Source organism: Pteropus medius, unplaced genomic scaffold, assembly GCF_902729225.1.
Source record: "Pteropus medius unplaced genomic scaffold, Ma_sr-lr_union100, whole genome shotgun sequence".
Classification (NCBI taxonomy): Eukaryota; Metazoa; Chordata; class Mammalia; order Chiroptera; family Pteropodidae; genus Pteropus; species Pteropus medius.
Window position 1 is genome coordinate 10,830,151 of NW_024345601.1, and position 144,179 is coordinate 10,974,329.

The 144,179-nt window shown below is 38.3% G+C and overlaps 1 protein-coding gene across 1 annotated transcript; it reads right to left on the bottom strand.

Moving 5' to 3' along the window:
- Positions 1 to 21,560: 21,560 nt before the first annotated feature.
- Positions 21,561 to 99,055, bottom strand: SNAP25 (synaptosome associated protein 25). The gene is made up of 8 exons (XM_039874486.1): positions 98,956 to 99,055; positions 49,034 to 49,169; positions 47,059 to 47,100; positions 40,405 to 40,453; positions 33,846 to 33,963; positions 29,776 to 29,901; positions 27,277 to 27,421; positions 21,561 to 22,031 (listed from the first exon to the last, which is right to left on the bottom strand). The coding sequence occupies exons 2-8, from the start codon at positions 49,103 to 49,105 to the stop codon at positions 21,963 to 21,965; spliced, it is 621 nt and encodes a 206-aa protein (XP_039730420.1). The 5' UTR covers positions 49,106 to 49,169; positions 98,956 to 99,055; the 3' UTR covers positions 21,561 to 21,962.
- Positions 99,056 to 144,179: the final 45,124 nt, after the last annotated feature.

A 144,179-nucleotide genomic window follows, 5' to 3' on the forward strand; every position in this document is an offset into this window, starting at 1 on the left:
GTTGGTTGATAAATGCCCAAGCTTTCCCAACATTTGGGTAAAACATCTCTGTACATGATCTATAATGTGTTCCAGAGGTCCCCAGCAGTGTCAAGCACCAGTTGCCCACATTGGCAACTTCTGATAAAGACATGCTTTATTGGCAGTCTTCTCTCCTCTACTTACTTCCCCATTCACATACCAGTGTTTCCTGTAATCACCTCCCAAATAAACTACATGCCCTCAAAACCTCATCTTAGGGGAATCCAAACAAAGACAGACCCATGACAACACTGGTATACTAAAAGGAAGGTTTGATTAGAACAACTCCATTTTCTATTTGTACCCAATTTCCAATGTAAGATCGGGCCTAATAAATCTAGATAGAAAACTCACTGTCAAGTAGCTTAATACCTACCCTGGTCATTCAAATTCATTCTTTAATTTAAGAAGTAGTAAGCAAGTGCCCGTCTCAAACCTGCTATCTTTCCAGAAGGAAATAAAGGACAAAAATGAAATTAATTTAATTTCAACAACCATGCATGTGCCTGAAAATATACCTCAAAATAGCTAAAATGGTGAAAGATGTGTTGCTATTTTAAAGTCAGAAGAAAATAAAGGATTTGCTTCAGGCAGCTTTTAGTATCTAGGGTTTTATGGCTCACTAGTTTCAGGTTAGAAAATTAGAATTACAAAGCATGCTGTGGTTTCGGTCTCTTCTATTCTTTCATAATTTTGTGGTACAAGGGTACCCAGTGGGAGAGATAGGGTTAGGGCTGAAAGATAGGGAGGAAGGAATGAAAAGTTCCAAGAGAATTGGTCCAACTATCAGTCTTCATTTTTATCAGCTTTCAAAAAAAGCCACGCATGCTGAGCACTGCAAAAGCACCAGACATTTGTTGGGGGAAAAGTCCTCTGGGGATGCATTCCTTGAGGGGAGAAAATGGCTTCATAAAGAAATGATGCAAACACTGTACTTTGCCTTGCCAGCAACTTCTCTCTTTATTTGCAATTGTAGAATGAAATATTCACTACACCAAAGCCTCAGTCAGCTGTAAAAACAATGTGTTGTAACCTGATATTTATTTTTGCTGAAATGGAGCTGCAGCCCTGCCATTCCAGATTCTACAGCCTTGCAGTGCACCCAGAGAGCCTTTGCTGACCTTGGGGAAGTGCAGAAGGCTAATGAAACACCGTTGCTTTTGCAATTTAATTTTTCTTTAAGAACCCAAGCCAGAGGCAGATGAGTTTCCATCCAGCTATTGGAGGGAAAAACAAAAATAAATTAATTAAGCTTATCAGACAGCCTTTAAAAATGTAATATCGGCCTTTATTATGATATGGTATCAGCCAACACTTGCTTCACCTTCCCTGGGAGGAATTGGATTGGAGCTGCTAATCATGGAAGAAGTACTTTGTTGTCTCACCCACACACTCAAGCAATTTAAATCTAGTCTCCGAGAGACCTGACATCATAAAGGGAAATTGTGTTCAAGTCTTCTAATCAATGAAAACATTACCTCAGCATTACTCACTCAGTCACTACCATGATTTCTCTCTTTCCCTGTATCATCAAACTTTGTGGAAGAGAAATTATTGTTTCAGTACTTCAGCACTTAATATTTTCTTAACTCTCAGATCTGTTGCCATAGAATGCAATGATGCTATTCTTTTGAAGGTCACAAAGAACCTCGCCTTCTCCAATCCAATAAACGTTTTTCAGTCTTGATGGACTGCACCTTGGACACCACCTACCCACCTCTCCTTTCATTCTGAAGCCTTGTTTCCTTGCCTTTTGTTGACATGGTGCTTCTCTTTTTCCTGTGTACTCTCCTGGTGCTTCCTTGTGGTCTTTCTCTATGTTCTTTCTTCCAGTCTTTATATTTGTTCTCTCAACAAGCATCCATTTTCATATTTTCAGCCATTACCTCCCTCTGAGTGGAGCTCCAGCAACAGTCTTGAATGATGTAGTATCTTTGAGCATGTACTTTCCCAGTGGAAATGGTGAAGCAGAACATTAGATAGAAATTGGTCTCCTGATGACATCATTGGAGTCACCATATCTGTTCACCTTGCCTACTTCCTGATTCCTTTTAAATGCTAAAATAAATCCTGTGTGTATAAGCCATTGTTATTGTGCGTTTTCTGTTACATACAACAGAATCTAATTTAAATATTAAAAATGGGTATAATAATGCTTTCTCATAAAGTCAATGTAAGGTTTACATGATACAACATAGGTCATGTGTCTGGTTCATGTGCCTACCTAGGCATAGCTTATGTAGTCAAAATACTATAAATATTATTATTATAAACTCTATACTTGCATTCCCAACTTCATAATGCACTAGACCACAGAACATCAACTATGTCCAAAACAAATCCCTTCCAAAACCAAGTCCTCTTCCTGATTGATTACCTTAGTCTTAGGTTTACGACATGACTAATCTCTTCCTGTTAATCAAGGTCTTAATTCTCCTCATTTTTTTCCTCCTAATATTGAACCAATAGTTAAATCCTATTGATCTAATTCCTCAAATTTTCTCCAATTAATTTCCTCATTTTTATGTTTTCCCTGCAGATCCCCTAGTTGAAGCTTTTATCATCACCTACCCAAACTATTGCAATCATCAACTCAGTTGTTTCCCCACTTCCTGTGTCCCTTCCTACTCTTAGTTATCTTGTGGAAACTGTGAGATGAATCTTCCAAAAACACCGCTCTAATCTTTTTCCTTCTCTGATTAATTGCAACTTTTCTTGGTTTGGTAATATGGGCAACTGGGTATTCTGGCAAATTCATGTTCTGTTTTTCTCCCCTGTAACAGGCTGATATTCACCTTCTGCTTGTCTATCCAGTTATCCAGTCAGGGCATTTTTTTTTTCAGGAAGGTGAGAGGAAATTTTGCATATGAAAAGTGTTATTGAAATGACAAGAAAATAAAGAACAAGTCAGCCAAAGAAACAAAGACATCACAGTCATCCTCCAAAGACCTTTGTTTTTAGCTTTTAATATTTTATGTCATATTTTTCATGAAATAAATCCTACAGAAATAACGAAGGATAGATGGAGACCATTACAAAAAAGAATGGATAGCAAATATGGATATTTTTTATCTTAAAGAGGCAAGTCAATTATACCCAGATGGAACATTATAAAAGTCACATCTATGCATCATCATTTTTTCAGCAGCGGCACAGATGGTACCTTTTCATTTGCACTACATGCCAGCATAGTCAGTATATTCAGCTGACTGCCCCATCCCCATCATGATTCCAAGTTAATATGTAAGAGGACATGTTGGTTGAGTTAGCTTAGAGACCCTTGGGAAACTGCATCGTGTGGGGCCCTGACATTACTATTTTATAATATTTTCTTCTTTAAGGAAGCAGATGAGCTTGCCAGACCGTGATTTTTATCTACTGTTTTTGAGTAAGGTGCCCCAGGGCTTCCTGCCCCTTCCCCGAGACAGGCCGCAGATCTAAAGTGATGGAGAGAAGCATGCAACATCTGCAGACCTTTTGTTAAAAGTGCTTGCTTGTTTAAACATCCTGTTTCCTTGCTATTTTGTTTCTAGAAATTAGGGAGATGCTTATCCCTACTTGTCCCAATAAAGTTAAAAATTATGTTTGATGTCATCAAGGGCCTGCCATTTATGTCCCGAGTAAAGCGTATATGTATATATATCTATCTCACAAAAAAAAAAAAAAACATGCACAGAGTGAAAAAACACCACAACCACCACTACCACCACCGTTACTATGACCACCACCACCATCACCCGCACCTAACTGTTGGAATGGTATGCCTGGGGATAGTAGCAGAAATTCTGCTTCCTCTAGGAAATTACTGTGGTCTTCTGGGACCACATACCTGCTTGGAGGGCCTAGGAGAATTCCACTCAAGGAAGGAACTGGGAAACTAATAACTGGGAAGCACATTATAATTCAACTAAAGGAAGAATAAAATTGTTTGCCAGCCTATTTCATGCTGTCCTGTAATGTCTGCTTCACTGAGATAAAAGAAAATTGGCAGAGAGCAGAGAATCCCTAATTTTGGCATACCCTGTGGCCCTAATTCATTTTACAGTCCAGCATTTATTTACCACTGTAATTCTTGTCTTCCTAAGCTTACTGATTTCACCGGTAGTGATAGGCATGTACCAGTTTCAACATTTCACAACTATCGTAACCTCTGTTGTCTCCTGTCCCTGGATGTCAGTGTTGAGCTGTCAGTCCTTTGAAAAGCATATCTTCCAATTTTTCAGCCCTTCCTGTACCAATGCCCTTTGCCATGTGGCTTACAGCTTCTCCCATCAAGAGATTGAGCCTATTTCTTTACCTTCTGATTTTAATTTCATCCATGCAACTTGCTTTGGTCAATGGGATATTATCAGATGTTACTCAAGCAGAGGCTTGAGAAAGAGCTTCCTCATTTCCTTCGTGGTTTGTGTCTGCTGTCTCCGTGAGCACGTACCCAGGTTATCCTACTGGATAATGAGCAACATAAAGAGCAAAGCTGAGTTATTTCATTGGTCCCACATAATGACAATCTAGATCAATCAGCAGCCAACTGAGTCCCATACCAGTCCTTTACCTTTAAATCTATTGTCCAATTCTGGTTTTACCTCCAATGTAATTCTCAAGTTTGCCCACTTTTCTCTACTTCCACAGTCAGCCCCTAGTCCAAACCACCTATATCATATTCTGCCTGGATTTTTGTAATGGCTTTTTAGATGGGGCCCTTGCTTTCTCTCACACTTCCCTGCCAGCCTGTTCCCATTCAGCAGTTAAGGGATCTATAAGTCAGATGATGCTGATCTCTTGGACAAACCCCTTTGATGGGTTTCCCTTGCTCTTAGAATAAAATCCAATATGTTCTCAAGGTTTGCATACTGTGTTTTCTCACCTAAGCTTATAAAACGCTGTCCCATCCTCTTACTAGACTTCTATGCCACTGGTTTCTTCTTTTTTGTCCTCAGATAAGCCAAGCTCCTTCCCATCTTAGAGCCTTTGCTCATGCTGCACCCTCTGCCTGAAATGCCCTTTCCTCAGCAGTGCTAATCATCAGCTCTATGTCTTCCATCAGTATCTGCTTAAATATCACCTCTTCCTGGAAACCTTCTTTGTCCTCTAATAAGCCCCTCTCTAGTTGCAATCAGACCATCTAGATGATTTCTTTCATAGCATTAATTACAATCTGTAACCTTTCTATTTATTTATTTGCTTCTTGTTGGCTGCTTTCCTACTTAGCATGTAAGTTCCTCATAGACAAGATCTAGATTTTTTTATGTTCACTGATATTTCCAGCACTTCATCTATAGTCAGTGTTCTGTCTATGTATGTATGAGAGGTTAAAGCTGGAAAACTCTTACATATTTATTACAATACATGTAATAAGTATGTATGGAAATATGTCCTTTATCTTTAACTTCACACACATATATGTAGTGCATATGTGGAATATAAACATGTACAATGTACACATATGTATATGATGTACATATATATATAAAATGAGTTTTTTATTTTTAATCTGACATGTATGCATGTCTGTGTGTGTATATATAATCTTGCATTATATTAAAATATAAATAGAATATCTTACTAAGTTTGCATAGTATTCCTTTGTACAGATCTACCATAATTTATTCAGCCAGAGTGAGCTAGTACTAAGATTGTTCCCATTCTAGTGATAAGGAAACACACTGAGGGAGATAGTTTGCTGAATCCAGCCAATGTTGAACTTGGTACCTGAGTCCCAGTGATGGAATGGGGCAGTGTAGGCCCGAGCTAGCACTCCCAGGAGATATGCACAGGCTAAAACAAGTTTTTTCAGGGCTGGGTTCAGTTACTATTGCTGTTTCACTTTCTTGTCTGTGGCTTTCTGTTGATGATCCTTTCTCCAACCAATCCATATCCCAACAGGTGAATGAGATGATGTAGATCGGTGGTTTTCAAATGTTATTGCCTATAAATCACCCAGAGGTCTTGTTGGGCCCAACCCAGAGATTCTCACTCAGCGGATCTGGACGAGGGGCTGAAATTCTGCATTTTTAACAAGTTCTCAGATGATGCTGATGCTACCAGGCCATGGACCACACCTTAGGTTTGTGAAATACTTTCTAAACTCAAAAGCTTACATGAACTCAGGAGAATATGAACTTTAAGTCTTTTTTAAAGTCCCTACTTAATGCCAGGTATGGTGAAAGGTATTATGGGGAAAAAAATAAACACAATGAGGGGCCTCATCTGTGGAGACTTAAGAATTTAGTCGGTGCAAGAATTTTCAGTGCAAGAAAGAGTAAGATAAGTGCCAAAGGAATAGCCTTTAATTACAAACCAGTTCCGGGGGGAAAAAAACACTCTGCTTAGTACAAACCATAGGATTTTTGGCATCTACTTACTGAATATCAATTTTGTTGATAAAATTTTCTTCCTGCATTTTGTCAAGTACAGAGTTAACATTCTCCCATAACTGATTGATGACTGATTTTAATTTCATCACTTAGCTAAAACTGTCTTAAGAGCCACATTACCACAAAGGGAGACTGTCTTAGTTTGGGTCCCTAGAGGTAAGCCTGAGGTGAGGATTCTTGTGCAAGAAACTTTTTTAAAGTGGGCTCTCAGGAAGAACAGGGTGGAGGAAGAGGAAAAGGGCAGGGCAGGAGTGAAACAAGGATGTGGTCTCATATGTAGCTTCAGCCTGACCCCACAGGGAGCTCTGGAGCATGAAAGACACCAAGAGAGCTGTTCCACTTTGAGTCAAGGGGCTGCCTTTTCGTATCCTAATATCAGTCAGTCATTGATGGTGGATTGCCCTTGGGTGTTGTGGTGCCATCTCCTGGTGAGGTGCCTCCCATTGGCACAGTCACTTTTAGTAGGATCTTGCAGGACAAGGGGCCCCTCCATTGTGGTTCACTGTACACCTGAATTTCTCCTATTTCTACTCTGATTCTCACAATCTTTGTAAAAACACATATTTTCTTGTTTTATCTAACAAGCATGTATTGCCCACATATCATAGGCTCTAGGTATTTGTGAGTTCCTTTTAGGATCTTAACTTCTCGGTTTCAAAGCCCACAGTGACATTATTTGATGAGGAAATGAGAACCCTGCCACTTTCTCTCTGGGGCCACACACTATAATTTAGCCATTTATGAGATTTAATGGCCTGCCTTTAGTGTAGCCCTCTCCTACCCAACTCCATATTTCAGTCTGGAAAATCTCCAGTAAGGGAAGTCTGACCACTTCACTTTCACATAGAATCTTTAAGAGTGCCCTATCACCTTCAGGGTAAAGTCCAACTTCCCTTTTCTGGTCTGTAAGATCCTTCATGCTCAGTTATTTGCTGCCTCATCTCTCACCCTTCCTTAAGCTCAACGAATGCTGAAATGTCCATTCACCAGAGTTTTTGCATAACCAGGTCTTAGGCTGTTGTAGTACATTGAATAATGTCCACCCACAGATATTGGTCCTTACCCCCTAGAAACTGTTAATCTTACTTTATAAGGAAAAAAAAAAGTCTTTGCAGATGTGATTTTTAAGGATCTTAACATAGAGAGATTATCCTAGATTATCCAGGTGGGCCTTAAATGCAATCACAAGTGTTTATAAGACAGACGCAGAGGGAAATTTGACACACAGAAGAGAAGGTAGAGATTGGTTTGACTGCAGGCCAAGGAATGCAAGCAGCCACCAGGAGCTGAAAGAGACAAGCACAGATTCTCCCCTAGAGCCTCCACAGGGAGCATGGCTCTGGTAACACCTTGATTTCAGAATTCTAACCTTAGAACACTGTTGTTTGAAGCCACCCACTTGTGGTAATTTGTTAAAGCAGCCATAGGAAACTAATACAGTTGTGTTATTACCTTTCTGGAATTACCTGCCCTCCCCTCTTTCTCCTATGATACATACTTCATCAGGATGATTCCTGTCTCTGCAGCTCACATGCCATCTCCTCCAGGTAGCTTCTTAGATCTCTCCTCCCCTCATCTCCAGACTCCAGTCTGAGTAGAAACTGCTCCTCTGTCTCCCACAATTCTTTGAACAATTTCTCTCATTGCTTTTGCCCCATTCTTTTGTGTGACAGTTTGCAAGGTCAATCTCCCAGGTAAATTCTAAATCCCTAATGGCCTTATTCATTTTTCTATTCTGTGAACTTGGCATAATGCTGAGCGCAAAGTGGATTCTTGTTTATATTTGTTTCTTTCATGAAGAGGAGGGAGATGCTGCTGTTCAGTGGCTAAAGAAGAGAACTGGGGGATCGTGAGGCCTCACATGAAGGGCCAAAATCTGCAGTACATGGATGGGTGGCAGCTCTCCTAGCTGGGCCAGCCATGTGCATCCTTCTCCGCAGTATACCCGCCAGTCAAGCTCTTTAGCTCACTCTGCTCTGAAGCTTTCTGAGGTCTCAGGCCTGGGGTGCTCCCTTCAGTTTTGTGTCTGTGTTGCCTCTGGTGTTTATTTTCTGCTCAGCTCTTTTTATATTCTCCTCTTTCTGCTCTCCTTCTCCTGACTCCCAAACAACAGTGACTCACAACATCAAATGCTGCTCTTTTTTTTTTCATTATTTTTAGGAGCTGCATGATTTTTCTCATTATCACCTTCAGGCTAGAACAAGAGTTGGCCTGCAGTGTTTTATTCCCAAGGGCCAAGCTGGGGAGCGCAAAACAAGTGACAGTTCAATAACCTGAGGTCGTATTAATGTTATAGTAATTTAGTCGCTCTGAGGAGGTAGAGGCTAACCATAGAATTAGAAAAGTAGAAATTGGCTTCTGTCACAGAGATGATGTTAGAGTTTTTTTTTGTTTGTTGGTTTTTAATTCTTCTTCTACATTGTTTCTCGCCTTTTGGCTAAGATCAAGTGTAACTTCTTCTTCTACAACTTTGCTTCCCAACTCAGACTTCCTGGACAACATTTGCAGTCAAATTTAACAACCCCTTCTAAAACCTGACAGTTTTCTATTATCCTCCAAGTAAAGTAGATAATTATTTTGTTTTTGTTTTGTTTTTTATTAGGTTGGGGGATTCTAAAGGGCGATGGTGATGCTGTATTTTCTCTTCTTTTTGCAGTTTAGAAGCCACTGTGATATTGTAATCTAGACTTTGGGGGAGGGCTTAATAATTTAATTACAAAGTAGCTGAATTAGTTACCTATTGCTGCATAGTGAACTATCCTCAAATTTAGCAACTTAAAACAACAAGTATTTATTATCTCACAAAGTTTCTGAGAATCAGAATACAGGAACCACATACTCTGTCTCAGAGTATCTCACAAAGTTGAGTCAAGATGTTAGCCAGGGCTCCTACAGTCCTCAGAAGGGGCTGGAGTATCTGCTTTCAAGAAGGCTTATTCATACACTTCTTGGTTGGAGGCCTCAGTTCCTTGTCACATAGACCCCTCTATAGGATTTCTTGAGTGCCCTTATGACATGGCAACTGGCTTCTTCTCCCAGAGCAAGTGATCCAAGAGGAATGAAAGGAAGAAGCCACAAGGCCTTTGGTAACCTAGCCTTAGAAGTTATACACTGTCACTTCTGCCTTATTCTATTCTTAGAAGTGAGTCACTAAACCCACACTTGAGGGGAAGAGAATTAGGCTTCACCTATCTGATGGAGTGTCAAGAATTTGCAGATATATGTTAAACCACCAAAGTGGCTTTCCTTCAAATAGCTCCAGAGAAAGCAAACGAATCATTGTTACCCTATAGATAAAGTACCACCTAGTATTTCAATGTTCTGTTAAGAGGTTGTAAGAAACTCAGAAGTCTTATATCATAATCATTGGAATACCGAAAAAAAAAAATCACACAGAAGGATGGATGAGAGGGTATTCTGCTCTTTTAGGAATAAATAGAGGCAAGGATTTGGGAAGAGTAGGGAATACCATTGGCTTTGGTTTAGTATTTTCTATTTAATAGATGAATATTAACTAGCTATCTCATTGTGCTTTTCAATTCAACGATTCAACACCAGCTTCCATGATAAATGAGACAAAATCCCTGCCTTCAATGATGAGAGACAGATGGAACAGAACTATCCCAGCTAAGATGTCCCAGCCAAGTCCAGCTCAGACAGAACCCTATTTGACCCATAGATGCAGGAGTGAGGCCAGCAGAGACCAGCAAAACCACCCAGCCTAAGTCTGCTGAACTTTGCAGGAATGTGAGATAGTAATATTTATTGTTGTATGCCCCAGAGCTTGCATGGTTGTTTGTTATACAGTAATAGTGACTGATACGAGTTTACAGTGTCACAAAAGAGACAAACGTAAAGGCAAATTTTGCAATGCAATATGATACATATCAAATTTGAAGATGGAATTGGGTGCTCTGAGTGAGAAGGGAGTGCCTAAATCTACCTAAAGTTCTTCAGGGAAGTTGAAGTCTTCGGCTGATGCCTAAACGAAGTGTTAAGGACGAGCAGGTATTTACCAGAGTGGGGTGGGAGACTGAAGTTGAGAGTGGATGAAGCACATCCTTTCCAGATGACTGCAAGCATCTGAGTAAGCTAGGGAGCAGTAGTAATGGACAGGTCCTAATTGTTGGCAGCTACTGGATCATGGATAGCTTCACATGTCTTGCTAAGGAGTTTACTCTTTATCTTAAAGGTAACTACTGAAGAGTTGAAGGGGCATAACATAGCAGATTGATGGTTTATTAAACTCATCCTAGGAGTGGTGTGGACTCAGGCAGGAACTGGGGAAACTAATCTCGAATCTGTGCTCTTCTAGATATGGCCATGAGAAATAAGGAGGCAGAGGAGTGAGATATTGGTACAGGCTGAAGTCTTGGCAATCAATTTAATGAGGGGGTGATATCTGGCTTCAGTCCAGTGGCAGAAAAGTTTGGAAGGGAGTGGTAGTAAACATTTCAATGTGGGTCATGATAAGTTGAAGTGCCCGTGGGTGAGCTGGAAGGAGGTGTTTAGTAGGCAGGAAGAAATATGGTTTGAGGCCTCAGAAAAGGAGCCTGCAGCCGGGGTCTAGTTTTGAGTATCATCCATATGGAGGCAGTAGCTGAAGCTATTACAGGAAAAGTTGGGTGTACGAGGAGAGAGAAGCAAACCAAATTTAGTACCTTAGGAAACACTGACACTAAAACACATGTATAGGAAGAAAAACAAAAAGAGACTGAGAAAGAAGCTAGAGAGTAAGAGAAGCCCCAAAGGAAAGCAGTTTCATATAAAACAAGGGAGAAGTTTTGAAGTTGGAGGCTAACAGTATCACATACCACAGAGACCAGAGCATGAAGAATCAAAAAGTGGTTTGTTTGTTTTGTATCCAGAAACTGATGAGTTTCATGGTGCCCTGAGCAAGAGTTGACTCAAAGTCAAGGAGGGTGAGAGAGATATTTCACAGAGTAGACAAGAAAAATAGAGACAAGAAGGGTTATTAACTACCCCTCTGTAGAAGAAGCATCCATTGTCTCTTGACTTCAGCTTTGACTTCAGCCATGGATGGGTAGATAGTTCTGTGCAGGCTTAGATTCGCTTCAGGCAGGCAGCATCTTGTCTCTAGTGCGTCCTTTGAGTTTTCTCTTCTTTCCAGGGCTTCTGAAATGTCAAGGGCACCCATGAGAGGTTGCTTGGCTTTGTACAAGTAATCGTGCCTGATAATGTAGACTGCAACTTTACTCCAGGAGGTATTTTTCACACTAGGATGGGATAGTATGAACTATGCTCCTGCTGACAACTTTAGCTTTTCCCTTAAAATACAAGGTAAAGTCACGTCAAGAGAGAGGGAAGGGAAAAGATGGAGCAGGAGGGGTTCCTTTGCATTTGAAAGGATTCTAGAGCTGAAGGGAGAATCAGATGAAGTTGGGAAGTGTATTTTGTTGTTATTTTTATAACTATTTCAAAACTTTTTGTTGAGTTATAAAATACATCCAGAAAAATGCACACATATCATATTATACAGTTCAGTGAATTTCTACAAACTGAATACACCCACGTAACAAGCACCCATCTTAAGGAACAGGACATTACCAATGCCCCAGAAACTTCCTTTGTGTCCTAGTTAACTCATTAACCCTTTACACCAAGGGTAACCACTATCCTAACTTCTAACACTGTGGATTAATTTACCTGCTTTTGAACTTCATATATATGAAATCAAACAATATGTCCTCCTTTGTATTGAGCCTATTTCATTCTGCACTGAATAAAGTTTCTGCATGTTGCTTCAGCATGTAGTTGTAGTGTGCACATTCTCATTGCTGTAAGAATTCCATATGTAAATGACCATAATAGATTTATTCATTCTATTGTTGATGGGTATTTGGATAAATTCCAGTGCTACAAACATTTTAGTACATGTCTTTTGGTGAACAAAAGTACACATTTCTGTGGATAGATACCTAGGAATGGAACTGCTGAATCATTGTGCAAGAATACATTTAGCTTCCCTAGATACTGCCAAATCACTTTCTAAAGTTGTTGTACCAATTTACATTGCCACCTGCTGGGCATGAGTGTGCCAGTGGGACCATAGGTTTTTATTGGCACCAGTCAGGTATTTGCATGACCTTACCCTGTGTTTCCAAGAATCCCAGACAAGGGGCTTTAGGCAGAGGGTCACATTCATCCAGAGTCTGGGGTTTTTAGTACAAGGTTAAAAGACAGAAAATTGAAGATGTTGACAGGAGAGTGGAGGGCATTGTGTACCAGGGCTGTTGATGACATTGGGAAGTTGGACTTACTGAGAAAAAACTTAGGAGAAGTAACTATAAGTTTAGATACATTTGAAGGGCGTGTGCAGAGATGTAAGAACATGAAAAAACAGAGGTGAAATTTTTGGTCAGAAAATGAATAAGTTCTCTGGACTTTGGGGCAGTGTTGGATGGGTTGAGACAGGACAAGAGTGACTTTGTAGTGTAGAAGTTTGTAATCAAGATGACCTTGATGATGGCTGTGAGAATGAAGACAGAGAAGGTAACCAAGGATTGCAATTTCTTCAGGAAGATAAAAGAGAAATAGCTTAGAAGTGGCAATGAGAATGTGTCCATAAACAGCCCGTCTTCCAAAACTTCTGGTATTTTTTTTTTATTTAAAAATTTTCTTTTATGTTATTTTCTTGTTCTCTTTTAATTTTGTCATTCTCAGACCCACCCCTTTTTCTGTGTTATAATTTTGTCAGAATCTCTCGACTCTACTTTCTTCGGTGTCCCTTTTTCTTGTCTCCCTCCTTATGCTAAATTTTCTGGTTCTTTGCCTCTGGGTCTTCAGAACTCAAAAACAAGAACAAAAACTTCCTTATAACTTTTTTGCTGTCATCCAAAACCTTTGATCCACCACCAACATTTAGAACTTTATTTTTCCCATCTATTCTTCAGTTTGTCCTTTATATTGGTCCTCCACATCATTTTAAAACAATGGTTGTTATGGATTTTAATTTTTGTTGTTCCTATATTTTCTTTTTTATCAGTAAAAACTCTTTCAAACAAAAATCTCAGTTGAGACACTATATATGGAGTAGGAAAATATGAAGCAGCTGTTATATTGTAAATAGCATCTTCTAGGATTGAGCAATATGTAACCTGCTCCACTGTATGCAGTGCACATCAGATGCTTCTTAAACATACCTTGCAATTCTCTTGTCCTTGTCTCTTATTCCAACTACAGCAGCAGCAACCAATTTCATGTAGACTTCAACTGGCCTCAGACAATTGCAAGCTGACAATGCCCACCTCAGCCCCACCTCCCCTTCTGTCCTGGGCTTCTGTGATCCACTAATGCAGGATGTCCTTGACAAGGACATTTTGACAACCCAGAAGTACAACCCAGAAGTACAGGAGAGTTATCATTCTGCCCTGTTGATACCTTTGACTGAAGGAAAATGGAAGTGGCTAGGTTAATCTTCCTTTCTTGTTCCAGAAAGATGGTATTGATGTGCATTTCGTAAGGCTTCTCAGCTGCCCCATGGGAATCGAACACCCAGTTCCTGTAGCATTGGCTAACTCCACAATGCATTCTTGTATTGTCTCCCTGCTTCACCATTTTACTCTCAAGTCCCTCATTCCTGCTCCCAGATAGACTACTTAGACTTATGCCTTTATCTAGGGCTTTATTTTCTGAGGAGCCAGCCTGTAACACATCTTAATTCAGCCCCTGGGGAGTGGAGAAAGTACTTCCAAGACACTCTCAACGTTCTTCTTAGCTTGAAATCATTGCTCTGGAATAAAATTATGTTGAGATAGTTAATAGGGATATCTTGAGCTGAGCAGGCTATTTGCATTTAAGGTGCATAAAAATGAAAGTTCAATAGGCAGACATTCAAATGGGCCATTGTCATATTCAAATCAATAGGTATTGAAAACAAAGTGGATTTTTAGTGGAAAGGTATAAAAGCATTAGACCCTTAGAGAATTTATTTGACTAGTTTGGGGTTTTGCCTTTCATAACATAGGAGTATGGATCTAGGTCTCTAGGGCTTTCTATCTCCACAGCCTCTGAAAGTTTAAAAACACACACCATTAGCACTTGCCTCATCTTTCCTAAACTGGAAGTTGTCACAGTTCCTTTAAAGAAGTAAGACAGTGCCTCGGAAGACAGCAGTCACCTCCCACACCTCCCACTCCCCCAGACACCCAGGATACATCTCGTGTATACTTAAGCTGTCTCTGACACATAAAATTTCTTTTTTATCCCTGAGTAATCAGTCTTTTTTATCCTCTTAGCAAAGAGAACAGAATATTTTTGTACAGAAAAGATTGGAAGGAAAGGAAAATAAAAGAAAGCCCCCTCTCGCCTCTTGAAATTTTAGTGTAAATTCCTACAAAATAGCAACAAATAAAAGATGACAGGGAAAAACCACAGAAGTTTTAGAAAAAGGCTATTTATCAAATGCTAGTTGAGAATACTCTTCTATTTTGAATGTTTTGAAATGTTTTCTTTCAAGTTCTGCTGTTTAGGGGGTCAATGATGGTGCTGAAATCCTATTGCTTTGAATAGGAGGGATTAGTTTCATTATTTCGGGATTAAGGTCAGTCTCATTGACAGGCTGCCACATCCAGTCAGCAGTCCCCGGTCCTACAATCACTCTGCTCATGCTTCTCAAATCCTCTCCTGGGCTGCTGGCCCGCTGAGCAGTTTTTCTTCTGAATACTACTAAAGGAGAAGAATGTAAGCAGGTACCCGCTCTGAGACACACAGAAGGTTCATCCTAACCTTTTGTTTCTGTAAGACTCTAAGGACAGAGGAGAGAAGGAGAATTCCATAGGCCTCTGTGAGGTTGTGATAGATTGACTGTAAAGATAGCCGTATTATTCACCTCTCTCTGTATCTATGCTCTTTGTAGTAAGACTTGGAAGCTTTTCCCAAGAAGAGGTGGAGTATTTTTTTTTGTCTCTTGAATCTGAACTTGTCTTGTCACTTGCTTTGGCCAATAAAATGTGATAGGAACCATGAGCTTAGAAGAAGTTTTGCATTTTTCTGACTTTGCCTTGAGAAAAAATCCTGGTTGGCCTACTGGAAAATGAGAGACCACGTAGAAAAGAGGTGACAGCTGGCCAACACCCACAGGCTAAGCTGCGCAGCTGACCTGCAGCTGACTATCATCATGTGAGGAGCCCAGCTAAGACCAGAAGAAATGCCAACCAAGGCTAGCTCAGAATTACAAGATAAATACACAATTATTGTTTTATTTCATGATGCTTTGGGGGTGGTTTGTTTTGTAGCTATAGCTGTTACAGAAGGTTCATAGCCTCTACCATGTTCCTTGGATCATTTGTCTGGCTTACCTAATTATTATCAATAATAATATTGGAAGTGGTGATAACAATAGGTAATATTAGAATATAACCATGGAGTATACAACTCATTTGGTTCCCACAATAATTTCTAGGGAATAATTTCTATTTTAGATGTGAACAATGGCAAAAACCGTTCTAATGCCCTTGACTTTTATGACTTTTGGGTAAAGGTCAGAGAGACCGATTAAATTCCAATGGTGAAGAATTTAGCACAAAAGCTGTTACAATTTGGAACAGGGAGATACTTGGTTAGTTGATTGGCAAATTTAACAAAGGTGTGAAACACCATTGATCTGAGAATTAATTTACTTAAACTTAAGATGAAGGTCAGTGAGTACATCTTGTATGCATATATGCAATGAGTGAATTCTTGAATTAGAAGTGGCAAGGGAGACCTGTATCTATCTTTGATAAAGTTGATTGTGCTTCCTTTCACTTTAATTGTAATGTTGGTGGCACTTAAAGTTTACAAGGCATTTTAATAGACATTATCCTAGTTGATATTCTTAATCAACCTGTGAAATAGGTAAGGCAAGCATCATCACATCCATTTTGCTTAGACATACATAGACTAAGGCTCAGGAAAGTCTTAAGATTCCTGGTTGAATTCTCTTTCCATAGCACCTCAATGCTACCTTTTAGTTTATAACTTTGTAGGAGGCAGCATATTGCCTTTTACTATAAACTTTTGTTCCTCTGACCCTTGCTTGGGGAGGGTAGGGTGGTGTATGAGGGGCAAAAGCTGGAAAAAGGCAATGGCTCAGGGAATAGACGGTATTGCTTTACATGCTGCTCTTTGCTCACTGCCGAGGAATGCCAGTTTTTAAATGTAGATAGTAGGAATTAAGAGTCATTTCACTGAAGAAAGACGGGTCCATAGAATGCTGGGAAGTAGGTGAAAGGCAGCACCTTTCTCTATGGCAGTGTTTTGTGGGAGATGCTCAGAAGCTGGCGTGTGTATCTCATGAGAAAGTATTGTCTGAGGTGGGGCTTTCCCAGAAGCAGTACCTGAAATAAAAAATTTGAGGCAAGTAGTTTATCCAAGAAGAGATTCCAGGAAAGATAAGCAGTGAAGTGAGAAAGAGATCGTTAAGAAAAGAGAGCAAAAAAAAACAATGATAATTACCAGGCAAATTACCATATGAGGAACTGGATTGATTCTGCTCAGGAACCTCTGGGGAGACGATGTAAAACATACACCTAGAGCTATCCCAACTTGGGGCCAAGGAAACCGGGTATCCACTTACCCACCCCTATCTATCCTTGGTTGAGGACTTTTTCCAGGGGCTCTAACTTTAGCACTTTTGGCACTCCCTGCCCCAAAGCAGAATATTACAGGGTTCTTCACTGCAAACAGCTCTTTGTGGGTACAGGTAAGTGTTCAGAGGATATGGATAGGGCTCAGCAGCATCCAGTAGAATTAAGGGTCAAATTTTTCTAAGTTGCTTGTGGAAAGAGGATCATTAACTCAAGGCAATAAGCCTCCTATGGCAAGAAGCTGGAGAAGCTGATTGTGTAATGGTAGATGGAAAACATCCCAGGCACCCTGCCTGGGAGTGGGACTCTAGAGCAGTTAGATGCTTTGGCAACTCATCCTGGAAATATCCATGGGCACCAGGGTTAAATGACTTGTTAATAGTTTGCTTTTTCTTAGTTTCCTTGTTTCCCAAAGCCTCTTAAATTCTAGGAGATGGTTTTGCATTTCCCAAACCTAGAAGGAGAACTTGAGGTATATGACTAATCTGCTCAAAGGTAAATTTATAAGTTGGTGATTGTACAAAGACCGCTTAGAGCAAGAGTTCCTAAATCTTGGACCATGAAGTCAACACTTTGTACTCTTCTAAGAAAATTTGACTCGAAACTCATCTTTTGCACACTGTTTGTTCCATCCTCTGAACTTGCCTCCTTGCTTGGGCCAAAGATTTTGCAAGTTCCTTCTAGACAATGTAGGAAATATTTAAAACCAGTGTTGACTGAGTTGCAGAGGAGGTACTCCAGTATTACTAAAAGAAAATATATATGTAGTTTGTACATTTTTTTTTATAACTCCTGGCCCCTGCTTCCCAAATGGGTTCACTCTGGACATATCATTTTAGTTACTTACTACAAACTTTGAAGAATCTTCTGCTTAAACTTCGCCTTATCTGTGAGGTCTTCCCTGATCACTCTATTTTAAAATAACACTCTCTCTCTCTCTCATCTCCTGTGCTCTTTCCCCCTTCATTTCTTTACATTTCTGATACTTACCATCTGATATACTTCATATTTCACTTGTTGCTTTATTTATCACCCTCCCCCCAGCTCGATGGTGGAATTTCAATGAATGCAGGAGGTTTCCCCTGTTCCCCCCCCACCCTCATTGCTATGCTCTCAGTACTCAGAACAGGGCCCTACATAGAGGCTCAGTAAATTTCACGAACCAATGAGTGAATGAATAAAAGGCAGGTTCACCAAGACCTTCTGCTAAGGAGTCCAGTACATTTTCTTTGTTGTTTTTGTTTGTTTGTCCACCCCCCCACCCACCTTTTTTTTTTTTGTGAAGCCAAATGTCCTGGAGTTTCCTGGCTGGTTGAACTGAGCGAGGTACAATCCTGGATTTATCTTCCTGATTTCTCTATAGCTTTAGAGTCACACACATCTGGTTTGAATCATGCTTACATCACTTATTAGCTAAGCGATCTTGTTCAAACGGACTCTTCATTTCTTCTTCTGTAAAATGGGGCTAAACATACCGATTTTGCAGAGTTTTAAAGAGGATTTAATGAGTCAACATAAATAATGCACTTAACATAGCAACTGACATGTACTGGATGATCACAAAGTATAAATTTTCTTCTCTTTCTCTTAATTTCCAGTATTATCATTGATTTCCTGACAAATCAGTGACACTAATATTGGGGTAAGTTGGTCAAACCTGCTGGGGCATGATGTGGAAAGTTACCTGAAACTAGAAATGAAGAGGCAGACAGAGGAAAGAATTCTGTTACTAGGACACAAGACCACCTTTAACTTTCTGGTCTTTTGTAGGAGGGTCACATATGAAGGAGATAGAGGATTTATCCTTTACAGTTTTCTGCTTTAGCCCAATCGTTATATTTCTAATGTACTTCCTGTGTTGGCGCATTACCCAGAGTTGATTCATCCTCGGGGAATATGTTCTCTTTTAGCCAAAAGGAGCTGTCTGCATTAGAGCTGAGTGTGGACAAACTCAATTATTAAAGGAAATATGCTTCAGAATAAATTATGTGATGGGCCTTAAAGCAAAGTGCCCATATCTTACTTTTCATGTATCCAGTGCAGGGGTTTTAATTGCTCAGACATTGTGGAAACACACTCACTCACCTGAGGATGGATGTTGTTTGGAACAAAATTTACTAACATGGCCCATACAGTAACCCCTTAGTAGCTTTGACATATTCAATATATTTATTCACTTTCTCTGTCTTCTAGCATCCTCTCTACTACCCTAATTTTAAGGGATAAATGTGTTACAATTGGTTCTTAGAATAACTTTCCTGAGCATCTGAGTTATCTCTAGAACCTATTCTGAGGCTTGGGAAGAGAGTCAAGAACTGCAAGCATTTACTGAGAATGATGAGTTTGTTTTCACTTCTTAACAGCTCTCACCAAAACTTTAAAGCTGCTGGCAAAATTATCTGGCAGCCAACAGGGCCACTCAGGATAAATTATTCTCCATTGCTATTATGAGATAGGAGAGAGAGAGGCAGAGGAGGTGATAGAGGTAAGGGAGGTAATGATGGTAATGGTGGTGTTGGTGAAGATGGTGGAAGAGAAATAATATTGAATGTCGATTGTAACTGAAAAATAAAAATTAAAAAAAATAAATGATGGTGGAGGAGGTGGAGGTGGAGGCAATGGTGTGGTGGCAGTGGTAATGGAAGTGTTAGTGGTGATTGAGAAGGTAGCAGTGATAAAGGCGGAGGTGGTACAAGTGCTAGTTAAGATAGTGGACAGGTAGCAGAGACAGTGGAAAGATGAAGGTGGTGGTAGTCGAGGCAGTGGTGATGGTGGAGGTAGAGGTGGTGCAGGTGACGGTGGAAGTGATGGTGATAGGAGCGTTGGTGGTAGAGGCAATGATGGTGGAAAAGGTGGTAATGTCAAGAGAATTGAAAACATGTCCACACAAAAATTTGTACATGTTTGTTCAAAGCAGCATAACTTATAATAGCCAAAAAGTGAAAATCCAAATGACCATCAATAAAAGAATGGATAAACAAAATGTGCTTTCCATATAATAGATATTTGGCCATAAAAAGGAATGAAGCTTTGCTACGGCATGATGATCCTTGAAAACATTATGCTAAATAAAAAAAGCCAGTCAAAAAGGACCACATATTATTGTAAAATTCCTTTATGTGAAATGTTCATAATAGGCAAATCTATACAGACAGCACATAAATCAGCTGTTGCCTACTTCCGGGGTAAGTGTTATGGGAGTGACTGCTAATAGGTATGGGATTTCTTCTGGGGTGATAAAAATATTCTAAAATTAGATTGCACAACACTGAATATACTAAAACCCATTGAATTGTGTACTTTAAATGAATGAGTTGTATGATATGTCAATAAAGATGTTAAAAGAATGTTGAGTCAGCAGTGGTGGTGTTTGTGGAGGGCTCAATTTTGGTGGGAGTATACTGGGGAGAGGAAGGAAGATTAAGAGAAAACTGACCTCATATAGATGAACCAAGTTAAAATACCAAAGATTTTTTTTTTCATTTTTTTTCCTATGTCTTCTGGAAAACTATATATTCTCCCACTTCCAACACTGAGTCTACACACAACTATTTCTGAAACAGATTATTTAAAAAAAAAATAAATAATGGTGGCCAAGTTTCCACTGCCATTGGAATTGTGTCTAAAAGGTATGCCTTTGTTTTTTCCCATGCAGGGTCCTCAGCACACAGAACTGGCTTCTTAGGAGCAAAGGGACTGAGGAGGCAGGCTTGTCTTCTACGAATGCAAAATCAGACAGGGTATATGAAGAAGTTAAAGCAGACATCTGGGGTCTATAATTTTTAATAATTTCAAACTAGCTACAAAATGTCAATCACTTCACAAACCAACAGAGGAGACAGGAGGAATTTAATATTACATGCTCTAATGATATTTATCTCACAGTTTATCTATATTTCATTCATTTATATTATTTTTTAAAGGTTTCTTTATCAGCTACTAAACATGTCAGCAATTTGGTGTGCATAGCTCTAGATTAAGCAACAGAGAATTGTACCGTTAACAAACCACAGGGGAAATGGTGATTAATAAGAGTCAGCCTTATAAAATTTACATCTCCACACTGTTTCACAGCACGATTGCTTTCTCCAAAACATAGCCTTCAAAAGCAGCAAACAAAACCTATATTACATCAATTTGATGCCAAACGTTTATTTTTCTGGAAATGATTAAATGGTGAGTGTGTCAAATCCATCTTTTTTTAAATTTTTTTTTTAAAAAAGGAGGATTATGATTAATAAGTCTATTGACAGAAAGAAAGTGACACTACTGCAGTTTTGCTGGTATAACTTAACCTTGACAGTGTCTCAATACTGAGCATGCTTTGTTGTTTTGTTGTTGCTGTTGTTGTATGTTTGTGTTTTCTCATCAGTATGCTACTGTCATGGAAAGATTTTTTTTTTAAGTAGGAATCTAAAAATCTATTTAGTTCTCATGCATAAATGCATAAATCACATCACTTTTAGTGCAATGCCTGTTATGTAATTCCACATTGTCTAATCATGAAATCATACAGACAGATGATAGCAGATGAGGAACCAAAGACAGCAAATTTTGAGAATTTCAGAGCCCGACACCCAATGAAATAACCGTGGCAGTAGCTCTGTGGAATGTCACAGTTTTACAAGAACAATACTGTGTATTGAAAGAATCAACAGCACATTGAGCATTCCTAAGTTGTTGTCATTCAGCAAACGTCACTGAGGAAAGAAAAGGAAAAATGAAACTCAAGACATCTATGTAGGAAGTCAGAGCCACCAAATAACCACTATATACAACCTTTGGAAAGAAGGAGACCCAGAAAGAACAAAAGACACATAGGTGTTTGGGGGAAGCTGATGGACGACACAAGACAACATTCACAATGGAGATGGACTGATGTGTGTATGTGTGCAGACCTACTAGGTAATACCATGAGAAAAGCATGAAGGTGCTGTTTTGCCTGACAGCATTTGGAAGAGAACATAGATGGGTACATTTAACCACTCCCCAGCATCTTTGTTGCGCGTTGGTTGGCCTCATCAATTCTGGTTTTGTTGGAGTCAGCCTGAAAAAAGGGGAAAGAAAACAGAATTCAGGTTAGCCATTCCATTCATCTTCGTGAGTCCAGTTCAAAGGCCCCCTCTGGGGTGAAGGCATCTTGAAACTTCCCCAATCAGAATTGACCATCTCGTTTTTGTGTTCCCAGAAACATTATTTATGGCAGTACTTAAACATGAACATAGAAGCTTGATCTTAGTTCTCATGACTGTTTTCCCCAGCAGAGAGCATCCTTTTGAGGGCAGAATTATGTCATTTATCTTTCTCTCCTGAAATGATACCTAATGACTTCTCTGGTAGGCATTCACGACTGTTGTATTGAGTTGAATTAACACCACTTGTATAGCTGTGCTCAGATCACAGGTAACTTATTAGTAGTGTCATTATGAGTAAATTACTCAACATCTTGCCTCAGCTTTCTCATTCATAAATGGGGGACAATAAAGAGTACTGCTAATGAGCATGAGTGTCTACTATCTTCCATTCATTCGACTTTAGCAACATCAAGATTGACATCAACTATGAGGCGTATACTGTTAGCAGATCTCTTTTTTCAAGTGAAAAAACCAAGCAGAAAGGATTTGGGTAGTTTGTCTAAAGTCATAGTACCAATAAATGGAGACTTCGGGGTCAGAAGGCAAGCAGCCTAGCATAGGATTTCACACTGCTAATCACTATGTTAATCATTATATTTCTTAGATTTGCTGTGAGGATGAAATACATTTATACACAATGTGCTTAGAATAATGTTTTGCAAAAATTAAGTGTTCAATATATTTTATCTCACAATTATGGTTATTGGGTGTAAACTTGGCTTGCTTTTAGGATGTTTTATAATTTTTAAGTCCCATTTCTGAAGACTCACTCCTATGAGTTTGATAACTGACTTGTTTTAACACATGTATATTTACCACAATTTCATGCCTTGATTGATCTCCTCATTGCCTGAGTTACCTTTTGCTGCACATGCAGTATGAAATTCAGGGCTACTACCAGGAAAGACCTTAAAAACCCAGAAAATGAACTATTTCTAACACTGAGAAAGATATGAGTCAGCAAGTAGAGGCAAACACAAAAATTCCAGGAAAACTTGAAAGTTTTTATATGAACCAATATTTATTCAGTGATTACTGGTTTTGCATTTACTACTGTGCTTGGTGGATTACAATCTCTATCAAGTTGGGTCTTCTTTGTTCAGCTTAATTGTGAATTCTCAGAATACTACAGTTATCCATATTCAAATAGAAGTTTGCCAAGTTAAAATAGAAATATTTCAAGATTATTCATAACCCTAAATTATCTGGCAATGGTTTCCTACCATCTGTTTGGATTATCAAGAGTTGACTTTCAAAATAAGTAAGAGAGAGCATTAATTTTCTTTGATTATTTTGATCTATAGACACATATTTTTGACTTTAGCTTCTTAATTTGGAAATGATATTCTCCTCAACTTTACTTGGTAATTAAATCTTTCTTCTTCAGATATAAATCCTAACAGAAATAATGACACTTTGGTACAAAGGAAAATTACAGGCTCAGACCAATATGAAATGTTCCTGCAGTTAGAATTGTTATTTTTCCAGACAGAACTCTGAGAAAAGCTCAAGTGAGAAAAATAATTCATTTAAAAATGGATGGCATTTCTGAAGGCAAACATTCTAAGTCCTCCTGCATTAAGAATGCACTAGGGAGCCTTCATACGGTGGTGTAAGAGGAGATTTTGAAGTAGAACATAAAGTTACTCTTTAATTTTCAAAGGTTTTGGGAAGAACTGGAACAGACTTGTGTTCAAAGAGCATCTGTGACTTTCACCTAAATTCTTTCTGATGCATATCAAAATTCTAGCCTATGCAATACCTGACACAACAGGTGCCACATCTTTATTATATATGTAACAGAAGTTGTATCATTCAGAAAAAGGGTCCCAAGGTAATCTCCTTTTAGATATCTGCCTGATATTTGGAGAATGCCCCTGTGTTCATCCTATTTATATGCTATAGACAGCAGTTCTCAACCTTCTTGGCACCAGGGACTGGTGCTCCTATGAGAACCTAATGCTTGATGATCTGAGGTGGAGCTGAGGTGGTGATGCTAGCACTGAGGAGTGGCTGCAAATACAGATGAGGCTTTGCTCGCTGGCCTGCCGCTCACCACCTGATGTGCAGTCTGGTTCCTAACAGGCCACAGGCTGGTACCATTCTGTGGTCTGGGTGTTGGGGACCCCTGTTCTAGAACTTTATTTATGGAATGTATCCCATACTAGTTTTCATATTTCTAGTTAGAGGATCCTAAACTTGCTGGCATACCCAAGATGTGCTACATGATTTGCCCTTGAGAGAAGGCCAGGATGCCCACTGGAGAGCCAGTAAGAGAGTTAGAAGGAGCTATTTAGCCCACCATTCTGAACATTCTGGAAATCTCCTCAACTTTAGACCATGGTGGTTAGTTTTTACGCCACAGCTCAGACTTCCAGAAGTGGAGGTTAATTAAACATGGCAGCCTATTCTGATCCCAGCTGTGAACTGTTCTCTTATCTTTCGATGAGAAAACCAGGTCAAGAACCTGGTAAGCAGGACAACCCTGTTGGACCCAAGATCTTAGTTTTCAAATGCCATGTTTCCTCAATGACGGGAGAATCTGAGAAATGCTAAAGCTTCAGTCTTACTGTATTTCGATGTGTGCGTGGCATCTGCCACTGACTTTAAATCGAAGTTTGAATATCAATAAATTATTCCCTTAGCAACAGTTTCCATAAAGCATCTGATATGAACTTGCCACATTTTAGTAGTTTTCTGAAAGAATCACATCTGTTTAACCTTAGAGATTGTGTGTAAACGCGCGCATGCACGCGCGCGCGTGTGTGTGTGTATCCTAAACTGGAAAACAAGGTTTTCAAGTTGGCAAAGTAATTTCTTGGCAGTCCATAGGGGCATATTGAAAACTGCATTGTTTTGGACTCCCAAAACTTCACTCATAATCCAAGTGATGAGAAAGGATCATGATTGATGGAGTTGGGTGAAGGTTATTGTTGGGGTCATAAAACAATATTGGAGAAACAAAAAATTCTCTTTACTCCTACTATGAGATTTTAATTTAATCTTACGAATGTGGGAGATTTTTGCACATCATTTCCTATTATCAGAATTGAGAACATACATGAGAAGGTGGAAGTCTATTAATAATTGTGAAGCTCATATAACATGTAATATTTGAGGGCGATGCTGGATTAAAATGGGCTTTAACTAAACCATGTCCGACTGCAATGATGGTGTGTCTATGTGGGAAACTAGTTATTCAAAAGCAACTAGACCTCTCCCCAATTCCTTAAACAATTCATCATTCAAGGAATGATACAAACCATAATGGCTATTTCCCATTCACTTGCCTGACTTTCAATTAAACCATATAACTGCATATGTCTTTGTCTTTGTAGCATATGTCTTTGTCTTTGTAGTATATCAGACCTAGAATAAAAGATTTTTCCTAAAGAAGAAAACTACAAATGCAAAGTGGCAGAATTAAAATGCCACTTGCCTTTCCAGAAACACATTTTCTTTCTTAAAGTCCAACTCTATCAATAAAGGTTGATCCCTCTTTTGTAGTAAAACTTCTCCTTCCGGAACTCTAATTAAATTAGAGATACATTATCTCCCTGCATCTGTGAATAAATTGGATCCGTTGATAGAAAAATGACTACTTCTTGTTTTTTCAAATCATTTTTTTTTCTGTTGGAAGGTAGTTCAGCAATTATTTCTTAGTTCATTTTTCTGGGTCATGATGAGTTATGTCAGTTTGTGTTGGCTCTAGTGCTTTTTGAAATGCCAATATTGTTCTAAAATCTATTGATTTTTTCATCTTTAAAAGCTTTAGTATATCAAAGGCTCTTAACAATGGTAAGTATATCATGACTTGTAAAATTAAGTGAAGTACAAGCATTTTGTTAACCAACACTGACATTTGTGTAGCTTAATATTCATCGGGCAAAATATTATGCAATCAGATATTTTTAATATGGAGTGCATAGAACACAATAGGGCAAGGAATTCCCTTTATGTGTACTCATTCCTTTTTCATGTCAGTGGAGACTGCTTGGGTACCAAGAAACTGTGTATTTAGCATTATGATTCAAAAGATCTCAATAGCATCGTTTGTTCATCAAAGAAGAATGAATTGTGAAAAAGAGATTTAGGATTTCAGGCTCAAAACTTCAATGTCTCCCAGAGAATAAACTCATACAATATAAGATTAGTCAATTAGAATTGATTATAGTTACACAATTGCCATTTAAACTATAATGTGTCTATTTCTCCCTTTTGGCATTTGGACATCTAAAGAGACTATGAACAATATTCAAGACTCTACTGACTAGGGAGGGTGGGGAATACAAGACATAGAAACTATGTCAGGTTTATGTAGAATATCAGGTTTTGGTGTCTTAAATCTTTTTATAAAAGTTTTTCAGTATTCCTTTCTATTCCTTTCTAATCTCAAGCCTCCAAACCCACCCCTTCCTTATGCTCTGGTGGCACTCAGTCTTAGAGCTACATTTAGTATCCTTGTATGAACTCAATTCCATCAGATTATGTGTCCTACTTTGAGATCTGGACATGTGCATTGTTGGGTCAGAAATGGAATCTGGGACTTTTTGAACTACTATTAAAGCTTCGGCATTTATAAAATCAAAGCTTATTTTCATCTTCTGGCTAAATTAAAAATAACTATTCTTCTCCTCATTTCCTGATTCTATTCCTACATCATATCTACTTGACAACCTCCTAATCATCCTTCAAGACTCAGTTCAAATTCAATTTTTTTCTTTTTTGAGATTTTCTCATCCCCTGACCTTTCTTTCCTTATCTAACCTAGTTAGCATTTAATGCGTGGCTGTCTTGGTGAATAACATTTTCTGTGGTAGTAAATTCAACTGGAGGCTAACTGCCTCCCACAGGCTGTGACTTTCTTGGCAATGGGGGTGGTATCTTTCTCATCTTTTTGTGTCTTGTGGTGCCTAGGACAATGCCTGAAATAGAGGTGTCTTTGAGGAATGTCTGCTAGATTAAATTCTATTCTCTTATTTACTTGTCTATTGCTGAATTTTTGTCTTGGAAAATTAAAGGGAAAATTTCTATCTACCAATGTGCCTGAAATCCAGTGTTATGGTTTGAGAGTCTCACTATGCCCTTGACACTTCTCAGTGGCTATTTCAGAAGAAGTGATAAGCAATAAAAACTTGCTATCTGCCACTTGCTCACCTTCTCCATGATCCTGTCAATCTGGCGATTCTGTGTGTCGATCTCATTGCCCATATCGAGGGCCATGTGACGGAGGTTTCCAATGATGCCGCTCACCTGCTCCAGGTTTTCATCCATTTCATTTTCTCGGGCATCATTTGTTACCCTGGTATCAAAGAACAACTTTTAGTGGACAGAAGTTGAGAAAAAATTCAAAGAGCGAGGACTCTCAATTTAGGAAAAATCCATAGACCTCTAGGTATTAATCCTATTCATCTGTAATCTCCATTCAAAGTAGACCATGATTTAGATTTTGTACATTATAATTTTTATTTATTTGATTTGATTTTTTTTAGAAAATATTTTTAACTCATTTTTTGAAACTCTGAATTTCTGTTTTTAAAGAAGACATATTAAATAGATTAATTTATCTACTTCTCTCTCTTCCACCAGCACATCATTTGCTTCCATCAAATGTTTATCCCAATTTTCATCTTTTAAGGATAAAATTATTTTAGTTGGCAGGATTTCAGGTCAGAAACTAAAGATGGAAATAGTTAGAAACTGTATTTTTCTTTCTGAAATGTCAAATGAAATATTCAATAGTCAAATTCAGTGTGAAAGAAAAAGTTCACTGTTCTAATTCAGAGAATTTCTCTGCTCATCTTCTTTCCTGTTTGGGACCAGCATCAGTAGGAAGAGTAAAAACAGTTACTGTCTGCCCCTTAATCCTGCTTGCTCTCAAGAGCGCTAAAGGGAGCTATTTGTTCAAGATGATTTTTTATTTGCTTAGATTTCAATGCTATGGGGTTTATAGTGTCATCGTGAATGGGTGATTTCAGGGGGAAAAACTGTGGTAAAAGATTATTGCTCCAGTTCGAGTGGGGAGAAAAGAGCTGGCTCTCAAAGTACCTTACCATCTTGCCGGTTTTTCCATAGCTCTGCTTGAAGGCAGTAATTCTTTATTGCAAACGATAGGTTCTTATTCCACAATGTTCTGGCTAATTAACATTTTCCCACTACAGATGGCGATGGGCTAAAAATGTTCAGAGGGGTTAAAATTCTTCCCTTGTGATAACTCCTAATGCACACTCATCTGCTAAGGTTTTTATAGTGGCCCAGTCTAGAGGTTACAGGGGAACTTCCTAGCTTTCTTATGTAGAAAAGCTTATTTAAATGATCATCAACAGCTAAGGCATACTTCTGGGTCCACGGTTCTCAGCCCTGATTACATATTAGAATCAACTGAAGAGCTTTAAAAACCTCAGATGCCTAGGTCCCATTTCTAGAGATTCTGATTCAGTTGGTATGGATTAAGTCCAGGCACTGGTATTTAAAAAAATCTCCTCAGGTCATTTTCATGTGCAGCCAGGATTGCAATCCCTTGTCTAGTTTCTCTGGGGGCAGATAGAAACATGAATAGAATTGCCATCTGTGAGATTCTATGTAGATATCTAGACCTTATATCTAAGTGACGGTGACCTGTCACTTGAATCTGGCTTATTGGTTGGCAACATCAGCTACAGTGACCTGGGTATAGATAGCTGTATAAATAGCTACTGCAGTCACTGTTGAGTCCTAGTATTGCAGCATATAAAAATGGATAGTTTTTTTTTTCTTTTCAATAACAGGAATATTTGTTAACATTCTGTTTTCTGGTCTTCTGAAAGCTAAGTTCTGAGTTAGCAGATCTGTAATTTGACATTTTTTAAATAGATATTTAAGTTGGCGTTTGCTTCCAGATCTCAAAGGAAATGATTAATAAGAATCCAAGTATGCTCATTATTCTCTATTTGCATCTCAGATCCATTCTCTGACCTTTACTCTCTTTCACAAGAGGCTGACCTCTACAGCTGTAACTTCCAGGTTTTCTCACCCTCTGTCTTCCAGTAGGCTTTAGCCAATGACCAACTATTGTCGGGTTCTGGTAACAGTTCTCGCCTGTCCCGTCAGGATGCTTCCTGCTATTGTTAGTCCAAAAGTGCTTTACCATTGTTTGTTATTAACCCTGCCCAGACTTGTGTAAACAATCTCTTTAACAACTTCTGTTCAATTCAACTCATGGAATGAAATGCCTATTTGCTACTAAATCGACCCTGCTGTGGTCATGTGACTTGCTGTCTGATGAAACTTTGGCAAACATGACATAAGCAAAGGCTGACACAAGCAAAGTGCTTATGCCTTGGAGCCTGCCCCTTGGAATGCTTTCACCACCATGTAAGAAACCTGAGCTATCCTGCTGGAGAGGTCACATGGAGAACAGAAGAGCTCTGGCAAAAGTCTCAGCCAACCCCAGCAAGTGTTGACAGCTTCAGACAAATGAATGAGGCCATCTTGGATCATCCCACACCCAGTTGCATATAATGGATGAGCCCAGGAGAAGCTCTCAGAAGAACTGTCCAAACCAGCATACAGATTCATAAGTAATAAAATGGTTGTTGTTTTAAGAACCACTCAGTTTGGTGTTCTTTGTTACTCAAAAATAGACAACTGCTACAGTGCTGGCTACACGAGGCTCACCTGCGGATGAAGCCACCACTGATGGCCATCTGCTCCCGTTCGTCCACCACACGGGCAGGCTGGCTGGCCACTACTCCATCCTGATTATTGCCCCAGGCTTTTTTGTAAGCATCACTTGATTTAAGCCTATGCAAAAAAGAAGATGAGTGACAAAGCAAGGGAGTGGAGCATCAAGCTCACAGCAGTGATTATCTCTTCAAGCCAAGAATCGAACCAAGCGAATGAGTTTTAATTTGACGCATTAAAGAATACCGATATATCATAATCTGGACCCAAACAGTTGGCCACCACCATGCCTCAGCTACTCAGTATTTCATTTCCAATTGAATCAATTGCAATTGTCAAGACTGTAACCTTTGCTCAAAGTTCGTGCTTGTTTTGGTTTGTTTTCATAGTTTAGTTGGATTTAAGACAAGGATTAAGGTAGCTGGAGGACATTCAGTTCTATTTCGGTGACATGGTTATATTTTGAGACACAAAACACACAAAAAAACATACTGGCAGACAGACACAAAACAAGACTGCCAAGTAGAGTGTGTACATCACACCACAGCAACACACTGTCATTAAGAAAAAAATACTCGACCAAGTTTTTACACACCATCATGCAAAAATTCCCTGTTTTATTCCCCACTCCCCCCAATGCATATGTGGAACTAACCATTCCAACTCTGCATGAAGGACATGAAGGATTGGTGGTTGGCCAAGAGTGATGGTCTTTGAGTTACCTCTAGAGTGATTTGAATTAGATAATATATCGGTAATTCCAAACAGTCACCATACATCCAGAGTTGATGTACAAACCTTTGTCCACAGAGACAAAAAGTAAAAGAGGTATAGTGAAATGAATGCAGGAAAATAGAAGAGAGAACAAGCCATCTAGCACCGAAAAGGGAAACCCCTCTATGTCTTCTTCATGCACCAGCTACAGGCATGAGTAGAAAGTGAAGCATTCTCACTTAAGCCAAACTATTCCAGAAGTTGACCATTCTCGAAAAAGGCACTAGCAGGACAGTAATAGCCTTCATGAGGATTTGAAACGCAGTTTCAATAGCTTCTTTGTCAGGCTTAAGGGCAGGGTGGGAGTGATTACAAATTCCTACTTCAAACTATCCTGGGATGTGGCAGGAGGAGAGTGGGCTGGAACTGGTGTGGTCTCCATGGGCCATATTTGACTGAGCTGCCTTGGAGAGAAACTTAAAATCCAGGCATACCTGTTGTGCCCAATAGAAACATGTGCAGCATATTTTGGTGGGTGTGTTATAATTTAAGGCAATCAAAGATGTTTTTAGGTTCTTTGCATAGTAGAAACCACATGCTTTTAGTCCAAAAACAAGAGAACTTCCTTTGGTCCCATGTTCACATTTTCTATTATAAGATACCAGAATTTAACCCTTTTTAAAATTTCACTAGAGAACCACAGCTATCTATTAAAACTGAGTGTAAGAGTAACATTTGTAGACCAAGGATCTAACAACCCCAAAGTCAAATTAGAAAATCATACAAATGAAATCTCAGTAATGCCCACAATCTAGTGTATAATGCCACAGCCCTTAGAGCAGTCAGAATTTACCGCACTAAAGAGCCATGGGCCCACTCAGTGGGACAGGACCCAAAAACTAATTTAATAGAGCTTAAGGTCTGGTTTTGTTTTTTCCCAACTCCCCATCCCCTCCCGCCTCACACTGTAAGAAGTTATATGGACCTCGTGATGTTTTCTGCTATGTAAATGTCTGGTATACCATCTTTGGCAAAGTCAACGGGGTGGGAAATTATGCGTTTCTGAAAGAAGGCGAATCACTGCACCCACAATGCTGCACATAGACTCACATAACTGCCGTACATCTACCATAGTCCTTCGAAACATGCTGAGACAGGGTGAAGCCCTCAGAGAGTCCAGGGCACCGCCAGCCACTGCGTTGTGACACATGGTTTTTACAGCATTATTTACACACAATAGGGAAAACTTCAGTCAAGCTTTGAAGCTCAGTTAGGGTCTCTTGTGCAAATAAGGAATCAGTGCCAACTAATACGTGGAATTCATAGGGACCATCATTGCATCGGAACATTAGAATCCATCCCAGTGGGGCTGCTTCTACCCTTTCTCCACATATAGTTGATGAATGGGGTAAATGCATCTGTTGGAATTCATCACAAAACAGGTGGATATCTCACCTGGGGGCAGGTGGCTGCTGAAGGATATACAGTTAAATCTTGACTAACTGGAATGCTTAGCAATGAGTCATTTTGGTGAATTATATGACTTTAATTAACAGTGGGCCATGGAGGAAAATTTTGTTTCAGGAGTAATTATTGAATATTTGTTAGATTTTTGAGACACTTTCTAACCATGGAGTCTTAGGGTAGTGAACATAATCAAATCTTTCCTTGGTTATAGTTTCTCTTGATGTGTCTGATGGCCTTTCTTCTGATGATCAGCTCTTATTGTTTGGTCCTTTTAGATGTGGAAATTATAGGATGGAGACTGAGTAAAAGAATGCAAACTACCAAGATTGCCCTAGAAGAAAAACCATTTTCAATCCCTGATGTGATTTTCCCCCTTTGTTCATTTGTCTCTTTTTGCCCAAAGTAGAATGAAGCAAGAGTATAAATACATTTGTCCACAGAGGGTTCCAGTTAGCTAGATTCCAGTTAATCAGGATTTACTGTAGATCATTCTTTTTTTTAGAAAGTTTTCAATTTATTTGTAAATTGAGCCCCTCCCCCTCCTAAACAGGAAGTGGGATATTTTAAATCAGCCTCAAAGTTTAAAGGACGTGAATGGTCATATAATCAGCTAGAAATGACATCAATTTCTATTCTAAAAGCTAGGATCAGGAGAGCTTTTAGGAAAAAGGCTTTTGTTCAAAGGGAAGTGGAAGGGGTGAGGGTGATCAGGTAATGGGTTTAATTTTCCAAATGCATGTGGGACAATCCGCTCATGCATTTTTTTTTTCCACTAGTCAAATGACACTATCTTCTAGAACCCTCATTTTCAGGTTCCTTCTGTTGCAAACCTTTATAACCACATGTCACATTTCTGCTACATTCCAAAAAAGCGTTGCAGAACTTTGAGGACAGTTGAATGTTTTGTGATTTTGTGCATGCAAAATCTACACATTTCAACATTTTGGCCAGTGTACAGGTAGATCTTCCCAGAGGAAGAATTTGAGAGGTGTGGGCCCAATTTGGGTAAGCCTGGAGCACTACACAATGAAGGGCTCATCACCTCTGCATTGGGTGCAACTGTGGCACCTATTGTCTAATCGCTGATCAGATTTGGCAACTGGTGGGCAGTTGAAAGTGTGAATCACTGTCATACCCTCTAACTTATAGAATGCTTACTTGGGCCAAATTACCTGTCTCTTTTGCTTCTGAAAAATCAAACCTTGATATATGTGTTTCTCATCTTCCAAACTTACCCCCAGTCTTTTCTATGTCTGCAATTTGGCTTTTGGGGTTGGGAGAAGATAAAATGCATTGGGGTGCCTCTTTCTTGAGGCTTGTCTCTGTCTTGAGGTACACTTTCTGAAAAATGTTGAAACGTTCATCAATAAAAATTGCTGACAGTGAAACTTTCACTGTAGTATGCCTGATTTTTAATGCATCGGCAGTAACTCCCACTAATATCATCTATGCTATGAGATGAATGCATTGGAGACGGTATTGATCTGTTCTGCATGCCACATGCTCATCCTGCCTTTGTGCCTGGCAGGAATGAGCTTGTCAAGGCTTGAAGATGGGCCTTGGGAAACCAAAGCTTCAGGCAGGCAGGCAACACCTACTTGTTACAGGGACACACACAAAGCCCGCAGAATTTTCCTAGGTCCGTCAAATTCTTTTCTGCTTCTTTCATGTCCTTATTGATTTGGTCCATCCCTTCCTCAATGCGTTCCAGTTGTTCTGATTAAACACAAGTATTTTATCCCCACAGAATGAAGCAGATGGAAAAGGACAAAGAAAAAAAAGACAAAACTTCAGACATTCACTTTGACATTAAAAAAAGAAAAAGAAAGAAAGAAAGAAAGAAAACTGGACGCCACAGATTAGAGCTGGTACCCATTACCTACTTGTTACAAGGACATATGAAAAGGCCACAGCATTTCCCTAAATCTTTTAAATTTTTCTCGGCCTCCTTCATGTCTTGGTTGATATGGTTCATGCCTTCTTCGACACGATCGAGTTGTTCTGGTTAGGACAAAGGGATGACAGTGTGGAATGAATTTTTTTGGGGTTTCCAACGGAACATGAGAAATGATTACGTGAAACGGAATTTGAAAGAGAAAGAGAGATATTACAATGCATTGTCGAAGAGGATGCATTGCTGTGGACTTCTTCTGCTGCCCTATGCAGGCACGGGTAGAAGAAAATGAACAAAAATGATGCTCAAAATAGTTTGTAATTCAGACATGATGGGATGGGATATGTAGGCCTGTTTGATTCTGAGTGTCCAGGAAAAAAAACCACAGCATATTCATTTACTCATATACCAGTGAAACTCAAGAGAATGAAAAACAGAATGTTAGTTTATGTGTTAGGCATTTAGATTTAATGTACTAGACGAAGTACCTTAAAATGTCTCTATCTTGGTTTTTAAGCAGCCTCGACAGATAAGGGTAGGAAACAGAATCTATCTTCCTCTTTGGGGAAAATAACAACAACTACAGCGATAATTAGTAATGGGTTCCAGATCTTTTTTACCCTAGCAGTAGCTGTTTACCCAAAGGTAGCCCCTGGGCAGTTCTTGATTTTGAATACTTAATTCATAGAAGCAGAAAAACAGCAACATCAGCACACAATGAGATAAGCACTGGAACATTTAAATTCCTCCTCTCATCTTATGACTTATTTACTATGAAAGCTTTGGAAGGCATTTCACTTCTCTGCCTCCTGATCTCTCATTCTCTACAATGGGAGGCATGCTAGATCCTAACCCCAGGCAGAAAGCAGGAATAATGAGCGCATGGGTCTCTGGAGGCGTGGAGATGGATTGGAACAGAGAAGAGTACTGAGTCATCACAGCCAACAAAGCTGACCTTGGTGTATCCAAGACGTAGATCGATAGCCATAAAAACAAATTGTACTTCTGAGTTGCCAGGGTTACATACACTAACTTAATTATGTTTTCAGAAGTTGTGTCACCAAATTGAATAAACTACGAGTTCACCAAAAAAATTTTTAAAACAGCTTTTAAGACCATTAAAGAAAAGCAGTAATGGGATGGATGACTTCGCTATCTAATTACAAAACCTAATTACACTTCCATTCCTCTTTTCATCTATACCTTCATGCATGCATGCCTCTGCTTCCAGGAATAAGGGAATGATTAGAATTAAACTGATAAATACACTTCCGGTCTATGGGTATAAGCAATCACTTAAAAACAATTTCACATTAAATCATATAGTAGAAATTATCGCTCTGTAAAATGAAGGTTCACTAGAGACCCAAACTGGGGAGATTATTCATGTGGAAAACAGTACCCTATTTTTTTCTCTTTTGAGGAACTGAAGAACAGAATTTATCTTATTAGGAACCTGTTATCTCTGCTATGCTTTTCAAATGACCAGTGAAAACAAAATTTCAGCTTCATCCAGCATTGGATAATTGTAGCACTGGTGAATTATTGCTGAATAAATACAAGTATAATATGTCTTTAAGACAATCCTTAAAAGGTCTGGAAAAAATGAATGGCAATTCTTTACATTCCAGAAGATTTTGTACTTTCCTGAACACATCATTCCAGTTTCCTTTAAAGAATGCAATAGTTATTTTGTAGATCAAATTAACTATCAAATGAGGGGATTGGTAGTGGGGAGAAGGACCTCAATATCATCAAAAAAGAACCATGTTAAGTACAGACAGAAACAGAGGCACTGAATCCCTATTGAACAATTGCTAATAGCATCCTGGAGTGTTAGGTCAAGATGAGATTGACAAGAGTGTCTGGGTTCAGAGTGAAAGCCTGCTGGACTTGACTGGACTCAGCTGAAACACGCAGACTCTGGCCTGGGGTTACATGTTCAGATATTTGTTCTTCCTGAAGAGTTTCTCTTGATTTTATATTTTTGACCGAAATATTAACTCTCTGACCACATTTCAGGACCCCTACTCACTGTGTCTCCAGGGATTAGGATGTAACATAAAAATTGGTCCACAAGTGTTTGACTTCTGAACTAGAAAATTCAGGTTAAAAGATAAAAAGAGGCAGGTCAAATCTATATTTCTCAGAAATGGGTTTTGCCATGGCCAACAGCTTGTTTGGCAAAGTCATAGCTAAGAGAAGAATTCTGAAACTCTTTCAGAAAAGTTGACGCAGAAAATTATTTTATACCTACCAATATTGGTCGAATGTATCTTTATATATAATTACAAGTCAAACACTTAATTCAAAATATACTGTGGAAACATTTTGTCACAGATATTCTAATAATAATATTAATTTCTAAGGCATACACAGTTGTTTGCAGACATGTTAGGCATATTGGGACTTCATAGCAAATCGATAATTTCTATGAAGACATTTCTCAGGAAATACTTGAAAGTAACCAATATTTTCATTCTATCTTGAGGTGGAGAGCATCTCAGAGGCTGATGCCATGCATTGTCTAGAGCTGATTGCTCCTTCCCTCCCTTAGCTTGCTTTCTGGCTGGTTTCTTTTTTCTTGGAGCCTGAGAGAAGAATAACATTTTGGGTCAGAAGAGCTATTTCAATAGATAATATTATATGTTGGGGCAAGAGCTTGAACTTTCTTCCGCCACATTTGGATGACTGGTTATTTGTGACAGATCCATCAATGGCTAAATGCTCAGGTATCTAAGTTTAGATATCTTTTCTACTAATCTTGAGTAAGACAGCATGGGACCCTTTGATTACTCAACCTGATTAAAAAAAAAAAAAAGATGAATAGGAAAATATCAATCCTATTGACCCAGTGTGCAAGCCTTCATGAGTAGATTCAATTATAAGGTACTGCCTACATGATTTTCATTTTTCTTGCATTGATAAACATATGGAAATTAATCTAAATAAATTTAAATAGCCAAATGTGGCTAGTGGCTACCATATTGGACAGTGCAGCTTTAGTTATTCAGATGTTGGTGAGTGAAATTTAGCAAGAGGAATGTTTTCACAAATGCTACCTTGTAGTGCCAAGAACCTTTTGAGACAGTCAGCAGGCTCTCTGGATGAGGATTGACTTTGCCTTTACTTTACCAGGCAGGGGTCAATGATTTCACTGCTTAGTTGATCTCACAGGATTTTCCCAAGAGCTGCAGCTTCAGCATCAAAACAAACATAGAATCCAGCAAAGACCAACAACAGGAACAAGAGATAAGGAAATGAAAGGTTAAATCATCCCACATTAATGCTAAGGTTGTTTCATGGGAATTTCTCTTAGAGACAAGAAAAGTCCCAGGACTCAGTACATTTCCAGGGTCGTCTGTCATGCTCAGTGCTCCTTGGTGTCTCCTGATACCTGGGTATAAAACAAGAATCCAGTAAGGAATTTCTGAGAATAATCATTTAGCTGGACAACCAGGAATGGTTCTTTAGAAGGACAGCTATTTCTCGAGACTCCTGTGCAGCTGCAGAATAGAAGCAGGCAACACTTTTGGTGTTCAGGCATAGACAAAATTAGTAGAGCATAACTGAAAAGAAATTTAAAGCAGTTACAGATCTAAACAACTAAACACAGCATACATAGAATTAAAATGGATTTACAATGGCAGTAAAAATAGTTGTTGACTTATGCTCATCTGTCATTTTAAAAAGTCCTCATCTGCTATTATAGTTTAAATAGAATGTGTAAAGTACATTTCACTGAGGAATTCAGCAGTTACTGTGGTGTGGCCACAACTGAACTGTTTTGGCTGAGAATATTAACTACCTTATGGAGGAAATCTACTATTCTGTTTTGCTTCTTAGAGAATAATATGTAGATGTCTCTGGGAATCGTTTGTGCTTGCAAAAAATATATTTTTGCATTTGTATGGTAATTTTAATCAATTTTTTCTCTAGATTTTCTTCATCAAAGTACAACAAATTTTGCAACTCAAGTAAGCATGATATTCACTTTCTTTTATTGATTCTAGATTTGTATATATTATTTTCCATGTTTTTGTGTCAATGCTTTCTAGTTAGGGGAGAATAAAAGTCATTATCCTAAACTTTCCCCAAATCTTTCCTCCTATTGCAATGCTTCTTTTTCCACCCCCTTCACATACAAATTATTAACTAAAAGGATTAATAAGATGGAACTCCTAATTATTTGAGTGTACATGTATCAATTTAGCTCTGGAAATGAAGTGTCATCCTTTTATATCAACTCTTACTGCTTAATTGAAAAAAAAAAAAAGGCTATGTTTTGCTGCATCCTGAGTTTCAAAATCTGGAACACTGTTATAAAGACCAAACCCGTAAATCTTACGATTATAGAAAACTTAATTGGGGAGTTCTGAAGATTGCCAGAGCCATTGTAATTTCTTCAAAATACAACTCTACTAGACAATGTTATTTGCGTATAAATTTTGACAATTTGTGTTTTAAAAATTGGAAGGAAAGCATTGAGGTTGAGGTTCAATTGCTTTCAAAAAACTTTTTTCTTGATTTTTTGATTGATTGGTGTATATTTATTGAAAACTTCAAATACAAATAAATAATATAGAAACCTAAGTCCTTACATGACATCCATGAATGTGTGCCCCTCAAATGTCCCTTCAGGAGGGAACCTGCCAGGATGAGTGCAGTTAGCTGACACCTCCAGCTGCTGAATCTAGGGGATCTGCCACCACATGTACACAGAGGCCATGATCTCTCTGGGATGCTTTCAGCCAATGACTGAGCACAATGGGGTTACCAGAGCTGAGGCATTTCTTCCCCAAATGGGGTTGCTGCTCTTTGGGTAGTCTGTGCTCCTCGGCTCCCCATAAGCCTGGCAGAGATGTTTTTAGAGCAGCAGTGCAATCTGAGACTTTTCCTTCCTCCCTCTTCTCCTCTAACAAGTGTCAGACCCACATCACAGTCTGAAGGCTCTCTTCCTAACTATTTCTAATTCCTCTCTCCTTGACTCATCGCAAACATTTCCCTAATACATCTTATAAAATTCTAATTGATTCTTAGTATTTGTTTTTCAGAGGACCCCAGTCATACACCTTCCTCCAGTCCCTTCTGCCCCCTGTCCTACAATAAATGATTGCAGGATAATTCTTTTGTGTCCACACCATAATTCATCTGGTTGGTCTCCTCACTGACAGACGTATAGTTTTACACTATTTACAGTATTACAGGCAAGGCATGTACAGTTTTCTTTATGTAGTTATCAATGTATATCTGCAGTGTAAAATTCTAAGAGTGGAATGTTTGGTCAAAGATGGGTGTATTTCAAAATTTGAAGATATCATCTAATTACTCTTCTAACATTTGTTATCAGTCTATGGTGCCCATCTGTAGAATGAGAGTTTCTGTTTTAATAGCATATGCACAGCATTGGGATTATAAATTTTAAAAATTTGTGCCAATTTGTTAAAGAGTGGTATCCCATTATTATGGTTGGTTGAAGCATGGTTTCATACGTCTATTTGTAAACTGATTATTTATATTTTACAACCATTTTTATTTCAGTTTGTTGCCCTTTTCTTTAATGATATGCAAGGGTTCTCTGTATTTTGAGAAAATGCCTTATGTCTCTTATCTGTACAGCAAATTTTTCCCCAACTTGAGGTTTATGATTGAAGTTTGTTTACGGTGTCTCACGTTGTGAATAAGTTTTACATTTTTATCTTTGACATTAAAAACTCTTTCATGATTCTGAAGCATTTTCTAATGCTTTCATAAAATATGAACAAAGAGAAAATTTTTCTCAAAAATGTGTTTATTCTGATAAGAATTCAGAACAAAAGCAGGTAACTAACTTGTGACTAAAATTAAGTAAATCACCACTGTATGATTACATGTATTTAGACAAAGAAAAATTTTGGTATTATCCTTCTAGTTTCTACTTTAGAGATACTACACTAAAATGTTGGCCCTCTGATTTTCATTAACTCTAAAATCTCCATAATAATTTTAAAAACTGGTCTAATATTTCAGTTGGTTCAATTTCCCATTTTCCAATGATCACTCCATGCTTATAGCTTGTTAAAAATAGCATCCTGTTATTTAAGGAATCTCCATAATGATCTGGAAATGAAAACTGCCAAATACTGAATTAGGAGAGTCAAAAGAAACGGACAGCATGATATTTACCATTCTCTCATTCTATCTAAGAATTATTAGAAGAAAATCAAATTTATGGAAGAGATTAGGAATAAGAGAAATAAGAGAATTTTCACATTATCCAAGATATTATCATTTAAAAAACCAACTAAACAAATGACATTTTTCTTCAAAATTCTGTTACCCCCACCATATATAACATTCATTTAATCATGAAGGGCTTACATTTCCATACATTTACCTATCTTTACAATAGAAAAAGGAAAAAAAGTCAAGATGAAAACTCTAGGATCCTCACACTCATATACGTATTTAACACATATCAAAATCACCACCTATGTATGCACAAATTGTTTTAAAAATACGCTTTATTTGGACAAGAAATTGTTCTTACTGAAGAAATCTCAACTTACCTCCTTGTTCATCCAACATAACCAAAGTCCTGATACCAGCATCTTTACTCTATATTCCAATAATGGTAGCAAAGTTGAAAAAGAGTTAGAGAGAAAAGAGAGAAAGAGAAATCAGTAAGGGGACAATTAGCTCTATTAGAAATGGAAAATGAAGAGGACCAAAGGAAAAAGATGGAGGAAATATGGCAAGAATATTAGGGGCTGGGGAGGGACTCAGAGGAATGGGTCATCTGTAGACGTAGAAGAGAGGACTGTAGTTCAATCTCTATGGGGTAGTTTTCGGATGAGAATTGGTATGGAATTGGAATACACATAATATTTTACTGTGATTTTATATTTGGAAAATAAAAACACCTACAGTTTTTATAGCACCAACAACAGTAAGCTAATCTTTCAAAAATTTCTAGACTAAATCTTCTCCTCTGGCATAATATATCAAGAAAGATTCCATCAGTGAATTGGGGAGGGAAGATGTGTGAGAATATCGGGGGGTAAGATTTTTGATTTATCAGTAGGCAGGATTGCTTCACAAAGGTCTAGAAACACAGCTCAAAAGGAAACTCACTCTTCTGTGAGATTTAGGAAAGGGATTGGCAGATGAGAAATAAAGATTATTCTCCTAAAATACGAATTTCAGAATAATCTAAAATAAATTTCTTTACTCTGCAATCTAAAATTCCTCACAATAATATAGTGCGAGAAAGTAATTCATTCATAAGCTTTATTACAGTTCTTGTATTACAGTTTTCAATGGAAGTGAAGATCTTTCATTTCACAGGGTGACTGTTAAGTATAAAATGGCATTGTTTAGGGTTTGAATAAATTTTTTCAAGGAAAGCTCCTGTGGCCTCTAAAGTAAATTGTAAAAAAGGACCTCTCTTATAGCCTCATTTATTTTTTACTGGCTTATTTTAAACTAAGGAAAAGAGAGATGTTAGTCGAGGTGAACAGAGGGCTGTTTTTATTTTTTATATATTTTTTTAAAAAACAGTATTTTAATAATTCAATTCCAATGGTGCTTCCAAAACATTAAATAAAATACTAAAAGTGATTTCTGTGAGCTTTTATAATTCCCCATTTCAGAGAATATATCCAGTTAACTACCCTGGACACAAAAGCCTACCTTGTTTTTGAATACATTTTAATAGGCTTTAGTTGTGAAATCAGGAAGTAGTTTGCAGAGTGATGGTTCAGGATAACTTCAGAAGTCATGCACAGCACAGATTCTGGAGCCAGATTGCTCTGATGATTTCGCTGCCTAGCTGCGGGACCTCAGAGAAATGTACAAGTTGCTCTGTGCCTCAGTTCACTCTTTTGTCATATAAGGATAGTCATAGTTAATACCTCTTTGACTTGTTATGCAAATTAAATGAATTAATATGTGGCATGTACTAGCATGGTGCCTAGCCTATAGTTAGCATTACTAAAGTGTTTCTAAAGTAAATACCTTCAGAAAATGCATCTGTAGCAGGACATTTGGGGAAACTGAAAATGACATAATTACTGACAACCCTCAGAAGCTTCTAGCCCACTACTTTTCAAACTTTAATGTGCATATGAATACACTGCATAGGAAATGCCTTGTTAAAATGTGGATTCTGATTCAGTAGGACTGGAGTAAAGCCTGACTTTGAATTTCTAATAAGCTCTTCATGCTGCTGATGATGGTTGGTGCAAGGACACATACTGAGCAGCAAGATTCTAGACCCCAGAAGAAATTTCAAATCTTTTTCTTCAATGTGTTGTAAATGAACATTCTTCATCACTAGCCTGTATTTCATGATTTCTATGCTCTTTCTGCAAATGTTAGCTATTACTTATGATAAGAAATTATGAAAAGCGAATGGCTTATTTAAGTATATGGATGTGACAATGCAGGTTCTGGTGAAGCCAGAGGCATCTCAGCATTTTCTCCTCTGAGTACCACATCAAGGTCATATTTGAGATCCCTGTTTCATTCTATAGGGACAGTGGGTGGGAAATAAGTTAGTGATTTCAGTTTGGTCAGTCTAGCTCTCATCTGTTTATATTTTTTAAATATGCTGTTATACCTATTTATTTTGCATGGAGCCCTGCAAGTATAATTTCATATTTGTTCACTTTAGTGCTAAATGTTTCAGCAGTGGAATAATTCACAGAACTAATCCCAAGGAGCAAGAGTTTGCCCGAATTTAGAAAAACATAAGCAATGGGCACAGATTAATGAGTCAAGAATGCTGTGTTGTGCTCTTAGCTCAGCCAACAACTAGTTGTGAGACAGTGAAAGAGTCACCTGAACTTTCAGGGTCTTTCCCCATATTTAAGATAGGGATGGAGATGCTAAACAAGATTAGGTGGTTGGTAGGCTGGTTTATTACTCTCTGGCTCATCCATCCATCTACTCATCCATTCGCTCATCCATCCATCCATTCACTAAGTGTTTATTGAGTCTCCATTCTGTCCCAGGCACTAAGGATATGGGGTAGATAGATAAATTCATAGCTTCTCAACTGTGTTTCACAGTGTGAGAGACAATTTGGTCAGGAGGGAGGAGCTGGGATCTGGGAGTCAGTAATTCTGAATTCTAGACTTATCTTTGAAATTCTGTTGCTTTAGAGTCACCTGTTTTGTGTTTCAGCTTCCCTAGCCATCCAATGGGAATGGAAACAGCTCCTTACTGCCTAGAGTACTTATGAGGATAGAATGAGCTATAGAATGTAAAGGCTTCTACAAGTTCAACTCTATGGGAGGCCATGGTTCAAAAAGAAGTACATTAAGATAAAGGACTTAATTTGTGTGAAATCTCAATCAGTGTAGCATGAACTGCTTTTATTTCTGTTTGTTTTCTTGGATCCTTTTACATTTTGTGGAATTCTCAAAGAAAAAAGTAAATATTGTAGGGGTTGCTGATGGACAGGAAGTTAAGTACTGTGCATAAGAATTCACACTCTGGAATCAGGTAGACCTGGACTTTAATTCCATCTCCGCCATTTGTAGCTGTGTCTCTCAAGCAAATTACTTAACCACTGTGTACTTCAATTTCTTCCTTGATAAAAGAGATCAAAGTGCTGTGGCTACACTCCGGTTTGCAACAGTGCAGAAGGTGGGCACCCCTACCCCTCTTGTTGTTCAAGGGTCAACTGTAGTAGTGAAAGATGCTACAAGGATTGTATTAGATAATGCATGTTTGGTGATAGCTTTGAGCACAATACCTGGCATGGAGTAGGCTCTCAATAAATGTTAGAACATGTACATTTGGCTCCACTATTTTGCTGACAGTTTTTTATCAAAATAAATGAATTGTTCTTTGGGGGAACTAGAACCTCACGAAAGAAGGGCCGGGGTGGGGACAATATCTCAGGGGAAGCAGAATATTACTTTCTCCTATTCCTTAAAGAGTATTATGTTTCAATAACTAAGAGTGAGAAGAGGTGGTTCTATTTTTGTTTTAGCTGAATTCTTGGTTTCTATTTCAGATTGCTGAGAAAATTATCTACTTAAAACAAGGCAGTTTGAGATGTAAGTGATATTTTTTCCATTTCTTTTTTTAAAATTTTCATTTCTCTATTTTTATTTTTTCTTTTTTGTCGATGAACTAAAAGTAAAATCATGTTCCAAATGTTTCTGGAACATTTTTAGTCTTCCTTGCTTTTCCCTAAGTCTGAGCTAAAACATGGATAGTCTAGGTACTCTCTAACTGCCAGAGTTCCAAAAGACCCATATCTGCCTCTCTGAAAACAACTACCCAGCCTGATTTTTCCAGTTTTAGCACAACACAAACATAGCTTCAGAATGCTTATTCTCTTCTCCTGATCAAACTGTTTTGAAAGAAAAGGCATAAAAAGAAAAGATGCTAAAACATCCTTGAAATGTTGAGGAGCCCTCAGGCACCATTCCAATCTTTTGAATCAACCTACCCTAAAGTAATACGGCTTTTCCTGGGCTTAGTTTTCATAACCTTAGACATTCATGTGTAAACATCATTTCCTAAATTTAGTGATATTAGAGTTAACTTTTTTTTTTTTTTGGCCTGGAATCAAATACTCTTTGAAGATACATTCATGACTCTCCCACCAGAATTAATTGTTCCCTCCTCTATGCTCCTAAGGCAGGTACAGCCTTGAATTTGGAGAGCTATTTTCATAGCTGTTTTCCTGCATAATATCAATTTATATCTTCTCTCCCACCCCTAGAGTTAGACATTCAATAAATATTTGTTAAAATGCGTCCATCAAAAGAGACAGTTCCTACCTCCAGGCTGAAAACCTAGTGCTATATAATTTCTAACCATTTTACTTGTGTATGGTATTCAGCTTTTCTGAACTTTCCCCACTGACCTCTGTGTAACTTTACATCATCTTTGAAACATTGATGATGGCTTCTATTAAAAGGCAAGCCTCTACCCTGCCACTCTGTTATAGCCTAAAGTCTATGAGAGATGGCACAAAGTCGGACAGTTTGCCTTAGGGAGACATTATGAATTTAGTAACCTTTCCTGTCTTTGAGAATGAATTTCAATAAGAATTCTGCTTAATTCAAATTATATAGGATTCATGCTCTTTGGGATCATGGGCAAGATCCTAGTATTTCAAGGCTCAGATTTTCCGAATGATTTCTGCCCTTAATGAATATTTAATGCTGATTCTCTTTAAAGAGAATTTCCTTTTTGATTGAAAAGCAGAATATCATCTGAATAGCCAATGCCCTAGACATAAGAGGTGATTGACCATAAATATAAAATAACTAGGAGAAAGTAAGAGCAAATCGATCTACTCTAATAATGGCTTGCTCATAAATTCCTAAGGATGAAAAATCTAATAGCTTCCTCTTGCTTATTAGAGGTAGGAGAGAGCTTCTATCTGTTTCACTCCTTATTCTAAGATGCAACTTTATGCTTGGTCGAGAAACACTTCAGGAGAAACAAACACATATGATTCTAGAATTCTACTTAATTGATAGAGCTTTTGAGATTTTTTTCCCCGCCAGAATATATTAGAGCAAGCACTCCTTTCTCAAATCTGGCTGACAATGCCTGCCATTTAAGACACAAATGTCTGTGACCCAAAGACTCTGATGGCTGAGGGGCCAGTTCATAATGATGTATTTTCATGCATTTGCTCCACCATGTTCCATGTTCTAGGTAGTATTTCGACATTGCATAGGTGGGCAAACTTGTGATAGTTTTGCTGCTTTAGAAATTTACTTCACATGTTCATACACATGAATGAAAACAACAAAAAAAGTGAGCTTGGAGGCTATGGTTGAAGGTCATAAAGATGTATCGAGATAATTATGACAGTGGACTTCTGGTCTCCCTTCAAGTCAACATCAGAGCTAACATAGAAATGTTACTAAGGTTTGTTCCCTTTCATTTATTCTCAGAGTGAGGGACAGTAAGCCTACTCTAAAAGTCTCACCAGCACTGCTAGATTTACATTATCTGCCTCTTTTTAGATCCTCAAGTATTTCTGCATGAGTGGTGTTTCCAGAATAGAACAAAGAAAAAATTTTCTTCATTTAGAGAGTGAAGGCTGCTTTTCCAAGCTGCTGAGCATCCTGAGAGCTCCTGGTTATCACCTTCTCCCTACTCCTCCTGTGGCAATTCACATTTAGCCATCATATTTCACTCTTAGGTGAGAAGCTAAAGCTGTAGTAATAAGAGAAGATGCTGGCTCCTAAAGTGTGAGAGGCAGCTGCCTTTCCTTTTAGCCTTGTGAAATTTATCTTTCTTTTTTTATGTGATTGCATAAGCGATTTAGGGTAGCATGAGGGGAGTAGGCTCATTTAATTATTCTGCTAGAAAAACCTCAAGATCTCTAAAAACGATAACCATACGTGAATTTATACATTGATAATCAGTTTCAAAGCATAGCTAAAACAGCTTCTCACTGAATAAAAACTGTTAGGCTTATTTTATTCATTTAAGATAAATACAACCCATTCCATTCTTTTTCTACTTCATCTCTCCCAAAGGACAAGTTCAATTAATCCATTTATTCTTCCTGGTTGACTGCTGCTCTCCCAAATTGGAATCAGTGAGTTTTATTGCAAATGGCCTTTTGATTCCATAATTGCTATCTGCCCTATTTTACCCATTTAAAAATAGTTCAGCATTCATTAACCATGCCTCACAAATGAATGTTCAATCCAGAGTCAGGAATATAAAAGAGCTTCTATATTTACATTATTGGTCTTGATATTTCCCCTTATTGAAGAATTTTCCTATTATTCCATGAATTTGAGTGCCTGACTCCAAAGATTATAATTTCTGAATATGTTACACCTATAGGGGTATATATTTTTAAAAGTCATACATGTGGCTAAAAACAGAACAGGATGTCAAGACTAGATGTGACTTAAAGGCATCAAAATAATTACAAATGAGATTTTTATGTAGATAATTTCTTTGTATATTAAAAATCACTGATTTGTGTAAAGCGATTCAATCTTTTGTGACTTTTGGGGAGTATTTACTTGGAAATACTATACTTCCCTGCTTCTCAGACTGTAAGGATAACCTGGGCTGGGAGGAAGAGTGGATACTTTGATGACTATCTGACAACTTAAATGTAGCATCTCCCTCCCTATGTGGCTTCCTGGTGGCCCCATCAACACTGGAATCAATGGGATCATGGTCCAGGGATTAGTTTATTCTAAAATATGGCCACTCCTTACCTCTTCAACCAGTTGCAGCATACGACGGGTGCTTTCCAGCGACTAAGATGAAAAAAAAACCAAACACAAATATTATGAGTGCAAGATCCAGAGGTCTTGGGATAATAGAACTACTTTCTTCTCTTGAGAAACACAAAGGGTCACTGTCACATATTTTTTTATGTTTATAACTGAAACACAAAAGTTCTCCCCATTTTCAATCTCTCTCCTATCAGTCTTTCTGCATAATAAGATTCCCTTAAGCAAATTACATTAAAGCTGATCTTCATAAAATCAAAACCATATGAAGCTGATCTTGATATCAAAGAAAAAGTAATCTGGAAAAGATAGTTTTGCATGTGCAGGATGTATGAAAAATTATCTCAGAGGACTAATTTGGGCTCCCTAGAAGCGGAATATTAAATTTTAAACACAAACACAATTTTTTTGTGAAATGAGATGAATCTAACATCAAGTTTCTCATAAAGCCTTAGAAACACAATTGGAAGTTCTTATCAATACAAATTAGGTTGTTGCCTTAGGGTGAAAAAAATCAAGCATGTTTGAAACAACTAGCCTGTAGGAGACAGTTATAATAATTATCTTCATCCTTAGATAAGAAAAATTAGATGGCAAGTCTGAACTCAGTGCTGGTCCCTGAGGCACAATGTTGTCACTTTTTTCTCAGTTCCTTTGAAAATACTAAGAATCTAACAACCAGTGTGATCTCTCAAAGCTGTGCTTTTAAGTGACGAACTAATTTTGAAGAAGATTCCGTAGAAACATGAAGAATGTTAACTTTCCTGGAAGAGTTGTGAACAGGCTGTTTTTGAAATAGAATGGCTATAATCAGTCGTATGCTAGCAAATGTTTAATATCTGGCTCTCCAGAAAATAATATATGAATATATGTATGTATTTAACCTCATTATTTTAATGACATAAAAGATACACAGTAAAAAATTTACAAATAATAATAAAAACTCTCTATTATAAATTCCATATAACCAATTGATTCTCACAGAAAGCTTTTGTTGATTACTGGTGACTTCTGTGCCCATAGCTAAGTGTTCACAGAACAAGTGCAGTTCTGGCATGAACACTGGTTGATATTTTCATTTACATTAATGAGTAAGAGGGAAATAAAACAAGAAGAAATATGTTGGAACTTTACTTATTTATCAATGATACAAATGACTTCTTTGCTAAAGAGAATCATCATTTTCAAATGGAAGTTTTTCTCATTTTTTTGTGTTATTTATAGTGTAATAGCTGCAAATGTGCACACTTTTAAATTTAATCTGCATTATTAATATTTTTCCCCTTTCTTAAGTCTAGACAATCAACAAAGCAAAAAGTCCAGCCCTGATTTGTAGTGTTTGCAGATTCCCATGGTATAAATACTCTCACCTTGTCTGATTTCTAAGTATATCACAGTGTCACTGCAGTGAACTTAGGAAGAGTTGCAGTAACACACCATTACACAGTATCTCCACACTACAGACCCAACACATGCCAAGAACTTTGAGAGTATAAATAGTAGCAAAACAATTAGGAAGTGACGAGCTCTGAGTATTTAGTACCTCTGATTTTAATATACTTTATTTAATTGTCTTTTTTATAATTCAACTTTAATACCGACTCATAAAGTTCTGGAAAATGTAGCAATGTTACATAAAAATGTTAGCTCTCAGAATTAAGCCAGCTCCAGTACACCACTGGCTGTCAGACACCCAAAGATATTGCTTTTCTTAGAGCATCTTGAATTTTCTAGATTTCTAGAAATTGGGAACTTAGTCTAAGACATTAATTTGTGCATAGGTTTTATAATTAATATGTTGCTGTTTGCAGAGGCCTTAGTTGTAGAGGAAATCGCAGTCATATGCATCCTGCTTTTTTTTGAGACATTAGAAGAAGCCCTTTTCCCATTGAACTTGAATAAGATAAACTACATAGCTCCCTATCTTTTGCTGCCTTCTCATGTTTCCATCCCTCACCTCATCAGCCAGCTGGTCAGCCCTTCGCTGCATCTCTTCCAGCTCATTGCGCATGTCCGCGTCTTCAGCCATGGTAGTGGTGGGAGGTGGCTGGGTGCCTGAGCTGGGAGGTTAGTAATGGGTTTGGCCACAGGACCTGGAAAGAAATAGAAATGAACATGTGAGACTTTATGTGTGTATGTGTAAGTGTGTGCAAATAGGAGAAGATATAAATAGCCCAAACTCCATCTCCATAACTCAATCATCTTCTGAGCTGGAAGCCATACTCAAACAGGGGTCAACAGAATTATGCTGTTTCTCCAAAAGACACCATGAATGCATACTTGCCAACTTTATCATGGACACAGATACCTGTCTACCTATGAAGTATTTTTTTAAGACACAAGCCGTCCAAGAGTTAGGTATGATAGGATGAATAGATGTGATTCTGAGTTAGTATACTTTTAATCTCACATTTACTTATTTTAATTTTATTTTTAATAGCTTTATTGAGGTATAATTAACATACAGTAAATCCCACATATTTGAAGTGTATACTTTGAAAAGTTTTGATATACATATAAATCCAGGAAACCATGACTACTATTCATATAAATCTAGGAAACCATGACTACAATTAAGAAAAATGAACATATCCATCACTCCTAAAAGTTTCTTCATGCCCTTTATAATCCTACACCCACCAAACCCATGTTGCCTTACTACAGGTCAAGACAACTGCTCACCTGCTTTCTATCACTAAAAATTAGTTTGCATTTCCTAATACAAATGGAGTGATATGGGATGTATTGCTTCTTTCACTTATCATAGTTATTTTGAGATTCATTCATGTTATAACATGTATTAATAGTTCATTCCTTTTGGTTGTTGAGTAGTATTCCATTGCATTCAGAAGCATTTGGAAGCAAAAGGCAGAAAATTTTTAGTCTCTTTTAATTACTATTAGAGGTTTCCACGATGGTTTATGTGGGTGTTTGCAACTATTTCTCCAAAGAGGGTGAGTCCTTGGCCTTGAAATGTGACCAGCCCATTTTTTGGCTACTCTTTTGAAACCTCAAATTACAAATTACAGGTAGCCAGACTGAGCTACCTCCAGAGGCAACCAGCTCCCTTCCCTCCATCTCTTCCTTCTTCCTTTCTTTCTTTCTCTTGCCCTTCCTTTATTTTAAAATATTGATTGAGTACCTATAATATGCCAGGACAGTGTTAGGTACTAAAAATATGGTGATGAATGAGACAGGCAAGTTCATTGTTGTCACAGAACTACAATCTAATTGGGAAGATGGGAGTGAAATAAGGAAATGAGATTATTCTGTGTGAAATTAATTATATTTGAGGACATACCATGGGTGCCATCAGTCACAGCAGGCCTCTCTGAGGAAGTCCTGTCTCTAAGAAAGGCAAACAGGGGACCCCATCAGTGAAGGGGTAAAGAGCTTGAGGAAGGGTTTAAGAAGATAAGTATTTGATATGATGAAAACATGTTTGTGAGTAACACAAATGTAGAAGGCATGAGCTCTTGTCTTGTGGCTGAGATGGCCAATTGTGTACGAGAATTTATCCTCCCTCTTCCACGGTAGAGCACAGTCTCTGGGAAATGGCTGCTCAGTCAAAAATCACATTTCCAGTCCTCATTTGAAGGATATGGTGCCATGGGGCTAAAGATGGTTCATGAATTGTAGTCAAAATGATATGTATACTTGCCAGACTAAAGCAACTCAAAAGCAGGCATTCCCTCCATGCCCTCTCATTTTCTTTTTGCCAGCAAAAAACAGGGCCCTAGAGGATGGCCAGGCCATGAAACAGTAGGAACTTGGGCCCTTCACATCTTTTCCTGGAGGAAATTTGATAGCTGACCACAATGACCTGAACCTTCATATGAGGTGACAATGCATTTGTTTTGTTATAGCAGCTGGTGTTACACTAATGAAGGCCTGAAGAAACTTAAAATGGAATAGAAACATTGCATAGAAGCATAATTTCTAATCAAAAACACATTCCTGTTTGCCCTTCCATTGAAAACTGAAGCTGGGAGAGAAATAAGATTTAGGGCTTTGGGGCAATACCATGTTTGATGATGATGATGATGATGATGACAACGACGACGACTACGACGACTTATATGAGAAACACTTTTTTATTAAAATAAAACGAAAACTATTAATCAAGAAAAATCAGAAACATACTCATTGGGAGGCAAGGGAACTACAGTTCACAGAGGGAGATTCTTGTTGCGGGCCCAGGGAGGGGCCTCTGTGACACTGTCTCCCCCACCCACTGCCGCATCGTTTTCTTGACAGCTAAAGTGGAATTCCTCTGGGATTTTAATTTAGTACCTATTATTAGAATCTTTTAAATTTATCCCTCTTGTGGAGTAACAAACTATTCAGAGTTCCCAGGTAGGATGAATCCTAAGGTAAAACTTCTTTGGGGGATAATAGATTTCACAGTTCTTTTGTTCTCAGTGATTCTTGGGCAAAGTATCAAATGTGAAATCATAGTAAAAATGAAGGAGAAAACTTTCAGGGCTGCATTTTACTAGTGGCATTAAAACAAAAAGTAGTATGTTTATATTAGGTTAGTTTTATGGACAGTCATTTGAAATATTGACCGGGCATCCTACCATGAGCCTGCTAATTTTCACACACCAGAATATGTACTCATGATATGATGTAGAGCTTTAAATACTTTGTGTCTTTGCTTAAATACAGGTCTCCATTTTAGCAGTTAGGGACCTAGGAAGTAGAAATTGGAAGGAATTTACACCAAGTCACTCCTGAACCTTTAGATGAGCACAAATAAAATTCTAATGTTCCCCTAAGTGACTGGGATCTACTCTTCAGAATAAAATGGTTTGTCAATGGAAACATTGAGTAGATTGTGGGCCATATCTTAGTGGAATGAATAAGTTCTTGGATGTTAGAAAGACGTAGTTAGGCTGCTGGCTCTGACATTCAGTTGCTGGGTGACTCTGGGCAAATTTATCACAGTCTCTGAGCTTCGGTTTTCTCAAAAGGTAAATAATACCAGTCTCATGAACTTGTTGAGGGGAATACAGTATAGAAGTTTCTGATTAATCTTGTTCATGAGGATGTGGGGGCTTAATATTGAGAAAGCCTTGCTCATTTAGGACAGGGCTGTATGAACCCTTTGCTAAAATTGGAACAAATCCAATGTTTGTTAATTAACTTTTCTTTACTAATGGCTGAGCAAGAGGCATGTTGCTGTGGTGCTGAGTGCCTATGGAAGCCTGAAACCAGGGAAACCAGCAGAGTGCCTAAGTCTCCAGTCTGTAAGCAGCATCTCTCATGGGATAACTACAGGGAGACAAACAAGACTGTCTTCTCACCCTGTTCTCCATCTTTGTATTTTGCTGCTGGGTTCCTTGGGGAAAATTCTTCCTTTAGTCTAAGCAAACAACTTGACCTTTCCTTTTAATAAGCCAGTTTATTAGAAGGCAGAGGTCTGTGTGCTTTCAAACCTCTAATGCTGTTGTAATTTCCCACTCCTCCAGGTCTATTTGTTGGTAAATGTACTGTCTCCCTCTCCTCCCCACCCCTTATCTCTCTCTCTCCTCTCTGGCTTTCATGTGTTTCCTTGGCAATCTCCTCTCAAATTTGCTATTTTCAGCACCTGAAGAACAGCTACAGGGCCCCCTGGCTTCAAGCTAAGGGCAACCTATGAAGATCTGGCTGATGGGCAGTTGGCGTGATAGCAGAAAAGCCATGTGGTGGATACCCCTGTTTTCACCACTTTCACAGTACCCCCAGGAACTCCCACGCCTTTGTCCTGTTCTAAAGTGTTGGGGTATGTCTGTGATTTGAGAGGAAGGCTGATGAGTTTCAGAGATCTCAAATGCACGGAGATTTCAATGCTGTAAAAGCGATGTCCCCTCTCCTAGTAAGAATAGAGAGAAGGCATGGAGCGCACCTCCAGGTCCTCTGTTGGGATGTTTAATGACAGTGTTTTACAAGTTCTCCCATAAACCCCAAACCCAAGCATATTAACATTCTAAGAGACAGCATCTAAAGAAGCATGATAATGTTGAATAACAGTTATTTCAGTAGCTGAAAGGATGTTATAGTGAAATGGCATCTATTATCTAGGAGGTGTGGAACACTTCACTCATATTAGCACATTAAACCTCCAACCTGTGTGTTTCCTGAGCTCATAGTGTGGCCCCAGCCAGCAAAGCCTGCTTAGTGAGGAAATAAAAATCAGAGCCACTCAGAACTATTCCCTGGGGCTCTGATGTAAGACAATTTCCCAGTCCATTAGGGGCCCAACAGTATTCTATTAATTATCTCAAATCACCAGTGTTTAGTGAAGGGTCTGGCCCCTACTAGGTGTTCATGTTAATTCGCTTATTGAATGAGTGACTGAATGAACTGTTCTGGCACCCCCAGGTGGCATTTAATGTTCCCAAGTCAGCAATTTTCCAGGCGTGGTCAATAGCAGTGTTTCTAAAACTTTAACAGGCATCAGAATCACCAGAAACCTTATTAAAACATACTGCTAGATCCCACTCTCAGAGATTCTGAGTTAATTGCTCTTAGATGGGGCCCCAGATTCTGCATTTCTAACAAGCCCCCAGGCAATGCTGATGCCGTTGGTCCTCAGACTGCACTTTGAGTAGCTTCTATCTATAGAACACTGGAATGTTAATAGATGCGGAGTCAGAGGAAGGTTCTATAGTCATATAGAATGGGGAAACAGTAGGATCAACCAGGGGCTTCAGGGAATTGTAGACAAATACAGCTCACCGCCTATTTTTGTACTGGCCATGAGCAAAGGATGGTTTTTACATTTTTAAATAGTTGAAAAGACTCAAAGAAGAGGAATACTTTGTATATGTGAAAAACAACATGAATTGATTGACAGACAACCACGCCCACTGGTTTCTTTGTTGTCAATGGCTTCTTTCAGGCTACAGCGGCAGAGCTGAGTGGTTGCAAGAGACCACATAGCCCTCGAAGCTGAAAAATTTACTATTTGGTTCTATAAAGAAAACATTTGCAGATCCCTGGGCTAAATAAAAGTAAACAGAAATCCTTAAAGCATTCCTTATCAGTCTTTCATATCCATAAAGCATTGTACATTTCCGGTAGACAAACACAACGTGTGGCATTTTCTTCTGTCTATATTTGCCTATAGACTTTCCTTTTAATGGAGCTTCCCATGATGGGCTTTGTGTTCCTGGACCATATTTTAAAAAAAAGAAATGATGTATGGAGTAAAATATAAAAATGAATTTACCTTTGATTGACTATTCTTACAGGGTTTTAGGACTATAAATCAGATTTAATCCATGTGATAAACTGTGACGTTCTGGGGTGCCTGCAAAGCCCTCACAAAGATTCCTAATTTTCATGACCAACTATAGACCAAAGTTCTCAGCCCCAGTAGCAGCATTGATAGAAGCATACGAGTGTCTGTGGCTATGGATGTATGTGGTACACAGTGAGCTAGCTGAGTAATTTGTAAGGCTCTTCATTCTCTAATGCTGCGTACAAGTCTATTTGAGTCCCACATTGGACACAGGGCAGATGAATTCCAAAGACGGCCCTTTCTCCCTTATTAAAGAGTTTGCTTATTTACATGCATTAGGCTAAGACTACTTTCTTGAGGTTGAGTCTGAACTTAAATATGAGGTTAGGACCTAGGGAGAAGGAATGAGTGAGGGTGGCTCTAAGGGGTGTGTGTCTCGATATACTAGGTGGACAGAAACATAGATGGCTATTATGCTGGGGACATTGGCCATTAATCCAAGTATGATAGGTTAGGAATGTCTTGGGGAAGGTATAATTCTCTTCATGTTTCACCTTTTAATTAATAAAACAAATCAACAAACATTATATATAGATATATATGGATATATATAGACATAGATATGTATAGATATATATACCTATTATCTAAATTATCACAAAATGCTGAAACCTACATCTTAATGTCTCCCCACACAGTTAATTATTTGAACAAAGCTTCTGTAGGGTAGATCTCTTCTCCTGTTGACCCTGTCTGCTTTCTGGTGGAATTTAACAAACGTTTATTCAAGACTCAACAAAATTCAACAAAAGTTTATTAAAGACTCACTATATTCAACAAAGCCCAAAGAAGAACAAAGGGACTTTATAAACCATGTAAAACAATTCTCCTTAATTATTAATAAAAATAACACTAACACTTACTGAGGGCTTACTCTTTGCAGGGCACTCTTTTAAGTGCTTTTCATATAATAACTTACATAAACCTTAAATGACACTATTACCATCCCTACTTTGTCGATTAGGAAACGAGCTTAGCAGTAACTCTCCATTGACACACAGATGGATTTCAGATGAGGAATTTAGGTCATTTTTTTTTCCTTTGCTCCCAAGGCTAAAAATATTAGTCATTCTTGAGCTAAAACTTTTTTTTCTAACACATTTTTGTCTATATCTTAAAATGCTGTTAGGCTTGTGCATTATCAGCAATCATTCTTACCTTGACCTGCCTGTATCTTAATTTTGGGTCATTTTCAAAAACATTTCAAAGTATGTTTATTCTCAAACACATTATGTGGTTATTTTATCTTTTAATTAAAAACTGGAAATATTTCATTCTTAGTTTCATTTATATATTGAAAAATAATGAAGAGTGTTTTAACAGGCATATCTCAGTATATTCCAACTTTTGATATTATTTACCAATTCCACCTATGCTTTTAATCTCCAGTTCTTTTTTCTTTGCCTTTGTTCTTATTTTATTTCCCTTTTCTTCCTAAGATGTGTCATTGTGTTGTTCTTTACGTAGCTTTTTGAATTGACAAAAGATTAATTTATTTTACATTTTTCTTGTTTTTGATACAATATATATATTGCTACAAATTGTCCTATATGTATTACTGTGGCACTATCCTATAGGTTTTAGAATATAATATGACTTGTTATTTATTTCTGAGGAGTTTTAAATTTCACTTTTAATTTCCTTTGTAATTCAAGAGTTATTTGAATGTATGATTTTGAAATTTAAATAATAGAGGGGTTTTTCTTGTTTGTTTGTTTGTTTTTTTGGTAATTTCTAATTTTATTTCATTATGGCCAGTGAAGGTGGCACACATAATTTTTGCTATTTGAAATTTGGTGAGATTTCCTTTGCACCCTAACACATGGTCAATTCTGCAAATATTTAATTTGTGTTTGAGAAAAAAGCCTATATTAACTTTGATTTTACCTAGTTTCCTACTTACATCAAATCAAGCTGAAAAGGAAGATTAGTTATTCAAACTCCCTGTAATCCTTAGCCAACCTGATCTATTGATTTCTGTGTATGCAAGTCTCCCATAGTAATTGTAGCTTTATCAATTACTTCTTATATTTCAGCTCATTTTTGCTTTTTACATTTTGCAGCTGTGTTTTCACATATATAGGCCTATTATTGCTACTTTTTCATAGTGAATTGTAGCTTTTATCAATATTAAAGATTAGTATTACAATCATGTACTTCGGTCAAACTCAACAGACGGGGATACATGTCTTAGACCTATCCCTTTCACCTTGATAAAACAAACTCAAAAAACAACAAACCAATATTACACATCTAAGCTGTGGGAGCTCTCATTTGGCTCATGATTCAGAATCTAACAGCAGGGCAGTCATCTGCCTTTTCTGAGTTTTTGTTCTTACCATCTAGAAAGAGCCAGCACTTGGATGTGTTTGGAGGCAGGAGCTAATTATTTCTTTCCCTGACTGCAATGGAATGAGAATGTAATCAAGGATGGGCCTAGTGTTTTATTTTCACTGGATGAAATTTATCCTTGAAGTTAATGGAACTGTAAGACCCAAAGCACCTATTCTACGGAATAGTGAAGCACAGTGACAGCTGCTGAGGCAAGTCCCTAAGATTCCTCAAGTGTATTGGGAGCATATTCTATTCTGAATAATAAGAATTCGCCCCAGGTTTGAAGCAGCCTTTCTTGAGTAAGAAAAATCAGCTGCATTTATTTCAACATTCTATGTCATATAACTCTTGTTGTCAAAATATTATGCATAATAATAGTCACTTAATGAGAACTTTCTATGTGATAGGAATCAAACCAGGAACTTTATGTAAAACTAGGAGGTTTATACAGGAACCTCAAACCTTTTTACCCCAAGCATCACCTTGAGCTTGTTAGAAACACAGAATCTTTGGCTCCACCCCACACCTACTGGATCAGATCAGCTACTGCACAAGACCACCAAGCATCAGAAGTTTGAGAAGTGCTACTTTAAACCACATTATCTCCATAATAAGCATGAAAAGAATAAAGTACAAGTTTATAGACAACTTGAAAATCAGCCAACCAAGATCACAGAGCTGGTTGGTGGAAGAAGCTGAGTGTCCCACTTGGGGAACCTGACTCTCTGCTTATATGTCTGCTGCTGCACTATCTGCCATTATTTCACTTTGCCCATCCAATGGGAGCTACAGACTTCTGCCAGCATTTGCTTCCCAAGCATACTGAAAGCTCCATGGGGTCATGGGTTCTAAATGTCTCACAGCAGTGTCCTGCACTCAGAGGGTGGACACACTGGCTGACTTTCATGAGATGAAATCTTTCATTCAGAATGCAAAGGGAAGATGCTTATCAGGAAAAGCATGCCAAGGACTTCTCATCTTCCCCAAATAAGAGTCTGTAAAAGTTAAGACTTATTCTTTAAGGTCATTAGAGCTCAAAAGGGAGAAAACAGAAGATTCTGCATATTAGAGACTCTATGGATTGTCCTAATAAATTCTTCCTCTGAAAATGATAATTAAAGTGCATATCCAAATGCCAAACTAAGGTCCAGAGCAAAGAATAATTTTAGCAGATAACAGATAGCAAGGTTTTGTTTACACTTCTATCATTAAAAATTTATTAAAACTGCTGTGTCAGTGGTTGTGTAAATTCTTTACAGTGAGGACTGGACATAGCTCCCTGTTCTTCTATCTTTACAGTGCGGACTGGACATAGCTCCCTGTTCTTCTATTTTGAACATTCTTGTGCATGAAAAAAAAAAAAATTCAACCTCATTCTCTTTTCATAGTGGGCACCGCTAGTTTTAATAAATTTCTTAGTTGAATCAAAAGATTTTCTTTCAAATATGAAGAATAAATGGCCCATGAGTGAATTGATTTTCCATCATACAACCATTTTATGCCCATTATGTGGTTCATGGATAAGTCACAAGTGCTTATAATAGGGCTTCGCAGTAGCATGACCTGAGGCCTCCTTGCATCTAATCCCTTCTAGTTACTCGTTAAAACACAAATTCCCAGTCACATCACCTGTGGAAAGAGATCTATGAAGGTGGGGCTAGAATTTGTATTTTTAACAATAACCACAGGTTCCTCTTATGCTTCCAGAATAGTTGGATTCATGCACAGCATCACGTAGGGCTGAAGGGGTTTGCAAATATCCAATGGGAAACCGATAAGCCGATGATAAAACCATCTAGAAAGGCAAGTACATGGTTCTGTCGCATTTAGGAAACCATCGAGGTCGGAGGTTCTATCTTTCTTTTCTCCCCACCATGTTCTTCTCAATATTTGATGGCATGAACGTGTTCCTTATAGGAGAATTTGGCTTATGAACCATCTCAAGTGAAAGATTTTCAACCAGCTCATAGAATTGTCATCATCTCCCTCAGTGTCTCTGAGGGGAGGCACTGACTACCATTAGAGCCCAATTGCTTTCAAGCTTGGTTTATTTATTTTCCAAACCACCACACCCCACCCTATTCCTAAATGAGACTCTACATCTATACACCTGGTTATATAAACGGATACAGTCCTGATCTGGTTTCTTTTGAGAATGGAAATTTGACTTCCCCCATGAGCCCCTTCCCTGGGCTATTCTGAGATTAATGACAGCATGGCTGACAGGCAGCTTGGCTTGGTTTTTGCTTTTTAAGGACCTGGCTCTGGGGTGGCCTGGCATTTCAATGTAGCTAGCTTTGGCATCTCCTAATTGCAACAGGGCAGCCAGCCACAACCAACACTGATTATGCCTAAATTCTCCCTTTTCAAAAATGCCAATATTTCCTTTGTCTATTTTGCAAATGTGTCCAAATGTGGTATTTAGCTTTGAGGTTTGTATTATGCAACAGTTCCTGATTGTTTACTTGGAACTGAAGCAAGGAGGACTCACTGACCAGGAGAGAGGGAAAGGCAAAACCAAACCTCATCTCATTTATACTGATCATAGTCAAAGTAAACCATAGTAATTAGTTCATCCATTTAACCAATATTTACTGAGTGCAACTGTGAGTGCAGCCACATCCGGCTCGCAGCTGGAGTGGAGTGATTGTCCCTAAAGAATAGCTGTGGGAGCTCTGGCTAGAAGCCTTTTGCTTTCAGATCTTCTCCTCCATCTTGTCGAGGAGAGAAATGATGAAAATGTTTATATTCCAAAGTGAGGACCAATAAAGAGTTCTGTGGAAAGTAACCTCGCAGGGTGATCCAATCATAAATTCTTAAATGGGCAAGTCATGGTAGGTAGTCACACCCTAGGCATATAACTTCTTTACTGGACAACTTATCTTTGCTTTAACCAAACTCTGTCAATTGTTTCTATGCATCTAGGTTAACACACTTTAGAATGCTTTTATTCAGACCCCTCAAGAGAGCACAAAATCTTAACTACCCTGTAACCTGATCTCCAAGTGACCATCCCCAAAAGAGCCCAGTATTCTCGTTAACTATCCTGTAATCCCATCCCCAGTTGCTTCACCTGGTCACATAAAAAACGAGTCTAGTTATGTCCTAAATAAAATGATTCCACTCAGGACTGCATTAACAGACAGAATCCAAGACCAAAAAAAAAAAAAAAAAAAGACACTCATTTTTATCGAAACAAAATATTTCTGTGCTCACATGACCAGGTCAACCGTACGAAGGGAGCTGCTGTATATTCCAGCTCACTGACAGTCTTGCCTTCAGTAGTGGATGTTGTTGGCACTCTGCTCAGCCCCCTGGGATCTCTCACTGTTCTGTGTGGCCATTCCCCAGTTTCTGCATATTCCACACCTGACTCATGACTGTGACTCTTCCTTTCTGGTTTTTTCCTGGGAGTGCATCCTTAATAAATCACTTGCATACAAATCCTTGTCTAAGGGATTGTTTCTGAGGTACCCAACCTAAGACAACTTCCATTGGCTTGTGAGCTGTATGGATGACTGCAAACCAGGTAGTAAAAAGAATCTATGAACATTGCATCAGGAAAAGGGATGGAGAGTGTGTGGGGGAGGGCGCATTCCTATATTCCCAGCCACACCAAAGAACATGAGACATCCTGAATGTACTTAACTTGGACTGGAAGACTCTGTGTCCAAAATATCACAGAGTAACTAGAACTTGAGGGCTGTCAGAGCATCTTCCTCACAGGAGGAAGGGAAGCTCAGAGGGGTGAAATAGCTTGTTGGAGGGTATGTCATCATCTGCAACCCAAATCTTTTACCTCCCAATCTAGTGCTCATCTCAAGGTATTCTTGGAACAACAAACATCAGAGAACTTGGAAGTGACCTGTCTTATCTGTACTCATTGAACGTTTCCAGAATGTATAAAAATAACATAACTACGGTCAATGTGGTCTGTACTTTTTTCCTATGGTTAATTTGAGGCATGTACTCTTTTTATCTGCTATGATCTCATTTCTCCACTAACAAAAGCAAAACTCTAGTTTCTTCTGGTTTAAATCTTTTCTGGCGGTACTGCTCTTGGTATATAATGTTTTCTCTCCTGAATTAAAAGAAGGCAGATAAGCTCTATGGGGTTTATCAAAGAATCAATATTGTATGTGTTGCTAAGCAAATTGAGTTTTGGCATTTTCTGTTATTTTCGACTTTCTTTTGGAGACATGATATGCTGCTTGACAGGTAAATGATACTGATAACCATGATCTTTGTTCTCCTAGGAAAGGTACTCATGGTGAAGACACCCAAGACCAGGTCTCCCATATCCTGGACCCGTTATCGTTAGGGTTTATCCAAAACCCTAAGCTTCTTGTGCCTCCTTCATAATTTGAGCATAAATACACACTAGATTATTAAATTAATCTTAAAAAAAATTGATTTCATGAATTAATGTCTCAAACTTAACTTCATTCTAAGAATATCTATAAAATCAAAATTTTTATTAATTATATTTTATTAATATACATTAAAATAGACACTCAACTATTAAAGTTTTTAAAAACAAACTTTAGGTATCATCCTCTTCAGCTCCTTTGGCAAGCCATCAAAGGTGTGTGTGTGATATTTGGGAATTCTTGTTTACAAATGTGGAGTAGAGTCACCCACCCTATTCTTGTCTACATTTTCACATGTCTGACCCGGATAGATAGGATAAAGATAGGCAAGAGAAACTTGGCAAAAAGGGAGTCTGAGTTTTTACAAAATCTAAGGTATGATGTCCAGAGCATAAAAGTGAAACGTGTGTGTGCGTAAGTGCCTTTATCCTTAAATCAGGAAGCCCACAGAACAAACAAATGATTTCTATCAAATTTTATACTCATTAATTTTGGTTTACTTAAAGCTGGGAGGAGAATAGAACTGATTGTCAAGAGCTTTGAAATCACATTGTATTGAGGATAAATAAAGGTATGAGGGTGTTTAATTGGGAGAAATGACAGAGCAAGACTCAATAGTACCACAAGGAAGAAATATTACACTTGTTCTAGGTAAACTCTTGAATTATTTGTGATTTAATTTAAAATTCTTTGGCATGGGCATGTGTTAGTTGTAATCTGTACCTTAGAAGTGGTCGGTTGGTAAATACAGTGGGTAACTGAATCAGGAATATATGCTTTTGGGCTAGGCAGTTAGCATTTGAAAGATTCTTATCAGAAGCTCACATTCCTGAGACAGCTACTTCAAGTGCTTTGACTCTACCTATGATCTATGAAGAGGATTGCTAATTAACATAATGGGTTTAAGAAATGATTTTTCACTGATGAAATCAGTGTTCAAAATATGTGAATGGCTAGAAATATTGTACAGAGACTAACATCTCACATAATATAAACAGTGTGTGTGTGTAGTCAGTCTGATCTATTCCGCTGGCCCAAGGCTTAAATTTGGTCCTTCGTTCTGTTATGGTTAGGGAATTCTCTTTTCCACTGATTCTTACCTGGAGGACTTGTTAAGCTGCAGTAAGTAATTCTGGAAGGGGGAGGTCTGATAATTTGCATTTTTAAGAAATTCTCAAGTGATACTTTGCTGCTGGTTCAAGGAACACACTTTAAGAACCATTGCTCTTACCTACTCTGATTACGAGGTCATCTGAATTCTGTCACTAGAATATTGTTGCATCTTTTTCAGATAAACCTTTTTGCCAGGTTTTTTTGGGAGTGCCCAAAAGAGCAGAAAACTGGGACATTGCATTGGTAAAACAGGTTGTCCAACTAGAATTGTGTGTTCTGTGTAATAAATATCTGCATGGAAGGAAAAATTCATTCTGAGACTCGTTTTCCTTATAATGTAATACTTAGTTTAAGAGTCATCGGAGAAGGAGACCTGCAAACATCACCTACTCTAACTACTGGAGGCTGCAGATATCTACTGAATACTTACCAAGAAGTACCAAATTGGCAGAGGACAATTTGCAACAGACTTCAAGGAACAAAACCATTAGTACTGGGAGAAAGCTTTAAGAAAACATAGTTTGAATGAAGTGAATTCCTGTTTTTGGAAATATTCAAGGAAAGGCTGGTGGCTTCTGGTGGTCGAGATTCAGTGAAGAGAAGGGACACCAAATCAGGCAATGTGTAATTTCCTTTCCAAACCCAAGGAAGTCAAGGTGCATTTATGGTGTTGATGCCACAAGACTAGTCCCCACATAAGGGTGGTTTCTTTGGAGCAATGGGAATTGGGATTTGCTGAGTACCTGAGGCAAATCCTTTAACATGACTTCTCAGTATTCACTTTTTCCATAGGCAGTTGTTGAGATGAGAACTTTGATGGACCTAACTCTATCCTCTTATTCCTTTTGGGAAAGATTTGCCATGCAGGAAGCAATACCATCTGCTTCTCCATATCAAAGGATTCATTGTGCTTAGAGACAAGGAATACCACTCCCTAAGTGGACAGACCCCCAGGAAGATGACTCACTTGCAGTCTGCTTCATAGAAGTGAGAGAACCCAAAATGCCAACCTAACAGTCATTTCGCAGGTTAATCTGACAATCTCACATCAAATGACACAGACATTTACCCTGGATTTAACAATTTTCAACTTTGATGGAGATATTTATTTTTCCCCATAGATAACAGATCTGCTATGTCTTTCCTCAAAGCAAACAGGATCTACAAACACAATTCCATTCCAAACAAACTCATCATGCACCAACCTACTAAACAGGTAAACTAAGAAACACATGAAAATTTTTTTGCTCTAGAAATTAATTTCCTGCAGGGCTTCTTTAAATAGAAAAGCCCCTGGCTTACATCTAACATTTTGTAGATCATTAAATACTTGACAAAAATAGTGGGAACAAAATTAAAAACTCTGGCCAAAGTGTCGGGAGTCTTGGCGGATGGCAGAAGAGCTCCAACTGATGTTAAATTGTCTCTGAAGTGATTGTAAAAGTCGATGGAAACAGAAGACTGATTTGTAAAATTAGATTTACTCAAATCTCCAGTAGTGTAAGATAAGTAACTAGTGTGACTGTTAACTACTTCAGTGTAAAATTTTGGTTCCTTCAGTTACTTAATTTAGCATTCACTATCATTAATATGAAGTGGATTTAAAAATCACTTTGGACTAGACCTTGTGCACGGAGGGCCCGTGGAGTTTTATAAACCACACAGAGAGTATGTAATGAGAATATCAGAAGGATGGAAGCTTTCCATGGCCAAATGATAAAATGTCCATGCTGGATAAATCTCCACTCGGTGCGAGCTTCCTGTGTTCATTTCTATCATTTAATGTATGTTTGATCATAAATAGTTTCAAGGTAGAATTTCAAAAGTCATAAAAATAGAGTGAATAAGTATTAAAATTTTATTTAACTCATGAATGAGAGAACCAACAAGATGATTAAACTGGTTCAAAGAATATTTAAATACAATAAGGCCGAAATGAGATTGTTAAATTAGATACAAAGCTGGTTAATATCTTAGAGGGGAAAAAAAATTCTATAACTTTTTCTATTAGATAGAAATCACTTAAATTTTTAGCATATAAAAATCTCCAAATTAACCAACAGTTAACTTCAGAGTCTGGAGCCTGATTAAAAGTTAATAGTTGAAAAACAAAGATAATCAGATAATCCTTGGATGGGTTCCTTAGATGTGCACCCATCCTTTTGCCTTATTTCCAAGTTTTGGAGAATTTTTCTTAAAAGATACAGGTGAATTTTTCCTTGAGCGCTATGCCATGAAATTTGGTAGCAGCAACCAGGTGAACTCTTACTTTGGCTAAGTAGATATTCACGCTTCTCCTAGTGTGTTTAGTGAAAAGGAGTTAAAAAAAAAAATCTTGTGCCCATAATTTTCAAATCTGTTGGAGAAGGGGGTGCAAATTAAAATCTCTTGGGAGCTTTAAAAAAAATCCAGATGCCCAGGCAGCACCAGACCGAATCAATGAGAATCTGAAAATGGGTCAAAGCAGCAGTATATTTTAAAGTATTTCCAGTGATTTTAATATGCATCAAGACTGAGAAGCACTGTACTACTTAGAATCAATATATATGTGTATGTATGTGTGCACATAAATGTTTTTTTAAATTAGGATATACCGATATATTTATACTTTTTCTTTTATTATTAATTATATTTTGAAAACTTTCATTATTAAACATTGCTCAAATGCCATATTTGAAGACTATTATATTTCACCATACAAATGTATTATGATTTATTTGGCTAATCTCCTATTCCTTGACATTTAATGTTCTTTTCATTTTCCTTTCTTTCTCTTTCTTTTCTTTTTTTTTTTATAAGTTAGGCTGCCACGAACATATTTAAACAAACTTTATCTACATCTTGGTATTTCCTTACAATAGATCTCTGAGAGTGGATTTACAAGTCAAAGAAAATAAATGTTTTAAAGACATCTGAGACATATTATCAAGTGCTCTATACAGAGATTTATCAATATGTACTTTTAAACTGATGATTTTCTCAATTTTTATTTCTAAAATATTTGTATATTCCAAGAATAGTTAAAAATTCATTTTTAAGTCTTTCTCAATGATCATTTTTAATTTAACATTTAAACCAGCTAAAATTTATTTCAGTATGTATATGAAAAGAGTTAAAGCTCTAATTTGATATTTTTCCAAACAGTCCCTTTTCTCAACATTGTGTGTGGAATAATTCATATTTTCTTCGCTAGTTTATCATTCAATTAATTTTACGAAATAATATGTAGGTTGTTAGTTAAGTGGACTTTGTAATAGTAGAGAAACTCATGGAAGCACATTAAAAAGATTGAAACTCTGAACAAACTATTTTGAGTATATTCTTGTCTCAATTTTAACCATTACTATTTCTGAGAGCTATCTAGTTCTGATTTTAACTCTCACTTATCAAATTCTCAGGTGTTGCAAAACAACTCAAATCTCATCTTCTCTAAGATGGCTTTAATCTGTCTGCAAGCAGCTTGTAGCTTTGTCAATAACAGGCCTGACTAAATCCATCTGTTCTACTTTATTCTCCTTCTGTGATAATGGTTATACCCTTGCATTTTCTATGAAGAAGGCTTTTCTATCTTATGTCCCAGATTGAGTTATTACCAATGAATTTAGTGGAATCTATTTTTACATATTCTTGTTTATATATGTTTATTTATTTATTATATAATTTCTATAATCATTATAGTCTCATTGTTCTATGCTTAATAGCCTTATTTAAAATCATTAAATGAAGCCTGAAGTTATCAAAGCCACAATACATGAAGGAAAAGGAGGCCAGAATTTTTAATTCTGCTCAAGAAAACAGAAACATTTTCAATGACTACAGGATACAATTCTTTTCCTTCTTACCCTATGAGATTCCTCTGTTAAATAGCAGGAAAGGTAGACTCGCCTACTAAATTTTTTAAAAATGAGTTTTACTTCATTAGCACTATTACTCTTTATTAACTTCGTTGAGTCTGAGAAACCTCTATTGTGCATCTCCTATTGCCATACATTATACAGACCACTAGTGATTTTGCATGACAAAGAGAAACAGCTGACTTCAGTGAATTTCTACCCATAGCAGAGAAAGGGGTGTGTGTGTATATGTGTGTATTCCAGAAACTGGAAGGAGCTTACCCTGACCCATTCACTATCTTTCACCCAGCCTCTGTCTTGATTAAGGAGTTAATATCTCACTTGAAAGATACATGCAAGATGGTAGACAAAAATTAAGGGTGTTGTTCGTGTCCAGGGGAGAAGTCATCACTTGATGGCCCTTTAAGTGATCAAACTTTGAAGTCCTTTCAAGCACCTAAGAGGCTATGGGAGACCATCCCTATTTCTAGAAACCTGGCAGGTTGGTGGTCATGGTCATTACACTCAGCCTAGGCCCACTTGGACTTTGTAATCTGGCAAACTCAAATGGGCAAACTTTTAGGTCCTTCTCTTACCAAAGGCAAGGAAGGCTGTGTTCTGCCTGACGTCTTCTAGGGAAGTAATGCTTCAGTGGCATTTCAAGTATCCTTAGGTGGCAAATGTCTGTGCTGTGGAGTCCCATTCTGTCTCAACAAGCTTTTTGCTTCAGATGAAGAAATGGCAGAAGCCTCAGATTTCTTGCCATGGCTGAGCTGGAAGGGGAAACTGAGGGAACTTTCCTGAGGTCAATGAGGCCCAAAGCAAGCTGTCTCTGTTTTGGTATAAGTTTCTGAGGCTCTGGGACTGCCCAGTGCTTAGAAAAAAGTTTCCAGACTCCCTGCAGGCCTGACTAGATCGCACCTTGCCTTGGGGCCATGATTTTTTTCCTTAGAGGATTCTGAATACTGCTTTCTCCATCTATTGTAAGTCCTCAGGCTTCCTATACTGCTTCTCTCCTTGCCACTGAAGCAGTAGGGTAGGTCAAGATGGGGCCAATTACTCAAAGCAAGCCCTGGTTTTGTAGAAACTTCAAAGCAGGATCCTCCTCCTCTGGGGTTCTACAAGTTCTTTGCAGAGACACTTCTGGTAGTGAGAGTGAAGGGAAAAGGAGGTGGTCCTAGGCTGGCCTCTATCTCAAAAGCCTCTCAGGAGCAAAATCTGAGCCAAGAATCTGTGTGCAAGGGGTTTATTGGGAGAATGCTCCCAGGGAAGACCAGGGAGGGAGTGAAGGAAGTAGGTCAAGAAGGGGGAGGAACCTGAGCAAGCAAAGTTTATTCTGCAGGAAGGTCTGGAATATAAAATGCACCTCAGAGTAGGTCCTACCTCAAGGCCAGGGAGCTGGGCTTTTAGATTCCTTCCCACACCAACCAGTTATTGGTGAAAGCCACTGACTGGGGCAGGAACACAAAATATCCCAGCATTTCTGGCTCTCTGTATAGGGGAGGCAATCCTCTGTACCCAAGGGGACCTCATGGAGGACCCACAGTGCCTACTATAAGAACTCTCTTGGGATAGATTTTCTTACAAGTCTGAACTGACTGTACCCCAGAACTAGAGAGGAGCCATCTTGCCAAAAGCAGGTGGTAAGCCATCTGTGAGCTCTGTGGGAACATGAGGCACATCCTGTTTAGAGAACCCTGCCAGTTAGCAGGGCGAAAAGCCTGGCCAAGTCACCCTGAAACCTGCCTGGCCAGGCCCTTCATAGGTGTCAAGACCTTTTCTCCAGTCCCAAGGTGTGTGGGTAACATATAGATCACAGAATGCTGTTGTCATGAACTGTATATGCAGCGGTCAGACAACTTGTCTTAGCACCCCAAATACACTTTAGAGTTAATATTGAATGACACCCCAAAGGGCAACTGACCTGCATATACAAATTACATTTTCAACCCTCATCACTCTGAGAAGTTCAATAACAGTCCTCAATCTTGCTAAATGTCCAGGACTCTTGGCTGCTTAGCCACTCATTCAAAGACCTTAATAATAATGAAACTATCACTGAGCACTTAGTGCCTGCCAAGCCCTGTTTAGATCCTCTGTGTGATAATTCATTGCAATAGTCCCGCAACTCTGCGAGGTAGGCATCTTTATTATCTTCATTTCACAGATAGGAAACCAGGGCACAGAGGGTTAAGTGAATGATCCAGAGTTCCCTAGCTTATAAGTGGCAGAGTTGGGATCTGAAATTAGAGAGCGTGAACCCAGGGTCTCCAACAGTGACCACTAAGTTACAGTATGGTGGACATACAGCCGTAAGAGCTTATGAATAGATTCTGGATATAAAGAAGCCAGAATTCCATCAGGATTTGGTTCAGGCCTGGTGAATAAATTCTACTTTAAAAATTAGGTCTCACTTTGGCCCTCATTTACTATTATGACCGCTTATAGGTGAGGAATTAGTGATAAGGTAAAGAAAAGTGACTTGGTTAAAATCATCCAGTTCTTAGTGTCCTTAGTACCTCATTCTTAGTCTATGATATTTCTATACACCATATTGTCTCATTCAGTCTCCTTAGCTATCCTCTTCCTTAGAAACAATAATTTAAAACAGTTAAACATTTACTGGGTTCTTAATGTAATATGCACCAGGTGTTCAGCACTTCATATGCATTTTTAAAAATTTAATCCAAGTTATATGTGTATGACATAGCTTCTATTATTATCTTCATTTTCTTTTTCCAATGGAGAATCCAAGCCTTAGGGAGGTTTAACTATTTTGCCTAAGGTCACGCAATTAGTAAGTGGCCAAAAACTAAATCTCTTTGATTCTAAAATCAATTGTTTCAATTAGAGTCAAGAAAAATTACCCAAAACTTAGAAATAAAGCAAAAGGATAGCATCCTTTTATACTATACTGGAGCATTATCTAATTAGCTCATCTAATGATTATCTAATTTTCTAGGGGAATGTTTGGCTTACTATTTTTTCTCTTCACCTTTTATCAGTTTTATTGCTTTCTAGAACATTAATCCGTTTCATACCTAACTTAACAAATTTATTTTAACATTTCTTTCCTGACTACCTATATAAATCTTTGTTCCTCAAATGCTCTGTGGATGAACCTTACCAGCCCTACTGGTTTTCTCACTAATGACATAAATGAACCTTTGACACTCACTATATGTTGATGGAAAAGTCATGTTTTAACTTTTTGGAAATTACATTTTGCCACTTCCGTGTGTGCATGTGTGTGTGGTGTGTATTATTGATTATGTGTGTGTGTGTGTGTGTGTGTGTGTGTGTGTGTGTGTCAGATATTGTCTTATCCACCTAAGAATGGCAACACTTGAGATAGTTCTAGAAGGTCATGGCAGCCATGTTAGAAAGTAAGTTTCCGATTCTTACTCTTTCTTATTTAGCAGGTACTAGTAGAGTGCCTTGAGAAACACAAGTGTACAAAGAATTTGCACCTCGAATCTCTCCAGATTCCTGTCCTTTTCATTCCCCTAGATTTGAGATTTATTTTTTTCTAGCTGCACAAATAGCTAAAATTTCCATAAATTCATTTTTAAGGGACAGATATTATAGATAAACAGGCTTTTGGGGGGCCTGTAGTTCACTTAAGCTAGAACCTCTAGGGGATGTGATGAAAATGAGAGATTTCATGAATAGCAAAATGGAGAGGCAAAAGGCACCCAGGAAAGGTTAGCTTGCTTTAATCACAAGTGCAAACATGGCTTCCTTCAAATAGATTTATGGGTTCCTTTCTGGAGGTAGCAGCAGGTTTGTTTAACATTTTACAAGGAATCAGATCTCATGGTTATTAATCATTGCTCTCTCAGGAGCAAACCTGATGAAAATGCTTGCCTACTTACTTTTACTGTAATCCTACAAATCCCTGTAATTTCATTTGCCATAATATCACCTCTCAACCATGCTCTGCTTTCTTTTCCTGGCCAGCTTCCACTGAGCCTTCCTAATTCAGTACAAATGGCATCTCCTGGAGGAAGCTGGTGGCCTGGGCCAAGGCCTTCTCTGAACTCCAGTGGGTTCTCAAGTATCCTGTCATAGTATTTCTTACCTCATGCTACAATTGGCCTCTTGACATCTCTACATCCCCCACAACCCTGTGTCAGGTCTTCAAAGGGTACACTCTCAGTTCCAATGGCTAGCACACAGAAACACTGAGTACAATTTTTTGAGGATAAGGATCATAGCTCACATTTCTTCTTAACATTTTATTTTTGCTTGACTTGATGCTGAGTTCTCAAACTTGAGTAGACACTCACATATTTGGTGCTTAATTGTTTCTTGCAGATTTTGGCATCAATCTTCCTTTAACTATTTAAGGCAATACATTCTCAGCTAATTTGAACATGTTAATGTATAGCAGAGAGTCTAGTGAGCAATGTCACACACACACACACACACACACACACAATCACTGGCCTCAGGGTCATAGAAGGTGAAATACTAAAGGCCTAAGAGTAGAAGCGAGTGTTGGAAAAAAGCATTGTTTTCTTTTCCAGAGAATCTGAAGATCACTCTTGGCCTTTCGGGTTGTCACTTTTGTGGGGCCTGTTTTATGTGCCCAGAACACATAGCCCAATGCAACGTTTATCAGGGAGCTCTTATTCTAAGCAGATGGAAGATGATCAAAGTCTCCCAAACATGAAAACATGGAATTATACTGTATACTCTTCCATCTATTTAGTCTCAACTAGTTCTACCATGGTCCAGACACCAGCACAAGATCCACTTCAAAAAAGTTTGTGGACTTTGGTTGAAAAATAAGTTTTAAAAGTAAGTGGTTTTCTGAAGAAAATGAGTTCCCTAATTAAGAAAATACCATTTAAAAATGTAACAATATAATCAGAGATCTCAAAAAGTTAAAGCCAGTGTTGTTTTTTTTCTTTAAAAAGAATGTTGGCTAAAGAAATGATAATTGAAGCGTGGTCCAGTACTGGCAGTATCCATCAGCATCCCCAGGAAACATGTTAGAAATACAAATTCATGAGCCCTACCCTAGATCTGCCGAACTGGAGTCTCTGAGGGTGTGGCCCAGGAATTTATGTTTTAACAAGTTCTCTACGTGATCCTGATGGTCACTAGTTTGAAATGTGCTAACTGAAAACTTTCCAAAGGATCAGCTCTCCTCCTTAGGAAGCAAAATAATTAGTTCTGCAGAGTTCTCAGTAGAGCAAAGCTTAGACTAGGGCTTCTAAAAATTTAGCTGCATAAAAATCACGAAGAGACTTTATTAAAACACAGATCCTTGAGTTCCAACCTTAGAGATTCTCATCTGGTAGGTTTCAAGTGGGGCTTATGAATCAGCATTTCTGTCAAGTTGCATAGTGATTCCGTTGGTCTCTGGACCACACTTTGAGCAACAAAGACCAATACCCAGAAAGCTATGAGCTAATCCTATATGGCTACAAAAGCTGCACTCCATCTAGTCAGAACATTATAAAGGCTTGGTGATCACAAGGATGCTTATTTCTTCCTTGTAAAAAAACCCAGTGAAATATTACCAGGCTCTTTGCTGCTTAAAAACAGCGTAGAGGCCTTCAGAGCGGGTTTCTTTCTATAGCTTCAAAAAGCAAAATCTTTGTGCATTTTTTTTTCAGACATCTTTTTTGATGAGGATAATCACTTATATATAAGTATGTAGAGGCTGCTGGGAGCAGGGCTCATAACACTGCCCATCCCAGAGCTTCCTAGTGAGAGCCCATCAAGGAACTGAATGAATGAATGAATGAATGAGAAATGAATGACTGCAATCTCCTTATCTCGCACTAATGACTGGCTCTGAGAGGCTACATCTAAGTTCTGAACTATCTCTTTGAGCATCATAGCCTCACAGGAAGAAAAGCAGAGGCTGTAAAATGAGGTGAAAATTACCCATGTTCATTGTTTTCTATGAAAGTAAACTGGAAAAGGGATATAACAGAATTGGCCGGTTGTGTGCCCATAGTCTACTTATTGAAACTCTTTGAACTTCTGTCCTTTCAACTGAGAAGCAGAATTATCAGTACATACATAAATGGTGCTGTGGACAGGGCTACTCAGTATGATTCATGGACTAGCAGCATCAGCATCACCTGGGAGTCTATTAGAAATATAAATTCTTAGGCCCCATCCCAGACCAACTGAGTCATAATATCTGGAGGTTAGGTTCAGCAATCTGTGTTTTAATAAGCCCCTCAGAGGATTCTGACACTCACTAAAGCTTGAATAACATAACACTGGATATGAGGACTGAGAGTAGATTCTCATGGTCAAGAATGGTTTAAGGAATGAAATTGTACTGCTTCAAATGCTGGCTCCATTACTTACCTGCTGTGTGATCTCAGGCACGATGTTTAACCTCTCTCGGCCTTATTTTCTTCATCTCAAAAATGATTTTTTTGTAAGGATTAAATGAGTTAATACATGTAAAACAGTTAGCAGAAGGCCTGACACATAGAGCTCAACAAATGGCATTATTAGATATTTAAATATAGATAGAAACAAGGCCAATGTTACACCATATATGTGTGTGTGGGTGTGCCTGTGTGTGTGAAAAATATATATACATATACATATATATGTATATATATAATTATTTATAATTGTTTCCTCTGGACCATAAGATCATGGTTGATTATTTTTTCTTTTTATACTTTTCTTTGCATACTTTTTTTGGCAATTATCATGCGATTCTTTAAAAACCAGAAGAAACACTATAAAAAAGATTTGTGCTGAAGGAGGGAAAATATTAACTGAGTTAGATGAGGTGTTAGTGTTGGCTATGAAATATTTTATGGGTCCTCATGGGTCTCCCTATATTCATGCTTTTATCCTTGGAGCCAAGTATATGTTTTATTGGCTTCTATACATATATGTGTGAGTTTGATCATTCCCATGTAATCAGTCGGGATGAACAACTTCTTGGGCTTCATTACCCATGGGCATGGGCTCAAGATGATTGATTGAATTGAGGTGTTTTCCATCCCTCCTTGTATCCATGCAACCACCAGGTAAACAAACCCAGACTAGCCTAATTGATCGTGAGATAGAATATGTGGAACACAAATAAGTCATTTTGGTTAAGGCCACTCTAGACAAATTAGCTCCCAGCTGACCCACCAACTGACCACAGAGTGAACCTAACCAAGACTGGAAAAAATTATCCAGCTGAGCTTAGCCCAAATTGCTGACTTGTAGAATCATGGGCTAAATAAATGAATGTTATTTGAAGCTACTAAGGGAGTTATTTGTTACCCAGAAAAAGCTAACTGATATACTGGTATACCTCAAGAGTTTGCCATAGTGCCATCGTCCTGTTCTTTTCTCCATATCCAACAGTCAAATTTCTTTTTACACTTTTAGGTTAGGAGTTTTATAGACAGTTGGACTATCAGTATGAGTAAGCAGCAAGCAGCAAATAGAGCAGAAACAAAGCATGCTTGGAAGGCACGTCAGTAATGGAAGGTGATGTCTTCACATCCTTCAATAAAAGAAAATAGGCCAAGAGGGAAAAAAAGCCTGACTTAATATAAATTTTTCATATGGCATCTCAGGAACAACCAGCAATTCTATTCTTAGTCTGTTCCTCTATTGAAGCTGAAATTTATTCCCAGTTTAATGTCTATCTTTGTCTGAAAGGGATATTGAAGTTGTGGGCCAGGAGAGGAAGAATGTAGTTGGTAAAAGAAAGTGTTGTCATCCCACTTTACTAAAGGAGCCTGAAAAAAATGGATGTAGGACTGGACCCAGATGTCACCACTGATTTGTCCATTGATTATTGATGACACCTCTTTACCATTTTGCAAATGGCCATCAATTAATGAGAACTTAGGTGAAATGTTCTGGGGAAAAGTAGGGTGTTGTCTGCAGCTCTAGAGAGTAAGAAAGATCCTTGCCTTAGCCATTGAGAAATTGCCTATTCTTTTCTAACTTTGGGGTCATATGGGTTTTAATTATACAAATTAGTCCATCTGAGTGCCTAGAAGCACCATAGCTAACACAAAGCTGACTCACTGCATGCAGGCAGTGTCTAATCTCTTTGTATGTGCTAATTCCCATAACAACCCTATTATCTCCCCACCTGTTTTACATATGAAGAAACTGAGAATCAGGAAGGTGAAATAGCTTCCCCCTAAGTCTAAGGCCAGAGCACCTGCCATTAACCCTTATGTAAGGACTCAATCAGATGCTAGGACAGTGCCTGGGACATGGTGGATGGTTGACCACATGAGCCCCAATAGGGATGTTGCACCCGGGGGCTGGTGAACACTCCCAGAGAATGAATATTAGTGATGGGTATTTATTCCCCTCTTCCGTCCCTATCTTTCCACTTAAAGGGCCACTCTCAGCACATCTATTCTTTCTGCATTTCAAGGGAGAGATAAAATTCTTTACAGATTAAAAGTGGCAATTTGGTAGGAAGTTTAAGAGACTTGTCTGGAAAGTGAGTTTTCACAGAAAGTGTGCAGTTTTCACTCAGATTCTGTGGGTTGGCTGGGGTATTAATGGAGATTCTGAGCATGATGGGTAGTAAAATCACACCCTTTCCCCCGCCTTCCATTGTCAAGGTGGCTTGTTTCTTTTCTTTCTTCTCTATAAGATGTTTTAGGCAAACATCTTATTTTTTTAATTAAATTTATTGGGGTGACATTGGTTAATAAAACATGTGGGTTTCAAGTGTACAATTCAATAATATGTCATATGTGTATATTGAATTGTGTGTTCACCACCCAAAGTTAAATTTCTTTCCATCACCAGATATTTGACCCCCTTTCCCCTAATCTGTCTCCTCATGCAAACATCAACATTTCCTGGGCTCAAATGATCATTCAGTCTTCACTGATAGAGAATCTTGCAAGCGCATTTTGCTCTCCCTCTCAATAAAAAGCTCAGCTCCTTTCATCTCTTTCCTTTCATCTCCTACCCCCACCCCACCTGTGCACATGTACAGATGTGCACAGAACACACATGATCAGCCATCTTTTCTTTTGCTCTAAACCAGGAAAATTCAATGTGAGACTCTTTGAAATATAATGGCTCAAAATCAGCTCAGAACATGATGTCCCCATTGAAATGTCTGGAATTCTGAGTTTTCCCAGCAGGCTTCAGACAGAAGTGGAGTCAACATAAGCATATTCAAGCATAAGATGAATTCTAATGAGCTCGACTAATACACCAAAGCTCAAGGACACTCATTACCTGGGCTGAAGAGCATGCAGCTTTGAAGCTGCAGATGTCGGTAAAGATAAGTTTAAAATTTCAATCATGATGTGAATTAACATGCTTTCATTTCTTGCCAAGTTTCAAAGCAGAAAGATAATTTTATATGGGGACAAGACGGAACAAAGGAAAGCATATAGCTTACGATTTATATGTGCCCCTGACGCCTCAAATTTGCATGCAGCTTCAAATACAAAATATATAAGTCATAGCACCTTGTCATGAGTCTGTTTAATTATAAATTCATTTAAAAACATATATTGAGCCCCTACAATGTGGGTATTTTCCATGTGTGTATGTGTAAAAGATAGATAAGATAGCACCACTCCTGTCACTAAGAAGTGTGTAGTTGAGTTCAGGTGCAAGAATATGGATCTGGGGACATATCCAGGGAGAAGACTTAAATGCAATACTTTGAAACCCACGCTATCTAGGAAATAGAACTTTTTTTAGATTCCTAGATTCAAATAAACATTCATTCTCCTAAAACAAAATTTAAAAGTTAATCTAAATTATTGCAATCAGAAACTTCCTTTGCATTACTAAACTTCTGACATAAAAATTAAGGGGGGTGAATTGATCTTAAGTGTGGAAGACAAAGCATGAAGGTGTATTTTAAGTGGTCCAGATTCTTTTATGATGACCATAAGTTTCAATTTTTGAAAGAGGTGTCCTACCCACTCTGATCTCCCTAAATCGAAGACCTGCTGAATGGTCCCAAGGGCACATTCAGAAATTGAGAAAGCAAGAGAGAAAGTGAGAGAGAGAGAGGAGACTTCCCAAGGGAAGGATACCTAACGTCAGCTGGCTTTTGGAGGGACCAGGGAGTTCCTTAATTTTTCCAAACACCCTGTTCCCCTTTCTTTATCCCCTGTCCCCAACTTGTCTGGTATAAGTTTATCCAAGATTTCGCAGATGCTTTTACTACTGGACATCCCTGCCCTGACCAGGCCAAGTTACCTTTTAAATAGTCTCAAAACACTGGACACTTCTTACTTGTACCACTTGGTGTAGCAGTTATGAACATAGATTCCAAAGTCAGACTGCCTCAGTTCAAATCCTGGCTCTGACAACTCAATGGCTGTGTGCTTTGAGGCAAGGTGTTTAACCTCACTGTGCCTTAGCTTCTTTATCAGTAAGGTTGAGATAATAATGGTTCCTACCACATAGGCTTTTTATGAAGAATAAATGGGTTAATATTTATGAAAATGATTAGAAAAGTGCATGGCATATAGTAAGTGCTTAATAAGTGTTCATTTAATAAACATTGAGAAATTAGTTATATAATACGTCTTTCAAATGTAAGCTCCAACTTATTGTTTTATGTTATTAAGGTGCATTATTGTGGTACTATATATCTGATACGCAAGGTTGGGGTAAGGAAGGCATTATTACTGCTACTATTATTACTACTATTGGTAATTAACATTTATGGACTGTTTGCTGTCTGTCCAACACTGTAATCAAAACTTTGTAGGCACCATCTATTTTAATCTTCGCAACAACTCTTAGAAATAGATACTCTATTGATACTCATTTCTCAGATGAGGAAACTGAGGCTCAGAAAGAACTAAATGACCTACCCAAGGTAACATAGCCAGGATATGCTGGTTCACTCCCAGATCTGAGGAGTATGTGAAGTCCTAGGTCACTTGAGAAAGTTTGCACAATAGTGACTGGGAACTAAGGCAAAGAGATTGGGACAGTATGGTGGCCATGAAAATGTGCCCTTCAAATTTTTGCCTGTAGGTAGGGCTTGATTACCCCCGCTTAATACACACAATGCAAGTGCACACACACACACACATACACACACACACCACCTTGAGGGTAGGCTAGATTCAGTGACATGTTTCCAAATATTAATATATGGAATGGGGGAAAATAGTAACTTTATAGTAGAAAGACCTGGTGAACATTAACTTGGGCAAGTAGTGAAGTATAACATCACCAGTGATGTCATATAAATTTGCTGTACCTCCTGACATGAAGTGACAAGTAGGCACTTCACTTCTGCTATATTCTTTCCAAAAGCCCATAACCCCAGTCTAATGATAAGAATAACAGCAGACAATCCAAGATTGGAGAGCATTCTACAGGTTACCTGGCCAAAGCTTCTCAAGACTATCAACATCATGAAAAACAAAAAAGATGGAGAAACTGTTATAGACCAAAGGAGACAGGGGAGACATAACAACTAAATGCAATGTGGTACATGGATTGGATCCCAGAACAGGAAGGGAACACTAATGGAAAACACTAATGGTGGAATCCAAATAAAATCTAGAGTTTGAATAATGGTAATGAACTAATGTCGATTTCCTAATTGTGACAAATGTACATGATAATGTAAGGTGTTAATAATGGGGGAAATTGGATGAGAGATATACTTTAGGCGAGAGAAATACCATCTTTGTAACTTTGATGCAAATCTAAAATTATTCAAAAATAAAAAAGCTTAGTAAAAAATGCCTCCCAAAATAGTGATTTGATTGGTTTAAGATATGGTCTGGGCTTCAAAATTTTTATAAGATCCTTTGGGATTCTGATGCACTGACAAATTTTAGGAACCACTGATCTACATTCTTAAGAGCTGCCTGGTGGAGAAAGTCACAAGGGGCAGATGCCTTAAGGTGTTATATTACTGAGGTAGTGGTTCCTTCTCTGTGATCACAGTGCAGTGGTCTCTTTGTGAATGGGCCACATTTACTCTCATAATTACTCTCAGAAACAGAATCAGATCTTTTTGGTGGGAAACATTAATATACTGGCTAGGGGGACCTAATCCTAATCTCCTTTTACGTTGGCTAAATAGATATTCAGATATAAACCTGTAGAACCAAACTGAAATGGAGTCACTTATATCAGGAACAAAATGGAGATGGTCAGCACAAGTGCATAAAGGAAACTTAACCTAACCTTATGGGAAGTACAGTTCCTCTCAGAAATCAGCAGAGAACACTAGTCAATCCCCAAATTCCAAGTCTGTTTATGCCATCTCTGGACTTCTTTGTTCCCCTGACTCAGCTACCTTGATCCAAATAGGGAAGAAGACCACTAGGCAACTGATAAGCTGAAAAAGCCAAATAATTTTTGTATTTATCCCGTAAAAAAAATCTCTTAGTCTGTAAGCAATTCTGAACCTCTTACTCCCATAGCCTTGCGTTTCCCAGCTTGCAGATCACATGCCTCCAATTCATCATTCTGCTTTGTTTTATTCAGTATGCAGAGTTTGAGTTTTGACACCTTCCAGCACGTGATGAATTTATTCCTGAGACACTAGGTAAATGGAACACCCGTAAATCAACTGCTATTTTCAGTGCATAGTGGGAGCTGAGTATTGAAAGGGTTTTTGAAGAGAAGCTGTGGGCAATGAGAGGTTCCTCCCGTAACAGATCTCCTAGGTTAGCACATTTAATTTATTTTTAAAAATCTGGCCCCAGTGTTGTGTTTTTGTTGTTGTTGTTGTTGTTGTTGTTGTTGTTTTGCAACAGGGCACTTCATAATCTAGTCATCCTCCTTCCCTCATTCAGGAAAGTAATGGCTACTATACTGGATGCTAGAGGTGCCCTGCCCAGATTCCTATTACTTTGTACTGGCAGGTGCACCTGTTTCACAGATGCTGAGCTTGCTATAGTTCACAGTATATCTGTGACTTCTCCTGAGCCTTGCCCTTGGTTGACAGGGCCACTTCCTCTGAGATGCCTGGGAGTTTACATGCCCTTGCACTCCAGGCTGGCCAGTGACTGATATAAGACTACCTCCTTGTCTCAAGGCAGGATGAACTGCGATGCAATTTACACTCTGGAGCTCCCCATGGGATCAGGCTGAGGCTGGTCCCCTGCTGAGATCACATTCTGCCCCATCCTGCTTCCCTTGGCATTTTTCTGGGCTGACTTGAAAATCCTTCCTCACCAAATCACTTGCAGATGAATTCCACTGCAACCAGGGAAGCTGACTTACATCAGCTTGCATCCTGCTCCTAGTGGTGACTGAGAAGATAGCAGTTAGGGCTCTCCAGTGGCCCCACCTGATGCTGCTCAACTGCTAGCCATCCCTGTCTAGCTAGGAGTCCCTAGTAAGTCATATCGCCTTTTTCGGTCTAAATTTCTTCATTCATAGCCACACTCGGGAAGTGCAACTGTCTCCTACCGGGCTCCCTATTTCCCTTCTTGTTTCACTACAATCCGGAGTGATTTTGTAAAAAGATAAAGTAGATCATGTCAACCTCCTCCCAGTGCTCTTAAAACAGAAGCCAGACTCTCCAGGCCATGACTGATCTTGCCCTTCCTAACACTTTGGCCTCATTTCACACTTCCTTTCTTCTGCCCACTTTCCTCCAATAGCATTGGCCCTCTGTGGTTCTGCAAACATACCAACCTTGCTCCTACATCAGGGCTTTGTACCCAACTATCTGAAATACTCTCCCCTATCATCTCAGGACTGATCCCTTTTTCTCATCAGGAGCTTACCTGTCATCTCAGAGGCCTTCCCTGACCCCTGTCTCTCATTACCACCTCATCCTATTTTAATCTCCTGCTTAGCCCCATCCCCATCTAATATTGTTCTTATCTGTCAGTTTATTCGATGTCTGTCTCTTCCAACTAAAAAGTTAACTCCACAAGAGGAGATCTTGCCTGACCTATTCACTCCTGCTTTCCCAGTGCCCAGAGCAGCACTATGGATGTAATAGATTCTCAGTAAATATGTAGTGAATGACAGAAGGAAGAAAGGAGGGAGAATTGACATGTCTACAGGCTTCAACGCTACATGATGAGGATCCTGAGTGTTGAACACATCAATGCCCTCTGAGGCCCAGGAGGCACTGCTAGGCTGCCTGTAACTCTCAGAAAAAAGATGTCCTTCTTACTCCCTGATTGTTTCTCACCCCCACCAGCCCTTGAAGTGTGTTCCAATCCCTGTCTTTCTGGTCAAGGCCTCTATAGCTCTTCTTGGCTCAAGGCAGCCCAGGTTTGGCAGGGCTCAGTATGCTGAGGACCCCACAGCCCACACTGGCCTACCTTGTGTGGGTGGGCAGCCCCAATACTCTTATTTGGCTTCGTGGAAGTTCAGTGAGGCCGCAGGGCATCCCTATTACAAACAGCAGCTGCTTCACGGTCACATTTCTATAGCTCATGTTAGGAACCCCAAAGCCTGCAGTGATTGCTGCTCCACAGAGTGACTGAAGCCTTTTGCCTCACTCCCCAGGATACTAACGGCAGGCAAGCACTAAAAGTCAAATGCTCTAGAGCCCCCTGCCTGCTCTTCCATGGCTCTGCGGGCCTTGGCTCTTCTGGAACGATGATTGTAGATTGAAGCAATCAGGCCAGAAAAATTCATGTGGGCTCCAACTCAGGCCAGCAGGCAGGCAGGTCTGCAAACATCAAAATTACCTAGTTCAGGAGGAGGCCTGGCTGCTGAGAAATGGTCATTTGGGAGACCTCTGAATGTGTGATGTGGATCCAGGTGCCCTCTGGGATCGGAGCAAGCAGATGGCTGAAGGAAACAGAATTGGGCTTTCCCCGACGTGGGAGAAAGAATTCTAAGATAGCTCTCAAGGTTCCCACCCCTGCTACACAAACTCTGTATAATCTCTTCCTCTGAAACTTGGCTGGCACCTATGAATGGAACAGAATGTCACTCGTGATTTGGTTATGTTATGTGGGCAAGGTGAAGGGGTTCTACATGTGTAATTAAGGTCCCCAATCAGTTGATTTTGAGATAATCAAAAGGCTGATTACCTGAGGGTGGGCCGGGCCTAATCAGGTGAAAGTTCTTAAAAGATGGGCCTTATAAAAATAAGAGGGCCATGTGGCAAGGAACTGAAGATGGCCTCTGAATGACAGCCAGCCAGGAAACAGACCTCAGTCTTTCCATGCAAGGAACCAAACCTCAGGTTCCAGATGAGAATGCAGTCTGTGCTGACCCCTAGAGGGAAGCCTGTGAGACCGTGAGCAGAGCCCTGCTATGCTGTGCCCAGACTTATGACCCACGGAAAGTGTGAAATAATAAACGTGTGTTGCTTTAAGCCACTAGGTTTGCGATAATATTGTTACACAGCAATAGATAGGGAATACACCTGGGTTCCAGAAAGGGCCTTGTAAGTTCCCAGTGCTGCCTCTCTGAAATTAGAGGGCTTCTATCCACCTTGTCTCCCTCTGCTCCCCTGCTTAGGGAAGGCCTGTGGTTGAGTGTGGGGCTCTACTTAACAAGCGCTAATTTAACAGTCACAACAGTGTCCTTACTTATGAGTGAGGGGGTTGAGCTGGAGGCTTCCCAACACTTCCACCTCAACATTTCGTGATTTCAGGATGTAATCTCACACATGGGGCACAGAGGTGGTACAGCATGCTGAGTAGATCAAAACACCTAGAATTGGGATCTAAGATGAGTCAAAATGAAGTCTGAATGACTGAAAGCCCCCGACTCTTCATTCCCCATTAAAATCCTTTGGATTTTGCCATTTCATGGTCTGTTTGGAGCCATGATATAAAACTTGCACTCACTGATCTTTACCAGGGCATTTCCATCAAAGACATCAGCCCCATTCTTTTAGTTTTTTCAGTTCCAAATTTATTTTTCTGTTTTGTCCTGGGAGAGGTGGAGAGAACCAGCTGCTCACTGATACTGGTTTCAGAGCACCAGAATTGGTACTGGCTTTGGTGCTCTTTTGATACTGTTTTTCAAAATGATAGTATGATTCTCATGAAGTCAGGTATATTATCTCTAAAATGAAGCAGTACAGCAACTGTTTTGCCCCCACTCGCTCCCTTTTATATATACTTTTTGCCACCTGGAAGCTGAAGTTCTGTGTTTACTGCTGCAGTATCCTCTCTGAGACTATGAGAGCTGCCACCTCCCTCCCACTCCCCTGCTGGCAGGCTGGAATTAACTATTCCTTCTCTTGGTCCTTACCCTGTGCCATTTTATTTTTAAAATATTAACAACAGTAAATTTGGGCTTATGTTTTGGTCTGATGCTTAAAAACCAACCATTTGGTTCTGTTTGCTTTAGGCCCATGCGTGAAATCAGCCCTAAAGTCACAAGATACCACAAAGAGATGGTTCTCTGATTCCTTCCATAGGATAATAGAGGCAGCAGGACCTGCCAAAGCATCTGACAGATGCTGGTTGAAGGAGCACAGATCATGGGTGAGTGTGAGTCAGAGGATGTTTAAGGACCCAGAGATTCAAGATGTATGAGCTTGGAAAAATGTGGTCACAGTGCCTAGGGGAATGGGGCCTAGAGGGTGTGAAGGACAGCCCATTGCCCTGAGAAGGCATTTGGAACACCACAGGGACAGATATTAATTCCCTGGAGCCAACTTGAGAACAACAGATAAAGGAGTAAGATGGACTTAGAAGATAGAGGAAAAGGATTCTAGAGAAATGGTGGCTCACAGGGCTGGATAGGGTTGAGCATTTTCTTAAACCAGCAGAATAGACTCCCTACCTAATTGGGGTGGCAATCACAGTGGATGGGATTTAGTCTTGACAATGGATCTGGATGAAAATCTCAGCTCTGTAATTTTCAAGCTGAGGGACTTGTAGTAATTTACTTAACTTTACTGCATCTTAGTTTTCTCAGCTGTAAAATAAAACTAATAATAACTTGCAGGTTGTCATGGGAGTCAAATGAGATGATAAATGCAAAATTCTTAGCTTAGTGCCTGGCACATGGGTTCTGAATAAATGATACCCAGTAGGAGTCCAATGAATATGCATTGAACAAATGAAGTGCTAACATATTAATGCGCCAAAGCTGAAGACAGCTCTTGTGATGCTTGGGGTATCTGGAGGTGACACTTTGAAAAATTGTAGCAGCCATTCTTGAAGCTCCACCTATATCTTCTTGGTAGCCACCTTTCCATTAGATTCTGAAGGCCTCTTCTGCAAGCACCTACCACTCACTATTTTAGGGATTTCTCCCCTCTTGGGAGTAGACTTGGACTTCCACAGGGCTGGGTACAAGTTTACACCTCTAGAAATAGCCCTTAGCCCCTGAAGGATAGGAATTGGTGCATAAACACCTCAGACTCCTTGCCCGTGGGGTGGGGCAATTCAGGACTGAACCCCAGCAGGTCGTGACCTGCTCACTATTGCCCCCTGTATTAGCTTCCTTCCTGTCTCACCTACCTTCCCTGCTCACCTGTAAGTGCTTCCTAGGATCACCTCTCAAATAAAACATGTGCACACATATCCTTCTCTCAGGCTCTGCTTCTGGGAGGACTCAATCTAAGACAGCATTCTGACTAAAGAATTTAAAAGCCTTTAATTTTTTTTTCCTTTGAGGGTTCTGTAACTTGAAGCTGGATCTAAAAAAGTAGACCATTTTGTCCAGGGCCTAATCTTCAGGGGTCTGCCATGTAATATCCAGATAAAGTGAGCTGAGAAACTGTACAGCCAGGACTCAGACTGCTCTTTGGAAGTGCCTGACTAGACAGCTGGTGAGTCAGATGTCCCCTGCTAATCTATGGAATAACTAAGACGAAGGCTCTAGTGGGGCCTGCCGCGAGGCCCCGACACAGGTGCAAGCCTTCTTTTCCATGACGCAGCAGCACAGTTGAAAAGCCTTCAGGGTTTTTTCCACTGCCTCTTCCCATGGGTTCCCATTTCCAAAGCACTCATTGGACAGAAGGCTGGCCAAGAATTGTTTCTGCCATTACGGGGAGCTCTTGCAATTACAGTAGAAAGCAGGGTTTGCTTAAACAGGGAGCATTTCTGGAAGGACAGAGAAAAATCTTCAAATATAGTTGTCCTCACCAAGACAAGTAAAATTTCATATAAAAAAAAATCATCACAAAACAATAAAAAACTGACAGCTTTTTCCAGTTTGAATCCAGAAAGTCTTACTCCTCCTTAAGGTTCAGAAAAAAAATTCCCTTTCACTCTCTCCTGAATTTACCAGACATCTGGGGCTGTGATTTAGCTTGGAGAAATGCAAGATGTTCCTCTTGATCTGAGAACACCTAAAATTTAAAGGCTTCAAGTTTGCCTGGGGGAGAAATTGGAAGACCTACGGCAACAGGGGAATAATAAGCCATGCCTAGATTCCCTAGTTTGTGGAATTCAATGTAGCTCCAGGATGGGCAGGAAGAGCCTGTGGTACATGGGGGCGATTTCTCTGACTTATGATCCACCCAAGACTGGTGAGGGCTGTGGTAGATATAAATATTTTTGCAAAGGTGGCTATATAATTCCTCTCTCAGTATTCATAATCTTGGGTGGGCCCTCCCGCACTAACTATGTGCTTGGCCATGTGACTTACTTTGGTCAATAGGACAATAGCAAAGGTAGCCTAAATAGACTTGAAAAGTGCTTACGTATTGGGGCTTGCCCTCTCTTGCTAATTTTACATGATGAGAGACATGTAGTCTAGTCACCACTGTCACCTTAGCCAAGAATAGACACCAACCACCATTCATGGACCAACAAGACCCTAGCCAACTGACTGAAGAACCGCCTAGTTAACCCACAAAACCATGAGCAATAAGAAATTGAATGGTTGCTGATTCAAGCCACTACATTTTAGGGTAATTTGTTATACAACAACAAAAAAAAACTACATTAGGGTCTCCCAGGTCTCACCCGTGCCTAGATGACACAGAGATCCACTCTTCCCTCCATTCCACTGGCTTCTTCCTCCTCCACTACTGGGAGGGCTAGAGGAGCACTCGAAGCCTGATGCATCATCAGTAGACATCTCAGATGTCTTCACAGCACTTTATAGTTGTCACAGAAATCTCAAAATATCTTATGTTTTCACCACCACTTTGAAATTATTGTTAGACTCACCATCAAATATTGTTATTTAATGTTTTAATTTTAAAAGATTATATATTACTATATCGCAAATATAAAAAATATTGTGATAATTGTACTTCGATATAATTGTTTCCTATAAAATCCTATGTATTTTACTTTATATATTAAAAATATCACTCTATAAAGGGATCCATAAGTTTAACTAGACTGCCAGTAGGGTCAATGGGAAAAACAAAAAGCTAATTTTGTTCAAATGAAAAATTAAAATTTGGTCAATCTATTCAAATGAAAAATTAAAACTTGGTTAATCTGTTTTGGGGGGGGCAGTTAGAGAAATGTTGTATTTAATAGTAAAGCTTAACATACTCCAGTACCAGCATGGCCTGGAGTCAAAGCAGCAGGGATGGTAGGTGACCCCCACAGAGCCTTACATGGCGAAGAGGATGAGGAAGGCGACCATCAAACAGAAGAGCCCCATGGCCTCAGATAGGGCAAAGCCCAAAATGGCATAGGAGAAGAGCTGCTGCTTGAGTGACTGGTTCCTGGCATAGCCAGTGATCAAGCTGCATATTCGCCCAATCTTGTCTCTCAAAATATTGACATAACTCATGAAGACATCTGAAGGCAAAAACTGTGGTGAAATAACCCAGGAAACTTCTACCTATATTCTATGTGAGCAGATCACAGAACCACCAAAAATGCCATTACTTTGATAGGTAGTGGAAACTAACTCAAATGCTTACAGGGGCTAAGAAGATGATAAAAATGTGTAGATTAGGCCAGGTACATAAAGACATGTAGTGTTAGGCTCTGGAGCAAAGTGAAGAAGAAATGCCCTGCTTAAAAAAACATTTAAGATATTTGGAAATCCAGCACTGCCCAAATAAGTTTGTGAGCAGTAGTAAGCCTAGAATCCATTAGTTTTTCATCTATGGAGTAGAACCAAAATCAGACATCTGGTCAACATCTTCATCCTGGCTCATTCTGCCATTTACTAAGGGAGTGCCCTTTCTAGAGCTGTCATAAAGTTTAAAATTTGAATCATAGTGAGGGAAACAATTTGGAAAAAATACAAGTATCATTAAACAGATGCAAGGTGAATCAATACAATTGTTTGGTAAGTGACCTAATAAAAATGCAGTCTCTGTATATAGGACATTTTTTTCTTTAAGTCACAAGCTTATTGCATCCAAAAGAAGCATCTCAATAATGATCAAGGGACCCTTGCCTGCTTCACCCAGAGGCAAACTCTGATCCATTTGGTCAGAGTTGTTAGTAGAGCTGGGGGGGAGGCAGAGTGGGTGGCAGAGAGGGGGAAGAGCCACTCGTGTGAGTCTCAAGTCCTAATATGGAAGACTAATTTCTAAGTTGATAATACACAAAAGTTGTATTCAAGAAACCAAAGTTAAAAACAAGCTCAAATAAATAAAACAAATGAAAAAAAATCAGACTCCTGGAATGCTAGAGAAAGAAGGGACTAGAGCAAGTGGAATGAGTACATGACCTTGAACCTGAATTTGCTTGTCTAGAAACAAGATAGCGCAATAGCATCTTTGGGCCCACTTCTTCTTCTAGGATCTGTGTGCCTTCCTGCACCCAGTCATTCAATCAGATGCCAACCCCTCATGTTTACTTTTTCATTGGACTACAGATGACTTGGCTTTATACTGGGTCTTTTTGGTGATCAGTGGAAAGATGGGCTCGAATCAATGAATGCAGAGGGAAAAGTTCTCCCTCTCTTTCCCTTTCTGTCCTTCCCTTTATTGTATCCAAAAAATGTGGCAAATTCAATATTGTGGTTGGCTAGAGCAAAGGCTTACACTCATATTTTCTTCCACTGGGTCACATATGTCTCTATGAAGCCCACATAGGAAATAGTTGTGGGCTTAAAGGGAAATTCACCACCTAGTCAACTATCCTGTGTCAAGATCCTTGGTTTGGCTCTCATTTTTGAGTTTGTCAGCCTAATATAGGCCACAAGTGCCCAGCTCATCAGATTATCCATGCATATAACATGGTCATGGTCACCACACTTTCATCAGACCCAATTTAAGATAAATGTCAAACCTGAAGGGGTGACTGAGATCTCTACGACATTGGTTCTCAAACTTAAGCATGCATCAGAATAACCTGAAAACGCTGTAAACACAGAATACACTCCCTGGCCCTATCCCTAGAGTTTCAAATTTAGTAAGTGTGGGATGGGCCTGAGAACTGCATTTCTAATAAGCTCTTAGTGCTGATGCTGCTGGTCCAAAGAGCACAGTTTGAGAATCAATGCCCAGAATAATAAGTCATTGATTGTGGAGGGTCAGTAACATTGCACTTGGGATCTTAAATTTAAACTCAGTTTCTCTCTATTAGCAGAGTGGAAGGAAGAGAAACCATTTTCTCCCTCTCAAAGACTCATCAATTTCTACCTTGTTCCTTAAGATGGACACCTCCACTCTTTGGGAAGACCAGTATTGGGAAGACAGCTTCTACCATACCCTCCATATCTTCCTTTATTTGCTCTTCCCATCCCAACTTTAGCACTCTGTGAGAAGAAAACTAAGCAGTGAGCAAGCCTAGCTCATCATCCCATTTGGCTTTTTCTCTGCGATCTGCCTGCCCAAAGCAAGCTAGCATTTACTGCTTCTCCAATCTACAAACTTCCTGAGGCAGGTTCTGCACTTTGGGAAGCCTAGTGAAGGAGAGAATTAGGACCTAAGGTATTCTATCCATCTTGTTGACTATAAGTATCTTCATAGCCCCTTCTCCTTTGGTAGGTTTCAATGTCTAGACTTGGAGTAAGACTAAATGTAAGACTAGTCTGATTCTGGCTGCTGGTCCTAGCCATTTTTTCCCCTATTAGGCTTTAACAAAAAGTCTAAAATTTTTTATTACTAAGTCCCGTCTATGCATTAGTTGATTCATAGATAGGAGAGTGCAATTAGCACCTTAGAATCCTTGGTGAGACCTTAACCAAACAGTATCCTCTGAGTCAAGGGTGGAAAATAATACCTACCACTCAAGAGGTTGCTGTAGAAATGAAATACAATACTAGCCACGATAAACAGTAATATAATAACTAGCACATACTAGACACTCAAAAGATAGTGTGGGTTTCAAAAACTTTTCCCAGAAAGCTCTCTTGTCCTGTAAGCCTGTATTTGCAGGAAATCTCCCAAAAGCAGAATTTGAGGTCATTGTTGCAAATAGGGTTGCTTTCCAACTTCGAAGGGGAATCATTCTGTGGATGCAGCTTATGGGTATACATTTTATAGTTCATATAACTTTCAGATTTTATATTCATTGGCTTATGAATAAAGCTAAAGATTTACAATGAAGTGATGCATGTAAGAATCTTGTACCCAAGGCTGGCTGCGGGAAAGCCTATATTTGCACATCTCTGTTTTCACATTGTGTACACATACATGCACACACACAATTTTTAATAAGGAACCCAACCGTCCCCAACAACAGCTACAACAACAACAACAAAAAACCTTAACACAAAGCTGAATACAAAATGAAGCCAACAGATGTAGCTTTAATAATGCTTCACTAAATAGCTTATAGCAAATTTCTTTTTCTTAAGCTAAAGAAAAGCAGGAAATTTTGCAGATCATCTCCTTTAACTCCTTAAGGGCCTTAAAACCCAAGGCATTAAGCAAGAAAGACCGGTGTTTAGTTAAATCATAACCAAGCCTCTTTGGTCTCCAAACATTATCCTGAGAATCACAAGGCCATTCCCAGAGATAATATTCAAAGCCATTTTTAAAATCTCCCCTCAAATAGAAAACTCAAAGGCTATTGACACATTTTCCATTTTACTGTGCCTGCTGCTCAAACTAAAAAAAAAAAAATTGATACCGAGACCTGTTGTTTCTTTAAGCAAACTCAACAGTATAAAGATAAAATGAAGCGTATGGCCCTCACATAACCTATAATAAAGAATATTGGAAAACTGGCATGGCAAGTGACAGATAATGAAATATAATAACAATAGTTCCTTCCTCTGTCCAAGAATGGAGGAGGTAACAGTCCTTCACTAGCATTAGCTCCTTTAGGTCTTATGACAACCATGTGACATATGAATGGCAGCTACTGTTTTCTTTTTACAAATGTGAAAACTGAGGCTCAGTTCGGGTAGGTAAGTTCCAGAGTCACACAACTGAAGTGGCAGAGATAGGCTAAGTATGCAGCCATCTTACTTTTAATCTAGGGCTCAATGATCTTATCTGAATACTTAGATTCTCCTGGTCACATATATAACCATATCTGACTTTTTAGCCCAGAGGACTGAGTTCTTTGGATTTTGCTATCTCATGTTCTACATGTCAGGAGCATGATTTCTATTAGAAGATCTCAATGGATTATGTGCAACTCACTGAAAAACTCATGGAGTGATGGGGAAAAATATGAAATTTGCAGTCAGAAAGACAAGAATTCCAAACTCTTTTAAGGTTGCCATGGAAATTAAATGAGATAATGTATGCCAAGGGTCTAGTGGGGCATGCCACAGGCATTCAATAAGTTAGTTACTTTTTTTCTTCTGGTCATTAAGTAATATCTTCATTCTAAGCTGAGAAAGTAGAGTGCAGAGTAACTGACCAGTGGTTTTAGACTTATTTTGAGACATACTGGGCAAAAAAGAAATGCCAAATTTAATGTTCAGTTGATGATGGCTTATCTTAAAGATAAATGGGTCTATAAAGAAATCGTTACACACGTTTTTTAAAAAAAAGATAAATGAGACTAATTTACCACATCATAGCTAGGTTTATTTTTCTCTCCTAGGCAAGAGAGCATTAGATGTTTGAAAAAAAGGACACTTTCTAAGAATCCAAGTCAATATAGAGAGCTTGTATAGATTGTGCCACTAATTCTAACAAAGCAGTAGAAAATATGTGACCCTGAAGGCAAGAGTTGGCCTAAGCTACCCAACCTATCCTCCTGGGGACTATAAGCTATGTCTAAATGAATGTGGACACTGGCACCGAAAATATTCTTTCCATCTTGGTGAAAAGTAAAGAATTTTAACTGTATTTTATATGTACTAAACAGCTTGGTTTTATATGTGAAATTTACTTAATCATTGAAAGACAATGGTTTTTTTCATCTCTGATTATAAACTTGTGTTTAACAATGCTTTTTCGGAGAATCTTCTAATTCTTCATTAGTATTTTAACCCCTAACTCATAGGTGATATAGCAGCGTCAGAAAAATAAAATGTATGCCAGAGTTTGGCAGATAGTTGGGGTATAATTTTATTCCAACCTTTAGGGTGAATCTTTATTCCGATCATAACATTTGATCAATAAAAGGAGGAATTACTTACAGTGTGTAATTCTTTTCCCTGCAAAGGGGTGGCTGATGTCCCCACTCACTCATTCATTTCCTATATATCTGGCGTGTTATAGATACCTGTTATAGATACTGAGGATTCAAAGTTGGTAAATATATTGCCCTTGCTTTCAAAGATTTTCATGGTCTATTAAGAAAGAGAAATGCATAAGAATATAATTACAAAGCAATGTGATAAACCTTACATGGGAGATGAGAACATTGCTCATTATTAAGAAGAGGTAGACTTCTAAAGTTAGGCGTTGGAGGACTAATATCCGGGGAACTGGTCCTAAATCTTTGAGCCTTGTTTAGTGGTAGAGAGTTTTCAGAGGGGGAGATTGGATTGGCTCAGGAGGTAATGCCATGCAAAAGAAGCTTCTGTTTCTTTCTCTGTCACCCTATTCTTGCACTACTGAGGTGAATGAGTTGGGACTAAGTTTTCCAGCCTAGAAGGTACCATGTTTCTTGAAGCTGAACTGTTTTCCCTATGTGTGGTGGGAAATGGTCTATATAGGCAGAAGTCCCAATAGACGGGGATACTGGAATATAGACATGTATTTAAGGAAATTTTAGTGAAGTCCTAGTTAATTGCCACGTGAATAGAGACAAATTTACACAAGGGCATAACTGAGATTATTTACTAAGTTCCTTGATAGCTGTTTCTTAATATATATTCTGTTTATGATGTAGCAATCTATTTGTGGATACTGACCACTCAGTAGAAAACTTCAATCATTTGCATATTTTGGAAAGAGAACCAATTTTTTTCTAAGTTGAGCTAATGTCTTATATTTCTAAAGGAGATCTCGTGTGATATATGTCTTCTAAAATAATAATACCTCAAAAGAGGGTGCCCAAGAAAATTCACCGAGGGCAGAAACACACCTATTTTACTTACTGCTCTCTCTTTAGTAAGCAGTATAGCATTTTCCTGTATATGACAGGGGCTCAATAAGTATTTGTTGAATGAATGAATTAATGAAGAGTGCCATGGTAACAGATGATTTATGTTTGAAGGATAAAGGACAGTCATCTTGGAATTAGAAAAAGTGGACACATTCAGTAATTTCTCAGGCTTAACTCAGGAACACTATCTTGATTTCTAGTGTTATAGTGAGGTTATAATAGACTTTATCATTAAAAGAAAAATTCACTCCCCAGGACTAATGCATATTGGAAGCATTTGCCAGTGTTCTTTCTAGCAGGGCTTATTGGTATTTATTTCTCTCTTTTCTGTTTATTAATGGAGGAGTCACAGTGTGATTTACCTATAGCTAACTGTCAGATCAACCTTGGACTAACTGCAGGGAAATTTAAGCAATATATTGTTTTGCACTTGTCATCATTATTCTTTGAAATTGTACAAAAGGTGTACATGAGTAAAGGAGATTAGCAATTTTGTCTGAGATTCTCCAAGGAAGAGGAATTCTGTTCAACTTGAAGGACTGTCAGAGCTAAAGAGAGATTTCTCTAAAATAGGAATAAGGCAAGAGAGCAGGGTGATTGGCCTCAGGGGGGCACCTCAGAGGCTTCATTTGCTTACAAGCTGTCATCAGTAAAGGACAAAAAGCACGAATTAAAGCCTGCAGGCATAAAAAGTCATCTCCCAAGTTCAAAATCTGTGACTAGTATGGATATAGGAAGTGATGGGGAAGCTAGAACCAGAGGTTGTATTATAGAACCTACCGTCTAAGCAAGAAAATAACCTTATTCTTCAAGTATAAATTGGACCAGCTTGGAAGACAAGATGAGGTGAGTCAGCAGAAAGTGCAAACAGTCTCAATTTAAGACATGACAATTAGGCATTTTTGGGTAATGGGAACCAAATCAGATCAACACTAACAAAACCCAAATGCAGAAGACAAGGTAAGTGAATTGTTTTAGTTTTCCTTTCACATGGATCAGAATTTGACTTCCTTTTATTAGCTAAAAGGATCAAATATATTTTTTCCAGACCAAAGAAAGCAATCCATGTCTCATGCAGCTGTCATTCAGCATTAATCCGGTACAGGCATTGTAATTCACTTTGAGTTTCACTAGAATGGTTGTTAAGCATTTAAAAGGAAACATTAAAGGAAAATCCTTTAAACAGGATTTTACCCCAACTCTTTTTAGGGTTACAGATATGTTCTAATCATCAGTTGATCACTACTGACGCTAACCTCTGTGAATCAGCAATAAGAAAAACAGGTAGAATCTCCTCTTGTAATATCATACTTTATTTTGAGAAAGATTCTGAAATCTGCAGTAGAAACAGGGTTGAAGCAACAAGAACATGGCTTTCCTGAAACGTATGAATTTAATTCACGTGACTATGAATTTAATTAATATCGTACTGCCAGTTGCTAGCCTCTGAACTTTAAATCTTCCTCCTCTCTTTAAACTCTTTAAACTTCCTCCTCTCCTTAAAGCTGTTTTGAAATGTTATTTTACCACATGCCACACTCATCCTCCAGATTTGATTAGTTTTTGAGCTGGCTACTGATATCATGTGATTCGGGTCATACGAAAATGTTACTTTTTAAGTACTTAAGAGCTCACAGATTCTATGAAAGCTTCTGTTCTCCTTTTTCTGGGTGGCAGATGAAGAAAAAGAAGGAGTGAGGAAATAGCTAATAAATTGCTTTAAGTCAGACAGAGGAGATGATCTAAAGGGGGTCTAGAAAGAAATAAAAAAATAGTTAATTGGATTGAAAAAGAATGATAAAAAGTTTAGGCAGGTTGTAGAAAATAGTCTGTGCCAGACAGCAATAAATCTGATTGAGAAGGATGGGAAATCCCCAAAGCAGTGATGACTCAGATCAGGGCTTTGAAGAAAGAGCCAGGATTTCTTACATCTGACCAGAAAGACTTCAGGAAGATGATGGCAAAGCAATTAGGGAGAAAAAGAGAGAGAGAGGAAGAGAGAGAGAGAGACTGATTGAGGTAGAGGGAAGCTGTGGATTTAATTAATATTACGATGGGGGCAGAAGTCCGGTCAGTTACTAAAGCAGTATTAAGGCAGTGCCAACTGAGACCATTGGGTCAATAGATCCAGACCTATTACCTGGGGTTTTCACACTGATTTAATTGACGTCTGAATGGTAGGAATATTGGAAAACATTAGTCCAGTTCTACCATTCTGCAGATGAAGAAACTGAGTTCAGTAGTGGTTGAATGACTTATTTAAAGATGGCATGATTCCAGAACAGGAAATTACAAGCAGTTGCTTCGGGACTAGACCCAGATTTCCTGACTTCTGATTAGCATCCTTGCCATCGCACCCTGCTGCCAACTGAAGGGGAGAAGACATTGCAAAACAAAAAACAAAAAAAAATCATGTACATTCTCTGTGCCTCATTTGACCAATATGAAAAATGTGTATGATGCAAGAGATAGCATAATATATAGTTAAGAGCTTAGTCTCTAGAGTGAGAGTGACTGCATTTCAATCCTGGCTCTGCTCTGTTATGTTAGGTATGTTTCTTAGCCTCTCTCTGCCTCAGCTTCCCCATTCGTAAAATGGAAATAATAATAGTACCCTGGCTACAAGGTTGTTATGAGGCTTCAGTGAACTAGTACAGGTAAAGCTTTTAGAATTAGTGACTCACTCTTCTTCCCCAACAAGCCTATTCACTGCTTTAGGTATTTGTCCTTTGAAATCAGATTTATGGTTTACTAAATGTGATCTAATATTATATGCAAACTCATATGACCATGGTTTGCATCATTCATTTAGAAATCAGAAACTGCTTGGACTTTTATACTGGGTAAAGTGCTTTGAGATCCTTATTAAGAAAACTTTGTAGAAATGAGTAGCTATAATCATTACAGCAATAATAGCAATTCTGAAGAGTTTATAGTGCGGCCAAGGTTCTCTGGAAATTTCTCTGAAGTCTCTTTCCTCTTGTAAGAATAATTTTTAAAAAAACTCTTTCTCCACTCATCATGTCCTGCTTCCTCAATGCTATGTCGCATCTCCTCCCTCCCTCTTAACTGATACTTGGAAAGCTCTCTGCACTCAGTTTAATACCCACCAGTCTGACCTCTTCCTACAGCATCAAACCTCACTACTTCCAAATTTCCCCCAGGGAGGCAGCTTGAAAATCAAAACTTTATCTTAAGGATGTCTCTTCTGCCAGTGTTTTGGTGAAGAACAGATGAAGATAGTCCCTTGATACTTCAGAGCCAGAATTGAAATAGCAACAAGATTTATGGCTGCAATTGCTATTTCTTCCTCCACACCAAGCCATTGACTATTTCGGTTAAGCAGTTACATCAGGATATGGAATTTTGAAGCTCTGCTGGGAGAGTAAAAGATTAAAAAGGAAATGGGTATAGTTCAGACCCCAAGCTAGCTCTTAAGTGAGGGTAATCAGCAAGGATGGTAGAAAAAGAAATAGGATATAATGCCCACCTCACCTCAGTTGTCCAAAATTTTACCATAGCATCTTTATTTTTTTCAGTTTTAGCCACTTGGGGCTGGTTCTATGTGTCATATGTTGCCTGAAACACACACAGAAAAACTGGTATCTTTTTTTATCCTTCCTGCCAGTGTATCTGACAATGCAAGATACTCAGAGGATGTAAGAGAGTGTTAGGCATGTTTATTATTCAAGTTTACCTTCTGGGGACCTCTCATCACGAGATTCCTGACCCACTTTTCAATCTCTCTGGCAGGTGCTCATCTTGAATAATTTGTTTTAGTCAGTAATGGAAAATTGACGCTTACAATTAACTTCTGGGCGAGATTAGGTCACTCTTCAGGATATAGATAGACTCATCTGTATCCTGAAGAGTGACCATAAAAGATGCCTAAACGAGGGCTGAGTCTTTTTTCTAAATTAATCAACCCTTATGATACCAATTGTTTCTCTCTATTTCTGGAAGAATACAAATTTAATACATTCTGTCAATAGCAATTCCTAGATATTAAAACGTTAATTACTTTGTTATATCAGCTTCTGCTCAGAAATCAACTTTAGAGGATAAAGTACTAAATCCTCAGTTAAGCATTCAAGGCCTTCCACAGAATGCTCCAACTCTCCATTCTAGCATATTTCCCTACACAAACTTCATACTCCACCCAAATGGATGAACATTTTTAGGGTTTGCTGACTATAATTTAGGGTTGCCTAACTTGTAGTTCTGCCTATGATGTAACTTTGAAGACCTCCTTCTCCTCTTTCTCATCTCCAAAAGTCTGCTCAAGTCCTTCCTTTTCTCTCAGATCATTCTAGTCTAATTGTCATACTGCATAACTGTCCTCCTCAGAATTTACATTTCTTAGTTTCAGTCACATTCACTTGGCAAGTAATTATACACTCCCTCATGGTTTTTCTTCTACCGTTTTATTGCATTTTCTTTCTGATATTATTTATTAAATTTTGTTGTTTATTGTTTTCATTAAGATCACTAGCACTAAACTTATTGAGGTCAAAGATGGTATAAGCATGAGACTTTATATCCTCCATGGGGTTTATTTATATATCTGGTGCTCACTGATTGATCAATATTTTCCTATCAGGTTGGTCCCTGCTGACAAGGGATGACACTGCAGAAACGTATCTACTGCTGAGGCTGAAAACAACAATTTTCTTATCTTTATAGCATTATAAAGCAGTTCTGTAATGTAAGAAAAATAGTTTTTTCATAGTGCATCAGCTAAAGAGCAGATTTATCTATTTTATCCTTTATATCTTCTCTCTCAACCTTTTTCTCAAATTATCTCTCATTTCTACTAATCATCAAAACCTACATGTTCTGCTTAAAGGCCAGCTGCCTTGGGAAGAGGTATTACTGGCAAAAACATCAATCTCTGATTGATAAACATTACTCTGGGTTAACACTTAAAGCTTAAGAATATTTTTAGACAAGCTAATTAAGGGGCAGTTTGTATCATTTGTACAAATGTGGTTGTGCATGTTTAACAAAGTAAAAATAAAACTGAATTCTCAGGAGTTTTTACCATGGAGAGGTTCATAAGATTATAAATTGTTTTGTATTCTGAGTGCCAAGGTAGTAATACAGAAAATGCCAGTGAGCAAATAAACAGGTACTATTGGAGGGTCTGTGTGAATGTTTCCTGGTGCATCCCTAGGTACATCTGCTCCTGCCTCCTCTCACTCTATTGCCCTGAATTTTTAAAATTTAAAACTTAAAATAGGTAATCTCTTGATTTTTTCCTGAAGCTTATCAATAATGTAAATGTTAAATTCATACTTTAATTATGTTTTGCTTTAATTTCTCAGTAAGCTATTCTAGAATTAACTCCATAATTATGCACATCACCACTTCCTCCCAGATCTGTGCCCTTTGCCAGCTTCACTGCAGTCTTCTACTTCCGCACCCATCACCCCACCCCCAATCTTCCACTAGCACACAAACCCAGCAGTAATTACTAACGTCCAAGCACGTAATTCCGGCAGCACTAGGCTTTTTCATTTGACGCAACTACGCAGAGAGCTGTCTGGACATGCAGCATAAAGTCAAAGCCTTTTTGAAGACTCATACCCGTCTTTTCTCTCTTCCTCCCATCATTAAACACAGTTGTTTATTTCATCTGCAGATTGCAGTTATAAAAATTTTCCATGCAATTACATACTCTTGGATAATAATTTTGGATCCATATACAATAACAAACTAATATATATTTATATGGAAACACATGGTTTTCCATTAAAATGAAAAACAGTAGGAAATAAATAGCTGGGAATGAAAATACTTCTCTATATAGACAAGGTATTTTAGCACCTCTAGTATATAAATGATTGGAGTTATGATGCACTAAACACAGTCCAAGATCTTATTTTGAGGCTTTTCAGGAGATCATGATAGCATTTTCTCTTATTTAACAATTTCTCAAATAGTAGAATCTTACTTATGACACTGTTTCTCTTATTTAACAGTTACTCAAATAGTAGAATTTTGCTCCTGGTATTTTTATGCAAATTTTATCTACATCGAACAGCTATAAATATCCCTGTGATAATTTGTTCACTTAGAGGCTCTATTTCTCACAGCAGAAAATGGTTAAATTACTTATCACCACCTCAGCAAAATCCCGCAGCGCCATAACAGAAATTGCAGTAGATCTTTAGGTCAGAGTCCAATTCCAGTCTAACTCCATAGTCCTTTTACTAGTATTACTCTGAAGGACACAGTTGGGTTCTGAGAAAGATCAGTCTTAATGTCAAAATCAGAAATGATTACCTGAGATAACCAATGTCCATCGGAAATACTTTCACTTACTCTGAAACCATGGCAAAGAGGGTAAATCTATACCCTATAGGAACTGTAATATTTCTCAAAGTGTATTTTTTGTGGGTCTGTGCTTGGGATCATGCCTAATTATAAGGATGGGAGAGAAGGAAGAGGAAGACAAATTTATTTTTAAAGTTGATTCTTCTTAGTTCAACTTCCTCCATATTTTTATCAAATAGAAATATATATGGAGATATATCATATCTATAAACAGATCATATTGGCATCTTCATGTATACCTCATTCGTGCCTATCTAAGATCTGTAGACAGATCTACTCTGTGTTAAAAACAAAAGCAAACGAAAGCTTTGATATCCTACTGGAGGATAAATGTAGACTTTTTTTTTTTTCAAAATGTGTTTACTTCCTAGCAAAAATGTAAGAAGGTGATACAGAAAATTTCCGCAGGTAGACTTTTATTTTTTTGAAACTATACAGGAGCTGCGAGGATGGGAGCAGGTAATTGCTTGCAAAGGAGCCTCGGTGGGCAGGATTTATTTTTCTTTATTTCTTTTTAACCTACCACGTCTGCTCTGTTAGGAGTCTCTGTGGGATCAAGGTCTCAGGCAATTTGGCCTCTAGCCCTGGAACATCTAGCCCTGGCCGGGCATCTCTGCCGCAGATGCAACGCAGCGGCCGGGACTGCTGTCCGCGGTGCTGAAAGGTCGAAGGTGCCACCGCGGCCCCTCAGTATCGCTGTCCAGGGTACTGAGTGCGGTCCGCCGCAGTCCCCAAGGCGAGCCCACCCCCGCTCTCTACAGGGCCCTCCTAGCCAGCACGACCCGCCTGCCTCCCACCAGCCTGCAGTTGATGTGAAGCAGGCGACATAAATCAAGTCTGTGGGGCATGGAGGCTGCTGTCGCTTCTGCAGCTCAGCTTGCCCAAGGCGGGAACTCCTCCTTCTCTTTTCGTCTCCCCGGCGCCGACACCCTGCCTTCTCCCCAATTCTTCCCTGGGTAATAGCGCCCTAACATCAACAGTCGTAATAATAGGGTTAGAACAACAGGGTTTGTTTATTTTGGTCTACAGGAGAGAAAAAAGCAGCCTAAACATCTCTGAAAACTGCATCGCAAAATGGAAGAGAGGATCCCACTACTGTTTCAAAAGAGTAAGTTATTATTCAGTACGTAACCTTGCGCTTCCTCCGAACCGCACCATCTGCAGCGTCCCCATTCATCCCTTACCTAAGCAGCTCACCTCGAAAATACTTTATAAAGCTCCAAGCGGGAGTCTAGCCAGACGCGCACGTATGGAATACCGCACCCTAGGTGCACAAATACTTGTATTTGCCCAAGCTCACTTGGTCTGTTAGCTGTGGTCCTCTCTGGGTATACAGCCATCCAGAGCCAGAAACAAGACCTGGGGAGTGGGCTCCTTACCTTAGCTTCTCCAGAGGGTGGTGTTCGCCCGGCCCCTGCAGGTTGCAAGTGTGGAGGAGCAGCGGAGCAGAGAGGGAAGGAAAGACAGCGTCTGACCTCCCCGAGGTTTCGTCTTCAATGCAACGTGAGCTCTGCCCTCATCAAAGATGGCCGTCCCTTTTGACGTCAGCAGCTTTTAATAGCCTTCTCCTGGAGGGGCGGGGGGAGGTGTGTTGTGGAGAGGGCGGAGGGAGGACAGGCTGGGGGTGGGAGGGGAGAAGCCACGAGGTGCGGAGATCTTGACTCAGCTCCCTGAGCGCTTTACTGCAAACCTTTATATTTTAGTCTTTTATAATCACGGCAACGGGATGATTCTTATAACTCCATTTTAACACCCGGTCTCGGGCAAACACATTTATCCTACGACTGGTTTTGATATTCTTTATTTGTATATGTGTATATATGTATATCTATGTATGTGTGTATATGTGTGTATGTATAATATATGTATGTATATATGATATATATACAATTATGTATAAAAAATCTTTCTCCTGCTGAGTTGTCTTTGGTTGAGTCATCGAAAGGGAGGGGAAAACAGGAGTAGTAGGAGGCGGGGGCGAGGTGGGGGAAATTTCAGCTGCAACTTCTTTTTTCTAAGAAGAGGGTCCGAAGGGGCATCCCTATTCACCCTCATCAGCCCCATATATGGACAGGCTACGTGTGTTGCTATATTTATGAGTGATTTCTTCATTTTATCAAAGCAGCATCGAGGTCTTGCAGTTCTCACTAAAGTGGTCAGTTGGGAAGAGAGACACGCACATGATATTTTAAAGTACGTCAGAGCAATTATCGCTGAGAGATATCAAATCAGCTGGAGGTGGGAGAGGCGAAGGGAAGGGCAGTTAACCTAAACAGAGTGGGTTTTCTGGAGTTCAAGGCTTAAGAGTTGAGGGTTGTTTGCAGAGGACAAAATAGATAAGACGTTTTCGGTTGAACTTGCCATCAGAGCCTGGGGTTTTATGTTGGATTTCTTTGGAATAATCCACAGAGGCGTGTTCACACTTATAGAACCGCCTAGACTTCCTGCGGGAATGAGGACGGCTGCGAGTTTAACAATCACTGGGACGCTACAAAATTCTGGTGGTCCATTCAGTGCGCAAATCCTGGGTACCAGTCGAGGCTGGCTTGGGGGTCCTCTGATGCTCAAAACAGGGCGTGAGCGAGAAGGGCTACTTTGCTGGTCATGTGACAGGTTAAAAATAAGAATCATAAAGCAGTATTCCTGTCCTTTGTTGTGCATTAGGCGCCAGGGAAGGTGGGGGAGGATATGCAAATGGTTCCTCGGTGGCAGCCTCTCGGATGAGTCACAGGTGTTTGGAAGGCTGTCTCGGGGCTCTCCGAGGGGAGAGCGAGCTGGAAGCGCGTGGGAGGTGGGGGACCTCGGCTGAGGAACTGTTTGTACTTTTCCGGGAAGGATGTGATTAGAAGTCGTGCCTCGCAATGTTGAAACTTGATGGCCTCTTTTAGGCGATGGAAAATCCTTGTCTCCGGTCGGAGAAAACGACGCACCCTCCTCACCCCCTCCCCAACAAGTTTCGGTTTTTAAGTGCACACAAGAGGTGGAGGGGGAGAGGGAGAGAGGGAAGAAGGAAGGGAAAGAGGAAAGGAGGATGGGGGAGGGGAGAGAGAGAGAGAGAGAAGGAGGGAGGAGGAGCGGGAGAGGGGGCGAGAGAGAGGAGAATGAATCTCAGGAAAGGAAAGGAGAAAAGCAGAGTTGTAAAGGGGATGTTTAGAACGAGCAGAGCTGTAAAAATTTAATAAGGGATACTTTAATTAAAATAAGTAAAAGTCATTGTTTCTTAAAGATTGCTTGACCCAAAGGGTATTTTGAAATATTAATGTTTTCAATAATAATTAACTAATAGTGTTTGAATTTTTATTAAAGCTAGATTCCTAAAACAAGGCATGTTGCTAGAATTTGTTTGATTAAATATTTATTAAACATTTAAGATTTTTATACAATACAGAAGAAAATCTGCATGGTCTTTAGACACTTAATTGCCAATAAAACTCCCAGTTATGGTTCTTACTTTCATTATAAAGCACACTGGAAAGTGGCTGGAAGAAGTGGCAACAAATGTAATGTCACTACAAAATTTTTTCTAGCAAGAATTTTTTCTAAAATGTGACACTTTTTAGCATGTGGAAGTTTAGGGGGAATAAGCTAGCAGTGGAGAGAAATAAAACATGTTATGGTCTGCAGACTGAAAGTCATTCAGCAGAAAGTTTTGTGAAGAAATGGAGGAGGTGGAGGATTTTCTGGAATTAAAAAGTAAAAAATGTAGCTACGTCAGTGATGTATTCTCATCCTGCAGGGCAAAAGTTATGCGGCAGTCATAGGGGAAGACTGACTTGATATTCTGAATTTTCAACTGATAATGCCCCACACTGACATCTTTAAAAATTACAGATAAGAAGAGAGAGGCTGAAAATAACCCAGGCTCTACAGGATTATCTCATAGTGGCAGAAGCATTTTCCATTCTCATGTGTTTGTGTTAAAAATGATGCTGTTTGATAGGTTCTGCATCTTGTCCTGGGAAAGAAAGGTAGCAGAGTCTAATTTGAGAAACATAAACATTGAATAAATATAAGTCTATTACGGATAACCAGATAGCCCTAAATGTATTTTTAATATGATAATGAGATTTTTTCCCCTAGGGCTTTTTCCTTGCTTGATTCAAAAAATCCATAGTCATCCTGGCAGATTCATGTTATTCAGCATCTATAAAGGCCTAAATCCCACAGAGAAAGAAGGTGATGAAAAATTTGCTCTGAAATGATTCAGTTACTTTCCTGTGAGTCATTTCTACAAAAAACCAACATGCAGAATAACTAATGCTTAGAAACTCATTCCATGAGTAATGAGAAAATTACCTGCTCTGCTGGATGGATATTTACACTATGCTAATTCAGTCTCTGAAAGCTTTTCTGGTACGCCATGCCCCAAAATATTATAATTTGCAATAGCTCCAAATCCAAGTTATTTAGTTTGTATCTCCCAGGTAAAGTACAAGATTCATGATTCAATCAATAATTACTACTTCATAAAGGATGATAATAAAAGCTTTTATAAAATATCATATGATCTTTCCACAGTCAATTTGCAAGTAGTTTAGAAAGAGCTCAGCTTGGAACTCTCCTCTCCAAGGTCTTCATTTGGGACATGCCTGGCACCCTGTGACAGTATTTAAAAACACTGTGAAGGCACAAGGTTTGGGCACAAAAATGTAAAATTTAACAGATCAACTGTTTGATTCCTTGGTTTGCTTTTCACATGGCTTGTTTGACACTTTCCTTATATGTTCTTTTAACCTTTACCCCAGTCCCCACCGCACTTATATACAGTGACCTAATAATACCTGTCAAAACTTAAATGCTCTTAATCTAAACTCCCCAGTCTGTGCTGTTCCCCAAAGCCACTGAGGTACAGACGTATCCTGTAAGAGGTAGAAAGAGAATCAGAAATATTGGTTCCTGTTTCTGGCTTGCTATGTTAAAAAAAAAATAAGACTAAACACCCAGAATTTCAAATAAAACACTTTGTTCTTTACTAAGAACAGCATCATAGGAAGGACCCAGTGGCTGAGTGCTTCCACATTGCTGTTCCTCAGTACATCAAAATTGCAGACTCTTTCTTACAGATAAATGCATCCTAGGAACTCCCCAATTCTGAAACATGCTTGTGGTCAAGTAGGGAGGAAGAACCTTGGGACAATCAGGGATAGAGAGGAGAAAATAGTAGTCAAATTTAGCAAACCTCAAAAAGGCTCTTTGAAAGGAATTCAGTATTCTTTCAGTAAGTATTTTAAGAATTTTATTAGCTCTGTAACCTCTCTGTACCTCAGTTATCTCCTAGGTAAAATGGGAACAATAATTAAAACCAACTCTCAAGGAAATTGTGAAGCGCTTAGAATCATCATGTCTGGCACTATGAAGTATTGGTTAAATAAATCTATTGATTGATGAAATTTTAAATTTTCTTTAAGTAATGATATGTAACTCTGCTTTAATATGGAGGGTTGATTTTTTTTTTTTCATTAGCTACTAACTAAATATGAATCATTTCATGGATCTGGGCCTTGGTTTCATCATCTGCACTAATTCATTAATTTAGAGAATGTGCATGTGTGTGTGTGTGTGTGTGTGTCTGTGTGTGTATGTGTGTACATGCACATGCACATACGCACATTCTCTCTCCCCTGCCACTTCATTCATATATATATATATATATATATATATATATATATATATATATATGCAAAGAGATTTATTAAGCTGGAGACTTATGAAAGCTAATGATGGTATAGGTCCAGTCCAATGGCCAGCAGGCTCAAGTCCCAGGAAGAGCAATTGTTTCACTTTGAATCTGAAGGCAGGAAAGTGACAGTGTCCCAGTTTAAATACAGTCAGGCAAAAGTAATTCTCTTTTGCTCCAAGGATAATCAGGCTTTTCGTCTATTTAGGACTTTGAGCTGATTGGATGAGGCCCACCACATTAGGGAGGGCAATCTGCTTTTCTCAGTCTACTGCTTTAAATATTAATCTGATCCAAAAACACCCCTACAAAAACACCAAGAATAATGTTTGATCAAATAGCTAGGCACTTAGCCCAGTCAAACTGACATAAGATTATAGCTAACCTCTTTATAGCTAACCTCTCTACTTCAACACATCGTGGTTTGTGCATGATTTTTTTTTTCATTAGAAGCTTTAGGGTCACATTTCTAATAGGATGAGTCTATGGACCAATGACCACAAGGTTTGGTTGAGGTGAATTCTAAGAGAGGGATCTAGGCTGGCAAGATGATTACCTGAGGTAAACTAAAGCAATATATTCAAAGGAAAAGAGTGCCAAGTACAATCAAGGAGGGACCTCACAGATCAATACTAAATAAGGAGTACAAATAAAAATTGAGTCACAAGTTGCACTCAAAATATATTGAGAGAGTGAGCCAGAAGTCAGAACAGAAAAAACAGTGGCCATTTTGACCACTGTTTTTGAGGGAATGATATGAAGTCTTAAGTAGAAATTGATTCCGAGAGCCAGGAACTCTGGCAAGGAAAATCAGGTTGAGATGAGTTGAGGTGACTAATTCAGGATGTGGCTGGAGAATAGAGCAAGAATATCTGGGACCATTCTATTAGTGTTGGCCATGAAGTTCTTCCAGCTGACAGGCACCAGTCTGGGCATGCTAATATTTCACCAGATATTATCAATGATCTCTTGGTCATATCCAATGGGTATCTATCTTTCTTAACCTCTGGTCTCACCTGACACTCTGTACCATTCATTCCATTTCTTAAAGTGCTTTATCAAGTGCCTTCACCTCTGTTTCTCTCCCTTTTTTATTGGCTCCTTATTTCCATAGTAGATAGATTGAAGCAGAAAAATTGTGGTGCTCAGCAGATTAACCTGGACATTTCCCTGAGTACCACACAAGCCCTCATATGTCCAAGGAATATGTTCTGACTCTTCACCATGAAAACTTCTGTACTCTAAGCCAAAGAGAAGACTGTTGAACAGCTCACGTTGGCATAGCCCTGTACAAATTGTAAAGCACTGTCATACACATGATCTCATTTTATTCTCTGAGATAGGTATAAAGGTAAAAAAGAATTTTGATTGATTTGTCAGACTCCCATACTGACCATGGTACATTAAGAGAATCCAATGTCCTATTCCTCCCTTCACATGTTGTCTTAAAAAGACCTAACCTATGCTCTTGAGTTTAACCATCATATATATGTGTATGACTGTTAATTTTATATTCCCAGTCCCATCTTCTCTCATGAGCTTCAGAGTCGTATTCCTAGCTTCTTACTGAATACTCTCATCTGAAGGATCAAAGACATCTCAATCTGAGCATATTTATGTATCAGTCAATTTGCTCTACTCTTCTTCTCTTCTTATATTCTTAATTAACAGTCTCAACAGGTGTCCTCCTTACTAAACTAGCCCTCAGAAGCATCTTCGTTTTATTTGTTCTCCTTTTCTGGTTTTTCTTCATCTCTATACACTCATTTCTTGGTGATTTTATCCAATTCTAGAACCTAAAATAGCATCTTTGTGTAATATTCTCGTATTTATAGATTCAGCCCTGATTTATCTCCTGAACTCCAGCCTGTATATCCAACTTCTTACTCAATACCTGCACTTAACTATAAAGCAAATATATATAACCTAGCATGTTTGAAGTAGAATTTGAGACTTTTAACTCCAAAATGGCTCCCCTCCCCAGTGTTAACTATATTAGTAACCAGCAACTACATTCACCTAGTTCCTCAGGGTGAAAATTTATTTCACTCATCTTTTTCACATGCACATCTAATCTATAAGCAAATATTGCTCTACTTTCAACACATTTTCTAAATCCAGCTACTTCTCAACCTTCCACAAATCTTTAGTTTAAACTACTATCATCTCTCACTTGGGCTATAAAAGTAGCCTCCGAATTTGTCCCTTAGCCCCTATTTCTCCATATAGCTGCCATTATAATACTTTTAAAAGACAAGTCTTTCTCAAAACTGTTTAATGGCTCCTATAGCACTTAGAAGTCCTTCTCTTAACCTACAAAATCAGGCTCCTAGTCATCTCTTCAAATTCATTCCCCAACACTCTCCTTCTGCTTATCTCCATTACAATCACATTGCCCTTCTCGTTGTTCATTGTACAGTCAAGCTCACTCTCACCTCAGGATCTTTGTGTGTGTTATTACCTTTACCTGAAACACTGTTTCCCAGGCTTTTCATGTCTCACTTTCTCAAATGCTACTTATTCAAAGGAGCCTTCTCTGATAATCCAAACTAGCTAAACTTGATAACTTCTAATTCACTATCATTCTCTATTCTCTTAACCTGAATTATTTTTCTTCATAGCACTTTCTCCTCTTGAGATTATATATTTGTTTATATTTTTATCTATGTCTTATTTCCAAGAGGCAACAATTTTCAATGACATTAGCTTTTCCCTTGGGTAAATTATTTTTTGTGTGTGTTTCTAAATAATATGCAGACATTGCTAATTCTTGATTTATAAAGTAGATTATCATTTAACTTCCTGTTATGGTCAATGATAACCAAGCTCTCTTATATCACTTTTTCCTCTCCCCATCCTCTCAATACCAGAACTTTTTGTTAAATAATCACTCAGCCATTAATATGACTAGGTAAGTACTGTTTGCTAACAAGTTAATACCACCACACAATGAATATGCTTCTTCTTTTGATTAATTTGCCATTTTCCTTGGGGAAGATTTTAAGGGCCTCCACAGAGGAGAAAAGAATGGTTGCTTACAAATAAACGTGAATCGCGTCAACATCAGACTTCTCATCAGCAAATCCAGATGATAGAGGTCAATGGAATAAGTCTTCAAACGGAAGAAAAATAAACTTTAGTCTATAAATCTATACCGAGCCAGAATGTTAATAAGAAATGAAAGACAAAATAATTTCCAGACATACATAGACTCAGGAAGTTTACTCCTTATGCACTCTGTATGCAAATAAAAGCATTTTCTGAGGAATGTACCCCAACAATATAACTACTTACAAAAGAATCTACAAAATATAGGAAGACTAGGGATCTAGTAAATATTGGAACTAATATAGAATTTCTTTCCTAGGATCAAAGCTAGGAAACAAGTATAAAAATAAATCAGTTCAAATTAGATCATTTAACAAATAGTGTAATTTAAAAGGTAGATGATCCTAGTATTAGGCTGACAAATGGCATAGACATCTAACAGCAATAAAAATAAAAGAGTCTTATGAATCCCAGGAAAAACAGAAGCTATACCACACATTTTTTGGTTCAAATATGACAAAATTTTTAGCAATTTTTGATGGAGCTTAAGGAAAGATCTTCCAGTTGTTCTTTCCCTTTGATTATTTGTGTGTGTGTGTGTGTGTGTGTGTGTGTGTGTGTGTGTAAAGATTTAGTGCCATAGGAATATTTAAAAACTCACTACTCTACCTTATTCTACAGTGAATAGTATTTATATAATCATAATGCTGTAAATGCTATTTATTGATTTTCAAAGTTTGTAATCAAGCTGTAGATCAAGCACAAAAGACAATTATCTTTACCTAACAGAATCTAAATGGTATAAGGCCTAACATGTAAAAGTGGTGGTAGAACTGTCATAATGTGGTAGTTAAAGGAAGGGACTGAGGAGCGTACAAGGTGAACAGGTGTTAGTTAATGTACAAGCCTTAATTTACTAATTTTATGTAGTAAAGAGTTAAGAAAATCAGTATAAAATTGATAAAAGAAAATTAAAGCTTAATCATATTATATGGTTACATATAAAGTTATATATAAAATTATAAAATTAACAGGAAACCAAAAATTAATATAAGTAACAAAGATTGGTGTTAGAATAATGAAGAAAGAGCCAATTAGATTATGTTCTAATATTTTATTTATTTATTTTTTTTATTTTTTATTTTTTATATTTTTATTTTTTCGATTATAGTTGATATAAAATATTATATTAATTTCAGGTGTACAATACAGTGATTAGACATTTACATAAGTTATTTAATTTATGAAGTGATCATCCCGATAAATGTACCCATCTGACAACATACATAGTTATTACAATACTACTGTTTATATTCCCCATGTTATACTCTGTATCCCCATGACTATTTTGTAATTACCAACTTGTACCTCTTAATCCCTTTCTTCCTTACCCATTCTCCATCCTCCATTCTGACAACCATCGAAATGCTCTCTGTAAATATGTTTCTGTTGTTTGTTTGTTTATCTTCTTCTCTAGATTCCACATATGGCATTTGTCTTTCTCTGTCTGATTTCCTCCACTCAGCACAATACACTCTAGGTCCATCCATGTTGTTGCAGATGGTAAGATTTCATTCTTTCTTATGGCTGAGTAATATCCCACTGTATATATCTACCACCTCTTTATTCATTTATCTATTGATGGACACCCAGGTGTCCTCCTTATCTTGGTTATTGTAAATAATGCTGCAATGAAAATATGGATTCATATGTCCCTTCAAAGTAATGTTTTGGGTTTCTATGGATAAATCTTCAGAAGTAGGATTACTGAGTCTTTCTTTGTGTCTTGTTACAGCCTTTGTTTTAAAGTCTCTTTTGTCTGATATAAGTGTTGCTACCCCAGCTGTTTTTTGTTTGTTTCCATTTTCCTGCAACATCTTTTTTCATCCCTTTACTTGCTGTCTGTATATGTTTTTCAATCTGAAGAGAGTCTTTTGTAAGCAGCATATGTGAGCGTCTTGTTTTCTTATCCATTCAGCCACCCTGTCATTTGATTAGAACATTTTATCCATTTATACTTAAAGTGATTATTGCTAGATATGTAGTTATTGCCATTTTATTATCATATTTTTAAATCTATTTTTTCTTTTTCCTTCTTCTTCTTAAAGAAGTCACTCTATAGCATTTCTTATAATACTGGCTTAGTGATGATGAACTCCTTTAGCTTTGTTTTGTCTGGGAAGCTCTTTATCTGTCCTTCACTTCTGAACGATAGCTTTGCTGGGTAGAGTAATCATGGTTGCAGTTCCTCACTCTTCCTCACTTTGAATATTTCCTGTCAATCCCTCTGGCATGCAAAGTTTCTGTTGAGAAATCAGCTGATAGTCTTATGAGAGCTCCCTTATAGGTAACTAACTGCTTTTCTCTTGCTGCTTCTAAGATTCTCTGTCTTTAATGTTTGGCATTTTAATTATGATGTGTCTTGTAGGCCTCTTTGAGTTCATCTTGTTTGGAACTCTGTGCTTCCTGAGCTAGTATGTCTACTTCCTTCACCAGGTTAGGGAAGTTTTCCGTCATTATTTCTTCAAATAAGTTTTCAATTCCTTGCTCTGTCTCTTCTTCTCGTATTCCTATGATGCAAATGTTGGTATGCTTGATGTTGTCCCAGAGACCCCCTAAAACTATCCTAATTTTTTTGGATTCTTTTTCCTTGTTGCTGTTCTGATTGGGTGTTTTCTGATGCTTTATCTTTTAAATTGCTAATTTGGTCCTCAGCTTTATCTAATCTACTGTTGACTCCTCCTAAAGTATTCTTCATTTCAGTTATCGTTTTCTTCATTTCTGACTGGTTCTTTTTTATGTTTCTATCTCCACTTTATGTTTTCTATTTTTTTGTTAAAGTTCTCACTGAGTTCCTCTACTCTTCCCTTAAATTCATTGAGCATCTTTATAACAGTGTTTTGATCTCTGCATCTGATAGATTGCTTGTCTAAATTTTGTTTAGTTCTTTTTCTGGAGCTTTGTTCTCTTCTTTTTTTTGGGACATGTTTCTTTGTCTTCCCATTTTGGCTGCCTACTTGAGTTTGTTTCTATGTATTAGGTAGGGCTCCTATATCTCCCCATCTTAGTAGAGTAGCCTTAAGTAGTAGGTGTCCTGTGGGGCCCAGGGGCGCAGTCTTCCCTGGTTACCTGAGCCAGGTGCCCCAGGTATATCCCTTGTTTGGGTTGTGTGTGCCCTCATATTGTAGATTAGCCTTGGTTACTGTTTGCTAATCAATGGAAGGGATTGACCCTTGGGCTGATTGGTTGTGATGCCTGGCTATAACCAGTGGAGGACCCGTTGTGTAGGGGCTGACCTTACAGAGCAGGATTTGCTTTAGTGGGGCTTTAGTGTCTGCCCTTGGCTATATTGTCCTCAGATGTGACCCTGGGTGGTGCTAAGGCTTAGATTGAAGCTGCCTACTGGGCATGTAGGCCAGGGCCTCCTGGGAGGGGCCCTGCAACAGGCCAAGTTCAGCTGCAGCTGAATTTGTAGTGCTCTGCCTGGGCCACATGACATGAGCCACCAAGCAATCCACAGATGGCCGCCACCCACACTGGGCTTGGAAGTGCCTTGAGAGGCCAATTCTCAAACTAAGGCTGGCTGTCACCTGTGCTGGGTTTGGGACTGCTCAGCAAGAGGTATGGGGCACGCTGAGGCCAGATGCTGTTTGTTTAGGTTTTGTGAACCTTTGAGAGATTTTAGGAAAGTCTGTTGCATGAGCGAAGACAGGCCATTTATATGGAAAATCCATTGGAAGAGGCTTGAGTGGGTCCACAGGTTGGGAGAGATAGGTTTTCAGGGAATCACCAGGGCAGGGAGATTCAGACACGGTGGCCGCCTGAGTCTTCAAGCCAGGCAGAGGAGAGTTCAACAAAGGAACAATGCCCTCTGCCAGCACTTCTGTCTAGGAGAAAGTTGCCCCTCCAGCCCTTGCCCTGAAGTCAAATAATTCAGTTCCTCCCCATATGTCCCTGGCACCTTCTGAACTGCTGCCCCAGCACTGGAGCTCAGAGAGAGTGAGTCCATCAATGGTAAGTCTGCATGGGGCTCTTTAAGAGGAGTCTCCCAGCCATCCGTCTCACTCAGCCACAATCTCTGTTAGTTTTCATAACCAGAGGTTGTAGGGATTTCTGTTCCCAGCAGTGGAACCCTGGGCTGGGGATCCCAGAGCCAGGACTTCTCACTTCTCTGGGGAGACCTCTGCAGGTAAGATATTTCTTCTGATTCTCAACCACCACATGCGAGTGTAGGACCAGCCCATTTTGTGTCCCTGTCCCTCCTACCTGTCTCAAAGTGGCCTCTTCTGTGTGTCCCTAGTAGTAGGACTTTTGTTAGGCTGGATTTCAGGTAACTTCCAATGATGGCTATTCTGTAGTTTAGTTGTAACTTTAACGTGGTTGTGAGAGGAGGCAAGCACAGCATTTACCTACTCTGCTATCTTGACTGGAACCTCTAATCTTTGATAAGAGAGATTTAATACATATTAGTCAAAGTTAGCAAATCAAGAAATAGAAAATTAAGGTTATAAATACCAAGAACTTAAAACTGAAATATTTAAAAATGTCACTTAGGATAAGAATAAAGACTAAAATGTGTGGTTTTATTTTTTAAAAAAATTATGTAACTGTATAACTCTTTTTTAAAAGAATGGAAATATTGAAATTATTTCAAAATGCTTTTAAGCAGACACTGCTGATTCAGGTAGGCTGTAATGTTTACCTGCAATGTTTATCTAATAATACCTTGGCAATTCTAAAAACTTACTTGTTTATTCTATCAAAACGACATCCACTTTTTATGGTGGATAAAAAAAATTTTCCCTAAAATATATTTGTTTTTCTAGTCAATGCTAAGGACAGAGTCTGGATTAAAATTGAAAGTGAGATAGGAGAGCTGATATCTGGGAAGGAAGCCTGTTGGAGACCACATTTTAGGGGTAAAATTGTGATAATGGGAGAGCCACTTTTGGAATGATGGAGTAAGGAATTCCAAAACTGTTTCTCTGTAAAAGCAATGAAAGCACTGGCAAAAATTGTCAAAATCATATTTTTCTAAGAACTCTGGAAATTAACCAAAGGTTTGCAACAATCTGAGGAGCATTTTACGAGAAAAAAGTCTGAAGCTATGTAAGAACAGCAAACTTTGTGGTATTTGACTTTCCATATTCCCATCCTCTTCTTTCCGGTTCCATAGTAACTTTGCAACCAGGAGCCTAGAAGCCAAGGGAGAGGGACATAATTTGTTTGGAGCTCCCCAGAATCCCCATCCAGAGAGAACTGTGACTAGCTGACCTGTTTGAAAGTTTTCTGGAAACTATCACTATTAGGGCTTGTCTTTATTTGATATGACTCAGAACTCAATCAGTGTGAACAGTGTTTTCTCAGGGCATTTGTCAAAATCAATCAACAGCAAATGTTTAATATAGCAGCTGCCTGAGGCAGTGATAACAGTTGGGGCAAACAAGAGGCTGACCAAAAAACTTAAAAGGAAATGCTGAGAAATGAGATGTTCATAGGGGCTTTAAAAAGCTCTAATACATTTCTGGGAACCTAGAAGATTATGTACATGTATAGGGCTGTGTGCGTATCTAGGAAAGATCTGAGAAGACCCAGTTCTCTGCATGACCTTGAGACTCAGCATAAGCAGGAAGCAAAGGCTAAAGCAGTGTTGTAAACTCCTTGCCAGAGTGTCGAAACACTATCTTAACACAGAGACAGTTTTTCTGCAGATTATGAGAATTATTGGTGCAAGGCATTTAAAGAAATCCATCCATTCATTAGCTGATCATTAAGCTGAGCAGATGCTTCAGGTTCTTAATTAGGAATTTAATATTAAGCAAAACTATCCTTAAAAAAAAAAGGAGAAATTAAGACATCCTAGATTAAAACAAAAACAAATGGGAAGATTTGTTGCTAGCAGAGCTGCCTTATAAGAAACACAAAAGGGAAAGCCTCAGCTGAAACGAAGGGACACTAGACAGTGACTCTAATCCACATGAAGAAATAAACAGCATGGGTAAAGGTAGATACATAATTAAATATAAAAGTCAGTATTATTGTATATTTTTTTGTTTGTAACTTTTTTCTTCTACTGATTGAGAAGACAACTATATAAATCAACAATATGAAACTGTTGATGGGTTTAAAATGTATAAAGATGTAATTTATATGACAGTGATAGCACAAAGGTAGAGAGAGGGAATGGCGGTATATCAGTGCAAAATTTCTGCATAATATCAAAATCAAGTTTCAATATTAACTAATATTAATTGGCATTAATCAGTATTCATCTGAACTAGACTTTTTAAATATGTTAATTGTAATTTCCAGGGCAACCATTATGGAAATAACTGGAAAAACAAAGTAAAAGCAAAAAGGTAAGAAAATTAAAATGGTACATTAGAAAATATCTATTTAATACAAAGGAAGGAAGCAATAGAGGAATAGAGGGAAAAGACATGATATATTGAAAACAAGTAGCAGAAAGGCAGACATAAATCCTACCTTATCAGTTATAGTAAATGTAAATGGTAAAATACTCTAATCAAAAGGCAGAGATTAGTCAAATGAGTTTTTTAAAAAAATCCACGATCCACTGTATGCTGTCTGCAGGAGACCCAGTTTATAGTCAAAGACACAAATAGGTTGAAAGCAAAAAGATGAAAAAAGATAAACAATGTAAGCAACCAAAACAGAATTGGAGTGAGTTACTAACAACAGACAAAAGAGATTTTCAGACAAAAATTGTTACTAGAGACAAAGAAGGACATTTTATAATTATAAAGGTGTTAACTGATCAAGAAGACATAATAATTACATATATATTTTTTTCCCCCAACAGCAGAGCCCCAAACTGACAGATTGAAGGGAAAAAAAAGACAATTTAACGATAATAGCTGGAGACTTCAACACTTCAGTTTCAATATAGGTAGAAAACCTACATTGAAGATCAACAAGGATAGAAGACTTGCATAACTCTAAAACACACTAAACCTAATAGATATCTGTAGAACACTCTACCCAACAACATATATATTCTTCTTAAGTGCTTATCAGCTTCTCCTCTGTGCATATATGTCCAAATCTCTCTCTGCCTCCCTTTTATAAGGATATGTAGAACCTGATTTTATTTAGGTCTCACTACATATGATCTAAGATAATCTCTTCATCTCAAGGTCCTTAACTTGATCACATCTGCAAGAACTCTTTTATAAATAAAATAATGTTTATAGGTTCCAAGAATTAGAACTTGATATTTTGGGGGACATTATTCAGCCTACTAAAGGGAACTTTTACAAACCCTGATGCTTGGATACGAGAAATTCTGATTTAATTGGATTGAAGTGGACTCTGGACATTGATAATGTTTTTAAAGCTTTCCAAGTATATTCAATGTTTTAAACTCCTGTTGTGAGTAAGCCATAGATAAACTGATGAACAGGAGTTATCTTTTTTGTTTCTTTTCAGTCCTTTCCATCTACTTAATCCTTTTTATCAAATTCTCTCCTCCTTTCAAGAAGCCCTAGTGGAGCTAACCTGCTGCCTCAAGTAGCTTCTACTAAGAATAGATTATTAGGTAACTAATTCATATTAAATTCTATTAAATTAATTTCTATTCACCATGCTAAAAAATGAAAGTTATTAAAAAAAAACGGAGTAAGACAGGATTTCAGACATATTGCCTGGTAGTTAAAGAAATCTCATGGGAAGAAAGAACTTCTGGTATAAGAGAGCTGCAGTATACCACAGAAATAACCCCAGGCATGGAGTCAGGATTTATTTTTATTTGACAAACATACATCAAATGTTATAGGTTGCTGGTGTAGCTCTAGACACTTTACATATTTAACTGTCTACAACTTCATGAGCTTTGAACTATTGAAATGCCCATTGAACATATGAGTAAACTAAGGCATGGTACCCTAAGTGGACCCAGGCAACCCAGTTCCAGAGCACAAGTACCCAAACACTACCCTCTGTTTTTTTGTACTTCTTAGCTTTACTGTTGTATCTTCTCATTCCTGTTCTGCTGTGTCTGTACTGTGTGGCTTTTTGAAAACCTCTTAATCTCTCTGGGCTTGTTTTCTCATCTTTAAAATAAAAAACTATTGAAGGTGGATGTCATGCCACACACAGGATCTAACCAATTGTGTTTTGACTGCTAGGAGCACTCTTTCATTTTTCTGTCCCCTATTTTTAATGTTAAAACTGTATGCTGGTCTGTCACGGTGTGAGCCAGAGACCCCAAAACATGAGTGCCTTAGAAAGCCCATGCTGGAGTAAATCTCTGAAACATTCTGATCAGTTTATTTCATAGATGAGGAAACAGACAGAGGAAGAACTGTAGGGCCAGTCTTTCAACTCCCAGGCAATAACTTTTTTATGATAAATGTTTTAGAACAGCACTTCTCAACTTGTGTACATGAACCACCTGAGAATTTGTTAAAATGCAAGTTCTGATTCAGCAGGTCTGAGGTGGTATCTAAGATCCTGCATTTCTAACAAGCTCCTAGGTGATGCTGTTGCTGCTGGTCCACACTCCGAGTAGTGAGGTTCTAGATAGAACCCAGTACTTCATATCCATGTTACTATGTCTCCCCAAATCTTAGGGACATGCCCAGGATTATCTTATGAAAACCCATTAGACTTAAGACTTATGGCAGCAAATACAGTTACAAACATTTTGGAATTTAGAAGATGGAAAATGACCATGTCATGCATGATGTGAAATGGAAAAAAGACTGGTAGCTGAGCTGAGGGTCAGCAAGTTGAAACATGGGGCATCTTTATTCCATCATAACATGTATATTAGAACTATCTTGCTTCAAGTTATAGAAATCTAAATCATAATAACTGAGGTGAAAAGGGAACATAATAGTTCACATCATTAAAAAGTCTTGGGTCAGTTCCGGCTTCAATCAAGTTCAAATTCAGGTATTCATACAATGTCATTGGAAATTTATCTCTTGTCATCTGTGTGTTGACTTCATTCTCAGATGAACTCCACCAGCTGTGGTCAATAGCAGAAAAAAAAAATGCCACTTTCCCAGTAGTAGGAAATCCTGACTACTTTTTTCATTGGCCAGGCCTGTGTCATGTTATCCTCCCACATCCAATCACTGTGGCTGGAAGTTTGTCAAGCTCTAATTGGCTAGCCTGAGTCAGAATCATGATAAGTCCCATCCAAAACAGATGAACTGGGAGTGTGGGAGGAGAGTAGTCTCAGACAAATATTAGAATGCGGTAAGTAAGAAGGGGAATGCATGCTGAACAAATAACAAATGCTCATTCCAGAGAGTGGAACAGTTGAGCAAATGAAGGCATTAAAAGCTTGGATGGGAAGTCCAAGGCTCAGCAAAGTACTGGGGCTTGAAGGATTAACTCACCAACCAGAGAACATCAGCCTGCAGATGCTATTCTAATGGTGTGAACCTATTGTCATTCTTGTTAAGAATGATTGATAACGTATGGGGTGTAGTTCGAGATTCTGCATTTTTAACAAACTCCCAGGTGACAGTGATGCTGCTAGCTTATGGACCACATTTCCATGTGGGTTTGTGCTGAAGTACCAGGACATCTCAATTCAGTCATCAGCAGTAGTGAATTCCCTACTTTGCTTGCCCCTCTCTTGAAATGGTAGGGAGTTGGAAGGGTCTGCATGCCCTTAGTAGGCTCTGGTGACTCTGTTACCATTCACTTAGAGATAACATGGACACGAAGGCATCCTTTCCATCAGAATCATGGGCTTCCTCATTTTCTTACTCCAGGCCTCCATAGATTTAAGGCTTTGGGCCAAAGGAGATGCCTGGTTTAGGTTTCAGGGAAGGTTAGTTAGCTGGCCCATGGTCAGTATTTTATTCAATAAAAGAGCCAGAAATTACTCCACTTTCTGCTACTCATTTATTGTTCTTTGACTACAGACCAGAAAGATTTACCAAACCCCAGATGACTGCAATTGCATGAGTGGTCCCTGCTGAGGCCAACTCAAATCAGCAGAACTACCGGTTCACTCAAAAGCTGACAAGCAATATCAGTTGGCTGTTGTTATGATACACTGAGTTTCAGGGAGGTGTGCAATACTGCATTGCGTGATAATAGATTACTGTAAGATTACATGTATGAACTTGGGTAAATTTTTAATTGTCTCTAAGTCTCTGCTTCCTCTGTAAAATGGGGATAAACTTCTATAGAATTACGTGAATATTAAATGATGAGGAAGGTAAAGATTTTTTTAATGTATTTATTTTAATTAGTTTCAAATATACACTACATTGGTTAGACATCTATATAGTTCGTAAAACGATACCCCCAATTGCTCCCTCCCTCCTCTGACCCTCCACCTAGCCAACGTGTTAATGCTAACTACTTCCCTATGCCATGCCCCCCAGCCCTGTGACCATCCATCAGCTACTAATTTGAACTTCTTTGTGCCTTCGTCTCGTCTCCCAGCCCCCCAATCCCTCTCCCCTCTGTCCATCACCAAATTGTCCACTATATTTGTGAGTCTGTTTTTGCTTAGTTTGTTCTTTTTATTCCTTAGATTCCTCATATAAGTGAAATCATATAGTGTTTATATTTCTCTGTCTGACTTAAATATCTTCTATGTCCATCAAAGCAATATCTTTTTCCATCCCCTTATTTTAGTCTGTGTGTGTCTTTTATTCTGAAGTGAGTCTTCTGTATTTTTTCTTCTTAAAGAAGTCCCTCCAACAATTCCTGTAATACTGGCCTGGTGGTAATAAATTCCTTTAGCTTATTTTTGTCTGGGGAGCTCTTTATCTGTCCTTCAATTCTAAATAATAGCTTTGCTAGATAAAGTATCCTTAGTTGTAGATCCTGGGTCTTTATCCTGTCAAATATTTTTTGCCAAGACCTTCTGTCTTGCATAGTTTCTTTTGAGAAATCAGCTGCCAGTCTTATGGGTGTTCCCTTATAAGTAATTACCTATTTTTCTCTTGCTGCTTTTAATATTCTTTCTTTGCATTTAACCTTTGGCATTTTAATTATGACGTGTCTTGGTGTGGGCCTCTTTGGATCCCTGATTTTTGGAATTCTTTGAGCTTCCTGCTGTTTTATGTCCATTTCCTTTACCAGGTTAGGGAAGTTTTCCATCATTATTTCTTCAAACAGCTGTTCAACATCTTGATTTTCTTCAGTTATGCCAATCGGAGGGATATTTTGACCCTTAATAGTGTCCCATATGCTCCTTAAATTATTTTTAGTCTTGGCATCTTCTTTCTTGCCATTCTGATTGTGTGTCCTTGGCTTTCCTGTCCTTTAGATAGGGCATTTGATCCTTTTCTTTATTCACTTTGTTTATTCCTTTGTTTATTCCATTTAATATACTTCCCATCTCAGATAATGTTTTCTTCATTTTGGACTGGTTCCCTTTTAAAATTTCCATTTCCATTTTTATGGGTTTTTTTTCTCTTTTTTGGAGTTTTCTACACTTCCCAAAAGGTCATTGAGCATCTTTATAGCCAGTGTTTTGAACTCTGCATCTGTTAGATTACTTGACTCCATTATATCTGTATCTCTGTTCTCTTCTCTCATATGGTTTCTGCTCTTTGTCTTCCCATTTTGGCTGCCTTTCCGAGTCTGTTTTATGCACTAAGCAATGCTCCTAAGTCTGCCGGTCTTATTAGTGTGGATTTGTGAAGTAGGTATCCAGCAGCACAGTCCTGAGAGGAATTAAGCTGCAGGCCAAACTTAATCCAAGCCTCTACCCCTCCGGGGCCACCAGTTAAAATTCAGCAAGCAATCCACAGATGCTGTGCTTATAGTTGCCTCAAAAGGCCACACCAGAAACCAAGGCCAGCTGCCTCCAGTGTGAGTCTAGGCGCTGCTCAGCAAGGAGCACCTGATTTGCCGAGGATATACCTGGATGTGGCTTGGGTGGGGCCATGAGTTGGGGGAGGTGGGGTTTCAGGGAATCCTCTGGGTGGAGTGACCTCTTATCTAGTTCTATGACATGCGGCTATGGTGGCGCTGTCTCTGTGCACTGGGAGTGGGGTGGGCTCAACAGGGAACAATGGATACTGCCAGCACTTCTGTACAGAGCGAATTTCATCTCGGCCCTCTCTCCCACAATGTCTTCCTGTAAGTCCCTGGTGCCCCCTGCACACAGCCAAATCGGCACTGGTGCACAGAGCGAGCAGGTCTGTCACCTCGAAAATTCACTTGCGGATGCGGCCCCTTTAAGAGGCATCTGCCACTGCCGCAGCCTCCTCACTCAGCCGCTCGAGACTGGGCAGCCCCCGCATCCTCTCCCCATCCTACCTTCTGCTATTGCAGGATGCTTTCTTGGATTTCTCCCTAGTTGTATGGCTTGTTCATCTAGATTTTTCCTTGCTGCTGCTCCTTGTTTCTGTCACAACTTTGATTTGGTTGCCAGAGGGATGAACAGAGCCTCTGTCATCTACGCCATTTATTTTCCTCTCCCGAGGAAGGTAAAGATTTTTACACAGTATTCCAATAGTGGCAGAATTAGAACTACAGTTTGCCCTTCTACAGCTAGTCTTCTATAAGCCTCATGGGAAAATAAACTTTCTGGTAGAATTGAGAAGAGATGGTGTGAGAGAGACAAAAGAAAGAAACATTTAATTAACTCTGCTTGGTGTCAGGCACTTTCCTATGTCTTTTAATATATTTTACAGCATTCTATCTTCCCTACCAATTTATATGATAAGTTTTATTATTCTCTTTTTATAAATGAGGAAACCATGACTCAGACAGCTAGTAGCAATGGCCCTGGAATAAGAAAAACATTTAGGTCTTTTCACTCTAATGACCTTGCTCTTGGCACTGTTACAACCCAGTTTAAACCTTAATTTCATTATAGTTTTATTAAAAGGTTGCACTCAGGGCTCCCATTATGAGTAAGAAAATAGATGTTTTAGCCAAATCTTTCAAAAATTATTTTTGCTTTTTTCCATTTGATTTAATGTTTTTTCTTTCTTTCTAGAATCAGTCTCTCTCTCTCTCTCTCTCTCTCTCTCTCTCGTTTATGTGTGTGTGTGTGTGTGTGTGTGTGTGTGCGCGTGCGCACGCACGCACATGTGTCTTTCTTCCTCCCTGCTGCCTTCAAATCCCTTTAGTTAAAATTTAAGCAGAAGGCAAATGACTCAGCAAGCTGGCTGTTAATTATGATGGTTTATTTATTCTTCAAGAAAAAATTATCTTAGCAGCACATCTAGAAAGAGAGAATAAAAATTTTAAGACTTTTGTAGGAAAAGCATCTTAGATATACACAGCCTATATAGTATTTTTTTTTTCTTCAACCAGCAGGAAAAGAGGCCCATGCTTACAGCAAACTTTAAATAAACCTCTACATACCATTTATGTTCACATGAGCAAGCTATTTTTATTTCCTGTGTTTAATGCCTGTAGGAAATCAGGCCTAGGATCAACTTTGCCAAATGTGATTTCTTGCCTCTATCTAATTCTTGGTCCGCACAAATATAGCTTGTCTCTTTTCAGTCATAGAAACAAAAGATTCAAAACAAACTGTTTTCATTTTGAGCCATATGACCTGGATTTGGATGATGTATTGGTCAGAACAAGCCAAATTAAGCTGTAATAATAAATACACTCATGTTCATAATGGCTTAACCTAACAAAAGTTTATTTTTTTATTCACTAGTTGTCCAACATATATTAACAGGGATGTTCTTAATCATAATCACTAATAGATTCTATTGATGGAGACTCTGATAGGGGCTTTTGTGATTGTCAACGTCGAGAGAGAGCAGGAATCAGCCAAGCACAGGAACGTAAATACTTCCAGTGAAAGAGACATATGTCACTCCTGCTCATATTTAATTGTGCAAACCAAGTTACCTGACCTCTTTTACTTTACAGAATTGGAAAGTAGAGCTGGAGATTTTATGAGCAGTTCTAACAACTAGCCCAGACGGCCTCTCTGATGGTCAGATAGGGTCTTTGCTTCTCCTGGACCAATGATGAAATAAGGTCCTAGCTAATTCAGTTTCCTCTTGGGTTGATAAACTTCTTCCTTTGGAAAAATAATAATGCCATATCTATTATATAGCTTAAAAGATAATATGTATAAGGAATATATGTTTCAGTGTTTTGAATAAGGTAATATAGAAGTTTATTCTTTAAAATGAAATATACCTGGAAGTAATACCCTTAAAAATGGTGAAGGTTCTTTTTCAGTTTATTATTGTTTCTATTGTTACCTATAAAGGAACTCACATTGCTTGTATTCTCTCTTTATCTGGAAAATGTCAGGAGATATTAGCTTTTTAAAAAAACTTTAATCTGTAATATTACTGAGCTCTAGGCAGTTTCATATTATTTCATATTAGAGACTTAAAGTTTATCTTACCATAGTCGACTGACGCTTCGAAGAAGTGAAATTTATTTTAAGAAACTGCATAAATACGTTTAAATTTTAGCAAAACACAGGTCCTCTTTGGATTTCCTAAAAAACGTTAATCATATTTTCTACCAAATACAGTTGAAATAACTTGACTGAGAAAGATGGACACACTGATATGGAAGCAGTTTCTAGAGCACTGCTGTCCAAGAGAATTTTCTGTGATGCCAGCAAATATTTTACAACTGCATTATTTAATATGGTAGCCACTAGTCACATGTGGCTATTTAGCACTTGACATATGGTTAATGTGACTGGGGAACTGCATTTTAAATTTTGTTTAATAAGTTTAAATTTAAATCTAAATACAAATAACTATGTATTGAATAACATAGTTCTAGAAATGGGGCTTTCAACAAATGTTTATTATTGTTAAATTTAAAAATAAAACTAAAATTTATCCTTAACTTGAAATAAAGGAAGCTCACGTGTGCATTCCTGGTCTGTCTGCTAGAAACTTGTGACTGCCACAGGGATATTTCCTAATTCTGGCATATGGGCTTCTTGGAATTCTAGCAACCTGCAGAATTACTTTTTTGGGAGTGGACTCTGAATTAGGCCATGCTAGGTGGCAATGTTGGATTGTAGGATGGGTGGAGGGGAAGTCAGCAATTATTCTAGAGCATAACTATTATGTCAGTCAGTGTGGTGGCCCTGACATCCTTTACTGGGAATGTCTGTGGTCTCAGGTAGTTAGCCTGGGGTGGCCAGGGAGAAAGCCCTGCCAGCTTATGCAGAAAAAGATGTGAGATTGACAAACATATACAATCATCCTATTACTTCTTCTACTATTATCATCTCCCATCACTGATGGGGATCAAAGTTGATAGTTTTACCTCCTCCCAACCCCAATTTAGTAAACCTTCTTTATCATTCTGTATAGTGACAATTGCTATTTCCTCATACTTTTCTAAAGTATTAAACATAAATCTACCCTTCCCACAAATATACACACAAAAGTCAATCACTTACCCTATAAATCACCCCTACCTAATATTGATATTTGGAAGTGGGCACTGACCACCTCTATCATAGGACAAAGCGGTTGGGAATATCTCTTCTCTTCTGATTTGTCCAGGATCTCCAATCCTTTATATGTGCCATACACTGTGCTAAAACTCCAAAGGTACAGAGATGTCCCTCTTTCAGGGAGCTCCCACCAATAGTGAGAAAGAGACACATAAACGGTTAATTCATGATAAAACATAGTATGAGGTGCTTGGGAACACCGGATAAGGAGTTACACAATGGGAATTTCAAAGTGAGATTAATATTCCCTCTATTTACTTGGGATTCAGAGAAAAAAATATTTCCAAAAATGTTTATGGCAGAGATTGGCTCAATACTCACATAGTCTCACAGGCTGCATTCATCAGACTCACTTTTATTTAGGTTGAGGCCATGTGACAAGGTTCTGCTCAATGTATCTGGTGAAATAAACATCCTCCTAAAAACCCTCCTATTTTATGCTTCACGTTCTTTCTTTTCTTGCAGGAACCAGGGAGGCCAAATGCAGAGGATCACTATTAGATGAATGGAGCTGGATCCTTGAAACACTGCTTGGAGGTAACGCAGGAAAGACTCATGAATCCAATTGCACTGTTATATAAGAAAAAAACTTTTACTGTATTAAGCACTATAATTTAGGGGATGTTGTAACTGGCAGCATCGATTACCTTTACTAATTTGTTGTCCAATTGGCTTCAACTTGGATATCAGATATAATCACAGAATCTTAGGGCTTAGAAAGCTCTCAGTCTATTTAATCTTTTCATTACAGAAGAAGAAGTGAAGTGAGTTGCCTAAGTTCACACAGCCAGTTTATGGAAGTGTCAGGACTAGAATTCAGTCTCCCAAGTCTTAGCCAAAGGCTAACTTCGCCAGGCCAAACTTCTCTCTATTAGTCTATACATATTTTCAACAACTCTTGTATGACTGCCAGTGAAATGAAAACATACAGATTGACTTTTGTAGAAAATGAAAATTATCATTATGATGAAGGGAACATTGACATTTAGCCCAAAGTGATTTTTTTTATATTGGCATATTTAGGTTGTTTGTAAAGTACTGAATTTAAAACATGGTTGGATTGATTTATCAGAACAATTTTAGGTTTATCATCAGGACAGTGCCTTCTTATATTGTTTGATTTTGTTATGCTCTGCCTGGTATTTAATTTTATCTATTGTCAGAAGACAAGAGGTTAAAATTCTTTAGGTACAACATTGGGTTCATCAATTTTTGTGAAGAGTAGGCTGTACCTTTGCTAACTTCTAATGTCATCAGATCGAACTCTAAGCTTCTTAGTCCATGTACTAAATCCACGGCACCTATACTTTTTATGATAAAGTGGGACAAAAGAACACAGGTGATTGAACTGCTCTGGCTGATGCTTTTGCTTACATAATCAATAGACATTCTCCTCTTCTGTCTTAAATACTGAATCATAATTCATTTGTGTGGCAACAAGCCTAGTCCAGGTTATGAGTGGTGATGAACGTAAATGAGACATGACAATCTTGGTCTCCTCTGCAATGATTTGTGTAGACATGGGAGTGGAACCAAATTCTGGCCAATGAAATGTAAGTAAAACTCTGCTGGAGACTTATGAGAAATCGTTTACTCTCTGTTAAGAGGGAGGTACTGAAGAAAGGCCGTTATTATCTTCCCCTTCCTTTCTGCATCTGGATTTACTTGTGAGAGGACTGGACTCTAGAAGCTGCAGCAGCAGACCAAGGGTGGGAAGCAATTGAAGTAAGTTGGGGCATTTTTTTCATATCCCTTTGCAACACTTTCCACAAATCACTGGAATTGAGAGATTAAGGATTAGGCCCCCCTAGTAGTTTCCCAGTAGGTTTACTGGGTTTCAGTCTACCACCCCCTCTCTGAAAAATTAGCCCAATCACTGTTTCCATACTTTTTATCTCCCCTGAAAAAGGGTGATACTGCTAATATTTGCCCTCAAGTTTCATATTTGGAAAATTGGGATGATAAAAATCCACCTGTTATTGTTGTTGGAAGAACTGTGTCAAATTCATTTATTTGACTAATATTTACTGAGTGTTTACGGTGAGCCAGAAATTGTGGTGAGCACTGATGATACTAAATGGACAAAGAAGACACAATCTCCTTCCCTGGTGGGACTTCTGATCTAGTAGAGAAGACAAGCCAAAACAAGGTAAAATTTTAAGTAAACATACCAAGAATCAGAAATTGTAGAGGAAAAATAAGTGGAGAAGAAATATCATTTTAGATAATATCCAGAGAAGACCTCTAAGAGGTGGTGAGACTTAATCTGAGAAAGATGTAACGGAGCCCACCAGGTGAAGAACCAGGAGCAAGGGAAGTTTTTGTAGCAGATAAAACAGCAAGAACAAAAGTCTTGAGATAGAAGGAGTTTGGTTATACTAGTAGAAGCAAGAAGCCCAGCATAGCTGAAATGTAGTGAGCTAAAGGGTCAGTGACAAGAAGTGAGATTGGAGAGAATGTCAAGCCATGTAGGACTTCATAAGTCATAATAAGAAAATTCAATTTGATTCTAATTACAATGGGAAGTCTTTTAAGGATTTTAAGCAATGAAATAACATGATTTTGTAGGATTTTAAAACCAAAACTCTAGTTTTTGTCTGAAAGAGTTAGAGAAGTTCAGAAGCAGAGTGAAGAGATCAGATAGGAAGCTACTATAGCACTATAGGCAAGAGATGGAAGAGATTTAGACTGAGAGAAGTGATGTTAGAAGTGCTTGAAATAAGTGAATAGATTCAAGACAAATTTAGAAAGTAAAGTCAATAAAACTTGCTCTTTGAGTGTGGAAGGTAAGGGAAAAAGAAGAATTAAATGGTATTATCCAAATTTTTGTTTTGAAGAACTGGATGGAAGGCAGGGCTACTTTCTAAGACAAAAAGATGGGAAGGGGAGGTATTGCTGTAGATTTTTTTTTAAAGATGGCAATGAGCCATTCATATGGAGACATAATATTAGTAGTTGAACGTATGTATATATATATAAGTCTAAGCTGGTATATCAACTAGCTACTGCTATATGACAAATCACAGCAAAAGTCAGCACTTAAAATAATTATTTTATTACCTTATATTTCTTCATGTTGATCAATTATCCTAGGCTAAGCTTAAGGTCTTATTTGGTCTCATTTGGGCTACCAAATTCACTAGTAAGCTGTGAGTGGTCTAGGTGGCTTTGCTTCTGGTGTTCATTGATTGTTATATGGTGTAATGATCTATGTGTTTTTTTTAATTCTTTAGTGGGCTGCCTTGAGCTTGCTCATATGATAAAGGGAGGGTTACAAGAGTAAGCAGACCCTTAAGCTAGCAATTAATATACCATCACTTTCCCAGCATTCCATTGACAAAGAAAGTTATAAGGCCAGTCAAGATTCAGTGGATGGAGAAATAGACTCTACCTCATAATGGGAGCTATTGCAAAGTCACATTGTGGAGGGGTGTGGATACAGAAAAGCCACTAATTGGGCCATCAATGCAATTAATTGACTATAATATAGGCTATAATTTGAGAACCTTCAGCATATATATTATACTATTTATATATCTGTATGCTATGGGACCAATTGAGCTCAACTAGAAAGAACATGTAGATAAAGAAGGGAAGATTCTCAAGAAACTCCAGCATTTGGCAGTGAGGTTGGGTCCAGCAAAAAAGTCTTAGAAGGTGAAACAGGATATAGAAGTATATAGTCTGAATATATATACTCATTTTGTGTGTCTGCAGTTTAGGGTACTTAGCTAGCTCTGTAGTAGAAAAAAAAATGAGGTATAAACTATGATCTTAATGTAGAAATCATGTAGAATGTATAATTTAGTTAGAAGGACAGCCTACTATTTACATAAAGTTAATAATAATGTAAGACAACTATACAGATGTTTCTCAAGAGTCCATCACTGAGAATCCTTCAGCAAAATAAAAGTCAACCTTTTGGCTGGTTACATGAATGTTTTCAGTTTGTGAAAAATTTATCAAATCATACACTTATTACTTGTGTAATTTTCCATATATATTATATTGCAAAAAAAGGTTAAAAAAATACCCACATCAACTCTCTAGTTTAGTGATACCTGATAGCGATTTAATTTGATTAAAAATACTAAATCTTTTTATAAGAATTTACTTTTGTTATATTAATTTATATGTGTGTGTGTGTGTGTGTGTGTGTGTGTGTGTGTGTGTGTGTGTGTGTGTGATATAGTCATATATATGTCAGGACCAAAATTTAGAAAGAGGCTTGAGAATAAACAAAACAAGTTATTTCTCCTTATAAGCAATTTAATCACTATTTATTCTAAAAACTTTTATCTTAATAGTTTTTGAAAAACAAATATTACCTTTGTCTTCTATTCCAGCTTAGAATAGAACCCGCAATATGTAAAAGGACTTTAGTTCTCAGCTTCAGCATACACTGTACTTTTAACATAGAGCAAAAGATAATTCAGAGAAGTTACTTTTTGCTATAAATTTATGCTAATAAAAGTTAAGAAGACTCTTTTGAATAAGACAATTGAAGAAAAAGAAATGAAACAGAAAGAAAAGAAGCCCTTGTGGGAATTTTTAAAAGGCCAAATCAGACAGGAGCTTGCTTGTAAAACTGGAATGGGACAAATTGGCTGGGTCAAAAAAAAGAAAGCAGCTTTTAGAAAATTGGCCAGAGCAATAATCATAGTATCTAAAGTTGGTTTGGATTATTTAGGGATGCTGGGGAGGAGGGATTGTAAAACAGCTCAAATCCTCATGAGACTTGTATTGTGTTCTATGAAAAGTTAAAATAGAAACAGTTCTTATACAACTAATACAACTAAAAAATATTATTAACTGTATATTCATGTTCAATGAGCATGATTAGTGACTGAACTCTCTTAGAACTGGCTAAATAGCAAGGCATTTAGAGATAATGAGATACAAAGGTGCTTAATTCAGATTAGGCAACTGAGGCCCAGAGAGATTAAACAATTTGCTGAAAGCTCTCTGAAGAACTAGCAATAATGGGGTATAGGGCTGATCTGAGTTAATCACTTCAAAGTCTAAAGAGAGAAACTTGTACTTTTTAGGTAAACCATGCAGAAATTGACCTTGTGGAAGATACAGTTGGTATGGATTTTTTTTTTTTTTTCATATTGGACAAGGCCTGTAACTTGAAGCAGTGGGAATGCCAAAGAAAGTGACTTATAATGAGTACCAATTTCTGTAAGGGTAAGAGTGGCAGTTGTTTTTTTGTTTTCTTTTTTGTTTGTTCGTTTGTTTTTTAATGGCCACAAATTCTTAGATACATCCTTCATTGAAAGCTGAGGGGTCCACATCACCTCCCCTGGATCTGAACTGGCTTGGGGGTTGGGGAACAAGAATAGAAGCCAGAACACCGGTTCAGAGGCTATTGCTGCCACACAGAATGATGGCAGCTTGGACTGGGAAGATGATTCCAGAAATGAAAAGAAGTAAAGCCATTCTAAATATATTTTGGAGGTTGGATTAACTGGACTTGCTGATAGAATGGATGTGGGAAGTTATGACTTGAGTAATTAAATGGCGCTAATCTCCCTAGATGGGAAAAACTAGGCATAGAACTCCAAAGTTCTATTTTAGCCATGTTCCATTCAAGATAACCATGAGATATCCTAATTTCTATTGGTGTTTAGATATCCTCTGAAGAATTGGATCTACAACCCTGGAGCTCATGGGAGAGATCTGAGCTAAATAATAGAATTTCTCTTACGATACAAAATTGAATTTTTTCAACTTGAATTACTCTTGACATGGTTATGTTGGCCTTTCTCCAAACCTGTGAATCTCAATGTCCTCTTGGACTTTCTAATTACTTCAGGCTTCTTCATGCAAAACTGAGATCATTTTCCTTCATTTCCGTTTTTATACCTATGAAGATCTTCTTCAGCTTTCTCTTTTTATGAAATAAAACGAAGTCTAGCCAAATTTCTGGGCTATTAGCCACAGCATCAGAAAAAAAAAGAAATCAAGGTCTGTAGCTTATATAGGCTCCACACCATATATTTGTAATTTTGCAGCAGCCACTAGGAGTTCCAGAGAAGTACTGGAGACACAAAGTCTGAGAAAAAGGTAGTGCCTTTCATGAGTTTTGCCTGTAAAATTCTGTAACCCAAAGTGGCAGATTGCATCTATTTTTCAGTCTGTAAAAGCCTCAAGAAATTAATTCTCTTCCAGATTTATTAACTAACTCCCCATGGGACCGTAGTGCTTGTTGGTCCCCTGCTCCAAAATTCACATTGTCCCTCTCCTAGAATTGCCATTATTTTCTCATTAGATCATTTCTTTTCTCTCAAATTTGTTAACCTGACCCCATTAAGTCATAGCTTTGGAAAGATACACCTGTTTAACTCCTTTCCTCAGAAACCATTTTCATCATTTCTGCAATCTTTGTAATTGGTCCTTGTCATAGAAAATCAAAATGCTAAAAAGACTAGAAAAAGATGTTTTCTTCCAAGATATGCAGCACATATACATGTATCAACTGTTGTTCCAGATTCTTCTCTTAGGAATCCAACTGGAAAATGCCCCATTGATAACAGATTGAGGTAAGTTCCATATGATAGGGCAGGAGGAGGTCAGTTAGTCAGTGTCAAGAATTTTGTTCCTTTAAAAGACTAGGACAATGTTATTATCAGAGGAAAAAGTAGCATCTTTCACAAATGGTTAAAATCATAAACTCTGGAGAGAGACCAATCTGAGTATATAATTCTAGCCTGACTTTTGACTAGCTGTCTGACCTTGAGGCACAACCATTTAATATTTCTGTAAAATGTTTCTTTCATCTAGATTGTTGCATTTCTAGCTCATCTTTATCCTTCAAGTCTTTATCCTCTGAGAGGCTAAATCATCTCTCATCTACTCTCTCATCAAAAGAAACCACCCCCACCTCTGGCCAATTATTCCCTTATTTATTATTCTAATTCCTACCTTGTACTCATGATATTTACTTGTAATTTTCTTATTTATGATGTTTGTTTATGTGCTTTTATATTTTTCAGTTGCTACTTTATCCCTAGCTTAGAATAGGTGCTCAATTAATTAATGAAATGTCTGAGCAAGGCCAAAATCGCCAGCCAGTCTGATAAGAAAACTCAATCCAATCCAATTATTTGCTAAACTCTGCCAAGCACTATTCAATAGAAATATGATACAAGCCATTAATATAATTTAAAATTTTCTAGCCACAACATTAAAGAAGTAAAAAGAAACAAATGAAATTAATTTTATAATGTATTCTATTTTAGCCAATACGATATATCATTTCAACATATAATCAGTACAAAAATTATTAATGTAAAAATTATTAATGAGATGATTTACATTCATGTTTTTATAGTAAGTCTTTGAAATCTGGTATTTGATACTTATAGTACATCTTGATTTAAGTGTTAAATTTTCATAGGAAATCCTTGATCTATATTTTAATTTTATAAAATTTATTGTTGAAAAAGGAGATTCACATGCCTAAGTTGTTCCAAACATGCTTACACATTTTCCAGTACTTAAATCTAGTATCTGATTTTACATGTAAGTTTAAGAAATTAAAATTAAATTAAATTAAAAATTTGGTTTCTAATTGCATGGGGAGTTGGTTCATAGATACATTTCAAGTGCTTAATAGCACTAGTGGCTACCTAGACATCTAGAAAATTGTAGCTCTAGACATCTAGAAAAATTTTTTCATCATTTCGTCTTGTGAAAACATATCAGATTATGTTATCCAAAAGGAAGAAGAGAAATTGTACACAATAAGTGGAGGTGTATGCCAGGTACTTTGGCAAGTATTTTCCAAAAACCCTATGAGGCTGGTTTCATTGTCCCCATTTTATGCATTTGGAAATTGAAAGCTGAGAGGGAGAACTTGCTGTAAGCACCTTTCTCTCTCTCTCTCCAGAAGTTTCCAAATGATAAAAAGGTAAGCAAAGGGTGCTCACCCTCAGCTTTCTACCCTGTCTTTCTAAACTTGTTCTATGCACTACCCAAATGTCTGAGAGAATGCCCAGCTTCTTTTGTTCAGGTGTAGGCAACACAAGGTAGGCTTTCTGCCCCCACTCTGCAAAGCTTGGAGAAGACTGGTCACAGGTGAGGCCCTATGCCCAAGAAATAGAACTAACTTCCCTTCTCCACCCTTGAAGGGCACTTGAAGGTAGTACTCCTTCCTGAAGGTAAGGAGAGCATTGCCTTGCCTCAGAGCCAAAGACTTTCCAGAAAATTAAGATCTTTCCCCACTCTTCTATGGGAAAGACTTTTGGGTTGTGATGGCCTCTGGGGGTGTGGAGACCATTTGAACAGCAATATTTAAAATCTTCTGCATGCTTCAACTTGGACAATATTCTTCTATCCTCTTTTGGAAAAAACAAATTGTATATTTAAAACAAGTTTGAGTAGGTACCCAGTCATCATTTGTGTTTATGTACTCAGTTTCTCAAGAGTTCAGGCAGGAAAAAAGAATTTTGATGATTTTATGTCTTAGAATACTAATTGACCCTCAATAACTATTTTTCTTTCTTCCTCAGTGGTAGAACACCTTATTTTTACTTGGCACATACCCCTCCCCCAAGAATGAAGACTACATTTCTCAGGGTTTTTTGCAAGTTAGTCATGGTCACGTGACCACAAGCTTTTGGCTAAAGCAGTATAAGAAATGTGTTGTGAAAAGCTGATGAAGTTTCCTTAAAGAAAGAGTCTCTACCCTTCTTCACTTCTTTTATCAACTATGCAGGCTGGAATGCAGAGCCGATGGCTGGAATTTTGGTAACCATGTTGAATCATGAGGTGAAAGCCATGTGACAAAGATAATGAAGGAACAAGATAAAAGGTGCTTGGGTACTTGGTATCATGGAGTCCTGAACCTGTCCTGAACTATTTAAATCTAGATTCTCTTTATACAAGGGGGATATAAATTTTTATCTTCCTTGAGTCACTATTATTTTGCATTTTCTGTCACATGCATCTGCACCCGAACCCAATCCTAAGTGAAACACATGCACTTTAAAAGTAGAAGACACTTATGAAAGTGAGACTTCTGTGATTTAAATGGCCTAATTAATAAAACTAAAAATGGACTAAAAATTAAATGGGAGGTGTGAGGCTCTACTTGGCCTGCTCATTATTAAGATGTATCTAACCTCTAGGCCAATCACTCACATTGATTCAGGATGTGATATACTTCCATTAGGTCCTTAGATTCAATCTTAGACCAGAGGATCTCCATAGCATTTTCCAGATAATTTTCATTTTATCATTTTTTCTTACTTGATTTTTTTCTTCCCTTTGTTTCACTCTCATCTACTTTCTTTTGGTTCAACATTTCTACATTAGATTTTCCAATGTTATTCTTCACAAAGATTCAGAGTGGGACTAATTATTGGTATTTTTCTAGTTTGGGAAAGATTTTATAAAGGATTGAACCGAAAGAGGAAAAGACTGGTTTTCTGGACTGTCAGAAAGTTATGCCTAGAATGTTGACCTCATTCCCCCAGCCCTGTTTAACAATGCACAAAAGATACATCAAAAAGATGTGTGTAGGAAAAAGATTGGACAGAAGTGCCCAAATTGAGAGTAGTAGTTATCCCTGGAGAGTGGGGTAGAAGATACACTATACTTTTTCATCTTATACTCTTGAATTATTTGCTGTTTTGTTTTTTTTTTTCTTAGAATGAGAATTTCTTATTCTACAATTTGAGAAATGGAAATCACAACACATTCATAGTCAAAGGATGGTAATGATTGTAGGGTTACAGAAGCAAGAAATGTTAAGTTATGCCTCCATCTTAAGACATGCACAGGCCAAGACAACACACTTAAAAACGTTAGCTCCTATTGGTTCTGCACTTGCGCCTTATATGAGCTTCTCTTCTTAGACAATATGAGGGAGTCGTTGCTAGATAAACTGTAGGAAGAATTCTGGGCTGTGCTGGGGCTACCTGCAGGCTAGATCTCCACAGACTTATTATTCCAGATACTTGTGCATGAACTCACTTTCACTTTGTTACCACAGTTTTCTGAGCTTCCTGAAATATTCCAATTCCACTAACGCCAGGCATTTTGCTATTCCTTCTTTAAAGAACCCATTTCTTTGTCCAATTTCATGGTTATTGGCTTATTAATTAGAAATAGATTACGTTAATAGACACAGATTTCCATGCCTCCATTTATCCACAGCTTTGTTTGGTGACCTTCCATACTGATTCTGGGCCTCACCATGAGATGTGTTTGATTAATGAGATAGTGACCATCTTATTGAAAGAAGAGGCTTGAAAAATCCAAGTACATTTTTGCTTTCTCTCTTGGATCCTTTCACCATGAAAAGAACATGCCTGAGTTAGCTTGCTGGAGGGATGTGAGAGATATATGGAGCAGAGCCAAGTCATCCCAGCCGAGGCCACCCTAGATCAACGAGCTGACAGTCAACCTGGCAGCTGATAGTGGATGCCACAGCAAGCTCTGCCAAAATCAGTCAAGACTATTCCAGAGTTGCAGAACTTCCTAGTGGAACCATAGGCTGATGAGAAACAAAAATCGGTTGTTGTATTGTGCCACTAAGTTTTGGGGTGGCTTTTTGCATAGCAATAGCTAATTGATTCAGTTGCACACTTTCCCCACATGCCCTCCTCCCACCACCTTACTTCAATCAGGTCTACCATTTACCATCTAAGTGACTATATCAGTTAGTTTTCTCTGTGTAACAAACCACCCCCAAACTTTTTGGCTTAAAACAACAACCATTTATTCATGATTATTCATGAATCTGTGGATCAGCTCTGTGTTCTGATGATTTGGGATGAGCTTGCCTGATCTTGGTGGATCTTGCTCATGTATTTGTCATCAGCCAGATGCTAGATGATTTATTATAGTGACACTAAGATGATTGGGGTCTCATTTCACATGGTCACTTATCATCCAGCAGGCTAGTCTGAGTTATTCACATGATGGTCGCAGAGTTCCAGAAGTATGCAAGAGTTGCAAATCCTAATGTGAAAACACTTTTTAAACCTTTGTTTACATCATGTTTGCTCTAACCCATTGGCCAAAGCAAATTACATGGCCAACCCCAGAATCAGTATAGAAAGGCACTACCAAAAATGTAGATACGGAGAGGCATGAAAAAATTGGGGCCACTAGTGCAGGGATGGTGACATCCCTTGATTTCTCTGAGTCTCAGTTTCTTCCTCAAAAAAATGGGGATAGTAATAATACTAGCCTGTTATAGGTTGAATTACATCCCTCCAAAATAGATGCAGAAGTCCTAACCTCCAGCCTCCATGAATTGGACAAACCAATTCTAATATTAATAAAATCTTTGCAGTTATAATCAAGTTAAGATGAGGTGATTAGAGTGAGTCCTAATCCAATATGACTGGTGTCTTTATAAGAAGAGGAAAACACATGTGAAGATAGGGAGAACACCATGTAATAAGGGAGGCAGATGTTGACATGATACAGCTACAAGCCCATGAATGCCAAGGATTAATAGCCACCACTAGGAGCTAGAAAAGGGCTCTGGGTAGAATTCTCAAGGAAGAATTCTACTCAGAGTCTCAGAGAGAACATGGTCTTCCCAACACCTTCATTTTGGACTTCTAGCCCCCAGAACTGTGAGACAATGAATTTCTGTTGTTTTAAGCCACCTCATTTATAGTACTTTGTTATAGCAGCCACAGGAAATTAATACAGAGTCCAACTCCTCTGGCAAGGTGTTTATCAGGGGTCACTGAGAGCTGTGACTGCCTCTAGCCCTACCAATGGTTATTCTGAGATAATGCTGATCCTATTTCATATTGAAGGAAGCTCTTCAAGCAGGGATGCAGATGTACTGCAGTTGCAGGGCTAGAGCTACCTCAGATCTCTGGTTTTAGAGGCCTTGACATTTCCAAGGGAGGAAAAGGCCACCATCACTTGTCTTTCTGTCAGCCTCCCTCCTGCTGTGTGTTTAGCTCCTCAGTTCCTGACAGACACCTGCCCCCACCAATCTCTGAGCATGGAATGGGGCATGCCTGCAGGGCCTGGGATATTTCTCTTTGCTGAAGGAGAAGCCCTGAGCTCTGGTTGCTGGCCTTGTTCCCATGTAGCTCTAGCTCTGGGAACATTCCAGGAAGACAGAGGCTAAATTTAATCTCCTTCACCTTGTGATTTCTATACTGTGTCCTTCATTCAGATTCTTTTATTATGCAGAGAACTTGGTCTGGGCATTGCTAGAGCCAGTAGTAGTTGTTTTTGCAACCACAGTCAGAGAAAGTCTCCCTCTCCTGTGGGAAGTCTCACATCTCCCCAAGCATTTTATGGGGCTTGGAACATGAAAGTGCTCCCAGAATGTTCCACCAGAGTTCCCACAGAATGCTCCCTATTGCCTGCCACATCTACAACATTGCTCACTCTGATCTCTTTGACTACAGAGGGCTTTCTACCTTCTCTATATGTTGCAGTGGTTCTTAAATTTTGAGAACTTCAAAGCATTTGTCAGGATAGAGAGCACACATAACTTGAGACAAAAGACTTGAGTGTGAGATTTACATGTAGCAATGTGAATCTTTGAGGAAGTCACTTAACATCTCTGTACCCTAATCTCACTATCATTATTATCTGGTGGAGAGAGTAACTTCGTTATGAGAATCAGCTAAGATAATGGAAAGTGCTAAACTGTGTTAACAGTTATTTAGTTTAGAAAGAGAAAATTCATTTATCATTCATCCAACTAATAACTATTAGAAGCCTATTCTGTGCCAGGTTCTCTGCTAGATGGTGGGGATTATAGTTGGGGTTTCTGCCCTCACAGGCCTTCCATTCTAATATAGGAAGTAGGCAATAAACTGGCCAAAAAAAAAAAAAAGTCTTAAATGCAAATAAATAAATAATTATGTTATAATAATTTCTAGGAAGGAAGCTAATATAAGCGTGAACCAGAGAATAATTGAGGAAAACCATTTGGACTGTATGTTAAACAACGTGAACAGAGTTAACATCATCTGAGATTTGAAGGCTTTAATCCTCCATGTCTAGAAGAAAAACCAGGAAGGCAAAAGTGTGGTGGGGATAAACATTTTTTTTCTATATTTCTATAATACATTCTGAATTTCCTGTAGATCTGTTTATATTGCTGCCTAGCTACTTTCTATTCATTGGACCACTGGCATTTATATCTTCATGGGGAAGGCAAATGTACCCTAGACAAATGTTGAGTGTCACTAAACTACAAAATAGGCTTTCTTTAGTCCAGAAAAACAAAAGTTTAGAAAGTTAGGTTTTGTTGACAAAAAAAAAAAAAAAGAAATTAAAACATTTTAAACTTTTTCTTTACACATTAACAGCAATTGGAGTCTGAACACAGAGTTTCATGATAAACCAGAGGTAGAGAGAATTTACTCCATATTTAAAGAGAAGTTTCAATGAGACAAAAAAGAATAGAAATTTCCCCACCATTGAAAAAGAGAGGGAGAGGGAGAAATTAAAGGACAAGTGGTCAGATATGAATGTACCGGCTCTTTTTAGTAGATATAAAAAACTTTTGAAATATGGTTTTAGGAGATATTATTGTTGAACAGCAAGCATCCCTAATTGCCAACACTTTTATTGGTAAAATGAAGATTTTGTTAGGTGTTCATCTTTACCTCACACAGCATGTGTGACTAGGGAAACTGAACTCATCTCCAGTTACAGGGCTGGGGCTTAGTGAAAGCAAATGATGGTACTGTACTCCCAAACGCCTTGATAACAATTGGTTCAGAAACCCAGGCTTTAACCAATCAGCATATGGCATTCCTCTGTTGACTCATTTGAGTTGGTCCAATCAGGTTGAAGGAAAAACCTTCTAATATAAGGTTATAGAGAAGTTTTCTCCTTCTCTCTCCCATTGGTGATGGAGGAAACAGGTTCTTAGTACTATTTACAACCAACTTCTGACCAAGTAGGAAACCAGGTTTGGAATGAGGCCAACAATGCGGCTCTCAGAGTGAAGAGATGGAAAGAACTCATGTCCTAGCTGATATTGCTGAGGTCTTAAACAAACCAGTTCTAATACTAAACTTCTCATTTTGTGATATGATAATTTTATGTCTTGTTTAATCAGAGTCAGGATTTCTGTTATTTAGAGCTAAAAGCATCCAAAATAACACAATGGAAGAAATAACCAGACTGTTTTGTTGGAGTACCAGGGCAAGGGGAGTTATTTCTCACTTCTATGAGCAGATCTCAGTGTTACTGTTGGGACCATCTGAACTCCAGCACTGCCCTGGGAACATTTGAGATTCTCAGTTCTTTTCACTGTCGCAGAGACAATTCCAGCACAGTGAGATTTATAAAAAGAAAGATTTGTTGAAAGTATATTTTAGAAGGAGATGGGCTATGCTAAGGAAGGTTGCAGCCCGATGGAATTTGGGAGGTGAAAAGATAAAAGATAGAGTACGCTCCAAGGAAGGAGAAGGTTCTCAGCACAGAGGGCAGTAACAACACAGAAGTGCAAAGGTCTGTTTATATTTGGGCCATGATTAGAGGTCCTAAATGATCTGTATGTAAGGTTACCTTAACTGACAGCTGGCTGCCATATAATACTTTGCCTACTGTGCATGTGCTTACCCAGAATTCAGTCTGTTATAATTAGATTCATGAACTTTCGGGCATAGATATGGTATTATAATAATGGTATAATGAGGCTGAGGTTGTGGGTAGGTTAAGGTAGTACCTTCTGCACAAGCATCTGTGGCCCGATTAAGCCAGCTATAGGTTTATGGCTCTCCAGTCTTTAGTCCCTCATGATGCAGAAATGATTCTTTAACTACAAATGAGGTGTTCTTTGGGCAGTCTCTGGACTATCTCTGGGCTGGGCTTCTGTTTCTTTGTTCCCTTGTCACTCATGTCTGACTAATTATCTAACAGGAAAATTTCAAGATTTTCAAGAAGAGTCCTATGCCAACAGGGGGAGGTGGAGACAGAATAAAAATGTACACATGGTGTGATGTGGTTAGTCAGCAAAGCTTATGTCACTAGCTTTAGACTGAGAAGATAATGAATTCAGAATTTCCTGCATGCCCCAGGAGGTAAGGGACAGAGGGGCATATAAGACAAGACTGTTGAGGAAGCTGAGTTGTGCTCCATCAGGGGACTCCTTGCAATAAAGGGTGTGGTGATTTTGTAGTAGAGGACAGAAAGGTAGGCCACTTGGGCTAAAGATTGAATAGGAATCATTGCCATGTCCCAGAAAAGGAGTATCACTGCCAAGACCCAAAGACAAGGACAATTCAGCAAGGGTTGATCATGTGTTATGCAAGACTCATCAACACTGGTTGCAGCAGGATTAGAGTTTTATCAGGTAGGATGAGTTCTATCTGAACTTGAGGTCATAGGGAATCAGCAGAAAACCACACATAGGTAAGAATGTAAACTTTTACCTATACCCAAACACCATATTATAAGAGATCATCAGGCTTTGATACACATTGAGAAAGAAGAAATAAAATCTTGATAGGGAATCTGGAATTAGAAATGATCAATCATTTACCCAAATAAGACTGGGTTAATCTGAAAGAAACTGTGTTAAACTCATTATGGGAGATTGAATCATTTGCCCTAATTTTTTGCCCATCCTGTACCCATGTCCTTTGTCATGTGACCACAGAACTCCTCTTTCTAACAAGGTAGAGTCTAGAACAGAATCTATTTCCATACTCCTAGATCTAGAGTTGGCCACATTACTTGCTATAGTGAATAGAACGAAGCTGAAGAAATATGTCCTAGTTCTAACCCTAGGTCTCAAAGACCTGTAAGTTTCCATTTCCTTGCACTTTTGGTCTGCCATCAACATGAAAACATGCCCAGGCTTAAGAGTTATGTGGAAGAGAGCTGAGTCATCTTAGTCATCCCAGTTGAAGTTATCTTAGATCACCCAGACATCTCCAGATGTATTAGTTTTCTCTTGCTACTATAACAAATGGCCACAATTGTAATAGCTTAAAACAATACAAATCTATCATTACAGATTTGGAGAATTTCTTCTGGAGGCTCTAGGGGAGAATCTGTTTCCTTGCGTTTTCCAGCTTTTAGCGGCCATCTATATTCTTTGACTCATGGACCCTTCCTCTATCTTCAAAGCCAGCAACATAACATCTTCTCCTGTGTGACCTCCTGCCAACCTCTTATAAGGACTCTTGTGATTAAATCAGATAATCAAAGATAATCCCTTCATCTCAAGATCCTTAACCTAATCACATCTGCAAAGTTCCTTTTGCCATGCAAGGTAATATGCTCATAGGTTTGGGGGATTAGGACATAGACATCTTTGTGGTGTACCATTATTCTGTCTACCAGATACATGAGCAAGCCAGACCAAGGTCAGCAAATATAGATGTGTGAGAAGTAAATGCTCGCAACGTGCAGCTGGGATTTTGAGAGTTTATGTCACATTGTTATGCCATTTGATAACTAATATACAATACAGATTGAGCTACATTTAATTGGCAAATTTAACATTACATCCTCCCATTAGTTAAAATGAAAACAACAGTACAAGATGAGAACAAAAGAGCAAAGAAAGTTACTTTCCTTTTGCTTTTCCTTCTTTTCTTTCTTCCTTCTTTCTTCTTTCTGCTTTTTCTGTCTTTCCATTTTTTCATTATGAAAAAAAAAGAAAATATAGAAAAATAAAAGCATAGGAAGAATTTAAAAATCGCTCCTAATCATACCATCCTGTGATAATCACTGTTAATATTTTGGTGTGTACCTATCCAGAATTTTTCAAAAATTCAACCCTAGGAATTTCTATTCTGAGATTTCCAATTGAAGGTTGACCTGACCCAGGAAATCTCGCTTTCTACCTCAAATACATAGAAATACCAAAATAAATAAACATATTAGAAAATAATAATACAAGTGAGAGGAGGTCAGAGATAGTCCATTTTAAAGTCTCGCACTGTTTGGAAGAAGGAAAAGATGCAGATTAACCTGAGATTTCTTAAGTATACATGTTAAACATGTAAGGATAACCACTGAAATGGTAGAAATATGACAAATCTAAACCAATGGAGGAAACTGGAAGAAAATGGACAGAAGCAGCAAAGAAAATCTCTCACATGGAATGGAAAAATGAGATGACAGACAGAAGTCCAAACATATCAGATGTATTTAAAATAATAAGATTCATAAAGGCTGAAAACAAAGGAACAGAAAAGGCTTCTGATGTATCAGGCAAGTACTAAAAAAATTCTGGCATTGTTTGTGGCCATTAAATATATTAACAAAGTCATATATAAAATTCAGCTCTGTTTGTACTATAGAAAATTTGGAAATAATTTAAGAGCTATTAAAAAATGGAAAAGATAAATAATTATATATTCACATAGTGAAATGCTAAAAGCAGCTACAGTGAATGAACTAGAATTATAAGAATCAATATAGATAGATTTTAAAAATGTTGAATGGAAAAAGAAATGGAAAAATATTACATTCAATCTGATAATATTTATATGAAAAAGCAACTCTATGTATTTCCCATATGTATGTGGCAAAAATATAAAAATCTGGACTGGGTGATATACACCATATTTATGACAGTCAGTTTGAGATGGGAAAAAGAGAAATAGAATAAATGAGACTAGCTTTATCTATAATATTCGTTATTTTAATTAAAAATTCTGAAAGATATAATTAGTTAATATTTGCTTCATCGTTCTAATTTTCTCAACTTTTGAAAAACATCTTAAAGAACAGTTCCTTAAAACAGGGTAAGGGATATTTTCCCTAAGGCTGTTTTCAGTGCCAAAATTCTGATTCTACTCTCATGTCTAATATATAAAGAAAAATTAGGAAAAAATAAATAAATCCATAGTTCTTTGGAACTGCAGGAACTGCTTTTATTATTAGAGCATTATTTACGATATTAGAGCATTATTTACTATAGAAAAAAGTTGGGAAAATCTTAAATGTCTTGAAATAATAAAATTGACACATATCTTTGAGGACAGTATTAAACAGCTATAAAATTCATGTTCTTAAAACTATCTCATGACATGGCAAAATGTTCACAATAAGCTTAATTAAGTAGGGTACATAATTATGTATATTTATATATTTACATCTATGTATATAAAATTCATCTACTCTGTGGCTGCTGACATTATGGATAATATTAGTTAGAAGCTGGTTTCATAAAAATTGAAAGAAGTTATGTAGTTTAAAAATAATTAAAAGACTGCCTTTTTAAATTAAGTGATGAGTGTTAATATGCCAACTCATTAGAAATTATTCAGATTATAGTTTCATTTAGTTTCTGCCTCTCCCTTTTTACCTAAAGGTCCATTAGTTGTGGATTTAGGACAAAGAAAGTTAATAAAGCTGATTAGGCAGTTGACAAACACAAATGTGACCTGTATAGTCCATACTGTACCAACTCTACCACCAAGATAATATGGGTATAGACCAGTATAGATATTTTTGTCTGATAGAGATTTAGATTCTTTCTGAGACTGGGACTGCCTAGTCTCACAGAGCATCGTCACCCAGACCACTGGGGCTAGCAATGCATTCAGCCCAAGGAGTGTCTTCTCCTGGCTAAGAATTTTACTGCTTCTGGCCTTGGAATAGAATTTACCCAAGAATAGTCTTCCATGATTTATATCCCACCCCACTCAAGATTTAGAAATTGGAACAAAGAATTTTATTTTTAATGCAAGAGAAACAGCTTGCTGAATTTGAATACTTCTCATCAGTCCTGAAAAACAAACCTGGAATGCAGAGGGCCCAGCAGTTACCAAGTTGGAAGATTCTGTGAAGTATGGATTTAGATGACTAACATATTTCAGACAAGAACTCAAACTAGCACCTGGGCTTCTCAAAGCAAAAATGGCCTCTAGAACCAGTGAAAATACAGATTGAAGAAAGGAATCCTGTCTTCCAGCACACAGGTGGCAAACACTAAGTGTCATTGTCATTATCTACTGATATTAGTAGATAAAAAAACAGCATAAAAATGTCTTCATTCTAATAAGCCAGCAGGAAAAAAAAAAAAGTAAATGCTGCATTTGACACCACAATGTTACTTGGAAACTGGACTCTGTTTAAGAGTAATTGTCTAAATTTAAACTAAGAATGTTTACTTGTCCCAGGCTTTGTATCACTAGGACTAGCTCTTTGAAAACTATCAGCATTCCTTTTCTTCCTTCAGGACATAAGTTTCCTAAATTTACATTAGTACACAGAGGACTTTTGAGATGAAACAAATCTTGGTTGATTTCCTGCATTTCCTGCTGCCACAGCTTGGGCTGGAAAGGGGCACCTGTTCAGTGTCCTGCTTCTGTCTCCCAGCCAAGGATCTCTGTGGATATCTGCCAAACCGTTAATTGGCCTCCTTGGATGGACCAGCAGCACATGCCCTGGGGCTCTGACAAGTCCTAAGAAAGGGCACATTTACTGTGCACCTTGTTAAGGCTGACCTCAAGGTTATTGTTAGAACACGTTTATTTCTTCCCTAAACATTTAAATCATCTTTCTAGTGGAAGCCTGCATATCCTAACAAAAACACATGGATCCCACTTTTAGTCTCCTGCAACATGCTAGACTGCTCAGTATAAGTTATGAGGCTTTATCCTAGGACACAGATGTGCGTACGTAATGGAAACAGCAACCACAAAGCAACAATCAGCTAAGAGGCTGTTGAGCGAGGAACAATTTTCTCTTTGTTGTCTTTAGTATAATTTTCTCAAAGATGTAGCACAGGGGCTTCTCACAGTGAGTGGCCCAGAAAACATTAGAAATATCCTCTCCAAGTTACCTCTCTCCAAAGTATCTCAGGAAGAACAATTGCTAAAGTTTTTCCCTCTTTTCACATATCCCTTTCAGCATCATATATCTTAACTGTTTCCTTATTTCAGATTCTCTAATATGCCTGCCTACCATGGTGGACATGGGACCTCCCAGCTCCTTACACTGTTTTATGGACAATTGTCCTCCTCCCCCCTTCTTACTTTAAATGAAACTCTGGTAAATAAAATTCTTTACCTATAGTAAAGGCAGAACGCCCTGCTTCTTAAGTGTGGGCTACACTTAATGACTTGCTTTCAAAAAATACAGCATGGAAAGGGAGAAAGAAGTTACTTTACAGTGGCAAATACCACTTTAGCCAGATGTTAACCATCATCGGTGATGAGTCATATTGATAGTATGTCCCTTTGATGTGATGTATTAAAATGCCACTTTGCCTCTCTGGTCATCCTCCATAAACCCATATTCCAAGTCTAATGATGAAAAATAGTTTAGAGAAAACTAAATGGAAAGACATTCTACAAACTTGGCCAGTACTGCTCAAAAATTCAAGGTCATCTAAAAAAAGAACAGTCTAAGGAACCATCACAGCCCAGAGAAGCCTAAGGGGACATGAAAACTAAATGTAATATGATATTCTAATTGGGATCTTGGAACAAAGAAGATCATTAGAGAAAAACCAATGAAATCTGAATAAAGCATGGAATTTAGGGTTTGTTTGTTTGTTTGTTTCTTAAAGAAAAGGACAATTAATTTTTTGATCTGGACCATGTATCTAGTGAAAGCACAAACTTTGGTTGTTCTGCCAGGGGACATAATGATTCTTAATTAAATTTGTCCAAGATAAATTTTCAGTTCCAATGTTGTCTAGGCTTGCCAAAATGTTACATTTAAAAAAAACTCGACAAAGTTAGTAGCTAAGAGTAATCAAAATAAAAGGTAGATCAAAATTTATTTGCCTATCTGGAAGAAAAATAAATCAAATTCATAACTCAGCACAGCATTTAAAAATTCTCCTATCTAGTTTTCATATAACCTGTAACTTTTCTGGATTTTCTTATTCTACAAATCCCTTCCTTTCTATTCTCTACCTCTGCTCTTTCCGAAGCCCTACCACACATGCCCCTCTTGTTCCATCATTTCCTCAATCCTTTCCTCCTGCTTCTTCCAAACTTTCTCTACCCATTATCCATATTAATCTGTCACAAAGCCTGGGACCTTATTTAGCAAAGACAGAATTTCCCAGGGAAAAGGAGAAAAAGCTGAGTAGTCAAAAGAGAAAATTCTCCTAAACAGGGGTAGAAAGTTAATGAGGGAAGGCTAAGAAAACTATAAGTTAACACATATTGCTCCCATCATAAATACAAATAGTCGGCTTTGATATATAGACCAGCATTTGAAGAACTACAACAGTGAGAATGAAAAGTATATCCAGAGGAGAAATTGGATGGTCTTGGTTGAAGTCCCAGACACACCACTTAAATAGTAAAATCTATTCTTTGTGCAGATAGCATCCATGTCTTCCTTGTGTTCTGTTGTGTCTCAGTGCTTAGCCCAGAGGAAAAAAAAAAAACAATATATTTGATAGATGTCCTTGAGAATAAGAGTATCTATTTTTTCAATGATAAAGTAGCAAATTTAAACAATGTCTGCCTTAGTCACTTCACAGAGATTTTACCAGGAGTCAAGTGACCTATACCATATGGGAAATAACTTAAAAAGGGAAGTATAGTAAACAAAGAATTGGTGTGGACAAGTCACCAGTGCAGAGGCCAGAAAAATCCTCCATAACCAAAGGGGGACTTGAAGAATCTCATTAGCTGTAGTTTCTCACTTGTCAAATAGGAAAGGTTGGATCAAATCATCTCTGAGTTCTCACTGGCTCACTGCAATGTGATTTGGCAATTCCTCCAGGAAAGAAGTGACTTGCTTTGACAAATAGAATATGGTGGAATGGCAGCATGCAAGTTCTGAGCCTAGCTCACAAGATTCCTTGTATGATTTTTCCTCTTGCTCTTGGAACCCTGCCTCTACTATGTAAATAAGCCCAGGTTTTGCTGAAGGAAGGCATGTGGTCCAGTCACTTCCATCATCCCAGCCAACAGCCAGTCAATTCCAGAAACAGAGCTGCTTAGCTGACCAGAAGCTGACTGTGGATACATGAGTGAGCCCAGCTAAGAGCAGAAGAACCATCCAGTTAACCCTAACTCAAATGGCTGATTTACAGAATGATGAGCCAAATAAATCATTTTTTAAGCCACCAAGTTTAGGGAAAGTTTGTTTTGCAGCAATTGGTAGCTGATATAACTTTCAAATTGAAAATTCAGTGAATCAATTACTCTTCCCTCACTTGTGCCTTCAGATAGAGGGCACATTTTCCAGGAAACCCTCTCTAACCAAGAAAGCATCCAACGCATTGTCTTGATAGTCAGTTGCCCGCTTTTGTTTGGCCATATAACTTTCTGCATTATTGTTAAATTGGCTACTTAAAAAGCTCTAAAGACATGGCTAAAATTTAGTCTACACATTATTCCTGGACCTATTTATTTCTGTCCATGTTCTTTCTTATTTAGCCAAGATTGAGCTACTCATGGTTTTTGACGTTCACTGAAGAAAATGGAGTAGGACATGTCTGTCTTTAATTTCTACATTCCTCTCCTCTGAGCGCCACCATCCTTGAGCGTGGACAGCATCCTCTTGTCTTTAGATGCATTCACCAC

Coding starts and splice junctions, on each gene's coding strand:
- SNAP25 (XM_039874486.1), bottom strand. CDS start 49,105: ATGGCTGAAGACGCGGACATGCGCAATGAGCTGGAAGAGATGCAGCGA. Junction 40,454..47,058: donor TGCTGCAACTGGTTGAAGAG/GTAAGGAGTGGC, acceptor ATTGGAATATAG/AGTAAAGATGCTGGTATCAG. Junction 29,902..33,845: donor TTCATATGTCCTTGTAACAA/GTAGGTAATGGG, acceptor TTTTTTGCATAG/GCTTAAATCAAGTGATGCTT.